General features: G+C 29.3%; 14 protein-coding genes and 2 long non-coding RNA genes across 40 annotated transcripts in view; 9 read left to right on the forward strand and 7 right to left on the reverse strand.

Moving 5' to 3' along the window:
- Positions 1-11,169: 11,169 nt before the first annotated feature.
- LOC122527892 lies at positions 11,170-29,789 on the forward strand. The gene is made up of 3 exons (XR_006306441.1): positions 11,170-11,476; positions 17,704-17,869; positions 29,778-29,789. It is a non-coding gene; the product is annotated as an uncharacterized LOC122527892 (long non-coding RNA).
- On the forward strand, positions 17,876-33,909 carry LOC122527880 (slit homolog 2 protein). Of its 2 annotated transcripts, none has more exons than XM_043652457.1 (7): positions 17,876-18,378; positions 19,742-19,964; positions 20,701-20,840; positions 23,730-23,882; positions 26,967-27,147; positions 27,247-27,386; positions 28,952-33,909. In XM_043652457.1, exons 1-7 carry the CDS (start codon positions 18,027-18,029, stop codon positions 29,215-29,217), a joined length of 1,455 nt encoding a protein of 484 aa, XP_043508392.1. In that variant the 5' UTR covers positions 17,876-18,026; the 3' UTR covers positions 29,218-33,909. The 2 variants fall into 2 exon arrangements, with proteins under 2 accessions (XP_043508392.1, XP_043508399.1); XM_043652464.1 differs by having other exon boundaries at positions 20,704-20,840.
- A 552-nt stretch (positions 33,910-34,461) lies between these two features.
- Positions 34,462-37,471, reverse strand: LOC122528075 (THO complex subunit 1). Of its 4 annotated transcripts, none has more exons than XM_043652809.1 (9): positions 37,287-37,471; positions 36,515-37,207; positions 36,179-36,426; positions 35,997-36,023; positions 35,627-35,926; positions 35,385-35,534; positions 35,154-35,301; positions 34,825-35,058; positions 34,462-34,736 (listed from the first exon to the last, which is right to left on the reverse strand). In XM_043652809.1, exons 1-9 carry the CDS (start codon positions 37,320-37,322, stop codon positions 34,581-34,583), a joined length of 1,992 nt encoding a protein of 663 aa, XP_043508744.1. In that variant the 5' UTR covers positions 37,323-37,471; the 3' UTR covers positions 34,462-34,580. The 4 variants fall into 4 exon arrangements, with proteins under 4 accessions (XP_043508744.1, XP_043508734.1, XP_043508761.1 ...); XM_043652799.1 differs by having other exon boundaries at positions 34,825-35,061; positions 37,287-37,469; XM_043652826.1 differs by lacking the exon at positions 35,997-36,023 and having other exon boundaries at positions 37,287-37,468.
- A 1,342-nt stretch (positions 37,472-38,813) lies between these two features.
- On the forward strand, positions 38,814-40,851 carry LOC122527809 (GATA zinc finger domain-containing protein 8-like). 3 transcript variants are annotated; one of them, XM_043652333.1, is made up of 3 exons: positions 38,814-38,879; positions 39,172-40,040; positions 40,111-40,851. In XM_043652333.1, the coding sequence occupies exons 2-3, from the start codon at positions 39,194-39,196 to the stop codon at positions 40,614-40,616; spliced, it is 1,353 nt and encodes a 450-aa protein (XP_043508268.1). In that variant the 5' UTR covers positions 38,814-38,879; positions 39,172-39,193; the 3' UTR covers positions 40,617-40,851. The 3 variants fall into 3 exon arrangements, with proteins under 3 accessions (XP_043508268.1, XP_043508276.1, XP_043508282.1); XM_043652341.1 differs by lacking the exon at positions 38,814-38,879 and adding an exon at positions 38,898-38,986; XM_043652347.1 differs by lacking the exon at positions 38,814-38,879 and adding an exon at positions 39,014-39,088.
- Positions 40,852-40,950: 99 nt separating this feature from the next.
- Positions 40,951-48,010, reverse strand: LOC122527779 (protein lin-54 homolog). 6 transcript variants are annotated; one of them, XM_043652297.1, is made up of 13 exons: positions 47,699-48,010; positions 46,088-46,484; positions 45,694-46,011; positions 45,365-45,616; positions 45,029-45,247; positions 44,839-44,955; positions 44,612-44,749; positions 44,285-44,524; positions 44,006-44,211; positions 43,410-43,653; positions 43,116-43,312; positions 42,841-43,027; positions 40,951-41,477 (listed from the first exon to the last, which is right to left on the reverse strand). In XM_043652297.1, the coding sequence occupies exons 2-12, from the start codon at positions 46,472-46,474 to the stop codon at positions 42,844-42,846; spliced, it is 2,502 nt and encodes an 833-aa protein (XP_043508232.1). In that variant the 5' UTR covers positions 46,475-46,484; positions 47,699-48,010; the 3' UTR covers positions 40,951-41,477; positions 42,841-42,843. The 6 variants fall into 6 exon arrangements, with proteins under 6 accessions (XP_043508232.1, XP_043508221.1, XP_043508248.1 ...); XM_043652286.1 differs by having other exon boundaries at positions 40,951-41,532; XM_043652313.1 differs by lacking the exon at positions 40,951-41,477 and having other exon boundaries at positions 42,760-43,027; positions 45,383-45,616.
- Positions 48,011-49,283: 1,273 nt separating this feature from the next.
- On the forward strand, positions 49,284-52,114 carry LOC122527824 (COP9 signalosome complex subunit 4). Of its 3 annotated transcripts, none has more exons than XM_043652361.1 (9): positions 49,284-49,502; positions 49,599-49,767; positions 49,836-49,915; positions 50,224-50,342; positions 50,407-50,543; positions 50,615-50,729; positions 50,808-50,997; positions 51,060-51,437; positions 51,510-52,114. In XM_043652361.1, the coding sequence occupies exons 2-9, from the start codon at positions 49,685-49,687 to the stop codon at positions 51,641-51,643; spliced, it is 1,236 nt and encodes a 411-aa protein (XP_043508296.1). In that variant the 5' UTR covers positions 49,284-49,502; positions 49,599-49,684; the 3' UTR covers positions 51,644-52,114. The 3 variants fall into 3 exon arrangements, with proteins under 3 accessions (XP_043508296.1, XP_043508304.1, XP_043508314.1); XM_043652369.1 differs by having other exon boundaries at positions 49,619-49,767; XM_043652379.1 differs by having other exon boundaries at positions 49,680-49,767.
- A 358-nt stretch (positions 52,115-52,472) lies between these two features.
- LOC122527838 (voltage-dependent anion-selective channel-like) lies at positions 52,473-55,714 on the reverse strand. 2 transcript variants are annotated; one of them, XM_043652392.1, is made up of 6 exons: positions 55,561-55,714; positions 54,311-54,633; positions 54,069-54,190; positions 53,681-53,789; positions 53,393-53,601; positions 52,473-53,188 (listed from the first exon to the last, which is right to left on the reverse strand). In XM_043652392.1, the coding sequence occupies exons 2-6, from the start codon at positions 54,628-54,630 to the stop codon at positions 53,097-53,099; spliced, it is 852 nt and encodes a 283-aa protein (XP_043508327.1). In that variant the 5' UTR covers positions 54,631-54,633; positions 55,561-55,714; the 3' UTR covers positions 52,473-53,096. The 2 variants fall into 2 exon arrangements, with proteins under 2 accessions (XP_043508327.1, XP_043508336.1); XM_043652401.1 differs by lacking the exon at positions 55,561-55,714 and adding an exon at positions 55,226-55,349.
- A 1,027-nt stretch (positions 55,715-56,741) lies between these two features.
- On the forward strand, positions 56,742-63,457 carry LOC122527900. The gene is made up of 16 exons (XM_043652478.1): positions 56,742-56,905; positions 57,401-57,462; positions 57,599-57,818; positions 58,085-58,332; positions 58,398-58,565; positions 58,656-58,882; positions 58,995-59,205; positions 59,549-59,694; positions 59,811-60,042; positions 60,710-60,763; positions 61,012-61,207; positions 61,364-61,603; positions 61,667-61,951; positions 62,159-62,437; positions 62,519-62,729; positions 62,920-63,457. The coding sequence occupies exons 1-16, from the start codon at positions 56,888-56,890 to the stop codon at positions 63,213-63,215; spliced, it is 3,093 nt and encodes a 1,030-aa protein (XP_043508413.1). The 5' UTR covers positions 56,742-56,887; the 3' UTR covers positions 63,216-63,457.
- A 160-nt stretch (positions 63,458-63,617) lies between these two features.
- On the forward strand, positions 63,618-65,628 carry LOC122528139 (erlin-1-like). The gene is made up of 5 exons (XM_043652934.1): positions 63,618-63,852; positions 64,085-64,204; positions 64,287-64,476; positions 64,807-65,065; positions 65,138-65,628. The coding sequence occupies exons 2-5, from the start codon at positions 64,097-64,099 to the stop codon at positions 65,532-65,534; spliced, it is 954 nt and encodes a 317-aa protein (XP_043508869.1). The 5' UTR covers positions 63,618-63,852; positions 64,085-64,096; the 3' UTR covers positions 65,535-65,628.
- Positions 65,629-66,035: 407 nt separating this feature from the next.
- On the forward strand, positions 66,036-68,356 carry LOC122528147 (ragulator complex protein LAMTOR3-A). The gene is made up of 3 exons (XM_043652975.1): positions 66,036-66,256; positions 67,705-67,932; positions 68,041-68,356. The coding sequence occupies exons 1-3, from the start codon at positions 66,248-66,250 to the stop codon at positions 68,176-68,178; spliced, it is 375 nt and encodes a 124-aa protein (XP_043508910.1). The 5' UTR covers positions 66,036-66,247; the 3' UTR covers positions 68,179-68,356.
- Positions 68,357-68,652: 296 nt separating this feature from the next.
- On the reverse strand, positions 68,653-71,762 carry LOC122528125 (glyoxylate reductase/hydroxypyruvate reductase-like). Of its 4 annotated transcripts, XM_043652900.1 has the most exons (8): positions 71,684-71,708; positions 71,644-71,652; positions 70,661-70,772; positions 70,270-70,397; positions 69,753-69,942; positions 69,372-69,535; positions 69,016-69,306; positions 68,653-68,825 (listed from the first exon to the last, which is right to left on the reverse strand). In XM_043652900.1, exons 1-8 carry the CDS (start codon positions 71,691-71,693, stop codon positions 68,710-68,712), a joined length of 1,020 nt encoding a protein of 339 aa, XP_043508835.1. In that variant the 5' UTR covers positions 71,694-71,708; the 3' UTR covers positions 68,653-68,709. The 4 variants fall into 4 exon arrangements, with proteins under 4 accessions (XP_043508835.1, XP_043508855.1, XP_043508827.1 ...); XM_043652920.1 differs by lacking the exon at positions 71,644-71,652 and having other exon boundaries at positions 71,684-71,762; XM_043652892.1 differs by lacking the exon at positions 71,644-71,652 and having other exon boundaries at positions 70,661-70,785; positions 71,685-71,708.
- Positions 71,763-72,779: 1,017 nt separating this feature from the next.
- On the forward strand, positions 72,780-91,443 carry LOC122528098 (tudor and KH domain-containing protein homolog). The gene is made up of 8 exons (XM_043652842.1): positions 72,780-73,198; positions 73,267-73,675; positions 73,760-73,963; positions 74,039-74,202; positions 74,288-74,508; positions 88,435-88,615; positions 88,963-89,274; positions 90,021-91,443. The coding sequence occupies exons 1-8, from the start codon at positions 73,103-73,105 to the stop codon at positions 90,240-90,242; spliced, it is 1,809 nt and encodes a 602-aa protein (XP_043508777.1). The 5' UTR covers positions 72,780-73,102; the 3' UTR covers positions 90,243-91,443.
- LOC122528104 (protein roadkill-like) lies at positions 74,577-86,495 on the reverse strand. Of its 4 annotated transcripts, none has more exons than XM_043652861.1 (6): positions 85,783-86,495; positions 77,550-77,802; positions 76,766-77,064; positions 75,655-75,906; positions 75,107-75,254; positions 74,577-75,025 (listed from the first exon to the last, which is right to left on the reverse strand). In XM_043652861.1, the coding sequence occupies exons 2-6, from the start codon at positions 77,725-77,727 to the stop codon at positions 74,757-74,759; spliced, it is 1,146 nt and encodes a 381-aa protein (XP_043508796.1). In that variant the 5' UTR covers positions 77,728-77,802; positions 85,783-86,495; the 3' UTR covers positions 74,577-74,756. The 4 variants fall into 4 exon arrangements, with proteins under 4 accessions (XP_043508796.1, XP_043508804.1, XP_043508789.1 ...); XM_043652869.1 differs by having other exon boundaries at positions 76,766-76,968; positions 85,783-86,493; XM_043652854.1 differs by having other exon boundaries at positions 77,550-77,757; positions 85,783-86,492.
- A 257-nt stretch (positions 91,444-91,700) lies between the features above and the next one.
- Positions 91,701-99,847, forward strand: LOC122528143. Of its 2 annotated transcripts, XM_043652959.1 has the most exons (3): positions 91,701-93,289; positions 99,247-99,588; positions 99,829-99,847. In XM_043652959.1, exons 1-2 carry the CDS (start codon positions 92,996-92,998, stop codon positions 99,550-99,552), a joined length of 600 nt encoding a protein of 199 aa, XP_043508894.1. In that variant the 5' UTR covers positions 91,701-92,995; the 3' UTR covers positions 99,553-99,588; positions 99,829-99,847. The 2 variants fall into 2 exon arrangements, with proteins under 2 accessions (XP_043508894.1, XP_043508884.1); XM_043652949.1 differs by lacking the exon at positions 99,829-99,847 and having other exon boundaries at positions 99,247-99,693.
- A 12,034-nt stretch (positions 99,848-111,881) lies between these two features.
- Positions 111,882-115,567, reverse strand: LOC122528093. The gene is made up of 4 exons (XR_006306490.1): positions 115,554-115,567; positions 114,314-114,319; positions 112,327-112,328; positions 111,882-112,170 (listed from the first exon to the last, which is right to left on the reverse strand). It is a non-coding gene; the product is annotated as an uncharacterized LOC122528093 (long non-coding RNA).
- A 6,893-nt stretch (positions 115,568-122,460) lies between these two features.
- The window catches only part of LOC122527859, a 27,628-nt gene continuing 5,909 nt past the window's right edge, over positions 122,461-144,179 (reverse strand). For all 4 annotated transcript variants that reach the window (XM_043652427.1, XM_043652434.1, XM_043652443.1 and 1 more), the window contains 6 exons: positions 143,951-144,179; positions 141,196-141,547; positions 137,769-138,171; positions 135,159-135,430; positions 134,175-134,359; positions 122,461-123,505 (listed from right to left, as the gene is read on the reverse strand). The exon at positions 143,951-144,179 is cut by the window's right edge and continues 743 nt beyond it. In XM_043652427.1, the coding sequence (XP_043508362.1) occupies positions 123,442-123,505; positions 134,175-134,359; positions 135,159-135,430; positions 137,769-138,171; positions 141,196-141,547; positions 143,951-144,179 (1,505 nt within the window). In that variant the 3' untranslated portion in view covers positions 122,461-123,441. The remainder of the gene's footprint in view (positions 123,506-134,174; positions 134,360-135,158; positions 135,431-137,768; positions 138,172-141,195; positions 141,548-143,950) is intronic.

Genomic DNA, 144,179 nt, shown 5'->3' on the forward strand with positions numbered 1-144,179 from the left:
AAATTTGAGTATTTGAACATTTGGAGAAATTAAAAATACAAAAATATTAAAAAAGGATTAGAGAGTTTCGAATATTTGTGTGTTTGGAAATTTTGGAGAATTTGCAGACTTGAAAATCCAAGAAATTGTGAATTCAGAAATTGTGGAATTAAAAAAATTTGAATATTCGGAAATTTGACGATGTGGAAGTCCAAAAGTTTGAAAATTTAAAAATTAAGGAATTGAGTGTCTGAACATTTGGAAATTCTACATCTGAAAATCCAAAGATTATATTAAACTTACATTGGAATTTTTATAATTTCCAAATTCTCAAGCAGTCCAATATTTTTCAAATTTTTAAACATTCCAATATTTGCATATTACACGTATAGAAATACTGAGGTATTCAAAAATTCGGACATTGAAATTTCCATATCCTATTATTCACATTAAAAATAAGCAATAGAAAGTACAATATCAAAAGAAGCGGCTAACGAAGACGGACTTGTTTTATCATTCAAGAAGCACTCTGATGCAAATTTCGAGGTAATCATACCGTATCAATTATTCTCGTGGTTCAAAGAGATTCGTTACCTAATCTTAGCATCCTTAAATGTTTTAACGACTGACAGAATCGGGGCCAGGCTAAATCTGCGTTACCATAATTTGCCGTAAGGTTGGTGTAGTCCGTGCGTTGCCTCGTTGAAGGTACGTCGTTTGGAATTGGGTCGCCGAGTTTAACATACTCTAACAAACGCATATTCCCTGCAGAGGAACTTGCAGAAGAAGTTTGCATATCATGAAGATTGTTATGATTCCGAGTACGAGAAGTTTTACGAAATTGACGCATTTGTTAAAAAAAAAAAAAAAAAGAAATGCAAGAAAACTTGAATTCAGCTGGATTACTATGACCCCTGCTTCTTTAAAATTATTTTCGTCGACAAATCTGGAATAAATGTAATTAGACTGCTGATCTTTGTGCAAGTTCGTGTTGTTTGAAAATGTAATTTTAGAAAAACATGATGTTTTGATAGAAGATCGTTTTACGTACTAAATGTAGAAGTCGCTATACTTTGGATATATTTTACATACTATGTGCGTTCTGTGTTATTTTTCACTTTGAAATTTTAATTATTTATATTTTAAATATATAATTATAATTATTTTTATTATTTTTATTGTAAATATATAATTATAATTATTTTTATTATTTTTATTTTAAATATATAATTATAATTATTTCAATTATTTACATTTTAAATATATAATTATAATTATTTCAATCATTTATATTTTAAATATATAATTATAATTATTTTAATTATTTATATAATATGATATCGAATATTATCTGATATTAATATAAATTATATAATATAATTAAAATGATATTATATTATATTATTGTATATGTATATATATTGTACTATTGTATTAAATATATAAAATAGTATAATATAATATTATCTATATGTTAGAATAAATTGTATAATATAATAAAAATAGTGTTTTATTATATTATTTTTCTGTATTTTTGTACATATTAATTAAGTTATTTTTAATTAAATGAATAAAAATTATTTAATCAACATAAGTATTTAAATTTGTAGATAATAGTCAATGTGTCAGACACAAAATTGCTCGTTCGGCAATTTTATATCTAATATTTCATGTCAGTTTAAAAATATCGTCATTTTTACTCAACAGTGTTCGCATAATCTTCCGCGTTTTTCTTTTGGCTTTTCCTCTATCTCGAAATGGAATACTTTTTACCAGATTCTATTTCTGCAAGCTTTTCATTTCTGGAACATTTTAATACACCATAAAAGCTTTATACACACGGTAGATGAAAAGCATATGAACACATCTTTCTTTTATGGCATATTTTTATATATTAAAATAACATATCAAGACACTATGTTTTTTTAATATTTTTCAATAAACAGATAATGTACTGCTTTTTCCAAAACACTCGACGTTGTTTGTTAGAGTATAAAAAAGTTATGAAAGAGGGACGAACATTTCGTCAACTGAAATTTACTGGTACGCTTGTAGTTTAATTAAAAAATGTATCATTATCTTATTTATTACATGCAAAATAAATGTTCAATTTCCTGTGTGCATGTCTTCGGCATTAACAATCACCTACGATCGATTTGATAGTTCTTTCTGTGAATGCCTGAAGAAATATTTGGTCATTTTTTTTAAAACATAAGGATGGCTTTTAAAATGAAGTCTCATCACTTAAGATGATTAAATTATTTAATAAGAATATAAAATGGTATTACACTGGCGGACACTGCACATATTTGCCAGTTTTATATGGTTGGAAGAAGGAAATGTCGACTTTGCACGTCATATCTTTGTAATGAATATTGAAAACCCCATGTTCGTATGATAAGTTTGAGAAAATGATGTGAATATTGGTTTGACAAAATTGTAAGATTTTAAGAATTTTAAAATAATAAAATAATTATAATTATTAAAATTATTAAATAATGAAATTAATTATAAAATTATAAAGTAATTATTAAAATTATTAAATAAAATAATAAAAATAATAATTATAATCATAAAACTATAAAATAATTATAATTATAACTTTAAGAGTTTTAAGATTATAAGAATTTTTAAATTATATTTTAAATTTATAAGAGCTCGGGTCTATTTTCCATTTTTACGATTTCTTTCGAGCTACACGATTGCAAATAGAGAGAATTTGCCATTTACCATTTACCAAAATTTACATTTTAGAATATCAGATTCATTTGTTTAAGAGAAAAAGAAATAATGGATCGTGGAAAGGTGTTAGATAAAGGTAAAATTGAATCATTCTGTTGAGAATTGAATATTAGCAAAATTGTGAAATTATTAAATGTAAATCGTTGTGACAGATCATGTATTGAAAAACAATTGTCACTTGACTATTGTACTAACTAACACTTGTTGTTAGTGATAATTAATACTTGAATATCTTTGTTGTTTTTGGAAAAAAAATTTTGTCAACAAATAAAAAAAATTGTTCTAAAAAGAACCATGTTAGTTACAATTTTTCTGTTATCTTTATCTTAAATGAAATCACATACTTCTTAATTTATTAATGGATACAGATCAGCATTCTCTATAAAAAAAAAATTAACAATTCAAAAGATACTTTTTAATTTTGCAAAATTTATTAAGGATAGAAATTTATGTTATCCTTGTTTTTTCTGCAATTAAGTTTTATAAAACTAAAGTCCAGAATATCTCCTAAACTAATAAATTTTCAACATGGGCGTTACTTCAATAATATCATATAGAACATCGAGCTGTATTTTTTATGCGATGCATAAAAAAATGTATAAATCCCAAACTAGCTACAAACAAAAAAATTATTATTCTCTCTCCTTGTATGTTCGCAATAATCGTCTGGCGGCGCAAGAATTCCATTAAAACGTTGTGGATGGCATAATTCCAGAGACTATTAAATACGTGATATCTCTCGAAAACAAAACTACGCGAAGTTTCATTCTTCGAAGAAGAAGTTACTTCACCTATCAGACACTGGGACAATCCAGCGCCATCCGTCTCGTTAATTGCCAACTAATGTCCATCGTGATCGGGATCCAGAACGAATCGCCGTCCTCCATCTCCTTCTCGTTTCTTTTCTAATTCGAGCAAGAATCGATAGCAACGGCCGAAATGGGATTCGCTTCAATCGTGGCCGCCCGATTGACCGGTAAGTGCATTCGAACCGATGTCGAGGCCAGGATAAAAGCACCTTTAAAATACGCGTCGATTCGAATTTTCCATTTCGACGACCGACTTCCGTAAATTCAATTAACGTCGGCAGAATCGCCTCCCGGCAGACGGAGTCGATAATGCGTCGCTAAGACGGGGAACCGATCCTCGCGAGTCGCAATTACAATAAGAGGAACGAACACGTTGCAATAAGGAGGATTTCTGGCTGGCTAAAGGTGTGAACAGTGGCGTCGCTCATTATGGAGGTGCAAAAAAATGTATGCCCTCATAGTTGCCCATAATATTTCAAGAAAAAAGAAAAATCAACAAAGGAAGAGTTCAATAATTTAAATTATTATGTAATAATTATATTATAAAATATTTAATTAATATACATTTATATATAATATTTAAGTTGCTGTATAATAATTATATTACACAATATTTAATCAGTATATATTTGTATATAATATTTAAATTACTGTATAATAATTATATTATACAACATTTAATTAATATACATTTATATATAATATTTAAATTGCTGTATAATAATTATATTGTACAATATTTAATTAATATACATTTATGTATAATATTTAAATTGCTGTATAATAATTATATTATTCAATATTTAATTAATATACATCTATATATAATATTTAAATTGCTGTATAATAATTATATTACATAATATTTAATCAGTGTATATTTGTATATAATATTTAAATTGCTGTATAATAATTATATTGTACAATATTTAATTAATATACATTTATATATAATATTTAAATTGCGGTATAATATTTATATTATACAATATTTAATCAGTATATATTTATATATAATATTTAAATTACTGTATAATAATTATATTATACAATATTTATTCAGCATGTATTTATATATAATATATAAATTACTGTATAATGATTATATTATACAATATTTAATCAGTATATATTTATATATAATATTTAAATTACTGTATAATAATTATATTGTACAATATTTATTCAGTATGTATTTATATATAATATATAAATTACTGTATAATGATTATACAATATTTAATTATATTATACAATATTTAATCAGTATATATTTATATATAATATTGTATAAATATTATATAATATAATTATTGTATAACAGTTTAAATTAAAAGAAATTAGTTCAATAATTTCGCATTTTGACCACACTTTTATTATTTTTTCATTATTCTGCTCGAGAGTACTCTCAGTACTCAAACTCCTTCGAGTTCAGAGAGCAACTCTCCGAGAGTAGTATAATATTATGTCCATTTGCGAGCAGGTCGCGACTATCAAACAGTTGAACGATGCTCTCGGACACTAACTCTCAGAAGCAGTATCCATTTGCGAGGAATACTCTCGAGAGCAGCTCGCGACAGTTTTACTCTCCTGGGCACGTAGCCTAATGGTGGTCTCTCTCTTCTCTCTTCCATGGAAACTCGCTTTTGTGTCGTTAACGGGCTTCGTTTCCCTTTCTTTTTTTTTTTCCCCTCCTTTCTTTCTTTCTTTCTTTCGCTTCGTCCCTTTCTCGCGTTCGTTACCGTGCGCCACGACAGTTTCAAAGCGGCTATTTCGCGCAAAGGAGAAAGGGGAATTGCGCGGCAGGAACTGCCAGATCGCGTGGGTGTTCGTGACGAGAATTAGCTGGACGCGGTAAATTCGCGGGGCCTCGACAACCTCGGCGAATAATATTCAACGGCCTCCTTTTGGCTTTTGCTTTACTCGATCTCTCTCCCCTTTTGAACAGAGATTGGTCTCGTTGCCATTGTTGATTTTCATATTAATTACGGAGTGAAAGGAGCCTCGCGAATACACTGGGCCATTAAAAGAACAATAACACCTCCTTTAGCGAATTAAATCCTTTTTCCTTAATGTCGTGAAAATTGGACTCGCTGTTGTGCGGCACTTTGCAACAAATTGAGAACAGGATTGCGGCTTTATTGCGGGGGAAATAAAGTGATAATTGCGATAACGTGGCTTGAAGGGTTATTCTTTCTTTCGGTATTATTAAACTGACGGTAATGTAATGAATGATCAAGTGCCATTATTTGTTCACGACGTAAAAGTTTGATTCTTAGTTTTCATTCGTGTGAAACAAATTAAATCGAACACTCGTAGTATTCGTACCGTCTCTATAGGAATTATATTCTTACTATTTCTGTGACAAATTCCAATTTTCCATTTACGCCATTCTTTAAAGCGTTTGAGATAAAGTAAAATATGAAGTTGATAAAGAACTCTGTTTCTATGACTATGGATTGTTGTTGATGATGTTGCTAATATATTATTATATGTTATATATGCGTTATATATATATATATATATATATATATATATATATATATATATAGTATAAAATATAAAATACATAAATACAAGATAAATATGAATAAATTTATAGTAGAATATAATGAAATAAATTAAATATAAAAGTATAATATATATACATATTTATTATTGTATTATTATTGTTAATATATAAATATATTGTTATATATTGTAAAATATACAAATAGTAGATAAATATGAATAAAATTTATAATAGAATATAATAAAACAAACGAATAAAATACAAAAATATAATATTTAATATATTAATATATTATTATATACTATAGATAATATAATACGATAATACATATGATAATAAATATAAATAAAATATAATGAAATAAATAAAATAAACATAAAATACAAAAATGTATGAGAATCAGCCATCGAATGAAGAACGAACATGTTAGAGTCTCAAATTTAGATTGAAAAATACTTAAGAATCGCACGTTTTACTTCTCCTTTTAATATTCCACTGTTTCGTCAAATAATTTCACGCTATCCTCGATATATCGTTATCATTACATTAACGACTGGCCAGTGTAATCATTTATTATTTATTTAAATAAATTATTTATTAGAATTAAAATATTCGCGTTCTATATGTAATAGCACAATTGAATACTTCGCCGTTCAATATTTTACCCTAGCGTTACAGCTAGGTTTAATTTAAACGTAATTCGCTGACAACATAATTTCATGGTAATTCTATTCCCGTAATCCGCGGTAATATCTAAAGTATAACAGAATTCAATAATGCATCTCGTTGTTAAAATATTCTATATACCAGAACTATGGCTATTACACTTCAATATTGCAACACAGTGAAAAAGCTTTCAACGTTGAGTCCAAATGTTGAATACATTTCCCTTCACAGTTTTTCTTTATTGCGCGATACGCGTGTGTTACAGTCTTGCCTTTCGCTCTCCCCCTGTGTTTCAGCCTTTTATCCCGTCTGTGTCTCCATTTTCACATCCGTTTCTCCGTGATCTTTTACCAAACGAAAACAGAATGAATAATGGAAAACGTTTTTCGAAACAAGAGAATTTCGATCGTTCGTTGTTTGCTTGAGGAGGAAGGGCACGAACAGATGTTGAGCGCGTCACTGCGAAACGTCAGATTAGCCCTTTAATCTCGCGTCACGATTTAAATTACTCTCGCGTAGGTGTCTGTTTAATGCGAATTTACGACAGTGAAACGTCGCAATTTCGTTTAACCGAATGTCACGTGTGTCGATGTGACTGACGAAAAAGACAGCTTAAAGTCGGTAACGCGCAACGTTTCGCGGGTAATGCTAATCGCGAGTCACAGCAATCTAAACTTGATTTAACATATAGAAATACAGGGTGTCTGTAAAGTCTCTTTACAATTTCAAAAATTTATTACAAAGGCAAGTGAAAAGACAGACAAATGGAAATTATTACAAAATGAGACGTATACATTTAAGTTTTTTTCTTTGCCTCATTTAATACACCTCTATATCTGTTAGTTGCACGAAGCACAAGACGATAATCAGTTTTCAACCATTATATGAATACATATATAATATAGCATATAAGAAAAATGTAATATAATAAAGTACAGTATAATATTAGTATAATATAATATAATATTAAATATAATAAAAAAATTATTGGAACGAGAGCTCGCAAAAACAGTGCACTTTGAGAACACAAATTATTTGAAACGGTGCATTGTGCACGAATGAGAAAAAGTAGGATAAAAAAAGATTCAAAAAGCTACTTAATCCTTATCAAAATAAATGACAACGTTTGTAAAGGATGAAGGAAACTATACGAAATATTAACGTGACAATATTTTATAAATGTGAGGAAATTTTCATTTTTTTTATACAGCATTTTTCTCATCGTTTTATCTGATTGAATTTCTGCTACATTTGTATCTTTGGAAGAAAAAATATTTATTTTCACTTCAAAATTATATTACAGTGCCTGAAACACTAGTCATTGCATTAATGAAATATATTTTTGTTAATGTATTGTAAGTATATTGATATCTGAAAAAATAGTGCAATTATAAAATGTTAGTGTAATAGTATAAAATACGTTATGACAAAAAATATAATTGTGATACAGATCATTCGTTTCTTTTTCCTCTAAAAATTTTTTAAATTTCAATCAGCAAAGTGAACTTTTATCAAGAACTTGTTGCAATTGCACAAATCATTCTCTAGAGTCTTATGAAAGTCTTTCCCGAAGGCAAGAGTTGAAGCATAATTTTTGGAAGCAAAGTGTAACAATTGAACAATTGATAGAGCGCATTTTAAATTTTCATTCGTCGTCAGTCAGCTTTCTATTGTAAAGATAACAAACGATCGTCAACTTTCATGTGAACGTTCATGTAAATATTACAGAAAAAGTGTTTCAGTATCGTTGAATAGAACAAATGGATAAATGTATTTTTGTTTCATACAGTATACTAAACGTTGAAATTTTTCATAAATGTATGAATACTCCACGAGTTCATATCTATTGCAGTAGACTCTAAAACATTCAATTTTCAATTCCCTATTTCCGATAGCAGATATCCTCGCACTTTTAACTTTTAACTAACCACGGATTCCAATTTCACATCTATCTTCGTACGCTCGTAAATTGCTCCTCACACATACACACATACACGTTGCTTAACTTTTAACTACCGTGAACTTTAATGAAAAGATAGCAATTCTGCTAAAAAAATCAATAGCAAGAGAGACTATTGGCTATTTCATTATTGGCTGTCGCATTTTTAATATATTCTTCTAAATGTACAGTGGACGAAAAAGCACATGTCGATCTTTGGCCATAACTATTAGCAAAATCTGTTTCCATAAATAGTTTTCTATATCCGAAAATAATGTACATAGTAATAATTTTCAATAATGAGTTATACAATAATATATTATAACATATTATAGTTATAATATATTATTTATATATTAAGTTATACAATAATATAACATATAGTTATATTATTTATATATTGTTATACTATAACATATAGTTATATTATTTATATATTAAGTTATACTATAATATGTTATAATATGTTATAATAATATATTATAATATGTTATAATAATATACTATAATATGTTATAATAATATATTATAATAATATATTTACAATAATATATTTTCAGTATGAGTTATACAAGAAATGTAAGAATTTGAGAGAGAAAAATATCGACACATAATTCCAGTGGTTAATCTACATTCAATGGCGGTATATATTATTAGAAAAATTAGAAAATTTGCAAATACTGGAACGTTATCGAATAACATCACGTCAACATTAAGAAAAGACACTTGCCTTTAGATAAGGTCTAAAAGATAATAAAATAATTTTATTCTTATTTTATAATAATATATTATTACACAGATTAATTCATAATAATACGAAATTTTATATTTCTTCATTGACTATTAACATAATGTACCAATATAATTAATATAAAATATAATACAAAAATTGTATTTACATTAATATAAAATATAATACAAAAATTATATTTACATTAATATAAAATATAGTACAAAAATTATATTTACATTAATATAAAATATAATACAAAAATTATATTTATATTAATATAAAATATAGTACAAAAATATAAAATTAAAATAAATATAAAATATAATACAAAAATTATATTTATATTAATATAAAATATAGTACAAAAATATAAAATTAAAATAAATATAGAATATAATACAAAAATTATATTTATATTAATATAAAATATAATACAAAAATTATATTTATATTAATATAAAATATAATACAAAAATTATATTTATATTAATATAAAATATAATACAAAAATTATATTTATATTAATATAAAATATAATACAAAAATATAAAATTAAAATAAATATAAAATTAATACAAAAATTATATTTATACTTATATAAAATATAATACAAAAATTATATTTATACTAATATAAAATATAATACAAAAATTATATTTGTACTAATATAAAATATAATACAAGAATTATATTTATACTAATATAAAATATAATACAAAAATCTTACACAAAAAGCACAGTGCAGTTCATTCTCAACGTTTTCACGAATTTTCACACGAATTTCCACATTTACGTGTAAAAGGCAGCCACGTTTGTTACACGTAAACTGTGCGCACACGGGAAACTAATAGCAAATGTCCGTCGCATTATTTTATTACGTCGCGTCGTGCAGTAATCGTGCACCAACGGACAAAACGTTCCTTGACCGAGATGATGTATCGTAGAAAGCCAAGTAACGAGCATCAATAAACTGCGTGGCATCCACGCCCAGGACTATCGTAAGATCTCTCATGACGTGATGTTACACCACGTTCGCCCGTTGCCGTCGTCGCGCGTATCCCATGATCCCCTGGGACGGAAGCCGCCTATTAGCCGGCCAATGATGATGCCAACGGGCACCCAGGTCAGCTCTTCGTCGTGGTACCGCGCAGAGGCCGGCACTGACCGTAGCTTTCGCTCGTCCGCTCGTTTCGTTTCATCCTCCGTAGACACCGAATTTCAATCCTCGGCTCTCCGGGCCAAGAGGTGACCTCCTCGTTCCTACGAAACGTTAGAATCTACAGCGTTGAACTCCGACGAAGAAACAGAAATTGTTTTATACAGAGGGGAACGTGCTTGTCGCACGTGTGCCGAGACTCAAAATTGAAACATTTTCGTGCGACCTCTCCTCCGATTGGATAATTGGATCATCTGGAGACTGTGGATGTAATCGGTTGTCCGTTTTCTTACGAATCCTCTTGCGGCCCTTTAAAATCCTCGAAAGCTTCGGCCGGCTTTCGCAAATTGGCGACACGATCGACGTTGGCGGTGCACCGGCACGATTAAGGGATACGTGCAGGGAATGTGGACGGAAAGAAAGAAACTGTAGCGACTGAAATTGTGATACCATCGATTAGTGTTGCTCGCTTGAAATTCAATTGTACGCGCGCGGTGACCACGAGTTTGTAATTGATTTTTCGATTGATACAAATTGACAGTGCCGTGGATTGTTCTTTCCTCCGAAGCAGGCTACGAAAAATCGTATTTATTAATTAATTAATTCGGTGGTTCACTTTCAACGAGGCAAAGTATTAATTATAGTGGTTCCATTGTGTGATCCAAAGTTCATTTTTGATGTGGTGGTTACATCATTCGCACAGCGGCAGCTGCACCGTGGAACCGAGAGAAAAGTGTGTCGTTATGCTCCCCCTGCGTTCAACGGTGAACCCCTGTTTCGATTAATCGAATGAACGACTAAGCAAGTTTCTTGATACGCAGTGACATCAATAAGCGATGACCAGTGATCACGCGAGCGCCCGTCGTTCTTTCGCATCGCAGTTCTGTAGCAAGTATCCCGCGAGTGACACAGGAAACCGACACGTGATCTACATGGATCGGTATGTGAGAGAATTTTCGTACCTCGTATCTCTTTTGGGGGGGAATTCCTTGCTGATTTTCGTTGCAATTGTTTCCAATGGAATTTGTTTCCAATGTAATTGTTTGGTTTCTATAATCAATTGATACCATAACGTAAGAGATAAGCGTATAAGAGATTCATTAAAAACAATATCATTTTCGACGAAACGAGGGAAGAAAAGATGAAAAAATCCCAATTCTTCCCAAAAGAATTCTGTTTTGCTAAAAACCATTCTTTCATTAAAAACGACCCATTTTCGTTTAAATAACCCCTCGTTTACTTGAAAACACACACTCACACACACACACACACACACACACAAAAAGAAAAAGGTAAAAACTCATCCATTTAATTAAAAATATTCCTTTTTCACTGGACGAATTCTTCCAACCATTTTCAAAGAGTTCTCGCAAAGGGTGCAAACTTACGTGGAAATAAAAGTATGAAATAAAATGAACGTGGCACGCAAGAAAATATTAGCCTTTGGATAAGAACGTCATGCTATTAATTCTCCATGCTGATAATTCATTTTTTAATACTTTGACCTTCGTTGTCTTCTCTTTTGTCTCTCCAAAGACCCACAAGTGTTTCCGAAACTTCCTCTCGATCGTCACCGTGATGGTGTCACCGCTGAGTTTCGATTTATCAAAGTTACGCGCGGCGGAAAAAGAAAAATATATATATATATACAGGAGGGCAATAAAAATTGCAGGGAATGAAAATTGATGGCACGTTTGGGCGTCGAGAGTCGAGGTTGTCCAGGGACAAATATTTTTTTGAAACTCTCTTCGTGGTACGGCCGACCAAGTTACGTATGAACGAAATTGTAAAAAAAAAACAAATGTATCTCGTGAAAAACGTATTTAAATTTGTTTTTTCTTCCGTTTTTTTTTTTTTCTTTTCTACAAGAGTATCGTTTTACACGCAAGTGGAACGTATCTCGAGTATGCTATGTGAAAAGCCGCGAAAGTCTACTACCGACACCTCGAGTAGAAAAAAGGTAGCGTGGTGTGTTGAAACGTTGGAAAAATAATAATTTCGAGGCAGTGGGGAATTTACAATTAGCATTTTAATGATAATGATGATCATTATGAAAGAAGACACGGAGAAGGTGCGGAAGAGTCGAGCGAAAATAGTTTAGAAGAAACGAGAAAGACATCGTACGAAAATAGGAATTCAAATTGAAAATGAAATAATTAGAATAACAGGGATATGAAGTTGTGGCGTTATATGTTGAAAAATAAATTCTCGCGCTCGGAGAAATGTTGGAACATCTCCCTTTTTTCTCCGTTTTTCCCGTAGACTTTTAACCCCTTGCGCTGGCAACTGGTTCGCGGACCATAACGAGTGACCGAGCCGTATGCAATAATCTGTCGCTTTCTGTTTCTTTTGAACTCGTCGGTACGATGTCACTGGATGGAAATTATTAAGAAGCAATAAACTTATCATTTGTTTTGTCTTTAAATATACTTAAAAACTGAGAAAATGTTGCAATTTGGGACAAAAAGTTCTCGACACGTCATTCCAGCGCAAAAGGGTTAAATATTTAAATAATCTTCTACAGAACTTTAATCTATAATTAAGCTAGCCATTATAAAATTAAAATAATTAAAATAAACTATCCGTTACATAAAAAAAAAATGATTCAAATAAAAACTGAATGATTCAGAGGAAGCCATAATTTAATGTAATTTTTGGATAAACACATAAGTCACATAAACGAGAGCTACATTTATAAATTAATTATACATTTACCGTATGTGACCGTATAGATTTATTTTAATTATTATCATTCAAATTTCCTTTCAAATTTTATCGCCTCATTCGTTTTACTCATTTTTACATTTCAACCATCATTCTATTTCTGCATTTATTAATGTAAATATTGGCTGCTTATTCTATGCACTAAATTAAATTAAAGTGCAAAAATTAGATTAAATATATAAATATATTACATAATTAAATTAAATTGTAATGACCAGACTATTGATTTTTATATTGAAAATTTATATTTTTACGAACACAATTACAGAAATAGGGACAATAGTGAGATTAGCTTAATTTACTAAATATTATAAAGATTATTATAATCTAGATATTTCGTGTATTTCTACATTTTATTTAATGCATAAATTCACTGTCTAGTAATAATTTGTGTGTAGAATCTTCTAGTACGTTTCAAAAACCGGTAGTTCTCGTATTATCTCACATTTGTCGAGAAATTATTAATTTAGGAGATATTTTAAATTTGGTTTTGTAAAATCTATCATATGAAAGACGAGGAAGAACAGAAGTGACATATTGCTCTGCTCGTTTGGTTATAAAATTAAAATTAAGATATCTACTAAATTAATAGTCTAACGACATAAATAGATTAATATAATTTTAATATAATTTAATTAAAAACAATTTGCGCTATGCAAATATATCTTATTGTCGAAATTTTGTCAAATCAAAACATTGTAACAATATCATAATTGAATAGTTTGATTGACTGAAGATTTTAACAATAAAATTATGGTTGTACGATACTGAAAATTTTAACAAGAAAGGTATGTTTGTACACAAGTCATTCTGAATGAAAAATTAGACTGATTAACTTTTGGGCCCTCCATGTAATTCCATTTTAAAAAATATATACTATATACCACGTATTCATATAATCTTTAGACATTCGTTTGCAGAAGAAACTATTTACACCAGACTTTTCATTTTATCTGAATCACTTTTTTAAATATATAACGAGTAGTTACATTTAAAGAAAGCCCGATTAAAACATCCCGTTGAAAAAGTGTTAACTTATATATCATTATTATTAATTCTTTGAACATAAAAATCCCCGAGTCGACCTCGTGGAACGGATTATGGGTCAAACATATAAATCACGAATAAATCATTCTTTCATCTCTGTTCATGATTTTGCTACGAGCCGCGCAGTGTATTATAAATCATACGGCAAGAGATTCAAACAAGTCAATTAAAATCATTTATAACTTCTATTTAAAGTATCTTAAATTCATAGCTTTAAATTGTATTAAATTATATCAATTAGATTGTTAAATCTATTATTGTTATATATATATATATAATTATAAAATATACATAATAATAAAGTTATTAATAAATAAATATATTTATAAAATTTAGTACTAAAAAAATTGGATATATAATTCTTGTTAATTGAATCGATCATAATAATTTATGAAAGGTTTTTCTCTGCAGCTCCACCATGTATGTTTTTTGGGTTGTAACGTAAATTCGTTCTGCTTCTATATATTAAATAATTCATTATGTTAATAAACAGGATGTGGATTTGATCCATTTTAAAATTTTTATAAACATCGCTAACGAAATAGAATCTGGAAGAAATTTGTTTTCTTTGCTATATATTATAATATACTATATTTAGAATATTTATGTTATACTGTATTTTGAATATTTTATGTAAATATTTATCTATAAAATAAATATTTACGTATAATGTATATCATATACATTGTGCATAAATTTTCGCAACTTCTAATTTTTAAAGTTTGCATGCTTGTTAAGAATAAATCTCAATGTTCAATGAAATCATCTTCGACATTTCGATTGTATATGCTTAAAGTGGCTATTCGTGCTATAGATATATTTTACTAAATATTTAATATAGTATAAACTTAATATTTTACTAAATATAAGTGTATAATAAATATTTTAAAACTCCTACATATATTCTTACATTAGCTTTAAATTTTACCAGTATAATGATAATAATAGTTTCTCATTACAATGTTATAAAATTGTTTTATATAACACATATAATATAATATAGGTAATTATTATTATATATTCTTTGAATATTTTCATGACCATATACTACACAGAACAAATTTATGTTAAAACCCAATATTTGAACAGGATGTACAATAAAATATTTCTAATGATATTTTGTAACTTTACTAATAGCATTCTGCTATTAAATTAAAATACTGGAATTATAAATGTCTCAATACTTTTTTAGCTCTCGAATTTTTATATTTTTTGTATTATTATGGTGTAACTCATTATTGAAAATTATTACTATGCACATTACTTTATGTAAACTATTATGGAAACAAATTTTGTTAATGTATCATTTGTTTTCATAAAGATATTGCAGAAACAACCTACTCTAGAGTTTGACTTACTGTGGTTTAAAAATTGTTTTAAAAGTTTTAAAAAGTATTTTAATCATTCTTCTCTCTACAACAGAATGTTCTTTAAAAAATTTATTGTTTCAATTAATCATGTGAGTGTTGGTTTTATATGTGTTGGATGAGTGAGAATCTTTTGTTTCTAGTTATAAAGTCTATGGTGTAAATGTGATATATGAGAGTCCCATTTGGTGTGAATGATATTTGGAAAAATGTCCTAGAGAGTCGGTTGTTATTGAAGAGTCAAAGAATGAGAACGCGAGACTGAGAGTGAGAATTATAAGAGAGTGAGAAAAGAGAACTAATTCATCATTTAGAAATAATATTTCATGTTTATTGAGTTATTATATTTTTAGGTAGATATATTTTGTGTTTTTCACTGAAAGATATTATTGTCCCATTCTACCCACAAATCACTGTACTCCTCCAAGATTATTCTTCTCTTTACATCAGATACTGTCCTCGAAAGTCTATAGTTTCGACCACTCCTATTATTATTAATCTACCATATTAACCATAATTATTTTTCAATCTTTCGTAGGAAGGTGAGAAAGGAATAAGTTGAAATACTAGTGAAAAATATTGGAAACAATTTTCTACAAGGAAATACTATAAAAATATTCAGAATAAAATCTTATTATAGAATAAGAACATTTTGCATTTGTGACCCAGATAATTACAACAATAATTATAATGATATGATGCAATGTTTCCAACAATTTAAATCATAGCTTTGCTGTATTTTGAATGTAATGCAGCTTGTTTCTCCAATACAGCAACATTTTTGAACAAGATGAGATCATCGTTTGTCGTTATATAATTAATGGAATTTCCTGACAAGTTAATTACGGCCACACATAAATATAAAGAACGGCGCATTTGACGATCGTGTTTAATTGGAAATAATTGGAGAGCCAAGAGCGTTTCATTTGCTTTTTGCTACACGACAGCTCGACTGCACGTTTCACTAACAATAAGCCTGCTGTTCTTTAAAATTTCTATAAGAGAGTAACTATTAATGTAACTATTGGTAACTGTTAATGTATATTTTCTTTCATAAGACTCGATAAAAACGAAACGTTTGGAACAAAATGAGAAATTGTAAATCACTGGATTAATCTCTTGAAAATCCCAAAATTCAAGATTAATAGAATTATTTATATAAAAATCTTTTAGCTACAAATTGACTGTAATTAAAAAAGAAACATAAATCATCTTAGGACTTATGATTGGAATGTTTATGTATGTTAAATATGAGAAGAAATGTATGATATGCATAAAAGGTGTAATAATGATGCAAAGTATATTAATAATATAATATTATATGTACAATATATTATAACGATATAATTATAATTGTAATGTATAATTATAATAATATACTTATAAATTAATATGATATAATTATAATTATATATTATTAAATTAATATTATTAATGAAATTAAATTACTATTATTAAACCAGTAGTTAAATTATTTAACAACTAATATTTACAATTATCATAATATATAGTTTATACGACAATAAATTACAAAATACTTTCTGCAAGTTTGCATTTGTTAATCTTGCAAAATAGCTGTTAAAGACATAAATTTAAATTAATTAATACTATTAATAAACATTGACTAAAAACACAAGTTAAATTAATTGATATCATTAATAAAATTTAACAACTATTATTGAACAAGCAGTTAAATTATTTAACGACAAATATTTGCAATTATTACAATATATCATATACGTATAAATTATAACACTTTCAAGTAATAATAAATTATTAAGCACTTTTTTTTTACAATGCTGTAACATTGACTAAAAACGTAAGTTCCTGAATAATTTGAACTCTCGTTCGATCTTGTTCTTTCTTTAGAACTCTCTCGATAGTGGCTCGCGGCTTTCAAAATTCATGTTTCTCTTCGCCAATCGATCCATTCTAACTTCTCTCCCAATGGGGCGGCTGTGCGTTTCAATTCCGATCGTTTGTCACGAGCAAGGAAGTCGTAACCATCCTCTATTCTCTCTGTTTGCAGACTCGGTGTACCGGTGCACCGCGGAAGAGCGAACAATGGATATGAGAAGAGCAGAGGCTAAGTAGCAGGTTGCAGGTACAGGAACAGAGAGGGCGAAGCAACAGGGAAGAAGGAGCCGATCGAGCGAGAAAGAACCGACAGAGAGTGGAAGAGTGAGTGAGGGAGAGTCCTTTCTTCCAAGCGTTAAGTAAAAACGAAAGAATAGAAGAAGAAGAGAAGAGAAGAAGAAAGGAGAACGGGAAGGTGGCACCGGCAGAGATATCAAGGAATCAAGAAAACATTTTCGATAAAAGGGTAAACAGCGGATAAGTCGAACAAAAAAGATGAAGGAGAGCAGCTTATGGACACTGGTTTGGACAGTGAGTCTAGTAACGAGCCTGACCGTGGCGCAATCATCGGTGAACTGCCCCTCGCACAGTGAGATCTCGCCCTGTTCCTGCACTGTGAAGAAATCCGGCCTGGACATTGTATGCGAGTACACGAACCTCTCTCACATCGACGATGTGATGCGCTCGCTCAAAGGGAGAACGAACACGGTGATCTTTTATCTGAGGCTCAGGCATAACAGTCTGCCGAAGCTGCAGCCGTACGTGTTCCTCGGCCTCGACATCCGTCATCTGACCATTCACAACAGCAGTCTGGCGAAACTCGAGGAATCGTCTCTAAGTTCTATCGGTAAGTGTTTCACAGATCTGATCACTTTAATCTCAAAATTGCAATATCTTCTTCTCAGTTTTCAAGTATATTTAAGTATAACCCAGGCGAAATAACGAATAATAAATTTATTACTTCTCAGTCGGTTCTATCCGTGTGCGATACCGGCGAGTTCAAATGGTTTGGTCGCTCGTTATGGTCCGCAATCAGTTGTCAGCGCAAGTGGTTAATTGTCGATGAACATTTCAAAGATGTTTTCTCCTTTTTTTTTTCTTTTAGTTGCTCTGTTTCTTTGCCTCTTCGATCGATCGAGTAAAAAGCAGTTTCAATTCAACCTCGAGTTCTGACATCGAAACAGGCCGCTTCAAAGCTCTCCTTCGTTTCATTGTTCCAAACCCTTTGCCTCGGTTATTTAAAAGTTTTTAAGCGCGGCCTTTGGGTGATATTTTTCAAAGTCCTAAATTCGATTGCGCGCAAAACGCGACGATATTTTTCTTCTTCTGCTTCTCTTGTTTATCCTTCTTTTTGATATCATATATATATATTTATTATTATTATAATTTTGACGTTATTGTTATCATTAGACTGCGGATATTTATGCATACGAAATTTATGTTCATAAAATATGTAAATATACAATATGCGAGTATACAATTTGTGAGTAATATATTATTCAATGATATCTGAATAGGTACAAAGGAAATTCAACAAATCATGCATAATTGATTACAATAAATTATTTCCATATATATATATATACATATTATTACATATAAACTATTACAATACATTATAACTTTTTTATACACTCAATTATTGACATTTGTTAGTTAACTTGTTAATATTAAAATGCTGAAAAAGGAATATTCTACATCATATGACGTAACAAGTGCATATTTATATCTACTTCAATGTTATTGTAGTACATAGCCTGTTTATATCGATCTTTAACTATACGCTACAGTTATCTATAATAATAATTAAATACGGTGAGATAAATACGAAAAGGAAAATATGTAACATATAATGTGCATATGCTTTTTAATAAAAATATGCAAACAAAGAGATACGTATCAAAATGTTTCTGCGTGAGCATCCGTAATCTGATTATTATAATTTTATTTAAATTATTAATATTTATTTTATTTTGCTTTATTTTCGCTATTTTATTTACATTTTAATTTCCGATATTTGGTTAATTTTTATCTTTTGGCATAAATCTCCTTTTTTTTTTCTCTTTTCTCTAAATTAGAAATTTGTAGTTATTTTAAGAACGGAGAAAACTCTCGACTTCCCTTGTACTTGACTCTCTTTCTACTTTCTCCTTCCAATGTGAACGAAATGCGAGCAATTCATCAGTATGGTTTATCATGATGTTTTACAGGGACCGGCCTGACGCAGCTAGACCTCTCGCAAAACTCTTTGCTCTCGGTGCCATCTAGTGCTTTGAAAGATCTTCAACATCTCCTTATTTTGAATCTGAACCGCAACAAGATCAAAGCCATTCATAAGAAAGCTTTCGAAGGGCTCGACACTCTCGAGATTCTTTCACTCTACGAAAACGAGATTTCCATCATAGAAGAGGACGCCTTCAAAGGCTTGCATAAGTAAGTCGTTCGGACTCGAAGTTAACCACTTCCTACCCAGAGTTAAGCAAAAATTCAATCAACGATCGACAATTGAATTTTCATCGTTGATTGCGATTAGCGATTAAATACATGCCAGTAATTCCATTTAATTTGGATAATTTAAAATTTCAACCGTCGAATGCGATTCGAAATTAAATTCTCGCTTTGATCGTCAGTACCTTTCACTTTCAAGTTTCAACCGTCAGTTGGACAATTGACTGACGACAGATTGTCTGAAATTTCTTTTGCAGTAAAATTAATATTTTGTGTGAAATTTATCCTAAACACTTTGGCTTAATCTGTCCCTTAAAATAATAATTTGTTGTGATGTTATAAACACTTTAGTTTCTTTAGATTTCATAAAAATCGTAGAATGAACACAGATGAAAGACACAATGATGAAAAAACGTTAAGCATTCATAATCGTAAACATTCAAAAAATTTAATATATTAAAATTCGTAATATTGAAGAATTCTGTTAATATAAATTGACAGGAAAGAATTGCAAATTAAATGTTGCGTCAAAGGACAACGTTGGTCCTTATTAGTGGTTTAACATGGATTAAATCGATCGTCAATTTTTCGACGATTTATTTTTCCAAGCATAAGCTTTCCATTACTACTAGTACAAAGTCCGTGACTTCAATTCAATTCTCATTAATTTTCTATCAGATCGTAGAATTGAGACGCAAATAAAAATACGTTTATATTGCAGCAGAAAGCTGAGAAGATTGAATCTGGGAGGGAACCACTTGACCAAAGTGCCAACGCAAGCGCTACGCGCTCTGGACATGCTGAAGAAGTTGGAGATGCAGGAGAATAGGATCTCCGCCATTCAGGAAGGTGATTTTGAAGGTACGTCTACTCTCATTTCCGTTTTCTCTACAATTCTCCAACTTCGTCCGAGATTCCCTCTTGCACGCTATTACTGTCGAAAGTATCGTTCCAATTTTTGGCATTGTTGCATTTCCCAGGACAAGTGACATTCGTTAAATCATTGCCTTGTTTCTCAAATGTAACGAGATATTAAACAAAATTTTCATTCTAATTCTTTCTTCTTTTTTTTTTTCACGAAGTAAATTGTTCAGACAGATCCTATTACGGTATTATTATCATGCTATAATAATTTGTAACAAATGATCTTTGATTATGCTCGTAACGAAAATAATTGTTTTTAATTAAATTATATTTATAAATTATAAGATGTTATAAGACGTTTACTTTACTGTCCGTTTACGAGTGTTATTCATAAGTAAATAAAGATATTGTTACTCAATTAATTTAATAAAATGCTGTACAGAGTAAAACCCCGGACATTTTCACTGATTTTGAAATTATTTTTCTTGTATGTTTGCCATTGAGTTTTGCAAATTTATTTTAACATATTTCAGTAAACAGATGTTGATAACGTTAATACTACTATAACGTAGTAATTTGAAATTATTTTTTGTAAGTTTATCATTATAGCAGATTTTAATACTATATATAATATTTCGTTTCGATGCAAGATTGATAAACATAAAATTATAGAGCAATTTTTCCCCATTTTGTCCCCCTTTCTCCTATTTAAAATCTTGATTCCTTCAGAAATTGACATCATTAACGTTATTATATAATATACTTTGGTTGTTTTATACATTCATAAGAATTGTATTTATTCTATGTATTTTTGCGTTTTCAAATTTCCTACAAATATGTAAAAAAAAAAAAATCTGTATTTCATTAATTTTTGATTCCATTTTAAATCTAAGTTGAACACAAGGCAATTTCTATTGCATTACATAGTTTCCTAGCAAACTTCGATTAACCCCATAAGTTTACAGTGCGTGCACGCGCGTGCATCCTCGACCTTTTCGCACGCGAACAATAAGGCCATCGATAGAATTAATATCTACACTTATTCTTAGACGTGAATTAGCTCGCCTCTAAAAATGAGCTTCGTTGTAATTTTCTATGTGGCTATTTATTCGAACTTCTTATCTCATTTCCCCATATTGGACTCTATTTTAAGTCTATTCATTTTTTTTTTTTTTCTTGAACTCTATTTTTGCCATCTATGAACGTGGTGCATCGTTGTTGTATATCTACAGAATAAAAATCGACAGATTTAATATGAGTTTCCCCTTTTTCTCTCTCGAACTATTATTAAAATAAAGAACAATACATAAAAGTAGATTTATGATGCATATAGCACTTGGCTGTTTTATATGTTTTATATGAATTTTTCTCTATTCATGGCATGCTTTTGTAAAATATTTGTAAAATATGTATATAAATTAATAAGAAACTATATGGTCCAAAATAATATTTATAAATCTTGTTCTTATATGTTAATAATAATAATATAACATAATATATATAATATATAAGGACATAAGTTTTTCTATAATACTTACGTTATATTATTATTATATTATATATATGTATATATCGATACATGTATATTATATTACATTGCAGAGTATATATGTATATCATATTGAATAGTCAAAAGCTTATCATTTTCTTATATATTAATATATTTTAATGAATATATGTATATATATTATAACATATATTTATATAATTATTTTTTTTTAATAAATCGATAATATATGAAAATTGATAATAATATATTAAAATTGAATTTGGAATTTATAAGCTTAAAAGCTTTATCTGATTTGTATCTTAGAGATTAAATTTTTCAGAATATTTTATTATAAATTTTTTTTTAAAATTGTACCAGTTTATTTCATCTCTTGGACATGTCAGTGTTTCATTACGTATTTAATAATTTTCCAAATCAATTTTATCAAATCATAACAATAAAATAATAATACAAAATGTAATCATTATTCGGAAGTATATATCATTTCTATCTTTGATGGAATTAAATTACATCTTACTAAAGTAAAAAAGTAACAAAGTAAACCGGATATTTTTTAGCAGTACATCCCCACTCAAAAATCTCAGGACAATAAACACTATATTTGAAGACATGAAGAATAAATTTAATACTTCAGTAAAGAAAAATATTAAATAAATAAGTAGATTTATTCGCGGTATAAATAAAAATTTAATTTAATAAATAGATGAAACAAGAAAGAGATATAGAATAAATACAAAATACAGAATAATACAATATAATACGTTATTATAAGATAATGACACAATCAAATAAAAACAAAAGAGAGAAAAGGAAAAAGAATATGGAAACGTGTTAATTAATTAAATGATCAATGTCCAGATACGAATTTACAGCAAAATACGTGAAAGAATTAAGCGAATAGAAGAACTAATTTATCTATATTCTAAATCCTAATATAAAGATTAATGTATTTACCAACTTGAGTTTAGTATATGTTTCTCAGTATATAAGTGAAAAGTTCCAATAAATCCTTACTGATGTATAAAATTCAACATGTGTTAGAAAATTAGCATTGAAAATGCGATTATTTAAAAGTTTAATCACAAGAAAAAAAAAAAAAGATCGGAGATAATTTGTATCTCATTGTCTTTTTAAAATAAAAATCTTATCTTATTACCCTTCAGTATCGAATATTAAAAATAAAAAAAATGTCCTGAGATGACTTTCAAGCGGAAGCGTAGATGGATCGGAAAAAGAAACTGAAAAGCGACAAGGCAATGGAACAATTTGTTTTTATTTCCGTGTAAAGACCGTAGATAGAGAAGTATTGCTGTAAAACGTAGCGAAACACCGAAATGAACGAGCTCTTAAAAAATTCTCTTTATATCTGTTACCAGGTCTGAAAAGCCTGGATTCGTTAGGATTGGCGCACAATCAGCTTCGCGAAGTGCCCGCCCGTGTGTTCGCCCACTTGACACAATTAAACTCTTTGGAGCTGGACGGAAATCAAATTACCCACGTGGATCCGGATGCGTTCATCGGTCTCGAGGGTAAGCGTAATCACGATTTCATGCGATTCCTTTGAAACGTCGCGGTGGTATGCCCGGGCGAAACTCTATTATTTCTGTCGTGTCGTCTCGCACGCCTCGAACAACCGATTATCCGACCGATTTGCCATTAGACGAGCTCTGTCGATTTCGAGTTTCCGCCTCGGAACAAGAATCGCGCTAATCGAAATTATTCCTGGTAATTGGTTTTGCATTTGATTAATCGGTCAATTGTTTCGGTAGTTTTACAGAACGGCAGTTGAATCATTCGATTGTTTATACCACATAAACTAATAATTTTTCGGCATACAATGACTCGCATACAATATTTCGGACACTTAAATATTGAAACTGATGATTTTGTAAAAAGAAATCGTGCAGTAATAAACTTGGGCTTGTTTCAAAGCTTGAGGTCTTTACTTTCAGAATGCATCGTTCATTTTATTCCAAGTTTTTATACTATGTGTAGATAGTAAAGTAAAGACATTGGTCTTCCTCTTTCGTGATATATAGGAACATTGAAAAATTTTTTTCGTGACTGAATCTACAATGGATTTTAAGACTGAGGCATTTTTTACAACGAGACGCTGTTTTTACAGCATTTTGTACAATGACAATTTGTAGGATTTTCGAAAAAAGAAGTATCTTCACTTATCCGCTCGCTAGGTGATAAAGAAACATATTAGGATAAAATAATTGATGCATTTTGAAAGTAGATGTATCAAAAATTAGCCTAGTTATGCGATTTTCTTTTTTTTTTTTTTTCTATAAAATTGTAAGAATTCAAATTTAGTTCAGTGTCCGAATATTAATAGGAATTACATAGATTAATACTTTATTATAGAGGATATCGATTAATGGACTAGAAAATATATCATTTTATTTAAAAAAAAGAAATCTGTAAAACCCTTTCACCTACAAAAAAAAAAAATCATTACTGCCACATTATAGCTCACTCTATGCTGAATAACTTTTGTTAACAAAATTTTTTCACATCTTTGAAAAACAACATAAATATATTTGGTCGAGACAAATGGAATATCTTGAGTATAATTATTGATTCATGTTTAGTCTTGACTCTCGCTAAAAAATTATTTTTCGTGGTTTTTGTCAGATAGCCGTATTATTACCACTTTTGTTCAAGTTCCTAAAATCGATTCTTATTTTCATAATGAGTATATATCTTTAAGCAAAAATTTAAAATAACTGACTTTAAGGTTACGAGTCGGAACTTAAGAAGATATTTAAAACTTGAGCGGCACATTATCCCTCAAATTCGCTGATAAATGGAACTTTGATAAAACATGGATTTCGTAAGTGATCGACGGTATAAAAAGGAATATTAATGTGATTTCAGTGAAAGAACCTTTACGAAGAGGAAATTAAACGATAAATACATTATGGCAGATTATTCTACAAGAGAGAGTATGAATCCTTTGCAAACACGGTGCCTCTTTGCGAAAAAATCCTCTCGAACATTCCTCGGTGGAAAGCTAGCGTACGATCGAAATTCTCCATGCTAATGTAATGAACTCTGTCCGTTTGAAGTAGAAACAAGTAATAGACTCGATCGGATCAACGTTATATCCCGCAGTGATTCGATGAAACTCGAAGCACGCTCGTCGATGAATTATTACGTTGTTATACCGTGGCTGTGAGATAACGCGATTAACTCGACGAAAGACAAATAATTGTTGCGCTTCAAACTGCATTTTAAATCGCGTTTCGCGATTTACGAGATCCCTGTATAATATATTCCTTTGCCCGACAAGTGGATTAACACATGGATTATCGACGCTGCTGAAGAGAAAAGGACGAAACGTTTCGATAAATAAACTTTCCGATAATCGATCGGTGACAATATCAATTCAAGCGAGTTATACTTTGTTGTAAACAAAAAAAAAAAAAAGAAGAACCGGTTGAACGCAATGAAACCGGAACAAATTGAACAATATTGGCCGTTCATGTCCGGAATTAAGTTACCTATGATATTTTTTATTAAATTTTTGTGTCATTGGAAAGAAAGAACAGGAAAAGAAATTTTCTAATACTTTAATGCGCAGTAAAACCTTCTCTTGTATGAACTCTTTATTTTTGCATTTTTATACTTGAATGTATATCATTAGAATAAAATGTCTGTTGGTAACAAATGATCTAGTTGTTAACAGACATTCTAATAAATAACGTGCATAAATAATTGAATAAGTAAGTGCAACTCCATTAAAAGTGTTTTTTTCATATTCGTTTTTAATAAATAATTTATGCTTTATCTGTATAAATCTCTCCAATATAGTTAGAAACACACATATATATCATTCTAACATTTCAATAATGAACATATGTACATATTTAAAATTACTCTGTAGAGTCTTCACCCACTTAATTATTACATTGTATTCATTTATTTTCCTTATTAATATCTATTAACTGTATACGTTAAAATTAAATTAAAGAAATTTATTTGAGTTGTATTTTGTATTGTAATAACTTAAAAGTGTTCATTTTTACACAGTAATGTAGGTTCACACAAGAGAGGCTTTACTGAATTATATTCAAAATAGGTTCAAAATAAGCTAAAAAAAAAAAAATAAAACGTTGTACTACAAGAAATAAGAAAGTATAAATACTCTCGTATCATCTTTGAGCTATTCATAAATGTTCATTTTGATATTTCATAAATGTCCTTTTGATATTATTATAAAGAATTATTATCATTGAAATGATACAACCATTTATATGGCGGTACATTTAAGTATTTAAATACTTTTAAATATCAAGATATAAAGGATTGGCTCTTTGTGATCTATAAATTATTTTTTAATAATAATATAATATAATCTCTGAGATAAGAGATAGATTAATCTAATATGGAACTGAGATAATCTCTTGCTTCATTTTCAAAAATTTGAAAAAATAGAGCGTATCGATTATAGTCGACAACGAATCGAGATTTGCATTTAAAAACTCAATTTTCTTTCATGATTTTGAACGTATGTATGTAGACGTGCGTCGTTTAATTCCCCGTTAATTGGCAAACAACGTGTCACCGAGAGCGCTCATGTGTATTTCATTTTAATTCCATTACAGAGAACTTGCAATACCTGCGACTGGGCGATAATAATTTACACGCGGTGCCAAGCGACGCATTACGCCGTCTACATCGATTACGTCACCTCGATTTAAAGGCCAATAACATAACCTCGCTGCTGGAGGATGCTTTCACCGGATACGGGGACTCCATTACGTTTCTCAATCTCCAGAAAAATTTGTAATTCTCATTATTTCGTTAACGAAACGACGTTTCACACTCGTCGTGTAATTATCATCGTAATCAAAGACGTTCTCTTCTTTTCTCCCTGATCTTTAGAATCAAGGTATTGCCGCCGTTGGTCTTCGAAAATTTGAACTCGTTGGAAACGCTGAATCTACAAAATAACAAGCTGACACGTATAAAGGAGGAGGTGACTGAAAATATCGTGGATACCCTACGACACATCGATATCACGGGTAAATGTCAAGGATTTGTTTGGATTTCCTTGGAGTGGGAACGCATACATCAACTTCGTGGAAAAGTCTGACACGTACTCCTACTGTGATTCTATTATAGTGGAGTTCTGTTAATGAATTTGTAGGCGGAGAGACAGTTTGTAAAAATAATTGTCGTTCGTAAAATAGAAATTCGCTAAATCTCTTTTCTTTGTTCATATAATGGGAATTCAAATAATAAATAAACTTTCATTTATATATTTTATGAGAAATTATTTAAATGTTTAAAAATACAGTGTTATTACGTCTATAAAATTTGTAACAGAAATTATAAATTGGTCATTTTGACCACTTTGGTAGTTCTAATACGTATTAAGGATCAACGTTAATACAATTCTTTTTCAATCAGTTTACACAGTCGAATTTTTTCATTAATATTATACCTGAATGAAATTTAATTCCAAGAATACGTTTGATATTTTCTTCATTACTATTTCTTCTATCTGAATTCTACAACTTTGTGAAATTTAAAAAAATCGAAGTATTTTCTATTGTTTGGTCCTTAATGGATTAACAATAAACAAAAGACAAAATATACATACATGAAAGTATTATTAAAGTCAATTAATGAAATATATAGCAAATAATTACAGAGGGATATCCTGAAAAAGCATAAAATAACTTCCCAAGAGTCGATTAAAATACTTCAAGAGCACTTGCTAATAAGCTTACAGACAAGTTTTAAGTCGAAAGGTACTGAAGCGTTTAAAATACAGTGATTACAAGTGGAAGAAATGTTAGTCATTAAGAGACGTCATTAACATGAACGAAGAAACGATTCCTTAATAATACCTTTTAAGAACTACAAATTTCTTTTAAAATGTCGTAAAAGTTAAAATGCTTGAATCAATTTTTTATTTAGAAAAATGTTTTTTCAGCTTATAGAAATGATTCAGTAACAATTATAAATTTCACTAGCATTATCAATGCTAGAATATAACCTGCATTATAGAAATTAAAATGCGAGATATAAGAAAAAATTTATAAAACAATAAAGAACACAAAGTTTTATTTATACATATTTCATGAAAGACCATTGAAATCTCTAAAGATGCATTGTTGTAAATCTAGAAAATTTCTGTAACAAAATTAAAGTGAATTAATCGCACGTAACTATAATTGTTAGACCTAATTAACGAATCAAGGCTGTTTGTTCCACTCCAAGTAATTTTGTAACCCTTTATAGGACAGTACTGTGGAGCAATCAAAAGAAAATTGTAAGATGGAAAATCTGTTTTTCTCGAGTTCTAATATGATGATTTTTCATAAATTTCGTTTTTTATTATATATCTATTAGAGAATAATGAATATAGTTATCTCCCTCTCTCTCCCCTGAATCTCAATACAATGGTCTTTGATAAGAATTCATATTATACACAGGTAAAAATAATAAAAAATAATATAATTGGTCTATATAACAAATGGTAAATACACTTACAGCAGCCTATAAAGGGACATATTACATTATATTATAGGAGTATAAACATAATCTCGCCGTTTATTTTAAACGTTTTGCATTTTCACAGACAATCCTTTGATATGCGACTGTGAGCTACGATGGTACTCCATTTGGTTGGAAAATTTACGTGACAAGGATGAGGAAAGGATGTCGAGGAAGCGCACCATGTGCATCATGGTCGGCGAACACCGAGAGTACTCTGTTCAAAATATACCACTGGAGAGAATGGGTTGCGTCGGGAAAAACGCTGGAAGAACCTCGTCGACTGGCAGCTGCCGCGTTTACGTCGATACGATGCTGCAATTAGTAACGACCGCCATCACGATGCTCTAACTGCGATGCTCGATCATGCGACGCTCGGACACTTCAGTTACCAATGATGCGGATTCATCCCTTTGATTCGCGAACACAAACACTTGCTATCGGCAACGTTCACTTCGTTTATTTCATTTTCGTTGCCTAATGAATTTATATTGTTCTTTCGTCATCGAGCAATCATGCCACGGTCGCGGAGACGTGACATGATTGGATCGTTTATACTTTTATTTTTTAAAACGAGATTTCCTTTCGACGAATTGTAACTCCACCGTTGCGCAGTTCGAATAGTTCAATAAGCACATTGACAAGCAAAAGCATCAAGATCGATCGTTGAAAATTTTTTTACGTATTTTTGAATAATTTCTAGAAAACTTTCATATATGATATCTGAATTGAAAGAAAATTGAAAATCTTTCTCGACGTTCTTTTGTCTTATTGACTTTTTCTCTTTGTTCAAGAACAATGAGCTGAGCAATGAACGATCGACGAATATTTCGACAACAAAAAAACGATGAACAATCGACGAATATTTCGACATATTGTTCACAATGTCATTCGATCGAAGATGGAACAAGGTGAAGAACGAGACACGATTGAGCATACGGCGTCCACGAACATCTCGATCGTCTGACCGATTGAAATTCGATCGTAGCGTTCGGTTCGTAATAAATCGAAAACCACGTTCGAAGACTATTCGAAACGAGGAAAGGAAGAAACTCGATCGCGGCGTACGATTAACAGGGTGAAAAATGGCCCCTCGGTATCATAATAATTGTATGAGCCTTTTTCATCGAACGTTACATATCAAGATCGTTGCCAAGTATTTTATGGATGTCTGTTAAGGCTCGCGTGAACGCGAGATGCGTAGTATAAACTTAATAGAGAATTCGAATGTCTGTAGTTTAGCCGTCATTCTAATGATCCGCGGACATTCATCTTATACATATCAACGCCCGATTCCTGAAATCGTTGGGACGAAATCATCGGCATTTCTTAATGTTCGCACTTCGTACGTCACAATCTCACATAGAGGTATAGTAATATAGAAGTTACCATAGAAGTATAGTAATCTCCAGTTAACAGTTCGTTGATGAAAATTAGGATAATATGGGTCAGGTTGCTTGATTAATTCATATTTACTACGCATATGAAATACTATATAAATAAAGTGTTTTACGATTGATTCGATTGTTCGATTATACGAAATTCACTGATTTAATACGATAATGTTGGTTCTATGTATTTACATTTATTTCAAATATATCACGAACGTATTGCTCGATCAGCAATACATTCGGACCGAAATTGGGTAATCGATCTTCGGGCGGACTCTTTAAGTTGTAATCCTTGCCGGTGAGATCTTGAGATCATTCAGATGTTTTAAATCCATTCACAAAGGACCGACCAGTCGAAATGAAATAACGACTGCTGATGAAACGTAATATACTCAACAGGAAACCGACACTTGTCAATTCCGGTAGAGCACGAACACGATCATTCAAATGGGTTGTCGCTTCTGTTTTGTGGGCTCTAGACGTCGACACTTACACGCCGCGTGATAAAATTACACCGTCTTTCAGCAACGCCGCGAGATGAGACGGTAAAACGATCATGTACGTCGCAGTTACGCTTTTGCCGCACCATCCTTAATTTTAACTAGACGCTTTAAATTCCCCTCCTTGTTATAGCACGGATGATTGTGACGTGCGAACAATACCACGTTATGCTTGCATTTCGAGTTGCGAAACGTGTTCGAAGTTCGTTCGGGATGCACGGGCGAATAAATTTTTTTTTTTTTTTTTTTTTTTTGGGCGCGGGTGAGAAAATTCGATTGTTACCGGAAACGAAGAAAGTATAGAGACAAATCCTCATGCATGTAATATTATATATTGTCGAGTGTATAACATTAAACGATATAGAGATATAATGTATATTATAAGACTCAGTTGATTGAAGTATTTGTTGGTAGTAAGCCATCATCGAACACCTTTCGTACACTGTATATCGCGCGAGATATATTATTATCAATTATCGAAAATGCGTTCAGAGAACGTAGCATCGTAAATACGTTACACATGGAAAGTACATTGTGTTTTATTATTCGATACATAGAGTAATAAAAGAGTAATAAGATCAAGGCATTAATATTACGAGTAATATTGCATATTGAAACTAAGTTAATAATATAATGTTACGTCGTGACACGAACCGTCATGGAACCTAGTAGAAATCGAAGGAGAATTATGAAAAATTTCTTTAATTTAATTCAAATCAGAATTTATAATTATCTATAATTATCAACTATTCCGTGTAAAATAAATATTATAATTTAACAGGTCGGTTTAATCAATTTCTTTTCTAAGACATTTCGTGCTATATACTAAAAATAACGATAGGATAATAATATATTGAAAAAAGATTTCCTCCTTCGATTAAGGGGAAAGGTTCGTGCCAACATCACACAACACACACATATCATTTATACGCCCAAAATTTTACCTGTAAAATAATAATTAATTAAGGCTTCGCTGATATACTCTCAATATAAGATCATACATATCGTGAACGTGAGATTTAAGAGAATTTATTTGTTAATATATATATAATATATGTACGTTACATATATATACACATTATTACGATCATCAAAGATATATTATATACCTATATATTATATATATATACATATACGCATTGGATGTTTTTTCTAAGAAGTTTCATCGATATAAAAATATGAAATTGTTGTTTACGTGCTGTTATTACAGGCGAATAGCTTTAATATAAATTGTTTAAGATAAATATTTATTTGACATATATTTCTGTTTTAAAGAATTTTTTTTTTCTTTTGTTTTTGAGGTTTAAATGAGAGAAATATTAAGTTAAATTTAAACGATACGCCGAGTGGAATTCTCTGCAGGCCCTACACATAGCTTAGGATCCGCAGGAGGCATATCGCAAATATATATTTTATCTGTACACTACTTTAATACTAATTATTTTTCAAGACTTACTAAGTATTCTTGAAAAAAAAAAAATGTTCGCTTGAACGACAGGGCGTGAATAATTATAAGTTGACGAAAAGTATCAGTAGATGCAGAAACAAAAAGAATAGTAACGTTAGTATAGATGCACTTATCCAGTGAGGCAGGAGTTTAGATCCCAAGATTAAAGACTGAATCGACGGGAAAAAAAGTAGAAAAACATACAAATATATCCGTAAAAATATAGAAATATAGAACTATATTAATCCTAGCGATATATTGATCAAGCGATATTAGTCTCTCGAGCATTTCATTTTATCTATTAATAGCAACATACGGTATTCGCGCCTTTGTCAAAAAAGAAAAAAAAAAAAAAAAAAGAAAAGAATCGGTAAGTTATAGATTTCCTCCTGATTATTGTACTATCCTCTTCATTGACATCTTATCGGAAAAAAAAAGAACACGGGACTCCTGACTCACGTGGTGAAACATATCCTTTTAGATGATTGTAGAACGATGAAACGGGCTAGTCACTTGCGCGTATTCGCGTCGGAGACACCCAAAGAACCATGTCGAGACATATCTCTGATGGCCGTAGGTTTTAGTCTCGCCGGCTGCGTTATTATTACTAATTATTATAAGCGGTATTTTTGTACAGTGTCTTACAGTGGTCGGGTCGTTACAGACGCAGCCGACGAGCCATTCACGGCGTAGCCATATTATATATAATATAAATATAATATACATATATTTATTTCATTTGTAGCGCGTAACACTCTGAGAACCTTTCTTTAATGTACACGTAATACATATGCGTGTACACGTATGTAAGCGTAAATTAAACAAGCAAATGATTTAACAAAAGGACAAAGAAAGTACAGGTAAAAACGATGTTGAAAAAAGAAAGAATCTGTTCGCATAAATAACAACAACAACAACAACAACAATAACAACAATGGAGCTTTTCTCTGCCTTTCTGTCTCTCTTTGTTTTTATTAAACTTGGGTGGATGTCTTCACTTGTATCTATCTCGGTGCTCTCTTATACTGTCTGCTTCGTTACCTCAAAGGCTCATTTTAACTTTCTCACTTTGCAATTACTGTATATGCTGGTATAGTACACACGTAAACATCACATACACACGAATGACATGCAAGCGTAGAACACGCGTATAATAAACCCTACAATACAATAACTACCTACGTATCTATATATATGTTATTTCCTCTTTGATTAAGGATAAGTAATTAATCTGTATAAGAGACACACGAAGATTGTATGAAATTGAAATACGAACGGGAAAGAAGGATCGGTACACACGTGTGTACTTACACATGCGTGCTTTTATCACAATGGACACATACACACACACACATGTACACACATACACGGAAAATCCATGCCTAAAATGACATATCGGTGTTACAACGTAAATATAAGTATGAATATAAATATATAGATATAAATATTATAATATTTAAATATTAAAACACAGGTACACACATGAAATTCGTCTGTATATGTCTATAAATATTGTTACATATATATATGGTCATTATAATGATAATTACTACGTGATATGTATTACGAAACATCTTTTTCTCGCAACGGTCCGCGATACGGGCATCTACTCAGATTCTAATGTCTATATGTCATTGTTTATTATGTCGTTAACAATTAACGTGTATATGTGAAACTCAAAACGAATAAAAAGTACCTAAGCATACGACCATTGTGATTTTCTTCTCTTGTTGACTCTTTTTATTTATAACATGCATTTTATAAATATTACAAACGATCTTTTTACAATAAAACGTGCATTAAGGAATAGCCAAATTATATGTTACAATAATATAGAAAAAATAATTTCTTTTAAAAAAAAGTATAAAACAGAGAATTTTAGAAAACGATAGAATTAAGAATTTAGAATTTTTTAGAAAACGATAGTTTTAAAATTGGGTGCAGCCTTTGTAGCTGCATCAGGTGCAGGAACACGAATCCAATGGAAGAATTTGGGCATTTCTTAAACGCAACGCTATTTCGACAACTATCGGAAAACTAATTGAAAATCGTAGGGGACCAATATCGCATGTATAAAGATGAAATTAAAAGATAAACCGCGAAAGCTGACCTCAACACACATGGACGACCATCGATCATAATGATCGTTATCCGTTCGGATATTCGTTTTAGCTTTTATTATTGAAACATAAGGTACTATTTACTATTGAAGGATAATTTACTATTGAAGTTAAGATTGAGATTCATAGAAAAAGACTGTTAAAAAAATTACAAAGTTTATTTCACATATACAATTACATATGTACAATTTTATTTCATATATTGAATACATATAATACTGTATATTTTTCCATATCTCTTTTATGAAATAAATAATTAAGATTTTAAAACAGCTAACGCTTCCGTGAATTTTAAACCTTCTAGTATATATGCTAAATTCTCCATGGATGCGTCTACATCTTCTTCCGCCCAAATTTCTAGCATATTTTTACATTGTTCGTACGGTGTTGGTTTCCCTTGGAAAAACGTAATCTAAAAAATATAAAGATTGTAGTTAGTGACCTTTTCTTTTTTTTTTTCATTAGGTTAGATTTAGACGTATTACAAAATTGATCTCTACCTCCTCACTCGTGTAACCAAACTTGGTTGCTAATTTCTTCCAATCGTTTTTCAGAATTTCCGATAATTTCGCCACCATTTCAGGTGTCACTTTCGTTAATTTTCGTCCTTTCGTATCCGTATTATCGACTTCAACTTGTTCACTTTCTTGTTTTAGAACATCTTCGTTAAATTCTTGATCGTTCACTTCTGGTGGTGGAGTCTCTTCCGTTTCTAATTTTATATCCGACTGTGTCTGCTTTAAGAGACAAAGATAATTCATTTTTAAATTTAAACTTTTCAAATTTAAAGATTTAATATAGATTACTGAAATAAAAGTATTATACTCACTGGACGATCCTTAGCAATTTTTTTAATCATAGTTTCGAGATATTCAGGAAGTTTATTAATAGGATAATTTCCGTGAACAAAAAAATGGGGACTACGTCTAGCTAATAATCTTAATGCTCGCCAGCCGAAATTTCCATCATTTACCTTTCTGTAAAAAATAAGCCGAAATGATGAGTGAATTTAATTATTGAATTTAAAAACAAAACGCAAATATATAAAAAAAATATTTACTTATATTCATCTTCTACCATTGCATTCGGATCTAATTGCATAATAGCTTCTTCAAAGTATGTTTCTAAAGACGGAAGGAAATCTCTTTCCTTGGACTTACATGCTTCAAGGTTATTGGGACACAAGTTCCATAACTTCGTGAGTTCCGGACTGTAAATTGAATTCAATTGTGTAATAATAAAATAAATAAATACGATTAAAACAATAAAAAAAATAAATACAATTTTTCCATAGTTACTTACTTTCCCATGTGATATTTTCCTACTGTTTGAGCATCTCTAATAACATCTCCAATTCTACGCCTTGGTCTCTTTGGTTTCCGTAATTCTTCTATGTCAGCACTAGAATCTGAAGTTGGTCTTTTGAATGGTGGACATCCTTCATTCTTCCAAGCATTCCAGTGCTCTTCGCGTTTCAGTATATTTTTAACAGTTTCAGTAAACGTTGGACCATCAGGAGGCGTTTCTGTCAGTAAGGCATACACTTGCTCTGTGGTTGCTTTTACCCAGTCTACTTGATCAGGTTTCAGTTCATGTGTTTCACTAGAAAATACAAAAATTATTGAGACTCTGGAATATAAATAGCCTGAAACACTATTTAAGGAAAGCAGACCTTGTCTCATAGCCACTGGCAAGGAAGCTTTGGAAAACAAACATTTATAGCTTTTAAAGTCATTTTACTAATAATTCATTAAAATTCATTAAAAATGTGCAATTCTACCAAGAGGAATTGTGAATTCGATTGTAATAAAATACAAATGTATGTAAAGATGTATATAAACTATAGATACTTACGCTTTAAATTTAACAGTGCTATTAAGATACTGGAAAAGAATGAGGAACTGCAGCAATACGTATCTTCTGAAATTTGAGTCAGATAATTGTAACTCCAATAATTTTTGATTCGTTAAATATTTTGCGAAGTAAGGAGTTTCCTTATGAGATCCTTCCATGGAAGAATCAATTTTAACACTCGTTGAAGGATAATTACGTTGTTCTTCCAATTTAAAAGATGAAAATGCTGACAACACACTTGAAGCATGCTAAACAAAAAAAAAATGGAATTAATTTATAATACAAAAAATATATAAATGCAAATACAACAAAAAGAATACAATAATTTATACTTACTGTTGAGAATACTTTCCAGTGCACTTTCAGGTATAGCTGATTAGGATTTCTAAAGAAATCTTGAAGTGCCCAAAATTTTCTGTACAAATTATAATCGATTGGCACTTTAGCTTCTGATTTATCATCATCCTTAGTTATTTGCTCCAAAGCATCTTCTTCTGATTTTTCAGAGCCAAATTCTGTATGATTTTCCAAATTGAATTCACTAACAATATTAAGACCAGATCTTTCAGAGAAAGGAAAAAACTTGGCCAAAAATAATAGAATTCTCCCACAAAATACAGTTTGTTGTGATCTAGACAATCTTCTAAGTAAGTCGTTGCACATCCTTAATAAATTGTTCTTACAAGCACTAAAGAATAAATCTTCCTTCCACACCACCACATTGTTCTCAACAAAAGTAAACAATTGTTCACATCTATCAAGTGTCATAGAATCAAATATATCACCAAGTAACATCACAGGCATACTTGCAGTTGCTAAATCTTTTCTGCATAATTCAATACAGAATGTAATGTACGTTTCAAGTAGATGCACGTTACTCGATGCATTTTCAGATAAGATTACAAGAAGAGTATCTCTCAGTGCCTGATCAATTGCAGCTTTTCTATCACTGTCACTTGTACATCGTTCAGCGCATTTCTTTTGAAATGTTTGTACATCTGACACTTTAAAACACTGTTGCAAATAATCCTAGAAAAAAAGAATGAAATATAAATAAAACTGGCAGACTAAAATACACTACATAACCTCAAAATTATTAATTACTTACGCTGTATTCTTTTCGTAATACTTCAAACATAGCCATTTTATAAAACAAATTTTTATAATTTATACTAATATTGCTATAGTTATCTTAAAATATGAACAATTTCTTTGTACTATATATATATATATATATATCACACAAATTACAAACTATCAACAAGATAACTCACGACATAACCTCCACTTCTACAGACGTCAATTGAATGCTAACCAGCGAACTATACTCAGTCTTTGATCCCCTTCCAATGAGCCATTATCCCCACCATACCTACATCTGCGCATGCGTAAAGTCATAGCGTCACAAAGTATATGAACATAGCTGTCTATATGTAATCTGTAATTTCATAAACTTTAACTGAAAAAAACATGCATATTATAAAAAGAATTAGAGAAGTCTGTCGAATTGGATACAATATAAAGACGAGATTTAAAAATGAAACTTCCTTTCACTTTTTTCGATTTTACTTTACTTTATTCTACTTCATTCTTCTACTACCTTAGTCTACTTTAGCTTACTTTACTTTATTTCCTCTTTACTACTCTTTACTTTCTACTCTTCCTAAATAGTATAAAGAAGAGTAAAGAGAAGAGTAAATCGAAAAGTAAAACAGAATAATGCGGAAAAATGCCGTGTAAAGTGGAGTAAAATAGAATAAAATAGAATAAATTAGAGTAATATAGAGTACCAGATACTCTTCAGTATAATTTAAATTTCAAAAAAAAAAAAAATAAAATTATTTTCTTTGATATATGAATCATAAATAAATGATAGAGTTGTGTATCAAATTTGAATATGAACATATTTATATTTTATTATATATAGTATGTATATGCATATAAATTCATTTAAAATTATTGTACATATTTGTCTTTGTATATAGATGTACCTTTATTAATAAAAAAACAAAACTTTACCAATTCTTTATATCTATTTTGCGTGAAATGCATTGATTCAGTTTTGAATGATGCGCGTAAAATATTTCAATTTTGCGCGCCGTTCTAAACGAAAGATCATACGCATCGCATCAACCAATAAATAATCTTTACTGAAGTTAAAATTACTGTACTCGCATTTCATACAAAAATGTTGCATATGTTGCATAAATTGGAAAAAAGTAAAAATTTCCTTGCTTTAATTCTTTTCATTCAATAAATAAAATTTTTACAATAATATTACGTCCGTAAAATGTAAAAATTTACGTCTGTAATTTTATACCTATAATTTTATTTCTTAGATTTTACTCTAATTTTAAATTCAAATTTAATAAATTTAATTTTTTTTAAAATAGACTATTTATAGACATGAATCTAGTTTATTATTATTAATAATAATAGGAATAAATAGACATGGTCAAGACATAACATACAGCATTATATAGTTATTTTACATTACATTACATTAATTTAGATTATGCCTTATCTTTAATGACAAATGTAGTTTCTAAGTTGCCTATAATTAAATATTTTAATAAACAAAAACATAACAAAATATAAAAATATCCCCTATAACTTGTAAAAGTTGTATGTATGAGACATTGTATCTTCACATGCCGCATCATCATATTTTGTTTCTAGTCAATGATTCTCGTGTTAAAAAGTAAGGTTATGTCACGTGTAACGTGTTTTGAAAACTATTGGAATGAATTTATATCATTAAATATTTATATTTATTTTATAACTATTAATAATATTTCAATAACTAAAGTAAAATAAATTTTTAAATTTATTTAATAAAAGAGACAATAATTATCCTTACATCATAACTTTTTTAAGTTTTAAATTAGAAATATTTTAAATCATTATTGTGTAATTATAAATAAATTAACAAGATCTAAACATTTTTAACAAATTTTTATATAATTATATAATTTTTAATTGTTTAAAAACAGGTGATTTCAAAATCTTTAAACTATGACACGATATGCAAGAGCTAAGGGTTCAAAAGCATCAAATGAAAGAACACCCAATGATGCTACACCATGGCATTTAATGAAGCAACAGTTAATTGAAAATACATCAAAGAAAGAAAAATCCTTTGAAGAAACTAAAACTGTTAAAGAACTGTTGGAAAATGCACAAAATATAAGTAATAATGTTGAAAATGTTCATGAATCTTGGGCAGAATTTCCAAACAATTTTGAAAAAGATAATTTTAAAACAAAAAAGATCAAGAAGCGAAAGATTATTAATGAAGTTGATAATTCTATATCAACCATAAAAAACAAAGATGAAACAAGTCAATCTAATGATACAAGTGATAATAAAAAAAGGAAGAAAGATAAACATATTTCAGAAATTGCAGAAAATAATACTGATGCAATCAGTGTAAATGAATCACAAAATAAAAAAAATATACTTTCCAAGCGTCAAAAACGTAACATGAAAAAGAGAAATTCGAATGAAAGTATATCCAAAATCATAGAAAATAATAATGATGATAGTGCATCAAAAAATATAAATAATAACAAGAATGAAAGTGAAAGAATTGATCAACCACAAAGAAAATTTGATAAAAACTTTCCAATTAAAAGTGTCACAAATAAATTTGGTATAAAAAAGTTTGACAGTCAGAAACGAAAAAGGAAACCACCTAAAATTCGGGATGACAAAGAACACAAAAGAAGAAAAGCAGATTTAGGCCCTTCAAAAATAATCATCAATGGTGTAGAATTACATATTGTAAAATTTGATGGATTTCCAGTTAGAAAAGAAGATGCAGATAGATTAAGTGATTTAAAACAGAAAATGATCATGAAAGGTAGATTGCATAAATAATCTTTTTACAGTAACACAATAACATTGTCTAACTATTCTCATTTATGTTATAGGTATTCCACAAAAAGAAATAAATGCAGCAATGAAATTGGAAAGGAGGAAAGCTGAAAAAGCATTAACTAGAATTAGGAAATGTGTATGTTTTCACTGTCGCAAATCTGGACATAATTTATCTGATTGTCCTGAACTTGGTTCAGAGCAAGGAGGAACTGGAATCTGCTTTAAATGCGGATCAACAGAACACACTCATTTTGAATGTAAAGTTGCCAAGCCAATGGAATTCAGATATGCAACTTGTTTCATTTGTCGTGAACAAGGACATATCGCTAGACAATGTCCCGATAATCCTAAAGGAATTTATCCTCAAGGAGGTGCTTGTAAAATTTGTGGAGATGTTACGCATTTAAAAAAAGATTGTCCAGATTTGATTAAAGAAAAGGAAGAAAATGCCGTTACAGTAAATACAATTACAAATGGTAATTTAGAATCCTTAGAAGAAAATATAAATAATATAGATAAAAAAGATAATAAAAAGACTAAAAAAATAGTGAAATTTTAGTATGTCAAAAAATAGAGATAAATTTTTGTATATAATTCAAGGAATAAATAACTTGCAATGTAAACATAAGATTTATTGAAAGGTATATATATGTTTGACATGTACATTATCTTTATACATACACTTTAATGTTATTCAATCCATCATCATAAAAAATCTGATATCAAACAATACATATTATAATTTATGTATTGCCTATTTACATTTGAATTTTTAATTCAGTTAAAACTTTTTACATATTAATTGTACAATGTAACCATGAAATTATTTATTCATTTAAATAAATTTTTCTAATATAAAGAAATAAATTACTTATTAATCTCGATGATATCAGATTTTTTTCTCTCAATGTACAGAGGACAAATTATAAAGGTATATTTAGATATACAATATATTATCTGTACATAGTAGTAGTTTCTTACGCATACATTAATATTGTTTGCAAAATTTATAGTATTAATTTTAAATTTGTATTTTCATATTAGATTTGTTATACAAATGCCATGTAACAGGTAGAAAGGTACAATTAATTTTTTATTATCATTTTTTAACACCTAAATAAATGTCGCAATTTCAATTCACACAATTTTTATCTCATTATATTACGATGCCTGTACAATTTGTATGCTTAAAATAAACATTATCATTTGAAGTAAGAATTTTATGAATATATATAATATATATTTATATCTGTATCTATATTACATTTGTCCTTATACTGTTCTATATATAGACTCTCTATATTTTATATTAATCTGCTACATAAAAGTTATACTTTTATCACCTCTAATGGCAGACAGATATTACTACTGCAGTGATGATTAAGTCAATCCATGATGAGAAATATCTGTTTATCTGTATCTATTAAATTTTTAATTTATATATTAGATAATTGAATTCTTGATATCTTTATTCACTGCAATGCCATTCACTCTATCGTTATTTAAATAATTCCTTATAATCCTAATTATATGTAATTCCTTAATTGTATATGATCATAATTAAATTAAAAGAGTGAATTTATTGCAACATATAATGAAAAAACCTTAATTATTTTAGAATTGTTAGGAGTTATGCGATATTACATAGTAAGGAAATATATGAAAATGTATTAATATTTTTTTCAAAAATATGCTAAGATACAAAAATAATACAATGAAAGAAAATTTCCCAACTTCCTTGAAAAAATCTATTAATTAGTTACAAATGAAGAATATCAATAAGGAAAAAATCATAATACATAAAAATACATCATCTAATAACTTTTTTTACGAATTACGCAAATTCTTTTAATTTTTAATAAAGATAACGATTATAAATAAATTCGATTTTTCGAATCGGAAATTTAGGGCTTTTTTTATAAACCTTCAAAATAAAATATATACACTAAACTATTTTGAAATCTATCGAAAAAAATATATTAAATCACCATGCAATATGAAAACTTATAACAAAGTCATTTCATTAATAAATTTTGAGCTCATTATTCATATTGCATACCGATCAAAAACTCGAATGCTCTCGATAATTCATAAAAATCTACCATTATTTAATATTTCATAAATATACATATTTATCATTAAAAAAAAAAATGAATTAATAATTAATAATTAGAAATAATTAAAAATTCAAATTTAGATATGAAACATAAAATTTAAGATATTAGTTGTTTTACTTTAGCCTCTTATCTTGATTTCCAATAAAATTAATTTTTAAAATTTTGTAATTGACAACTACACAAATATCTTTATTTTATTTGTATTACAAATTTTCCTGTAAAATTTCATTCAACCGTGTCATTTCTGAATGTCATTTGCTTTTACGTCCTCGATACATTAATTAATACATAATTTATTTTATATAATTTTTAAATTTCAACAAAATTGAAAGTAATCTAATAGATTTGTTAATTACGCTTCCAATCATTATAATATAATAAAATATATACACTAAATTATTTTGAAATTTATAATTTTGAACATATATACGTATAATTTATACTTATAGAAAAAACTTTACGTTTACAAATAATACAAAATCAGAAAACAGTTGAATGTATCAATATCTTTTACCATTTAATGTCTTTGGTATATAACACTTGTAATTATTGGAACCAATTATAAAATTAAGAAGTACCGATAACTAACATTTTCAATTTTGTGATTTCAGAATATGTACGCAAATTTCGAAAATTTTCAATATTGTATTTTTTATCAGAATGTACCTGCTAGGTAGCTTCAGCTTTGTGTGCTGATTCTATAATTTCCTTGAGACAGCGACCGAATTCTTCGATTATAAGTCTTTGTGATGTTTCATCGTCAAACATGTTACGTTCTGCTTCATCAGCTTGTGCCATTAAGCACTCGCACGTTATTTGTACTACTTTATCAGTCAAAAAGTTAAACGGTTGTCTATAAAAAACGTAAATATATTATAAATATAATTCGTAATACTTCAATCTTTCCGTTTTCTTTTACTTATTTAATTTTTTAAACATACCTTGCACCAGTATTTGACGTTGCAGGAGGCCTAAAAGCCATTTCTGATAATTGTAATTTTGTCTTATTTAATGTAAGTTGTGCAGTTCTTACTTCGGCTGCTTCGGCTAAGTCTTTTAAAGATTTTTTCTCCAAATTCGGTTCTTCTACATTACGACACCCTATACATTTACAGTTAGCAGAGCAAGGAATCTTAGCCTGGAAAAGTAAAAAAATATTTTAATAAAAACATTTTATTATCTTGCAAAATATTTATGCTTAATTAATAATTAAATTTTAATATTAATTAAAAGACCTCATAACATTCACAATAATTCTTCAAACATCCACTTCGTTTACAGTTGCAGCCTTTATTATGTCTACGTATATCGTCACCCGTTTCACGACCTTTGCCAATTTTTGGACGAAAAGCATTTGGATTACGTTCCAAACATGATTTAATAGCACGTTGTCTTTCTTCTTCATTTCCAAGATTATTAGAGCAATTATTACAGTTACACATGTGACAAAATTCTCCATTCGCAAAACAATCACAATATCTGCAACAAAACATATTTAAAACTTTCCCTTTCATTTATTAAAGTACATTTATTAAAACGATAATTTATTAATGTAAAATCAAATATTTCTTACATCATAGAACGATCTTTTAATCAAAGACAGAATGTGACTTCTATTGTGGACTGTCATTTTACAATAGATATAATTTAAAAAAAGTGAAAAGCAATACTTGATGTTCAATTTTTAAAAATAGTAATACTAAATCATACTAATATATATGCGAAATAATAATACTAATCATACTAATATATATGCGAAATAATAATAATATATATGCGAAAATTATGCGAGTTACTTTACAATTTTATGTTATCTTATTATTTTACTTACAACTTAAGACATTGTGATTTAGTGCAATTGCATGGTTTTCTTGGCCTAATACCATTTGGCTCAACACTAGCATATGATCTTTGAGAAGTTTTATTTTCTAAAACAGATCCCACAGATATAGTCCCTGTTGAACTCTGTAAATTTTGTGAATTACTTAGTAAACCGGGTGTAGCTTGTTGAGATTTCAATTTTGTATCATCTGCTGACTGTAAAAGACAAATAATATTATTCTAAGCATAGCATGAATATACTAATGATAGTAATATACTAATACTAAACCTGTTGTTGAATATATTGAGCTGGTAAAACTACAATATTTCCTACATTTGAATTAGTTGAAAGAACAGCCTGTCCAGATGCTAATTGACTTAAAGCAGATGCTGGGATAGCAACTGCATTTTTCGATTGGTTGCTTACTGTTGCAGTTGCAGGAATTAATAATCTTTGACCACTTCCTGTTAATGTAGCCTTAGGTGCAACAGTTCTTAATGACTGATTGTTTGTATTTAATGGAACTACCTGTATTTTGTTTGGAAAAAAATATACATATATATAATATATATCTAATACTGTTTTTTCGTTATTATACGTTTTATTTCTACAAACCTTAACAATCTGTTGTTGACCTCCTAATTTTTGGCCGACTCCAACAGTTTGTAAAGTTGTTTGTGATTTCGTTTTACCCACAGTAACAACATTTGTAGTACCTGATGATGGAGTACTAACTAATCTTACATATTGCACCTTGAAAAAAAATGTATAATTAAGATATCTAAACTTTATTAATATAAAGAACATTTGGCAATGCTTTGATTTTGTAAAGAAAATATTACTTGTCTGCTAGGCATTTGTATTTGATGTACTTGATTAGATCCAGTAACAATATTTTGATTGGCTGGTATTCTAATAACTTGTCCACTTCCAAGAACAGTTCCAGGTTTTAAAGAACTCTGTCAAAATATTTTATTAGCATAAAGGAATTTAAAAGTATTAAAATCGCATTAAAAACATAGTTCAACTAACCTGCCGTATAATCACTTTCTGTGGACTTTGTTGAACAGTTGATTTATTAGATGAGGAAAATGTTGATTGTTGATTTGAAATTGTTGAAGTTTTAACCTGTGCATTCATTGTAGGAGCAGGTAATATCTTTGTCGGTGATTTAATTGTATTACTTGGAACTAGGGTCATTTTAGAGGTTTGAGAGCTCGATGATTGCACTAATTTATTTACAATTATTCCCTTTAATAAAATAAACACGAATTAATATTTCTAATGAATATTTATATAATTATTTAATAATGGAAAGAAGCTTTTTTAATTCTTCTTTTCCATAAAAAATAAGAAAATAATACCTACCTTTTTTTTTATACTCACTTGTTTCTGCGGTGACGAGGGTAAAATATGTTGGACTTTATTAGTGGAAAGTAATCCCATTTGCTGTGCTTGTGCTAATGTTATAGTTTTTGCTGGACTTGTAACATCTTGACTTGATGTACTATTGTTTAAAAATTTTATTGCTTGTGTTTGTTGATTTTCATTTTGAGAACTAGTTATAAGAACTTGTCCCGATGGTGTTTGATTTCCAGCTAATATCATTTTTGTATATACCTAAAATAATATTAAAAAAGAAAATTTAATAAATATTTCAATCCTAAGTATAATGAAAGTATCATTAATAATCTTACATTTCGATGTTGAGAAGTACTCTGTGCAGTACGTTTTATTGCAGACTGAACTGTTTTTGCATTCTGAACACTTCCTAATGTGATATTACCTGAATGACTAGTTGCCATTACAGGTTTGTTAGGTTGTGCAGATCTCAACTGAACTATATTATCAGCAGATTTTGCTGTTATGAGAGTTTGAGCTAACGATTGTAACTGACCAGCTGATGCTGTTGATGGATGTGAAATTTTTAAGATTTGGCTAGTACCTTGACCGCCAGCGGGAGATACTATCATAATAGACTGACTTTGTGTTACTTGACCAACATTTGACTTTACCTATTAAAAAGATCAACAATCAACATATAATATATTATTATATAATTATAAAGCACTTAAGCGTAATATTTTATACCTGTACTGTAGATGCAGGAAGCCTTTGTAACGTTGGCTTTGTTTGAAATACAATATTTTGATTATTTTGATTTGCTGTCGTATAGATAATGTGTTCTTCTTGAGCTTGTTCAGAAACTTCAGTCATTTCCACATCAGGTACAATCGTTTCAGTCTCAATATTACGTCCAATTATTATATGTTCTTCATCTGTTGTCATAACTTCTTCAGCATTCATGCATTCTAATTCAGCCTGAATATTTGCAAATGCTTCAAAGTCATTGGATGAATATTGTTCATTATTATGTGACAGAGTCAATGCACTTAAGTCTCCATCACCAAGTGTACGTGAATCAAGAGCTAATGGTTCAACCAATGCTCTAGCATTTTGTCCTTTATTTACAGACATGATTACGTTCCTATTCAAAATATTACTCGTTGTAGAAACTTATACATTTAAAATGTGAAGTATAAGTATGAATGTATATATATGAATATGAATATATATATATATACATACAATATACTTCACAAAATTTAGTTAACATTTATATGTACAATGTATAAAGCAGAGTTGTATAAATTTGTAACAAACTCATCTCTTTTATTTAGATACATTATATTTTTAATTGTGTAAACTTTCTTTTATCATAAAATTATAAACAAAAACATTATATAGATATACAATGATATCTTCTTAAAAGACTTAAAAGACTTAAATATTCATTATATAACTGAAGACGAAAACAAAACATACGATACAAAGATTTCTATGCATACATCTCATGCTAGTATAAAATATTAAATTACAAACTGCAAATAGTTTTGACAATATTTAATATCTTTTCTTCATGTACACTTATTTACATCTAAAATAATTTTACGTATGTTGAAAAAGTTTTCCAGATGTCTGTAATATGTATTTCATGGATACACAGGTTAGAAATTCATACGATGTAAACTGTTCCTATTATGAAGTTCGAAACGTTGTTAGACAGTACATGGAAAAAAACATTGTAAACCAACGGAAAAATATAAAACGATTTATAAAATGACTTAAAAACGGAACGAATCTACGAGAATTTAAAAATTCAAAAATTCAAATCCTCAAGGTGCAGATGTGTCTTTTTTAAATGCAAAAGCCAATAGGATTATCTACAAACATGTCCAACGACATAAAGGCCAAGTGTAATTCGAATTTTCAAAAATTCGAACAATAAAATTTGAATAATGAAGAAAAATTCGAAGGATAGTCCACTTAGGAACATTAGCGCCATTTATTGCTCGAACGCGCCATTTTCCACGAACTGAATTTCTCTGTGAATTTTAACAGCCTCGACGAATTTACAACAGACCGACATTGACGCACGAAAAAAAACTAAACGTTCAACATTCCAACTGCTAATAAAAAATAAATTTTCTCTAAATATTCACCATATAATCGCGTAAAATATAACTTAACCTATAACTTATCATTTCATATGAGGTACATACAGTGCTGGGTGGGGGCGTGCCACGAAGCTTATTGCAATTGCAACAAATTACACAGAAATGATTTCTTATGTACTCATCAACCATTTAAATTTCACCTGAATGATTTTTTGAATAAATTAATCACACTTGTAACACGTACCTGGGTATTCCTCCAATATCTCGAATTTGTTCAAAATCACGCGCCCACCATTGCTGTCCCACAGTGCACTACGCACCGCTGTGTACAAACAGACCCAAAGGTCGTTTAGTATTAAAATTTCAAAGTGAAATGAGAATGACAAGCTCGTTGTTACTATACAGTTAAATATTTTCCTGTGTGTAATTCATCGAAACCGGACGTTTTACTTAATCAATTGGATATTACATCAAAACCGACCGATATTTTCGCGCACTTTGCAAAATTTCGATTTCGCCATTTTCACCCTTCCGCGGCTAAAAACACGTCAGCCCTTTAGCGCCCTCTTAGGCCAATAAAAAACTAAGTGTTCCAAAAACTTGAATATTTTGAATGCGAAACATTTCATGAAAAGTTATATATTCTTACAAATGTAGCGTTTTTATCTGTAAATATATACATATATACATATAAAAAAAGGGAGATCGATCTCAAATAAAAACATTAAATTTTACTTTCTCTCACTTACGCGATAATTTACTTCTTGACCATTGGTATCTAACGAATTCTATATTTAAAAGATAGACATTTCTCTGATAGAGAAGCACAATACTAATTTGGTAGTTAATGATTGTCTAATTGGGCAATAGAATAAACTTAAATGTTAGAACTGTTTCTTTGTAGCAAAGATATCTAATTACGTTTAATTCTCTTTGTAGCAAAGATATCTAACTACTTTTAATTCTCTTTTTGTTAAAAACAATTTCTCAAAATAAAAATGAAATTTGAATATTAATTACGTAACTTTTTATATAAAAAAATATATTTTATATAAAAGAGATAGTATGCAAGAGTATAAAAAAAAGAGATAATATGGAAAGAGTATAAAAATATTTATACGATTATAATATTTATAAAAGTATAAATATTTTATAGGAGTATAAAAATATTTTGTATAAAAAAACATTTAAATATATTTCTCTTGCGAAAATATTCCCATATTTGCGATCATAATTTCATTTCTGAGGTTTATATATCTTTCAATTGACAATAATAATAATAATAACAATATATATATTTAAAATTGAGATAATGGTATTTATTTTATTAATTTATAATTTTGGCGACAAAATACAATATGGTAGAATCAATGAGATATTAGAATTGCAAATGAATAATAAAATTACGTCCGTTTATACGTTTATATACGTTAAATTTCACAGAAGTTCAAAACATAATTAAATACAGATTATACACGCTTACAATAAGTACATATAAACTAAACAGAATATTCAGTCAATATCTGTTAAAATACATATTACAACTTATACTACATGACTTTCATTTTCTATAAATATTTCATCTATAAAATAGAAACTGATACATAACTTATAAATATATAATAATTTAAAAATATGCATTATTTCCGTTTGACTGTGAAATTTATGATTTATTCTTGCCTTAATCAAACATAGAGTAACATACTTGTTATACTGACCGTGCTTCAAATTAAGTACTTTACTAAGTCTTTAAATTATGGCACACAAACTGTGAAACCAGATTTACAAGCAAGTTAACGAAAATTGTATTGCATTCAATCATAAATTATTCATGCAAAGTGCGTTAACAAACGAATTACAGTGACCTTTTGTAAAGCGCCATCTCAAATTATATCGCGATATGTTTCTTTAATTGTTGTATATATTCGTAAATAAATATGATTATGGCAATATATATAAAGCTAAACTTCCATAGTACGAAGAGTATCGTTATATAGTTCACTTCTACATCCAAGGAAAATTTATATATTTCGTTATAATTATAAAATGTAAAATTTCTCTTACTACTATTATAACAATTTATTTTTTTTCTTTTATAGTTACAACATTTGGTAAAATTTACTTTTATTTATTTATTGTTGTAGCACTATAATATATTTTCTAGCTACTAGCATAGTTCGTGATTGTAATAGGCGCAAAAGTCATCTTTTTGGTTATTCATGTAGAAAAGATGGTGGTGACAGCAGCCTCTGTTCGTCAACAACTGACGAATTTAGCATATTCCGGAGGATCTCATAAAGATCAAGCAGAAAAGTAAGCTTGTTAAATGGCTTATAAAGTATGTTTTTGGAAATATGTCATACAAATGATGATACTTACAGGTATCGAGGGATTTTGGACTCAATACTATTATCGTCCAGCGAAGAAGCGATGGATGCTTTGAAAATATTCATTGAAGCAAGTATGTTACGTTTTTTTCATAAAAAGAAGAAAAATATAATTTTCTACTATTTAATAGTAACTATTACAAATATTTAACATATATATGTATATATATATATCAAAGTGTTCTAAATTCATGACTTTCTGTACATACATAATAATTTATTAAATTAAACGTCATATCCTCGCGGTTTTTTTACTTAATTTTTTAAAGGTTTTTATGTAAATATCTATATGTCTCCTTTCTTTTAAGTTTTAGATAATTTTAATCTGTATCCAATGTTTTCTTAGTATGTAATACAATGACAAATACTTTTTGTTTTACAGTTGTAAATGAATATGTAAGTTTGGTCATTTCGAGACAAGTTTTAACAGATGTCAGTAATCGATTATTACTTTTACCTGATGAAGTATCAATGGCAATTTCACATTATACATTAGACAAGGTAAGCTTTTATATATTAGATGAATATATTAAATATAATAAAAGGTTATTTATTAATGCTTTAGATACAACCAAGAGTGATCTCATTTGAAGAACAAGTCGCTAGTATAAGGCAACACTTAGCAAAGATCTATGAACGTAATCAAAATTGGAGAGAAGCGGCTAATGTTTTAGTTGGAATACCATTAGAAACAGGGCAAAAGTAAATATAAAAGTTATTTTTACACACTACTAATTCCGATTGTTTGATGTAATTATTATATTTATCCACAGGCAATATACAGTTGATTACAAGCTTGAAACTTATCTTAAAATTGCACGATTGTACTTAGAAGATGATGATCCAGTACAAGCTGAAGCATTTATCAATAGGGCATCTCTTTTACAGGTAAACAGTATTTAAATTTATTTACACAATATATAACTATTACACCTTAAAAAATAAATTTATTTTATGCATCTTCAGGCTGAGTCAAAAAATGAACAGTTACAAATTTACTATAAAGTTTGTTATGCCAGAGTATTAGATTATAGAAGAAAATTTATAGAAGCAGCTCAAAGATACAATGAATTATCATATAGATCTATTATCCATGAAGATGAACGTATGACTGCACTTAGGAATGCATTAATTTGTACAGTATTAGCTTCTGCAGGTAAGGATTTATCTTATATTCTTTATTTTGGAAACAATGTATGAACTTCATACTAACACTAGGTCAACAAAGAAGTCGTATGTTAGCCACATTATTTAAAGATGAGCGTTGTCAACAACTTCCTGCTTATTCAATTCTTGAGAAAATGTATTTGGATCGTATTATTCGACGTTCCGAATTACAAGAATTTGAAGCCTTATTACAACCTCATCAGAAAGCAAGTACAATTGATGGATTGGGATCAACCATTCTTGACCGTGCCGTTATAGAACATAACTTATTATCTGCTAGTAAATTATATAATAACATAACGTTTGAAGAATTGGGTGCTTTGTTAGAAATTCCACCAACGAAAGCAGAAAAAATTGCTAGTCAAATGATCACAGAAGGTCGAATGAATGGATACATTGATCAAATTGATTCTATTGTTCATTTTGAAAGTAAGTTGTAATTATTAAGTTTTATGAATTCAATATAAATATTTTCTAACAATGATTTACTTTTTTATGTAGCACGTGAAACCTTACCAACGTGGGATAAACAAATACAATCACTTTGTTATCAGGTAAACCAAATAATAGAAAAAATTGCTCAAACTGAACCAGAATGGATAGCAAAAGCAATGGAAGATCAGATGGTGCATTAATATAAATTTTTTTAATATTAAATAAACATTCGTACACACAGATCGAAACAAAAACATTAAACATTTGATACATAAACTAAAAATTTGAAGTCAATAAAGATTATTGTGATTGTACAATGATCTTTATGCATTGCAAGTAATATAACATGCTCGTTAAATTTTATTTTAATATGCACGAAATTAATTTCTATATTATTAATAAATATTGATTTTTCATAATAAAAATAAAAATATCAAAATTTATGAAATACTTCACAATTTTGGTTTATAGTTATAATTATTTTATAAAATTCAACAATATAATAAGTATAAAGTGCGCAAAACAATTTTATTAATTAAGCACACTTAAAAAGTTATTTGTTTAACGTTCGTTTGTGACAGTTATAAAATTCACGCAAACCATACTTCAGCTGAGGGAATATTGTAATTGTCTCGTGTAAATAAAGCATTCACACTGCACATAAAATAAAATTTTCTTTATTTTATGAACTAATCAAAGCTTCATTTAGATTTTGCTGAATATTTAACAACTGTTGATGTATAGGAGAATAAAATTGTATGTGTACAAACCTCTTATGTATTATAACTTTGCTACACAAAACAAAACTGTGGAATTATTTATAACTAAAAATATTTATTATTATATACTATTTCAGAAATGTAAAATCTTCATGTAAGACATCAGACTAAATTATTGGAATCTTCGTGATCAAACATACATTTCTCAATAGATTTCAACCTTAAAATAGCCACACTGGCAGTACTGTTTTGTATTGATTATTCAGGTAGGAATGAATGTTGTTACATCTCATAAATGAAAAATCTATACTTGATATTTGACATTATTTAATCTCAAGTCCCTGTACGTAGTTGTTTATTAAGTGCAGATATTTTTACAATAAATTCGACTATTAACATCATTTGTGTAACTATGAGAATGTATGTGGAGCATTATATTATGTGTTATTTTGAAATCAACCATAGAGCTTGTAATTATTTCGTAACTTGGTAACATTTATTACTGAGTTGAAAAATATATTTCCAGAAATGTTTAAATACACTTTTTTTCTAATTTAATTTTATTCGTATGTGTAATCAACATTACTCCGTAACTATATTTTGTATAATTAGTTCAGAGTAATTAACATTTGATTTTATTAAACTGCTTGTTCATGAGGAACTGTTGACAAGCTGCATCATTTTTATAAAATATGAGAGAATCATAGAAGAAAAAATAGAACACTTCTATTTTAGTTAAGAATTTGTAAATCGTATTGTTCATGATAAGATATTGTTACCATACCATGTTTATACGTGGCATCTATTTTGGGACAAACCTATCTATATGTTTATAGGCAATACTTTGAAGCATGTACTGTGATACTGTCTTTATGACACAAAGGCCATGAAATGACCTTGAAATTAGTCAAGTCCTTTTGTGTCTGATTCATGTTTAAGCTTGAAGATCTAATGCAAGACCAATCTTGTGACCGCCAGAGCCAAAGTTCTTTCCATCAATATTTGTAGAAAGTGTTAAAGTTACACCTAAATATATTAAAGAATATGTACATCAAATATTGAAATATTTTTTATAAATAAAATGTATACAGTAAATAATTATCAATAATCAATTTGATTTAATGGATATATTAGAATGATTGATGAAAACATATAATATCAAATATAATTCTGTTACTCTACCATAAGTCTTTTACTAGAGTAACATTTTGTATAATAAACATCACTTACCATCACGTAATTTTTGTTGATATCCTAAACCAACTTGAAGATTAGAATTAACTTTAGCTCTGATAGATGCATCTGTATCAAGGTTATATTTTGTAGCAATTCCAAATTGTGTCACATTGTTACTTGAATTCCACTCCAGATTAATTGCACCTTCTAATTCTGGTTTTACTTTATGGTAAATGAGGCCACTAAAGTCACAGCCATTATTTCTGCAAAATCCACAGCAGGATATTAAAGAACTTCATCATTAAATTATCTTTTCTCAATATTTATAACAATTATACATACACTGCTGCATGAAGAGTAAAGTCAGATGCTTTGTATCCAAGTGCAAAATTATTTTTTGTCAGTTTGTTTCTCTGCGTATCAAAGCAAGCCTGATATCCAGCCAACCAACCTAAAATTTAATCATTGCATCATATGACATAACAAATTTTATTTAATCTATTTTATTATATCATAATCTTACATCATTTTTTCTGGAATAACAGGATACTGAGAATAAAAAGGAGAAGGACTTGAATGGAAATTACAAGAAATCACATGGGAGCAACAATATAACTATTAAATATTTAATTTTTCAAGTTCAGTACTAAAAATAGAAAATGATATAATATTACATACTAATATAAATAACAAAAATCTATACCATAACTTAAGAATATCTTTTCTTTACCTTGATATCCTACAACAGTTGATGCATTTACCAAAGGACCAGCAGAAAGACTAAGATCAAAATCAGCATTGGCAGATACATTATCATGTTTGTATGAAGTCTTTAGTTTTCCAGTCTTGGTCCTACAACAAAACAATTATATGTTTCTCTGATTATGCATTAAAATAATATTTTAAATTATTTCACTTTAAATAAATATTAATATAAATACAATATAAATATCAATAAATAAGGTATTTTACCCTGTTTGTGGAGAAAAGGTACAGCCATAACCAAGAGTAAGACCTTTGAGCAATTTATCGGCAAAAGTAACATCAGTAGCAAGTGTATTATCAGTATTCCACTTTTCACTAAATTTTAATCCGTAGTCACTGATACTATATTTAGTTTCTAAAGTACCAAATACTTTTCCACTATCTTGATTAGATACTCCACCACTGGAGAATTCTACACCAGACTTAGTTTTTGTTTTTACATCTAATTTGATTAAACCAAAATGATATCCACTGGAAAATAAGTCACGAGCACTTTTGCCTAAATCACCATATGTTGGTGGTGCCATGATCTATGTAAAAATATTAAATAATTACATAAAATTAAATGTTTTGATTAACGATTAGTGTATATAATCCAAACAATATTTTTATTTCTTTTTATTTTAGCAAAAACAGTATATTTTTACTCATATATGAGCAAAAATTATATTTTTAAAAAAATATATATTTACACTTGAGATGCATAATATTAAAGGACTAAAATGATAATGATATCTAATCTGAATAAGATAAGTAATCTAAAAACTTCAAATCTCATAATCAATAAAAGGACATGTCTATTGTAATTAATTTACAGTTATATTTTTAAATTACAAAATGAATAAAAAATGAGATCTAGTTAATGATAGATTGCCAACAATGTATCGCGTAAGTGTCGCAAATTTCTCTCAAAATTGTTTAATATGTATTTCGTATATTTAATACGTATAATAGAAAAATAAATATCAAATTAATTATATATTTTCTGACAAAAATTCCAATACGAATAATAAATTATAGAATGAAAAGTTGTTATTATTAGAAAAAAAATAGAAAATATGTTAAGTAACAATATGTAATTAATTTAACAATAATATAGAGCAAAAATGGAGTGATATTGACCTGTCTTGGTATTACATAAGGAGTAAATCAGTGATTTCCAATTTTCAAAAGTGAATTGAATTTTATACTGTCACACACGAAATCGTCCAATAAAAACAATGTGACAAATAGGATCACAAAGAAAAGTTCAACGCGTTCAAAATTCATAGATTTGCAAAATTAATAAGAATAATTTATAACACTGCCAGACGACAGTCCAACGACATTGCTAGCAATTCATGCCGGCTTTGCAAATATTTAATTTCTTTTACGCATACCGGCGCGGTCTGTGCACGTGAACAAAAAATTTGACTTAAATTTACGTTGTACGATTGACGAAATTCATTTGTACTTACTTATGTTCTATGTTATAATACACAAGTGCAGAAAACTGCGTGACTTCGACTTGGAATTGCGTACGTGAGACGATATACGAACTGGGAGAGGAAAATGGAACCTGCGCGCAACTATGCTTGCGCATGCGCAGAATACTCTCGAAACAAATTATAGTCTATTTTTATGTAAAAATTTTAATAAAATACATGGAATAAAATCACATTGTATAGACAGAATGATATTTCTCTTCATTAAACGAGATATACTATGCAATTTAATTTTCATATTGATTTACCATTTAAATATTACGTAACCTTGAAGATCTTGCTCATAGGCGTGGGTTTTATATACATCTTCCATTTATTGAGCGTTCAGTAAAAGATAAATAAATGGAAAAATATTTATCACTCTAAAAAGTATATAAGCCACATATCCAATTCATGTCATTATCAAGTCTCAATAAATCACCAACCAATAATAAATTATTTCTTTACTGCTAAAAATTATGTAGCTGTTATATCTCTCTTTTTATTAGTAAATAAAATTCAATGAACAGGTTACTATTATAAATTGTCTACGACTACGACTATGTTAATTTTAAACGTACCCTTAAACATGTATTATATTTTACAATTAGTGTAGTTAATACATCGAAGAAAGGAAAACATTTGTAATTTCTCTTTTTTTTTCTTTGCTTGAAATCAAATTAATTCAAAAACCAGAACAAAGAGACGAAATTAATAGAATTTGTTTCAATCTTTAGTGTATATAATAACAATTATATATCAAATTAGTTATCCAAAAATATCTACTGTTCTAGAACTTTCGTTAATACGTCAATCTTCAAATTTCTTCTGTCTCTATTCAAAAGGTTGCTCACTGAATTCATATTCTTCTTTCTCTTCCGTAGAAAATCGTATCAATAATGCAGTGAAAAAAATCATTGGAATATACACGAATTATATGTTTGTATATCTCTTATGTTTTGACCATCTCGTAAAATTGTCGAAGTAATTAAAACTGCATATTTCAGGATCCTAAAATAGAAATAGTTGCTCGATGCAGAGTATGTATGTATGTATGTAGCTACTGAGAACCTACGTGAACCGAGACTCTTCCCGAAAGACGATGGTGAACGATCTAGATTATACTTTGGCAAACCCCTTCGTATATTTTTAATAAGGCGATTGTATATATAAACGTCCGTACGAAATTAATTTTCAGTCTGTTTGTATTCTTCTCCTGCTGTAGATCGTGTGATTCAAACGCAAAGGAAGAAAGCGTACATATACAAACGAATTGGGAGATATTGTTTTGGTACCAATATTGATTGATTGTTGATCAACCATGTCTCAGAAAAGCTCGGTATGTTTAAAATTTAATTATTAAAATCTGCTACATTTTTTTACTGATTCGCTTATTTACACATATTTACCGTTTTATTTACTAACGTAAATACGTCAATAATATATTGTTGATTAAAAGATGTTGCAATTATACCATATAATGTTAAAATTCAATATGAATTTAATATATTCAAATTTCGTATGACATTCCTATAAGTAAAACAAGTATTCACTGGTCGTTGATTGATTAAAAAGTAACGAAGGAGTAGTTTATAATACGAAACTATCTACCGTGTCTTACGAAATCGATGTATCAAATTGATTTGTTTGCATATGTATATTGCTATACATGTACAGCCTACAATGATCTTATTTTTCACATTTATGCATTTATTGCATGAAAATTATTTATATTAGGAATGAAAGCAATAATCAAAAATTTTCAACTACAAATCAGTTTTTCAATGATATAAAAATAGTACAATATATATAAATTATTAATTTTTTTTATTAGAAAGCATCAGCGGAGAAAAACGCGGCGACATACAAAATTCTTCAGAATGCTAAAGTAGGGAGGTAAGAAACTATTTTTCTTCTTAAACATAGTAGAATGCACACTTCTCAAACATAGTAGAAACTTTAATATTACATATTATGTTACATTACAATTTAAATGCACATCGTTTGAAATTTTTGAAATACTATTTTCCAGATACATGGTAGCTAACAGAGAGTTGGAGGCAGGCGAAGAAATTGTCACAGAAATGCCTTTTATAGTCGGACCAAAGGCATTCTCGTACTCTTTGTGTCTTTCCTGTTATGCATCGTGGCCTCCATCACTGTACGATAAACCTCTTTGCTCAAAGTGCGGCTGGCCTGTATGTTCGGAAAATTGTGAAAACCAACCGCAACACAAGGATTACGAATGTCAGGTAAAAATCATAAGAGCATTAAAAAAAAGCAATTAGTACATTCTAAACTACCTTCCACTTTCTACAATTAACACTTGCTTTCGAATAATTTTCATATGCTGCAATCGGAAGTGGAACCTTTGCTAACGGTGTATGGCTAATTTGCACTACATCATAAAATATAAGAGACGAAAAAAGAATTGTTAAAAATAAAAAATGAAAGTGTAAAAATATTAAAAAACGTGCGTGTTAAAGATATGGTAAATATTTACATATCTTGTTCGTAGGTATTTGTACAAGCCAAAGAGAAATTCAATGTGCAAGCTGTTTTCGAAGAGAACGAAAATGGAATGCCGCAATTGGAATGTATAACTCCGTTAAGATTGCTTCTAGAATCAGAGAGAAATTCTGAAAGGTGGAACAACGAAGTAAAAGACATGGAAGCTCATAATAAAATAAGAAGTGAGAAAATGCAGTGGCAATTGAATCACGTCAATATAGTACTATACATAAGGAACCAACTTAAATTAAACAGGTAAACACTTCGTGAGAGAAATAATCATACCTTTATTTTCAATTTTTTATCTTATTTCATTGTAGATTCTCAGAAGAACAAATTCATACAGCTTGTGGAATTCTGGAAATCAATGCTTTCGAGATTCGAACAGCAAATGGATGTACCGCGAGAGCACTTTATCCAATAGTGGCTCTGATGAACCATTCGTGTGTCTCAAACACATGTCACAGTATTTCACCGACTGATTATAGGTAAAATGACAATTACTTGAATTCAATAATAAGTCACGATGCCGTTTAATAGTTAATGGAATTCTTATAGAATTCTTATTTTGTTTACAGAATACGATTACGTACTACACTGAAAATTCCTGCTGGTGGTGAACTTTACGGACGTTACACGCATTCGCTACTTCCTACGATGTTGAGAAGAGAACAACTTCTCGAAACAAAATATTTCGCCTGTGCCTGTCCAAGATGTTCAGATCCTACCGAACTTGGAACACATATGTCTACGTTGAAATGCAATAAGTGTGATAACGGGATTATATTATCTTTAGATTCTTTGGGTAAATCGTACAGTTGTCTCGCTAACGATCTCATCTCATATATATTCGTCTAAGAACATACAATAAGTAATTGTAATCGGAATTTTCGATTGATTATAAATTTATATTATAGATCCAGAAAGTTCATGGAAATGTACTTATTGTAACTTTATGACGACTGGAGCAGCCGTTCGAAAAGTATTGCTGATCATACAAGAATCAGTGAATGCAGTGGAGATCATTAGCGGTGCTGAGGGAGCTGACGCTATTCAAGCGAGGGAGACAGTGATAAAAAAATATCGTTCAGCTCTACATCCCCGACATGCTTTCCTCACAACATTGAGGTAAATCTAATTTTTTAAATAATAATAATTAGATTACGGATCTTTGTGTAACTTTAGATTTTAATGAACCATTAAAAAAATAAAAAGAGCCTAAGTTGAAATTCATTCCGCCACTAAATATTACATTAACAAGTACTCTATTCTCGATATTTTATATGCTTTTATATATTGTATATATTCTCTGCGTTTTACTATCCTCAGATTTAAATGCATAAAAATCTGCAATCTACTAATAATTAATGTGTATAATCAATATGGATGAAAAGATTTATTTTATCAGTATTAATAAATTTGTAGAAAATTTAATAGAAAATATAAATAATCCATGAATTTGACTTTGCAGATATTCGTTGTCACAAATGTATGGTCGTGTGGACGAATATCTCTTAGATGATTTACCCGATATTGTATTAGAACACAAAATCGATATGTGTAGGTTATTACTTCAAGTCTTCGACGTCATAGAACCTGGCTATTCTCGTATAAGAGGTAAAGATTTATTTAATTATCTATCACTCGTCGTTTAATACTACAGTTTGTTTCCTGAGATATTTTTACTGAACGCTTTATCAATGAATGTTATTAATATTTGATCTTTATCAAAGGAATGACCTTGTACGAACTCCATGCCCCTTTACTTTTTACCGCTAAAACATTGTGGAATGCCGGAGTAATCGATGAAGCCATCCTAAAATCGAAAATGATAGATGCTTCTACCATCTTGAAGGAAGCTGCATTAATTTTGTGCTTAGAACCACCAGATACATCAGAGGGTAAAATAGGCATCGCCGCTAAAGAATCTCTGGCTGAACTCGAAGAATCGATAAACAATTTGTAAATATTTATTATAAATATATCAAACTTTGTATTTCTTTGTTAATAAAGTACAATACAATTCTGTACCTAATGAACGTATACGAAAATAATTAAACTTGTCTTGTTAAGAACTCGTTATCGTTATGTTGACAATATTTGAAAATATAAATGATATAATCAGTTTTAACGTAACATAGAGGAACCAAAATAGAAAATAAAAAAATTGTCTCTAATTTTTCAAATCTTCCCTACCCCAAATCTTCAAATTTTTTATGATCTTATCCTAATCTTTTTTAATCTTAGATCGCTAACGTTTCATTTAAATTTATTAACATTCAAATTTCTCAGGAGATCTAATTAACATTTTATCAGAAAATTATTAATAGAAAACGGTCTATTTAAAATACGAATAGGACGTTGCTGTTTGTAATGTAATGTCTACGCATTGTTTTGTTGTGAATACTTCACTACTTAAGCACGCGCGAACACTACAACTTCTAATAATATCAAGTGTATTAAAGGACAGACGGCTTCCGATATAACTTTCTGTATTTCAATCAGTTACGAATTGTAGGCAATGCATAATATTGTCAAACTTTCGTTAATTTCGCACGAGACACGTATTTCATTCGAGTAATTGACGAATATAGCTCGCTTAATATACCACGATGGGAGAAACATCAAAAAGCACTGCAGTTCCCACGTTGAAATATAAAGTTTGTTATTCAGACAAATTGGGCAGGTATAAACATAAACGTATTGTGAAACGTTATTATTAACTCTATATAACAATCTATGTAACTCTATGTAACAATCTGTATCGAAAGATATTGAAATCGATAGGATCTATTATTCTGGAAATATCATGAATTATATTTAATCTCAATTAAAAAACAAATGTGATGGTTTCGATTTTTTTAATAATTTGAATTAAAATTTTATATATCACATTATTTTGAAATGCGTATCTGATACATCGTCTTCTTTTAGATATTTACAGGCAGCAACGGATTTACAGCCAGGCGAAGTGATATTTCGAGAAGAACCGATTATTGTTGGACCATTGGTTATCAATAAACATCCGGTATGCTTCGCATGTATGAATCTCTTGCAACTATATGAAGAAGAAGATCATTATTTTTGTACGAAATGCAACGTCGCTCCTCTGTGTGGTAGTGCTTGCGAGGTACGTGCAAAAATAAATGATATGTTGTCAATGCACTCAAATTTTATCTTCAGTTATTCCTTTTAACTCAATAGAGCGAACATTATTTTGTTTGTTAAACATAGGTACATTACTTTATTAAGCGATATCATTTGTCATTAATAATTAACATTTCAGGAACGCTCGATACATCATACACCGGACGAATGTGAACTCTTCCGAACTACTGAAGACATAGCGAAGAAAAATTTACATCATATTCTCAAATATATTAACGGTATATTATTGATTATAAGATTTTGGCTCTTACAAAAAAGAGATCCGGAATTATGGGAACGAGCCAGATCTATGGAAGCTCATTTAGAGAAAAGAAGAGGCACAACAGAGTGGAAAGACAGAGAAATGAATATTATAAATGTAAGTGAAATAAAGAAATTAACAAAAAAGAGTTCTTATAATAATATTTCTTGTTTTGAATAGGTTATGAAATCACTTAATTTAGTTCCTCATGACGATCCATCTGTTTCGGAAGTTCTTCAACTAATGTGCGCAATTATAGATGTTAATTCTATCGAGCTTAGGCCTCCAGGAAATATAGAGAGAGTTTATTTACAAGGTTTATTTGCGGACACCTCTTTGCTCTCTCACGACTGCAGAGGAAACCTTCATCTAACTATGGATAGCAAATTTAAGCTAACTGTATATGCCAGTGTACCAATTAAAGAAGGCGATATCATTTGCTTTAGTTATACTTCGCCTTTTTTGGTTTGTTTATTCGTTTATAAAATTTTTATATTACAAAATCCTATGTGTAGAGAACTTGAAACTCATTTAAAATGTTACACTATTTGTATTATTATATATTATATTCTTATATGAAGCTTCTAATTATCAGAAATAGCAAAGTTGTACAGTTGCACAATTTTTTTATTAATGATTTTGTTTATATTTTATATATTATTTCATTACTAGGGAACATTATCTCGGAGACTACATTTAAGAATGACAAAATATTTCGATTGCAATTGCTCAGTGTGTAGAGAGCCATATGAATTGGGATCATATGTTAGCGCTATTTTGTGTCCACGATGCAGAAAAGGTTACTTGGGAATGGAAGATCCTTTGGTAGAGTTTCCATACGAAAAGAAATGGAAATGCAACAATTGCGAACACCACATGGCAGGATATCTTGTCAAAACCACTTTAAATCTATGCAAATTATTGGTCAAAGAAGACATTAGGGATGCTAAAGTTCGTATATAATAGAATTGTGATAATTGCACATTATTGAACGTCTATTCAATTTGCATTTATTGGTTTGTAATAATCAAGGAGCTAGAGAGTTTAAGGAGGAAATTATTGAGAACTCTCCATCGAAATCATTATTACATACTAGAGGTGAAGCAAAAGTTGTTGGCTATTTATAGATTCGAAGTGACAAGGCCAAATCCAAATAAAAGATTTCTGGAGAATATGTTGAGTATATGTAAAGAAATGTACGAATTGCTGGAAGTTGTTGAACCAGGAATATCTCGATATAAAGGTATTTTTAACCAATAATTTATTCGAATTACATAATAAAATATAGCAATGAAAACTGATTTATTCGAATTTTAATTCTGCAATAGTGTTCTGCATAATATGTTTGAGTGCTAATTTAATATAGTATTATTTACATTAAATATTAATAAAGTTAATATAAAATGTCGCCTATTAAAAAAAATATTTTTTAGCAATAACGCTATTCGAATTGCACTTAGCAATAGTAGCGTTAGCGCATAAAGAGTATTATAGACAAGAAATTTCGGCAATAGAATTTGCTTCGCGCCTTGAAGAAGGCGCAAGTACATTGAAGAAGTCCCTAACTATGCTCCTTTTGGAGCCACTGGACACTGCAGAAGGGAGATTGGCTAAAAAAGGTTTAGAAAAATTAAAGACACTAAATGAGACTATAAATAACGTTAAGGCTGTGACTGAATTTGCACAACTTACTATTCGTGGAAGAAGAAAATTACAGAAAAATAAATAAAGGAAAACAAATAGACAATGGATATGAAGTATCTTTCATCATTAACAATGATGATTATTACACAATATTAATTTTTTTTTCATTATGTGACAATGTACATAAAACAATATTAGTAATTTAAATAAGAAAAATTTTTAATGATTTCATACTATTTCGAACATTATATGTATATAACTCTAGTGATCAAAAATGTCACTATATTAATCCAATAGTATCGCAGAATAAATTATATCATTCTTATTTCAAGTTTTATTAATGGTTTTTAAATTATTTTTAATGATATTGAGAATAATTTAGAATTGTCAATTACCATTTTCTTATAAAAAATTTTCCCCACCCGTTAGGATTGTTCTATTTTAATGATTATAAATTTCTGTTAATCTTGAATAATATTAAAATGTGTGACATTCATAGCATGTACGTTTGTGAAAGTATATATGTCTTTTTAAATAAAACTTTAAAAAATTGAGTTCATTATTTAATAGAATATGAGCAAAAGATTTAATTTATAATAAAAACTAGTACGCCAACTGAAACAACATAGTTGGTTAGAACATAAAATATTCAACTTTTACAGATCGAAAATTTAAATTTACAAAATTTATTTATTTTTTAAAATATTTGCTGTCGAACACAGGTAATATTCAAAAGATTTACAAAATTTTATTATACATACATATATACTAGATATAACCTCTATGAGAGAAGTACAAATAAAACAAATAAACAAATCATTGATGTTTTATAATAAATATTATTGTTATATATAATACAAAAATTAATAAAATGTAGTTGCAATAAATATATAAATATATATATCAGATTATTAATTTCTTTAATTTATACAACAAAGAATTTTGGTATTTTAGCAAATAAATAACATGTTTGACCAAGGCATTATTGGAATATGCTTTTGTATTTGCTTGGCAATAGTTTTCAATTTTTCTTTACATCGTATAGAAGAAGGTCATGTTGGTGTTTATTTTAGAGTAAGTAATTAATAGAATAGAGTAAGTAATAAATACATTATAATATAATTTATAACACACACATTTTTATTGAATGATATAGGGTGGAGCGTTATTGCCTCAAGTCAGCAATCCTGGATTTCATATGATGATACCCTTATTAACAACATATCGCTCTGTCCAAGTTACATTACAGACAGATGAAGTAAAGAATGTTCCATGTGGAACAAGTGGTGGTGTAATGATCTATTTTGATCGTATAGAAGTTGTAAATATATTAGATGCAAACAGTGGTAAAACTTTTATTAATCACATGTATTAAACTATAAAAAAACTGCAAATTTTAATGCAATTTCAAATTTTTATGGATACAATTAAAGAAATATAATTGAAGAGGAGAATTGTTTCCACTATTAAATATTATAACAAATACTTTACATTAGATATTTCATATATTTTTACAATTTACATTCATTCTGCAGATTTTTATATTTCTATATTTCTAAATTTCTTATAAATGCATAAAGATCTGTAGTCTAACTATACTATAATTATTTATAATTATAATTATAACTATAATTATGAATTATTGCAACATTTTGTATTCATCTTCTTAATTATAGTTTATAACATGGTGAGAAACTTTACAGCAGATTATGATCAAACATTAATATTTAATAAAATTCACCATGAATTAAACCAATTTTGTTCTGTACACACATTGCACGAAGTATATATAGACTTGTTTGATCAAATTGATGAAAATCTGAAAACTGCTTTACAAAAGGACTTAAATGATTTAGCACCTGGTTTAAGTATTCATGCAGTTAGAGTCACTAAACCAAAAATTCCAGAAACTATCAGAAAAAATTATGAATTAATGTGAGTACAATATAAATTTAAGTTGATTAATAATTTTAAAAGGTTTAAACAATATTTTACTAATTATTACAGGGAAGCAGAAAAAACAAAACTTTTAATTTCAACACAGCATCAAAAAGTTGTTGAGAAAGATGCAGAGACTGATAGAAAAAAGGCTGTTATCGAAGCAGAAAAAGAGGCACAGGTAGCAAAGATACAGTATAATCAAAAAATTATGGAAAAAGAATCTCAACAGCAAATAGCAGCTATTGAGGATGAAATGCATTTAGCAAGAGAGAAAAGTCGTTCAGAGGCTGAATATTATCAAACAAAAATGCAGGCTGAAGCAAATAAACTTCTTCTTACTAAAGAATTTTTAGAATTAAAAAAATATGAAGCATTAGCACAGAATACAAAAGTATATTATGGTCAAGATATACCAAAAATGTTTATGTATGGAGGTTGTTCAAGTAATCTTAGTACAAATTAACATGTGGATATTTACAGAAAATAATAATAGAAATTAATGTTTTTTTTCTGATATTGAACGATAATATACATAAATTCTTGTATATAATTGTTATATTAACGATAATATTTTGATGATATGAACTTTCATTTTTAAAAGTAAGACTTAAGTATAATTTTCACAATCCATTAATTTATCCATTATAATTAATTATTGATATTTTCAATCATTATCGTTAATTTCTTATCAATTTTTATTAGAACAAATGAAATTTTCTAATAAAAATATTATTACAAATTATATTGATGCCAGATTACTGTATTATTTTGTATTATTTTGTAAAAGTATTTTGTAGTTCCTCTAAAATAAACAATCTGACATCACCTCAAATATTATAAAAACAAAATGTAAAGTAAAAATAAACTTCACACTTAAAAAAACAAATCATCATTTCTAATAAAACCAAATCATTAATACTAATTAAATATTAATACATCTCTAAAATCCGTAAATTAGACAGCAAACATACAAAAACTATAATGAATTTTCCAAATTTAAACTTTATTTCAAAATAATTTTTTATTACGGCAATTTAAATACGGTGCGTGCGCATTCTACGTTTATCATATGTCAATCTGTCAAAGCAACATTTATTAATCCTAACATTTAAGATTTTTACTAATTCCTAATAAATTTATGATTTGCTACACTGCTTATCAGAGTGAATATTAAAAATGACAGCAGTAAGTTTTACAATTACATTGCATTATTTTGTGAAAGATAGTATAATCTATATTTTAAGGTTATGTATAGATAGCACTGCAACACACATTTTATGTTACAATAATTAATTAACAATTCTTGTAGAATTTTGTGCGATGAATACAAATATGAAAACGATTTCATCCACCAATATCGACTTCTTTGAAGAATGCAAATTTTCGACTGAATTTTTTCTGTTTCAACAGTAAAAGTCACGCAAATATTTTTTACATAAGATGACTCTACAAATATTCTCACACATAATAATATATATTTATGCAACATTATAAACATTTAAATATGTTTAAAAGATTCTCAAAATAAACAGATCATCCGAAATATATTTGTACATATTTTTTAATTTGTCTTCAAAATTAAGGAGAAAATACAACTAGAACAGACAATAAAGCTTGTTCTTGTGGGAATTCTGAAAGAAAGTTAGAACATAGATTTCATTTGAAAATAGTTCTATGATATATAATATAATTCTATAATATGAAGTATTATCAATGGTCTTGAATATCAACAATTGCTTGATGTTCTTTTTAATACAATATAAGAGATTTATAGTCATGCAATTATGTTAACTTATTTTGCTATTACATTTATTGTTTATATATTATTTTATTCTAAAAAAAATAAATTTATATAATTAATATTAATTTAAATATTAGGATTTAATCCACAAAATAAAATATTTTGTACGTTAGATTGCTGAATGCAATGAAACATATTACACATAAAAAATTCTAAAAATACAATAATGAAATATTGTCTTTCAATTTATTATTTTTGTCATAAATAATTATATTTAATAAATACAATCCTCCAAATGAATAAATAAGATCTTCATTTATATTGAGAAGAAAATCAAGCTTGATGTTCAAAATCATTGCTAATACTTCATGTCTTTGCAAAACTATTTTACTTTCCCAATCGATTTTCTTCTAGATTCTTAGTTTTTAAAATAAATTGAAAAACATTCATAAAAATTAATACATTTTGAATGTCTTCTTCAGTTATTGTTTAAACATATTTAAATGTTTGTAATACTGTGAAAATATATATTATCATATTTGAAAAGGTCTGCAAAATTATTTTATATAAGAAACATTTATGCACTGGTTGAAACAAAAAATATTTGAAACTCAAAATTTGTATTTTTTTTCGAAATTCTTTCTTAAAAATTGGAGGATGATAAAAAAAACAAAGAAAGAAGTTTTCATATTTGTATTCAGCACAAGAATCACCTATTGAATGTTGTTATAATTTCTATTGTAATTTATGAAAGAATATAGTCAATTTTAAAATAATTATAAGATGTTTTTGAAAAATATATATTTCTGAATAATATATATATATATAGTATCATAATATAAAAATGTGTTATTAATTATCATTATTTATACCTTTATTTCTATTACTTTAGGAATTAAGAAAATTTCTTTATGGCCTTCTAAACAGTGTAGAAGGACTGCATAGTATATTGATAACAGATAGGGATGGAGTACCTGTTGTATCTGTAGCTGATGATACAACACCTGAATTAGCTATGAGAGCAAGTTTCTTATCAACATTTGGGATGGCAACAGATCAAGGAAGCAAATTAGGATTAGGAAAAAATAAAACAATTATATGCATGTATAGTAGTTATCAGGTAACAAAAATATGTTATGTTATTATTATTATTATTATTTTTCAGTAAATATAGAATTAACATATATGTGAATACTAATATAAATCTAATTAGTTATTTATTTTGTAGGTAGTTCAAATGAACAAATTACCTTTAGTAATTAGTTTTATTGCTAGTCATAACTGTAATACAGGTCATATCTTATCTTTGGAAAGTAAAATAGATCCAATCTTAAGTAATTTAAAAAATGCAGTAGTAGAAGCCTGATGGTTACCTGTTGTGCATTATGGGTGATAAATACCAACAGTTTGCAATTGAATTTGGGAAATACTTGAAAAGCTATTCTAAGATGATTTAAATAAATAATGGAGCCATTAGTGTATTTTTTCATTTAGAAAAAAGAATTATATTCTTTCATAATTATGTTTTCTTTTGTTAACATTTTTATATAATATTTTAAACACTTATTTTTTAAAAAAGAAAAATCTTAAGTCTTTTATAAAATGTAAAAAGAGAAAAGGACACATATTACAAATTTTTATAATAAATAGAAAAATCCCACAATCAGAAACATTTCAATATTCTCAAAATATATTTAAAGTATTTAAATTTTACATATATAAATAGTATAAATTTATGTAAAAAGAGTTGATATTAGAGTACATATTATATGTGTCAGTTAATATTCTTAAATACATTAGAATGTATCACTATTTTGTTATGTTACTTCAAACAAATACATAATTTTAAATCATGTGATAGAAATTTATAATTTATATATGCAGAAAAATATATTAGTTACAATTCATATATCAGTGGCTTACCCTCTAATCCATTGAGAATGTTTTGTGCTGCAGTAAAAGACATATCATTTCGTGTCTTCACAGTAGCACTGCCCAAATGAGGTATGACCACTACAATACATTTTATATTTGTTAATGTACATACAACTTTGCTATATATTTCTACAATTAACTAACATACAAATATTAAACATAAAAATAAAAATAAAAAGAGAATTTCTGTTAATAAAGATATCTAAAAAACAAAAAGTGTTAATTCATTTGATCCTTGATCCACATTTGTGTAATTAATAATACTCACCAGCATTAGAAATTTTAAGAAGTTCGTGATCGGGAGGTAACGGTTCAGGATCTGTAACGTCAAGACCCGCCGCAAAAATTATGTTATTTCGCAATGCTTTGATCAAAGCATTTGTCTTTACGATTTGTCCACGAGCAATGTTTACAAACACAGCGTTTTTTTTCATTTTATTAAAAGTATTATCATCAAACAATCCTCTAGTTTCATTATTTAACGGGGCAGAAACAATTACGAAATCACTTTGTTCAAGAAGATCGTCGAGAGACACAAAATGCGCTCCAAGTTCGTCACCTATTTAAGATAAAAATAAATATTTCGAAATACATATTTTATTTTTATGCATACTATGTAAATACCTGCTTTTTTACGAGAATGTCCAGTATAAACAAAACGAGCCACACTAAATCCTTTTAGTCGTTTAACAATAGCTTGTCCAATATTGCCCAAACCAACAATGCCAACTGTTGATCCTCTTAACTCTTGACCAAGTAACCACTGCAAATTTTTCATCACTTGCCCTCTAAATTTTCAAGAATTTTTGATATTATTATTATTATATATTTTCCATGAATAAAATTAATAAATATGTTTTTCTGAATTTTTAAATAAAATTGAATATTTAAAACAAAATTAAACATTAAACATTGTTCAAAATAAAATTTCTCGAATAGATGTACAATTTGAATTTAGACTAATTATATTTTTTAGAAATGAAAGAGCAAAAATTTTTTAATTACTGTTCAAGTTTTAAACGTCCTTCGTGAGTTCGTCTTGCTGCATTTAATGCCAGAAGTACTGCAATTTCTGCAACTGCATCTGACAAAACCATAGGGGTATGACCAACTTTAATACCTCTCCTTTTAATTTCGGGGACATCCAAATGATCATAACCAGCTGACATTGTTGAGACGACTTTTAAAGATGTTCCTATTTATATTAAAATAGTATTTTTTAATGTTTCTTTAAGTTTCGTTTATAAAAGAGTTTTGAAGTTACGAAAATATAATCGTCTGTGATATAATATTTGATATAATATCGTTATTTACGTAAACTGATTAATTTAACAAAAAAAAAAAGGAGAAAAAATAATAAATCTGAAATCTAGAATTAAATTATACTTATAATTACGAATACTGTTTCTTCTATTAATTAAGTTTTAAGTTTAAAAGCCTGAATTGATTAACATTGTTATCACTTATTTCAAAATTCCGCATAAAACATAATTCATCATATTATTAATAATTCAATATTTACCTGCATTATTAAGAAAATCGCTATTTATATTTAAATGATTAGTGACAAAGATTGCATCATGACCAGGAAGAACTTGCAATACATCTTCTTGACTAGGATTAGTCGTTTGAATGATTGTGACATCGCATCTGTCACAAAGAAATTAATTCCGAGTAAATTCATATTATATTATAAGAACCACTAAACATTCAGAATCAATATTAATCATTAATTTAGAATTAATAATTACGATTTTAATTGTTGCATAAAATTACGTTAAAATAATTGCAATATTACATGATAATAATGTCAGATCGATGAATTTTCATTTAATTTTACTTTTTCAACTTTTTTTTTATTATTACAAATAATTGAACATTAGTAAATAATCTTTCTCAAGAAATGTACTCACTTTGTCCGCAAAAGATCTATACCAGCTGATGGTACATCGTTGCTCGTAATTAACACACGTGATTTCATTGTTCTTCCCCGGCGTTCTGTCACAGTGACAAACACTCTGTAAACTGATAACAAGTAGTAACACTTTTCACATTATATAACACAATCTTAATTCTTGCGCAAGCGCAATTCAATCGAAAAACAACTGTATGCAGGAAACAGAATGTATTTTTGTTTCTTACGATAAACATTTTTTTTTATGATAAAATTATCGTCAAATGTATGTATTTATAATTTACTGATATAAAATCTGTCTCTTAGATAAATATATATAAAGAAAAAAAATTCAATTAATATAGAATTAAATAACATTATTTAACAATGGAATAATAACTTATCTAGCATATACAAAAATAAGAATTTAAATCATTATACATTGCAATGTAGTAATGTAATCCAATAAAAGGATATTGAAATATATATATACATTTACAGTATTTTATGGAAAAAGTAGCATTCATTCATCGAACGTATAATTTTCATAGTATTAATACACATGGAAATAGTATGAATCAAAATATGGCGCGACTATTTATTGGAAACTTACTTCTTCTATCATATGCTTCCCTATTCATTGGAGACGCTACTTTCTGCAAATGATAGACAAGTTAGTGCGTGTCTGTTAATTATGAAAGCTATTTTGTTCTCTAGTGTGATTACACGTTAATAGAATGATAAAAGATGTAATAATTAGTATGTTAAGATAATAGAACTACAATTCTACATAGTACATGAGAGAGAGTATAATGCATGCATATTGTAGTTCTTATCTTCATATATGTGTTTTCTTCATTAATAATATTAAGTTTTAGTTACTACAAATAACTTTTATCATCCAATATATGATAAATAATTCTAATAAAACATATAGCGAAATTAATGTTTTAAATAATAAATTAGAATTGATATGCATATAACTTATTAATAAATACTCACATGTAAAGTATTAATCTAATACTTATTAATAAATACTTACATTTGATCATTTTGTTGCAATTGTGCAGATTCTCGCTTGTTTTATCTATCGACGATTCGTTAAAAATCACTTCATAGATAATGTTAAAATAGATAATCTATTTAGATAAGAATCTTTATTTAAATAACATTATATAAAATGTTTATCTTATCTTTTTTATAAAATTAATTAAATACATATGTGCGTATTATTAATAAAGTAAATTTCAACTCCTTTAGTGATTTCAACATGTGAAGTATCAGGGAAAAATGAAGGAGTATCTACATCATATGTATATTATTTCACATATTGAATACACATTGTTGTGTAATATCCTCACTGTGCAACTATTCTATATTAACTAACTATATTAGTTCAGTTCGAATATACTAATGTACATGGATAAAAACACTAAAGAAAAAAAAAAAAAATGTTATATTTCGTCTTTATGCATTTTAAATAACAGAAGATATTCAACTATATGTAGTAAACAGAATTATCTTGAAATGTTAACCACGGTATCCTGTTTGACAGACTATTCAAACCATTTGTAAACCACTTATTTCCTTAACACTAGCTATTTATAACAATCGTATGAAACTTGTGAAAAGTTTTTATGAATTTTATAGTTACACTAATCAATAGTGTAATTTTCCTGAACATACATATAAAAAATATAAACTCACTATAAATTAATAAATATTGCTATAGTAGCTTGTATATCAATAAAAAGTTATTTACTAATTGATTAACTGATGAAAGTTATTTACTCATTGATTTTGATAATGTACAGTTATCTTAATATCGTGTCATTATTGATAATTTATCAATAATTATGTCATTGTACTCATTCCTAATGTAAAAGATACATTTAAATCATCCGTCATAATCTAATCTTAGTGTCGACGTCATGACCTCTTTCGTACTGGTACCAATATAACAAAAAAGATTAATATAAGTTACAATTGCACTTAATTTTAAGAACATTTCTTAATATTTTTCTTTTATAATGAGTACATTTAGTAAATATTATACATAAATTACATAAATTAGAAATATTGTATAGATAATTCTTGTACGTATTTTTCTATATATAATAAATGTGTGATTTCCTAAAATATTTTAATTTGACTGTTGGTAATAATACGGTTTTAAAAATATAAGTTTCAATTCGAGTCCAGAAACGACAATTCACTAGCAAGTAAAACAGACCGACAGAAACTCATTCGAATTACCATAACAGTGTATTTAAAATTTTCTTAACATTCTTTATTTTGTTTTGTAATTCGCGCCATGAATCTTTTTCATATTCATAAAAGAGGTTATAAAACATCACATACCTAATAACTCTAAAAGCATGGTTTACATTTAAGCCCAAATTTATTTATGCCGAAATAAAAAATACGAAAGAAATAGTGGATTTAAATACTAAAATATAAAATGAGGTGGATGACACGATATTTTACATTACCAATTTTACTTAGTTTATCTTTAACAAGTGTTAGTATTGCTGTATTATATGTATTATACAAAAAGGTAAGTTTAAAAGTTATTACAAATCTATATATTGATACTTCGTTTCAATCATTTTTTTAATTTAATAGGACGAAGAAGATATTAAATCTGGAAAAAGTCATGTTGAAATTTCAAAAGTGTATACAACAGAATATAAAGTACCTAAACAATTTGTACCTGCTGTTATTGGAAGGGGTGGTTCAGTGATAAAAGATGTACAAAATAAAACAGGAACACAAATTCATTTTGAAGAAGAGAACATTGAATGTACTGATCGTATTTGCATTATAAAAGGAGGCTATGAAGCTATACATTTAGCTGAAGAAATGATAAAATCTATAATTAAAAATCAGCCTATAATTGAAACATACGAAATGTTTATTCCACAGAAAGCAGGTGGGAAAATAATAGGGAAAGGCGGTGAAGTTATAAAACAAATGCAAACAAGCTCTGGTGCAAAAATCTTGATTGAACACGCCCGTAATCCACATGATTCAAGTATATTTACTTTATATAAATTTGTTATGTTTTATATTTGATTTTATTTTTTTTCAAATTTTAATAGCTACCAATATTTTATAGATTCTGAGAGAAAAATTATTATAAAAGGAACAACTAAACAAATTACTGCAGCTTTGACACAAATTCAAGATAAAGTTCGCGAAGAACAGGAAGCACGTGCAAAGATAGAGGCTTCTTCTGCTACAAGATTGCCTAGAGGAAAATTATCTCCTCGTAACACTCTTAATACATCTGAACAAGTTCAAAGCACTGAATCTTTACCAGGTGAATATGAAATATAAATAATATCTCCATTTGTGATATTACAATGTTTTATATATTTTATGTTTTTCTTTTTAGTTTCTGATGGTTTGATGGAAGTATATGTATCAGCAATGGAAAATCCTAGTCAGTTTTGGGTTCAAATTGTTGGTCCAGGAACTACAGCATTAGATAAATTAGTGTCTGAAATGAATACCTACTATGATAATGAAGAAAATTATGAAATGCATAGGTTGAAAAATGTAAATACTTTAATTGAACAATTAAATACTTTAATAAGGGTCAATATTTAAAAAATATCTTTGTATTATTATTTTATCTTCTCAGATAACAATTGGTCAAATGGTAGCAGCAAGATTCAGTTTTAATAAACAATGGTACAGAGCTGAAATTATTTCTACACCTGAAAATGATCAATGTGAAATTTTTTTTGTGGATTATGGAGACCGTGAAGTAGTTAATCTTGATTCCGTATTGGAACTTCGAACTGATTTTCTCCGCTTAAGATTACAAGCGGTCGAGTGTTCAATGGCTAATATTAAACCACCGTAAGTTAATTTTCAATTAAGTTAATAGAGCTAAGTATAAAAATATATTAAGACCCATAGAAATGTTCTTTATTAAAGTTATTTAGGTTGGAAAGACACATTTTTCAACAGTATTTTATAAGTGATCAAATTTTCTATAAAATCTGAATCATATCTTACATTGATTTCTCTTTTTGAAAATTAAAACTGTCTAATATTAAAATTTGTTACAACTCACAATTAATTAAGTTGCTTATATCTAAAAGATATCAATTGCTTAATTCACTATCATCCATGTTACTTGATCTTGAACTGCCAATACCAGCTTCACAAACTTCATTGAACAATTCTGGGTTCACTTGTTCCATCATTTTCCATGCCAAACTTTTGTTGAGTATCGTTATGTTTTCCTCACAATATGCTAAACTTGCTCTTTTAAGCGCATCACAGCCAAACTCGTCCGCAATTAAAAGTCTGCTCGCTATATTTTCTGGAGTTATCGTTTCGATAAGATTTCGTTCGCAGAGCTCCTTCAATCCTAAAAAAGAGTGTAATATATAACAGCATTGTTAGTCAGATTTCTAACAGATCAATTCCTCGATATTGTAACATATAATACCCTGTAAACAAAAGCGTTCAGCCAGAGGTAAAAGTTGTGGAGCGAAATTATCCAAATTATCAACGTGATCACTATATATATATCGCAATAATTCTTCGGTCATTTCTTTGCTCAGATCCAGCAATTCCAAAGAAAACATATAACGATCCTAAAATTTTGATACAAAATATTATCAAAAAATTGAAATATTGGATAAATATAATAACAAATGATACGGTACTCACTCGTGAAAGTAGCAAACTCAGAAGTTATTTCTATTATAGGAACTATTGTGTCACACAAAAAAGTTAATAAGCATAGAATACATTGTGATAGTAAGCATAAAATACATTGTGCTACAATAAACATACTGAAGTTTTGTATATAAAATTATTACACTTTTAAATACTGATCTTTACAACAAAGAGAATATTAATATCTTATTATTTATGTTAAGACTTCAATAGATATGTTATTAAAATATAGATTAATTATATCGTTTATACAATTTAAAACAAGTTAATTTGAACATTCTGTAATACTGGCACAGAATAACTTCTAACACGTACATTGGAACGTTTGTTTTCTTTATCGATTATATTTTCTTGCAATTCCGGTATATCTGCTATTTTATCTTCTGCGATATCTGATCTTGAGTTCTTTTTCTCGTTGAGATCTCTTAAAGGCAATATCATCTCAGCCAAAACGTTGCTTCGAGCAGCTAATATGCTGCTATGAACTGGAATTTCCATGTTGTTCAAACCTCCGCAGGTTAATTTCGTGTCTGCGCCACATGAATGCTTTAATAGTCTGGCCATATCCTGGAACACGTTAATTTATTGCTTGATCTTCTTTCTTTGAATTATTCTTTTAGTAAGTTTAGTAAAATAAACTGGATTGCCATAAAAAGAATATTTCGCTCAGATCTTTTATTAACGCTGTTTAAATGAGTTTCTATTATGCTGTTTAAACGAGGTTTTATCATACATAATCCCAAAAGTTATATACAAATCGTCATAAAGTGATTCCTCATAAAAGAAATAAGGAAATTTTGTAGAATGAAATTTGTTCATTCGAGACTTAGTTTTGGAAAGAATCAAGATCGGAAATTTATCAAATATATTTAAACTTGATAAATTGTAAACTAAATAGATATGAATAATCATCAGGAGTCTTTGTATGTGAAAATAAATTCAAAACAATTGGAAAATATGAAATAAATTTTTTACAAATATATAACTATATATTTTAATTAAACATATTCAGAAAAATGTTGCTTTGATTTATTTTTGCATAGAATAATCTCTTGTTTATTATTTATTTATATCCAATTTACAATTAATCAAATTTACATATATACTAAATGATGATCTCGAATAAGAGTCTATGTTACACTTATAACATTCTAAGATAACGAGATTTCAAGTTGTACTTCTTCTATAAGCGTTTCTTTTCTCCTATTTTATCTTTTTCTCTCCACTAAAACAATTTCCAGACACTGTAAAATTACTGTGAACTCAATTTATTCGAGGCACACTACTACTCACGTATTTAAACAAATTTCCTTTTATTGTTCAAGCAAAGCTTTGAACAGGAGGATCTTTATCTTTTTATGTGGAACTTCCGTACTCGCTCGTATATAACTTTTGATCGCACTACATATCTACTGAGAATACTTACCTGCGACAAGTTGTGTTTCTCGCTTTCATATTGGATTATCTGTATCTTAACCATTAACACCACCTCGCCGTTCTTCTTTAAATGCCTGTCGACGATGGACAAGTCCCTGTAGCCCAAGGAAATGATGTCCGTGTATGATTTCAGCTCAAGTATTGTCCTGCTAACGTGACAGTACTCCCAGTGTTTAACGTCGGCATTGAAAACTGCAAATTGAAATCGTATCTTCGCTTGTTCCGCTTCATCTACGGTGCAGTTCAACATGTTCAGGCACAATACCACTGGGTTTATCATTCTTTTGCCTGTTACCAAACAGCGGACCATTCTTTCTTTTAATAATAAAGTCAATATCGATGATTGTTTTCGAAAACAAAACGAAGAGAAATGGAAATAGAAAATGCGCATGATGAATTCCGAAATGCCACGATGAAATTAAAAACAACGCTCTGCGTTTCTTTTTCAGTTCGTTTTCGTTTTGAATCGAATGTAAATGAAGTTAAGCTTGGAAACTTTCACAATTGGATTTGTCAAGCCTGAGATTTTAAAAAAATATAATAGAATTTTACTTTGGCCGAGTCACAGCATTTCTCAAGTGACAAATTACAAAAAGTTCTCTGGCTCTTAAATAAATCCTCTTACGACTCAAGTTAAATTATTTCAAGTCTAATTGTATTTATTTACATTTTATGAAGTAACATTTCAATTGTAAATACAATGTCAAATCGAGAGAAAGATGATTTAATTTAGGAATGATGGAAACGATAGATTTATTATTGGTTCTTCTTACCATCAGGATTCTTCCAGAATCTGATGGACAAATTCCACGTGCTGTGAATACCATTCACATTGACATCAAATGATGGACTATCGATAAAACTTTTTTTTAAAATAGTCTTCTTGTAATTTGGAACGGACCATGTGTACTTGAACACGACGTCCGAAACTGCTGGCACCAGCAACTCCATTTTATCGTCGTTTTACGTAGACAGAAGATCCTGTAGTAATCAGGCAGTGATGTGACACGCAGTATGTTCCAGTTTTTACATGCAAAAATAAGCCAAATAATAAGAATAATATTTTTTTTTTTTTCATTAGAGCCTTCGAGTGAATCGAGTTTGAACATTTGTCAGATATACAGTAGACCTTTGAACGGTTCGAACAACTTAAAATGCGAGAAAATTCAAACATAAATTTGAAAATCGGACAGGGAGTCACGTAGCAGAGTTAAGTATCAGGCATGATACACGAAATTTATTATTCCTTTATTCGTTATTCAGTTGTTCAAGTTAAAATTAATGTGAAAGCTGTTTCTTTGTAATTTAAGTTTGTTCTATCATTATGTACCGATATAATCTGTAAATAGATGAGGTATTTTATATAAATAGGCACGAGTTTAACTCGAAAATCGAACAACTTGAAAGTCAAGCCGTTTCTTGGAACGGATTGCGTTTGTTAGAGGAATTCACTGTACTAATTTCGAACTAGGAGCGAATAAGGATGTTTAACGTACAAAAATAAATGAAAAATGTAGATTAAATTTTCTTTGTTTAAGGCTTCGTTTTCTAACAAAAAAAAAATAGATTTTATATGTGTTCCGTTAAAAATTAGTATCTCATACATGTATTTGATAAATTTTTGAAAGGTCTTATGAAAAAATTGTACTCTACATTTTTCATTTATTTTCCCGTGTGGAATAATCTTCTGTCGTTTAGTTACTTCTCTCCACTCTGGGATTAATTAATAATTAATAACTTAATAAAAAAGTTGACTTAACTTAAGAAATATTCAAAGTCGGTTTTCTCGAAAATTTTATTCTATATCTTCGGTTTATTTTTACACATAGAATCACAATCATCCGTAGAACACTTTATCGGAAAGTAAGAAACAATTCACATAGCTGAATTATTTGTATAATAGGAATTCTCTGATTTTATCTACCACTTGTGATATTTTTTATTCATAATCGATAATTGAATTTATTTTGGCACAAACTTAGTTAATCGTTGAGTGCATTCTAATATAAATGGAGTTCAAATGAATGAAAACGAAGAAGCGATTATTAAAGAATGTTGCCTAACAATAGAAGATTAGTAAGATACGATCTAATTAAGATAGGATAAGTTCTAATTCGTTTATTCGCTTTATTGATACAACAAAAATTTCAAAAATCAGAATTGTACAGAAACATATCTCTTTATCTGTTTAATTATTCAAGAAAGAATACTGTATATTTTCAGTCATCTACATACATATCAAAGACTAATTTTTACTAGCCTTATTATTTTTATTCTTCATTTTGTTACAATATGACTCTATTTGATTCTATATTTCTATTTTTATTCTGTGTATTATATTTTATTTTTATTTATTATCCACTTTTTTATCTTTATTATTCAATTTTAATTATTTTTCATTTTCATTGTTCTCATATTTTTCATTGCATTCTGCATTCATCTCGGCTCGCTTTCGTTTCGTAATTAATTTTCCATTTTCTCTACACAAACGAGGTGGTTCCCATGGTGTGGCATAATTGCGCGGCGCGTGATTACGATAAACCTTCATGCGAAAGTGCGCAAAACGTTCTGCTGATTGTTGGTTCCGTGCACCGGCAAACTTTGCTGTATAAATCGTAATTTGAACGTTTGAACACGCGTGTTTGGCAAACAGCCAATTTTCGATCTTAATTTACCTTTAATTTAAGGAATTCCTTGGTTACTTGGTACGTTTACTCTTTTGTAGTAACGCATTTGGCGGACAATCGAATACAAACAAAGAAACCGATCGTGTTCAATCCATCTTTGGAATGAAATTCAATGTAATTTGTAAGAAGTAGTAACTTGGGTACAATGTCACTTTGATATATTGTGAAGTAGAGAAATAAGATTATCATATTCACATGATATGAAAAGGTAATTTTATATGTATCTTGTGAATCCACTCAATTGTAACAAAACATTGTTACGTAATAAATATTTTTGTGACTTTATCTTACTGTCATCTATGAAGTATTGGTATTTATTAATAGATTATGTTGTTCGTACAGTACACATTTGTATATCGTATATCATTGACTCTTCTTAGGCAAACATACAAGTGAAACTTCATTCTTGGTAATCTTCTTCTCGCATATTTATTTTTATTAACATTAAGAACTACCAAATTTGTTAATAATCGATTTCGGTGTTCTCTTTTTTACAATTGTTAAAAAGATACGGGTATTTTCGTCACAATTAATATTGATTTCTGTTTAGATTATTATTTAAATTGTAATGATTTATATATAGACTTAATTCGACTTAATTATATTACATTTACATAAATTGAATCGACCTATTTTTTTGGCAATACCTTGATGAAAACAAACGATGTATAATAATAATAATACAAGAAAGATAAAATTCCATTTCGAGAAGAAAAATATTATATAACACACTTGTAATTTCAGTCTCCCTAATCTGTATTTAATGGTGGAATGTTATTAGAAAAATTACAAAATATTTTGTAAGTACTGAAATCTAATACTGATATCACATCAACATTGAGGAAAGACGCTTGTCTTTAAGTCATTAAAAATATTTTATATACTGTTTTTCGATACACGATAGAGTTATAAAGAGAAAAATCCTCATATGTCACTATCTCCTTGATTCTCGAATTTTTATATTACTTGTATCGTTATTATACAACTCATTATTGGAAATTGCTACTGTGCACATTACTTTTGTACCTAGTGAATTATTTATAGAAACAGATTTTGTTAATGTATCGTTTGCTTTCACAAAAATATTGCAAGAAAACCGGGGGGTGCGCCAATACATTTTTGATCCATTGATAATTATAATTCAGCCAACGAGAAACGAGAGTTTAATCAATTCTTCAAAGTAGAGTTTCAACTGTGATTAATTCAAATAAATCCAAGATCGTAAAGTGCTTCGTAACGTTTAATATTAAAGTGGCTAAAGGGGATATTTAATTGCAGTTGTCGGAATAGTAATTGTACAAATGGAACCAATAAAGATTCAAGCCAATGTAATTTCAACTGCGATCGATTGAATATCAATTATAGAGCTTCGTATCTTTCTGTATACGGCTATCACCGCAGTTTTAATTGAAAACGAGCGATAGGAACCGATTAATGCAACTGTACGATTTGTTTCCTGCTTATTTTTCTAAAGAGATTTACGAATTCATAGCTTGGATCTGTTTTCTGAAATTGATTGGTGAATTGAATAAGATAATAATGGCACAAAAAATTGATCTAGTCTTCTTCAACCTCGAACATTTTAATCGAGGACAGTAATTAGAATTGAAAGAATTAAAATATTTTTTTTTAGAAACAAAAATAATATAAAAGCAAAAAAGAATGGATAAAAAGAAACAAAACAGGAAAATATCAAACAATAAAATTAAGAGGAGTTAAAGTTAGAAAATGTATAATTAATTATAAATTATAAAATTTATAAATTTCTTTTCATGTCGAATAAATTTAAATAAATGATAATAAACAATAAATAATTAAAGAGACAAATAAATATTCATCTTAAAGATTAATCTTATTCAAAGTAAAATTTCTAACTAACAAGTTTAAAAAAGAGAGGAGATATCGGTTAAACACATTACAAATCATATTAATATTATTGAAGATACAAAATTAATTATTCCTTTATTAGTAGAAGATAAATTAAATGTTAATGAAATAAACTTGATGAAACTGAACCATGTTCTTCAATAAATCTTAATTTTATTAATATTATTATTTCATTCATATGTTTCTTGTATGAACAATCGAAGAAGTAGTTACAACTAATTTTATACCCAATTGACGTGTACATACGTGTTGAACTTGAAATATTCCAAAAATAAATAAATTATTATTAAATGAATATAAATTTAAATACATACAATTCGTGAAATTTCGTAAACGTCGATAATGAAAAAGAACAAACTAACTATTCGGGAGATTGCGCATCATGAAGAATCAGAACCGACGAGAGAATGATGGAACGAGTTGAACGGAAATAGAAAGCATTTCGGAGTGGTCTGCGGCTTTCTGGCAACGAGGCACTCGTCGGATTTGCCCTCGAAAGCCGTCGTGTCGCGTGTAACCGAAGACCGTCGGCACCGTGGTAATTCCAACTCGAAAACCATCGTGTGTGCATTACTTCGAGGTTGTGCCGGTGATTAGCTGTTTCTCGGCACGCGATACGAGCCCCGGTATTCGGTCAGATTGATTAAATTCACATTCGATTGCTACCCCGCAGCGGAATCTATTCCCATTCTGATCGTTCAGGGCATTGCGAGGATACTCCGATTTTTCACCTGTTAGTGACATCGATCTCACACCGACGTACATACACCTTGCGATGAACTCAAAGATGTCATTGTACTTAAACATTGTCAAACATTTTTGGTATACCGTAGACTCTGCAATTAGTACTGAAGAATTCTTGCACAATTGAACTGAATATTCTTATAATATGAATTAGTAATAATTAATATGAATTTATATGAATTAATTACGAGTATGATTTATATTATGTGAATTAATAGTAATATACGAATGTTTATAATATAATATGACTGCTACGTTTCCTTTGCTCATTTTTGATTAGATTATATTTTTCTGTCGCCTAAAAGTATTTTATGATTGATATTTCATATTAAATGTTTTCTATTAAATCAACTCTTTGTTCATTGAAATATGGATGAGATATAAATATACAACAAATATTTATTCAGTTAGTTAGTAATAATTAGTTATTAGTGGAATTGTGTGCAATTACAAATTATAAATATTGATGAATTTTCTTGTACAATCGATGAATTTGTCAGTAAAAGAAGTGATGTTCCTTAAGTAAATTTTATAAACTACAAACTCTGTTCTAATTAATAGATCAACTTATAAATATAATTATATATAATTATAAAAACTGTGTTTGTTACAATAGAAATCTATAAACTACAACTTACATAAGTCTACAAAATAAAATTTGTCAATTTCATTTCTTCTTTTTAGAAAAAAAAAAAAAAACGATCTTTTATAAATTGAATTTTATTGATAGAGAGTTACTCTGTTACCTTAATTTAATCACTATCATATTCTGAAATTATCGATCTGAATAAGTACTGCATATGTAAATACTTTGAACACGTACAGAAAAATTCTTTGTAACAATAACAGTATTAGCGATGAAACCATCTTGTAATTTAAGAAGGAATTAATAAATGGGGTAATCACGTTAGATGATCTTTAATTGAAGATAATAACGACCTCGAAAATTATTTGCGTTACAAACAAGGAACTTGTTCAAGAAGGTTAATTCTCCGTCTTGCTTTAGATTTGTTTACAGTATATTTGATTATATAAAATTTCTATGCTCAATTATCACACGAAATAACCCAAACAAAAATTTTACCACAATAATATCTCAAATTCTTTTATCTCTGTTTATTAAACAATTGTACAAAAATTCTATGTACCTTTAATTATTATCATATGAAACTTCTTAAAATTTACTTCTTAAAAGTAACATACTTTAATTCTTATTTTTCCAATTGAATTTGTCCTTTAATGTCAATTTGATATAACAATAAAAAACTAATATAAATAAATAGTTGATAAATACATAATAGATAAATAGATGAATAGTTAATATAGATGAAAAAATAAATAGTTGAATTTGTAAATTCTTTTATTAATAATAAATGGACTAAATTTCTACTCAATCGCGTATAAGATTCACATATATCTTGCAGTCATATAAGTGTTCAATTTCATATCGTGAGCTTATCAAGGATCAAAAAAGTTATGGAACTTTTCAATTTAAAACATGGATTATGGAACTTTTTAAGGGAACCATTTTTATATTATAAAAAAAAATTTAAAAAAAACATTTCATATTATACGTTTCAGTGAGAGCGAAATGAGAAGAATATTCTTGAAAATGAAAGTTTCAGTTTGGATAGATCTTATATAATATAAAAGTAAAAATTTTTTATTGTACAGGAACAGATATTCATATTCAAAAAAGTTTTCAACCATTATAACGAACACTGAATACTATTTAATGACTGTGTGCTACTACAATATTAAATTCATATTCTGAATATGTTATTTGTTTGTAAAATAAATTCGTGTATAATTCACAGATCAAACTTTGTGTTTCTTTTTAGAATGAATTATTATAAAGTCAAGGATATTAATCAATACAAATGTGATATACATTTATAAAGCAATGTAATATTTGTGTTTTAACAATCATCGTTGATTAACTGATAATTCACATTAATTTACATTATAGCCTTACAGTTTAATTTGAATTTTCAATTATTAAATGACCTATAAAGCTACTTTAATTTATGGAAACTTATGAAAACTTTTTTAATAAACGTTCCAAAATAACTTGCTTCCATGGAATTTTTATTATATACATTCTAAAATATCTTCAATATCATATTTCATGAAAATGTCTGTAAGGATAACGCTTCTTTTCATAAGAATTCCACAGGAACAGATATTTTCTTAGATGAAACATATCAGTTCGAACAGTATTTCTTCAAGAACAGGGAGGATGATTGTTTATTTCGATCCCTGGATCTTATCTTGTCTAATTTCTGTCTAATATTAAAATCATTTATTTTGCATTTTCACTTGTTACAACTACATACGTTCGAAAATAAAAGATTATCTTTGATCTTCAAATAATAGACGTATCTTCGAGAAATATAATATTATGCATTATTGTGGTATAATAATTATAAAGCAGTATGATATTTACTTATATTGTGAAATAATAATTATAAAGCAACTGCCTCTTTATTCTAAAAACAAATATTGTCTTCAACTTTAGTGGCATATTTTGTTATCAAAAATGTCAAAAATGTCAGAAAAATAGATGTCACAAAATCTCACTTCTGTATTTACATGCTACAAAATAATATAACATTTTATAAAAAAAAAAAATGTATCAAAATGACACAAGGGATGGATGAGAGTTAATTTTTCTGTACAATGAAGTTGCTATACGTATTTTTACACAAAGTGATATATTAATTTTGCTTCTTCGTTTACCATAAAATAATACAATAGGTTTTTTTTTATATATTTCATTAATATTTTCCTATGATTATTATCTAACTTTTTAACTTTTATTTTTTTCATTTACAAATAAAATGATTAAATTTTGTTCATAATAAGAAAATAACTAAAATGGATTTAATATAATCAATGTTTTATAAAATATGAAATTGTATATATGTATATATGTATGTATAATTGTGTCACCAACGATGAAAAATTGTCAATATCTTAAACTGTTATAATTTTATAAAAAAAAAAATCATATAACAATCCACGTGATCTCATTTTAAAGCATGAACTTCACTTTGACAGTTCTGACAGTCCTTTTCAAAAATGTTTACATCATGTAATGGATGGGATAATAAAAGATATTCTCACAAAAATACGAACGTTTCTAAAAGTATTGATAAATTTTTTTCAGTGACCTTGAAAATTCATCACAATCTTGCCAATTGAAATTTTTTCTTTACAACGATCCTTTGAAACTTACTCTTATAATTTTTTTTCGCCATTTTACGCAAAGTTACAATAGATTAAAATATCGACAATTTTTCATCATTAATAATGCAGTTATGCACTTATATTTTTCTATAATCTGAAGACGAGTAGTTAAAATAAACAAAACATCTATGATCGTATTGGTACAATCAGTTATGCTTCGTCATATGTATATCGTTAAGCGGTTAATACTTTATGATAATTTCGTCAATGGACAAAGATATTTTATTTTCAATCTGACAGTTTATTGAATTTTCATTTCGTAAGTTCAGCTTTAAGCGCCGCTTGAGAAAAAAAAAAAAAAATCGAAGCTTCCCTTGACAACCGATAGGAAGTAGCATCTTCTCGTCTGACATTCAAACTTATTCCACTTGACACTGTGGCGAACGCTTAAAAAGTCCCCAGTTGCATACAAAAGCAGATTCACAAAGTAAATACTTACGTAAATATAACACACGCGTTTATTATGACGTTCATTAATGCATCGAGCAAGCAAGAATTCTTCTTGCCAATCGCGGGCTCACTTTTACACTCTGCACTCAACGTTTCACTGTGTTCTTTACAATGTATCTTTGTACATCCATCTCATAGAAATTCAGTCATTTAGAAGTTCACTCTAATTCGAGATCAAATTCGTCAGATCTTCTCGATTTTTTTTTTTTTTTTTTAAAGTGAACGGAGAGAATACATATTTCGAGAATTGCACGAGTTTGAATTTTAAAAGTCTGTAATTCTGCGAAAAATTTTCACTGCAATTTAGCCGGTTTTAGGAAAATAATGTGACGATTGGTTTGTTTCTACACTTCTTTCTTTTCTTTTTACTTTGTACGCGGATATTGTTCGGCACGAAGATCGTGAAACGACTGAGATATTCTGACCATTACCGAGGGTCTACGTTCATCGTCCACTTCATCTTCTCGCACGTGTGCACTTGTGTTGTGCCGCTTATAAATGGAACAAGACGTCCTGAGAGTGCTTTAAGCCTCGCTAAATGGGGATGTTTCACGCACACTTTCTTTGTTTCGTGCGACGATAGCTCGATCAACCCCCGAATTCCAACCAAATCCTGGGAAGCGAAACAGGGTTAATGGTAATTGCATAAAGAATCGTTGTTACGTAAAAGTTGTGCGAGTAATTGGGGCGAGAACGAAACGGACCGAGAGTAAACGTGCAAGTATAATGAGAGACTATAATTGATCTTTTATCTTTAATCTTTCAATTATGTTATGACCTTCCTTCGGTATTAGACAAGAAAAGGGAGATCTTTACCTCGGTTAGTTAAAACCATTGATATTAGATTTGTTTTTGTAATTGTCAAAAACACGCGACTGTTTTAATAACGTTTATTTCTATTAAAACAGGAACATGATTATTTATACTTGTTCATCTTCAATTATTATTGCTTGGAATTTAATTAAGCGTGAATGATAATGTGTAATATGTACATAGGTACATGTACATTATACATAATATGTGTCTGTATATTATTGCACTACATGCACTGTGTACAAATACATACAATTGTTACATTATACTTATTATGTATATTTAATTAACTTCAAGTAATAATAATTTTTTAAGCAATAATTTTTCATAGTAACGTTTCCTTTGATTCAGATGAAATTTCGAAAACTAAGCTCATGTTAAGGTCATAGTGTACACATTCATCTGTTTGAAAATGCTATTTGCTTTGAGACTTTTTTCGAAAAAGCAATTTCTTTGAGAACTTTTTTTATATTGCACTTTGTAGCCGACTGAAAACTGACTTTTTATTCTGAAGATTTTTTCTACAATGATTTGCCTGAATTATCATGGATTATTGTCGGAATTGCCCGAGATATCGTGGACCCTTGAAATTAATAGAAATGAACGCAGATCTGACACAAATCTGACTATCCAAAGATACAAAAAAAAAAAAAAAAAATTCGAGTTAAATCATTTTAAAATTGAGGATTCAAGTTGAGTAATTTCTACGTGGTAAATCATGAAACTATCAGTCGTAAGAGTTAAAAGATGAGCAATAGAACTGTAACTTTCATATTTACGAAGCCGAGAATGTGATTTAAAGGTACGTACATGCAACGTTTACGCGCAGTACATACATCATACATCACTATTTTGGACAGTGTCGGTGATGCGCATTCTAACGTAAATATTTGTATGCTGTTTGTGCTCGCTCTGGCTCTGACGTGCGATTACAGTAACCTGTATAAAATTAGCACAAGGATAATTACTAAATCTTCCTTCCCAGAAAGTACAAATTTTGTGATACAGAACATGTTCAATACAAGTTCAAAGATCAAAAATTGAAAAATTACTCAACGAGTTACGTTATGTTTGTTGTTTTCTTTTTTCTTGTTTTCATTTTTCTTTGAAATTGAAACAGCATATCTGGGCATACAAGTCTCTTTTCGCTGCCAATTTTTACGTTCTGCATAACATCGCAATTCCTAGACTTAGCAATTGCCAATGTTTAGTTGGAAAATTAAGCAACATGAATATTCCATTGTATTTACAACTTGATTTCGAAATTTACAACGCAGATATTTACATGTTACAAACCAATTGTAATTAATTATAACTAATTTGCTATATAATAATCAAATAAATAATTCTAAATTTTAATAGTACATATGCAAAGCTTAAATATCTTCTTAGTTTTAATAATAGGACTATAATATTCTAATTGTTATTAATCATATATTCTAATATTCTTATTATTATTAATCATTCTTATTTATATTATTATATTATTATATAATTAATATTATATAATTGTTATTTATGTTATTATAATTATTATATAATTAATTATTAATTATTATTGCAATATATCATAGTTTTTCATATTTGTGAAACACTGTTATCAAAATTTCTTAGTTAACATCTATAGTAGTAATTAAATGTGACCAGATAAATGTGAAAAGACATCATTCATGTCTTACAACGTGTACATGCTTTTTAATTAAAATATAAAATATACAAAACACATGCAATAAGCGAAATAGTAATTATATATAAAAAAAATATTTTTACATGAGCATTCTTCAGACGATCCTTTAAACATTTGATATTTCTTTTTGTTGTGTCGCAGGAAAAATGAATGGACCAGCGACGAATGTGACTTCTTTGCGGACCTAACTTGGTTAGGTGAATGGAAAATTCTTCTGGCAAAGGTTAAGGGTTACAAAGAACGAACCTTTGGCTGCGGAAGCTCTCGACGCGAAGGTTCCCCGATTCCTTGTGTCGAGCTCTACAATAAATACGAGAATGAGGTGCTTTCAGCAGGATTTTTACCGAATCATTTAATATATCGAAACATTTAATTAAATATCTACAATATCTATGAAACATTTAAAAGTTTAACGATCAAATATTTATTTGAAATAAATGCTTTATCTAATTCAATTTTTTTTTTTCAGTTTCTGTTTTAAATAAGTATCGATACATTAAGTTTTCGTTAATAAATCAATTATTTTTTATTATTTATTATTATTATAATTATTATTTATACATGATTAAAATGTATAATAGTAAATTTTATTATTATTAAATTGCTTGCTAACGTTTAATATCTTTGTGTTGTTTAATTTATTTAATTATTTATTTTTCACTCGTATAGGAGATTAATGTTGGCCAAGAGATGATAAAAGAAGGCTACGCCGAGCCAGAAGAAACTCCATCATCGACAGCCTCCTCGACGTTGTCGCTTTCCACGCGGAGCCGCCATTATGATGAGACCGGTATTAGTCCAAGTCCTGTGTCTATTTCGCCGAAGCCAACATTCAGCCCTGAAATGTCGGCAAACACTTCATATAAATCGGATTCGGCCATCGAAACGCCAAATGCATCATTTATGAGTCTCGAAACGTCATCCATTCCGTGTCGAGCATCAAGCCCTTCAGTCGAAGAAATTGATTTGATAACGCCACAGGTAAGTACAACAGAATTTTCAATAATTTTTTTTTTTATTGGAATTTCATAAAGCCTTTTTTATTGGAATTTTGTCTGAAAATTGTTGGAGCTTTAACTTTAATTTAAATGATGGTTCTTTTTGGTAATTTATTAGTTATTATTAATAATTAAACAGTTATTAATATATACTAACTAATATAAATATATTATAACTAATAATAACTTAAGATTTATATTTGAAATATTATGGACATTCCTTTTCACACGTCTTTTAATTAAATTTCTTTGTCGTCAAACACAGTCGCGAGTAAAGTTTAAAGAAAGCAGGGTAACTAAGTAATTAAAGTAAAGTGACCAAAGAAAAAAAAAGTAAAGTTTATGTAAATTAGTATCAAAGAAATTTCACGAGTAGAGAAATGTTTCGAAATTTTGTCTCGCCTTCTGAATGTTACCGTCTCACATTTCTTCCGATATCTTATATCTTTCTGCATATTATCGCATTTTGTAAATCAGTCCCAAAGATCTAATTAAACACAGAAGGTCGTGAGAGACGTCGAGAAAGTTGCGGCAAAATCCACCACACCGGAAGTCCATCGTGCTACGAGTCTCTGAATAAATCTCCGTGAAACGAATCCAGCCTAGAAAGTGCGCGGATGCTGGTTGTTTTTTTCCTTTCTTTTTCGACACGTAGCTCGCCTGCGGTTAACCGTTAAATCGGCGAAATACATCGCAATCGTTAACAGCATCTGTATCGATTTCTTTCAGAAACCAGTCAGACCGATCGAGGAGATCGATCTGGTGACACCGGCGAAGGACGAGACGGAACGTTTCATCGAGAACGAGAAGGAAATTAAATATCGAAACGGGGCTGGCAATCAGTCCGGGAAACCTCGGATTCGAATGCAAATCGACAAATTCTCGCGAGTCGCTCCAGCTGGCTACGAGAGCGATCTTTCGGACGCTTCAGACGAGTTGATGCTGGGGTAAATCGACAGAACCCCTTCTTCTTTTTTTTTTTTCTCTCTCTCTCCATTACGCTTTCTTTTCTTCACTTTGGCCTCGTAGAATTTAGAGACATGACGGTTTGGCGAATCGCAATAAATCCTTGATAGAAATGAAAAAAAAAAAAAAAAAAAGAAAAAGAAGAAGAAAAACAGAGAATAGTAGAACATATGCAACGATTGAAACCCCTTGCTTAAAGATTCTCCTGGCAGTGTCATTCGCTCGATGCTAATATCAGTGAAAGATTTATCCCTTTATCTTCTTGCGATGCATTCTTTTTCTTCTTTTCTAACATCTCGACAATTCTCGTAGAAGAATTACAAAAGGGAAAGCGATCAAGTTATAGTATAGATCAAGTTATAGTTTTTATATATGTGTATTGAGTGCGACAGAATTGAACTCGAGAGGAAACCTGAGAGACACTTTTAATAGTAGTTAGAGAATCGTGCCTGTTTAAACTAAATATATAGATTCTGTTGCTTTTGATTTTTTCTTTTCGTTTCTCAACGTCTAATTTAAAGATCCGTCGAACCCTCATTTATTTAATTGCCAAATACTTTCTTCTATCAAACTAATTACTAATCGCTAATTTTTTTTAAGATACAGAGGATTACTGCTTAATTTAAGATACAAAGGATTACTGCTTAATTTTTGCAAGTGATGCTCTCGCTATTTTAACGGAAGAGTTTTAAATATATTTTACTTACGCCAGGCGAAACAGATTCTTTCCTATATTTTAGAATTTATGTTTTCTTTGTGTATACTTTAAAAAAGGTACATAATAGAAGGAGAATCATAACGACTTAACAGCGACGGAAATTAAATATCCTAAAGGCAGTTACTACTCTCGTTACGTGATAAAGTTTAAAAAAGATGAAGCTCTTCCTTATTCCTCTGAGTAATCAGTCCTGCTTGGCCATTCTTGAAATGTGCATTACTTCCTTCAGAATACGTGCGCTATTTAATTCACGAACAACCAACGCAATAGATCAATGCAAAATTGTCATTGTATCTATTTTGAAATTTTATTTTATTTTGAAATTTATTTTTTAAATACTACACATTATCTAACAGTGCTTGTGGCAATAAAAATAAATATTTAGATATTTCAGATAATAAAGTGAATGCAGTGAAGAGCATAACTGTACCAATGACAATAAAACATTGTCGACAATTTAAACTGATGTACTTTTGAAAAAGGAGGTCATGTAACAGTCCATTTCATCCCATTTTGAAACGCAAAGTCTCTACTTTGACAGTCGTGAGCCTATTTCTTTTGAAAATTATCAAAATTCAAAACAAATTTTTGTAACTAAATCTACCATGATTTGACAATCTTGAAGATTGAAATTTTCTCTTTATAACGAAACTTGCTGTATGATTTTTTTTTTGTTTTGTTTTTCAGTTTATTGAGCTTTGAATACCAAAGTTAATAAAAACGACAAAAATCTTATTATATTATTATATAATATAACATTATATTATAATATTTATATTATATAATATCGAAGTTAATAAAAACGACAAAAATCTTGTTATATTTCATCATCTGTTCCTAATGTTCAAAATTCAATAGAGCGATGAAAAAGAAAAAGAAAGGAAACAAACTGCTGCATAATGCAAAATCATTTCTGGAGAAAGCAAACCTAAAACAGAGATTTCACATTTTAAAATGAGACCAAGTAGATGTATTATACAATTTCCTTTTCTTTTTTTACAAAGTTATATCTAAATTATTTAAATTATCGAGACATTGGTACAGTTATATTAATCACTATATAAATATTTCGCAATTATTTCATATTATGTTGTGTTGCCTTTTTATCATTCTTTATTGTGCTATTTTATTACTGTCAAAGTAACCTAGCGTTGGCTGAGCGAGAGTTAAAGTTGTTCAAGATTAAGGAACCGTGTGCCTTAAATCGCTTCGTACATAAAACTATAAACATAGCATGTAAGAAATTGTTGCAAGTATTAGGAGATGTTTAAACATTAAAAAAGAAACTAGTTAGATTGTTCTATTTTTATAAGATAATTAACTAATTAATTAAGCTCGTCCTTGTGTCAGATTGGTGGGAAATAAACGAGTGAACAAGTAGGGAGAGACAATCGTTTTAGGAACTTGTGAATTTTTCTCAACGAAGCGTAGGATAATTTGTTTTTTTTTTTTTTTTTTTTTTTTTTTTTTTTTAAATTTTTTTTTTTTTTTTTGTTTCAACATTTGATCATTTATTTTGACTAGTTACGGCAATTTTTACGGAGAGGTTCCTTTGTCTCAGAGAATTGTTTATTTAATATCTCATAAAAATAACAGTGCCATATTGGTCTTTGTATTACTCTGTTCTCTTTAACTATTGCAATCCATGCGTACTACCGGATTTATTTCTCACCAAGATGACGAGTGATACTATATTCGTTACTTAATAAAACGACTGATTCCATTGTACCTATTACATTAAGTCCATTGTTGCATCCTTAGTTTACGCATCCTTTGTTTTCTTAAAAATTTTATTTGAAAATGAAGGAAAACGAAAAGCAAACGACAAAAGAAAAAGAATCGACTTGTTGTCTCGAACGCTTTCTGACAAACGCGTCTACCGACCTAGTGACGCCGACAGATCTGAGAGTTCTCCAAAGATTGCTCGTTTTATTCGATAATCGTACGTAAGATAGGACTAAGTCAGATTGATTGTACCCGAGTAGACAAAAAAGCAAAATATATATCACCGTCGAATAAAATGATCGTTCTGCGAGCTGTCTGCATCCGTTCGATGTCATTTGACGGAACCCTAAATCGTCGTTTCCCTTTCACTTTATCCATCCGCGTCGCTGCTTTCTCGGATTACGGCATCGTGATACAAGATCGGCAATTTTTCGGAGCTTCTTGCCCACGGGTAAAAGTCGGAACCGAGCGGACGACCGCAAAAAAGAGGGGACAAAGCCCTCGACGAGCAGCAACGCCGGTGCCAGCGGTAATAGAAGGAGGAGGAGGAAGAGAAAAGGACGTTATCGGAAGTTACTGCACTGGAACAGTGAGTAGTATCTACTTTTACGGGGTATAGTTGTTCGCAGGGTATAGAAATTCAACTCGGCTGTTTCGACTACAGCGATTTCTCGTGGTTTAGTAACGGCGGTGGTGCTCGCTTTTTTTTTTTTTTTTTAGCTGATCGATTAACCGCTCGCGCTGGCAGCTGATTGCGGACCGTAACGAGTGACCAAACCGTATATACGATAATACGTCGCTTTCTTTTTGAACTCGCCAATATGACATCGCTCGGAAATAGAAATTATTGAGAAGTGATAAATTTATTATTCATTTTGCCTGGGTTAGGTACTGTAAATATACTTAAAACTGAGAAAATATTGCAACTTTAGGAGAAACAAGTTAAGTTTCAGCTTCAGTTAAAAGATAAGTCTTGCGACTTGATTCACGCTGTTTTGCTGATTTAGTTATATAAGTTGATTTGCTTTATTGATTATTTAAATATCAGAATATTGATATGAGATAATAGAGTGGACACGTTGAATTATAATTGTTGAAATTTTTCATATTCATATCGAGGAAACTTCACGATTGGTAAATGATGGAAGATTTGTGAGTTAAATTAAATTAAACTTGATCCTGCCACGTTCTTTTCGATTCAGTTACATTTTCTTTTAACGTTGAAGAGAATATAAAGAAATTCTCACTTGTAAACTAAATTAAATGTAATTCCACTGCGTTTTTTTTCCATCATTTTCGATTCAATTGTATTTTTCTGACATTAAAACATACATCAACTTTGAACAGAATACGAAAAAATTCTTAAAATGACTTTTGATTGATAAATGATTCGTTAATTAAATTAATAAACCAAATTAAATTTAAATACCTAATTTAATTTAACACTAGAACTACGATTTCGAGTCAAAATACCATTTAAATGATAATAAATAAATTTATACAGTTACGTCTTTGTGTAAACAGAAATCAACATTAATTTTGACAAAAATATCCATATTTTTAATTCAATTGCAAAAAGAAAATCTAAAGTTTGTCATATCGACGAACTATGTAACAGTTTTCTAGTTTTAGTGTTAATTCTACTACGTTGCTATCGTCTTTTATTTCTCTAAATAAATATCCCCTTCGAGCAAAGTACACAAAAATATTCTCATCCTCTTCAATTCTACGTTAAACATCTTGAACTTTCTTTTGTTTGCTGAGACGAGAGCACGATCCAAACTCACCATAATTAACTTGATTATCTTACTCTATCTCGCGACTAATTTTCCTAAATAACAGAATGACAACCGATCTAAAAATGAGAAATTAATTCGTCAATATTATAATTTACTTCCATCGTGGTTAATTATTATTTGAAGAAAGTAACGCGTATAATATCAGTTTCCCATTAAACTCGTCGGATTTTGTCCCCGATGTGTCCACGACTGTTCCTAAACGAACGGCAAAAGAAAGAAAGTGAAACGAGAGGACAATAAAAATAGCTCAAGCCGTCAATTTTCGCGTTGGTCGTAGTTGCAAACGTGGTGGTTGGTCCTGGGGTACGGTAAATAGCGGGTAAAGAAGTGCAGAGAGTAATTGCTGTCGCGTAGAAGCCAGGCCTGGTGCTAGGTGATCGGGAAAAACGAGAAAGCTGCGGCCAAGCGAAACTGTATAAAACGTGGCTAACCCGGCCTCCCATCATCAGTACGACGAATATCCAAACCGGAGCCGTGGCAACCAGTTAATCCCACGATGAACAGTCATTTGGTAAATCTCGGGTTACTCGTTACTATAAATACGACAAACACTTAATTTCTAAATATATATTTATTTTTTTTACTTTACAATATATATTTAGATCATTTATTTTTGAGATTATTAAATTATTAAAGTAAATTAATCAACCCTGACATACAAAAGGTGCAAAATAAATTTTACTTACTTATTTTTTAAAAATTCATTCTCATTACTTTAGACTCTAAATGATATTATTAATTTTTCGTTATTACTAAAATATTATTATAACTTTATTTAATTATATTAATTTAAAATTATATATATATATATAATTTTATATAAATAATTATATATATAATTATATAAATAATTTTATATAAATAAATTTTATATATAATTTATAAATTATTTAATTTATAATTTATATATAATTTTATTTAATTTATAACTTATATATAATTATATATAACATATATATAATTATATATTATAACTTATATATATAATTATATATTTTATAACATATATATAATTTTATATGTATATAAATAAATTTATATTTTAACCAGGTTATTCGTTACTTATTCGTTATTCGTAAGGTATCTCTCCGCTTTTCGGAATTAAATGCTGAAAATTAATCGTTTGTTAAAAATGTTAGATCATTCTGTGAAAGCAGATTAGAGATTTCTAACTAGTATTTTTCGATTGTACTTTTCAATTGTATCCTTGCAGAAATTATAAATTATATTTTTGTATTCTTGTAGATCACTTTCGTTTTACTAATAGATGACTAACGTACAATACTTTGTATTTTATGTTCTTTCATTCTGATCTATCATTTTTCTCCATCTCTCGATTCAAGTTCATAATCCTCGCGAAACTTCTGCAATTCACTATCAAAATATTCGTTCGAGGTACTTTTTGTTACGTCATTTATCGAGCTTACGATCGAAAAGAATTCTTCAACGAAAGGAACTTTTTAATGAATATTCGAAGAGATTGAGAAAGAATATCACAATCAAATTCCGCATTCAAATCACGAAAGAAACTTTTGTGACAACTTAATATATTCTAATATAATATTTTTAATTAGAACAATAAAAAATATCAATTTTAACCAATTTTTCATCGCTATTGATCCAGTTATGCTGATTAATAGCTCAGCAACAGTAGGGCACGGTCTAATTAGCTCAATTAGCTCAATTGCCTATCACCGGACAAAGTTGTTTCGATGTCGTGATCTTAAATTGCGAATAGCAGCCAATTGATCCGTGAAGTAACTAATAATTGTGAAGTAACTAATAATTGCGGAACGTGTTTGACCGATTATCGTGATCAATGGATCGATATGGATATATATCAAGCAAACTAAAAACTTTCTGACTGTTCAATTTTCATTCGATGAACAGCGTGACTCGTTATTTCGTTGCATTACTCGGTATCTCGGACGTCACGTTTCGATTTTCATTCGTTTCAATTTATCTCGACGTTTTATTCCTCCAATTTATTTTCGCTTCTCATTCGATGTCGTCGTCAATTACGCAACTTTCATGAAAATGTGCCGCGAATAAATGACGAAAACGTTAATTGGAATCTTCCCCCGGTGAAGTTTTGTCCAAGGGTAGCTCTCAGTAATTACGTTTTCGTTACCTTGACCCTTTCCCTCGCTTCGACATTATATGATTGCGCTTGGCGAAGTGAAATTTGTACAATTTGCTTTAACATTAAATTGTGATAATGTGCGTTTGTGCTTTGGAACAAGTGAAATTTACGTCGTCAAATATGAAGTAGAAACAAAAAAAAAAAAAAAAAGAGGAAGAAGAAGCGAAATTGTGTAAAAACGAGTGTCTCTCCTTTAACTTTCGACTACAAATTTAATTACATTAAGTGTGCGAGCAATTGTGTTACAAGTCTTGAAAGGGAGAGAGAATTATATAAGAGGATTTTAAATAAATTACGCGTTGCATATGTCACGATCGATCGATCACTTTTACTGCTCTCCCATGATGTTTAACACCGTTCCAAAGATAAATATTTAAAAGTTAAACGTTCTTAGATTGAAGGTATCTGCCGATAGGCGGGTTATTTTAACCTTTGAAGGATTTCTCGATATACTCTATATATAAAATCAACGCGGTGTGAAATGCATGGTTAATAGCACATCGTTTGACGCGGTTTAATGAAAATTAGAGGCCAACGCAAAATTATTAATTATGGATGGAAATATATACATATATATATAGTTGATTAAATATCGATATAAAATTTAAAATTTATTGTTTAAATTTTTATTTATTTTCATTTTTATTTATTTAAATTTTTAAATATATAAACTATACATGTATAGTTGATTAAATATCGATATAGAATTTGAAATTTATTGTTTAAATTTTTATTTATTTTCTATTTTTTTACTTTGTTTTATTTATTTAAATTTTTAAATATATAAACTATATATATATATAGTTGATTAAATATCGACATAGAATTTAAAATTTATTCCCTAAATTTTTATTTATTTTCTATTTTTTTATTTTCATTTTTATTTATTTAAATTTTTAAATATATAAATTATATACAGTTGATTAAATATCGATATAAAATTTAAAATTTATTGTTTAAATTTTTATTTATTTTCTATTTTTTTATTTTCATTTTTATTTATTTAAATTTTTAAATATATAAACTATATATATATAGTTGATTAAATATCGATATAGATTTTAAAATTTATTGTTTAAATTTTTATTTATTTTTTATTTTTTATTTTCATTTATTTAAATGTTTAAATATAAACTATATATATATAAATAACAAAAAAATAACAAATAATCGAAAAAACGTAGCGAGGTTAAAGAGTTACCATTAAAAAATCGAACACTTCGTAGAAAGAAGAAAATTTGGATAATTTACAAAGCAGACGACCTTACAGATTTTGATGATCTTGAAATGTATTATCAAGATTATTGTGATTCTGAACAACTGTTTCCTACACATAACGTTACCACCGCTTTAGTTTCCGTTGAACGTTGTTCAAAATTATTTTTACCAATCATTTTACTATTGATTATATCTGTATCAATATTAAGCATCGTCATTTGCAATTCTCTTCAATTAATTTATAACATTCTACTTTTTTAATATTGGGCAGGAAACTTCAGGGATTCTACAATTCTATTGCAAATCTCACAATATTGATGTACAGTCAACCCTCTTGCAACGCTTTGTTCGAAACCGTGTCGTGTTAAGCTGGAAATTTATTTTAGAAGCAACAGATGGAAATTTATTTTAGAACAGATCAGAGGAATGCGTTTCGTGCTATAGTTCGAGAGTTGTCCAAATTTATTAAGCTCTTAAGCGTTTTCTTTTATTCTGAGAATCTGTGTACTGGTGTGCTAAATTATTTCTAGGCGATGACGAGTATACTCGAAGGAAAGATAGTAAACGTACTTGCCTGTAAGATTGAGTTAAATTATAACAAAATAATCAATTTCTTTGGCGTTTCTTCGAAAAATTTTTAACTCTATTTTATTTTGTTGCTTTGAAATATTCTAAAATGTGCTAAATTTATATAATTTTTTTATACATAATATATATATATATATATATATATATATATATAAATATTCTAAATTTAAATAATATATTATATACATATAAATATTCCAAATTTAAATAATATATTATATATATAAATATTCTAAATTTAAATAATATATTATATATATATAAATATTGCAAATAATATATTATATATATAAATATTCCAAATTTAAATAATATATTATATATATAAATATTCTAAATTTAAATAATATATATATATATATATAAATATTCCAAATTTAAATAATATATTATATATATAAATATTCCAAATTTAAATAATATATTATATATATAAATATTCTAAATTTAAATACTATATTATATATATAAATAAATATTCTAAAATGTGCTACAAATATGTATAATTTTTTTACCTAAATCTTACAATAAATAGTGAATTTTTTTTCTCCATGACGAGTATACTCGACGTTAAACAACAAAATTCCATCTTTTCACGACGAGTACTCTAATAGTAATTTCTTTGTGTACAATAAACGTTTAAAGGGGTTGAGTCGTTGCATCCCTACTTACCCAGAAGTTGTCGCAATTTTTGCAATCGTGCGTTTCAGAATACAAGAAAACGGTTGACTGTACAACTAATTACCAAAATTTGACCAGTCCAGCACGGCTGTGTGTGTGTGTGATGTACCGTTGCAGACAGTAACGTTGCTTCTTTTGTGCGGTGTCTACGGTGCTTTGGCCGGACGTCGTTACATCGCCATACCGGTGGACGGGATCGACGTGATCGAGCTGAGCCCGATGGCCCCAGCCACAGCCAGGATCCCCAGGCAAACAGAGGCTTACGTTCCAGTAGCAGTTCCTAGTGTCACTCACGAAGAGCTCAAGGGTCCACGCCTGGAGAGGTCCTCCAACGCCCACATTCTCGATTACGTGGATTTCGGTGGGCAAACCGGCTCGAACGGAGCGTTCAGCTGGTACGCTGATTATCCAGCTCATCATTAACCCCTTGACTTATATATTATATCGAGAGCGACGCTCGTTGTACAAGGTCCAGGATTGGGTCTTGCGGTCTGGCAGCTGATTGCGGACCATAACGAGTGACCGTAGTACAGTAATTCGTCTTTCTTTTTGAGCTCTCGTCGGCATGACATCACTGGATAGAAATTATTGAGAAGTAATAAACTGATTATCTGTTTTGAGGAAATGTTACAATTTTTGATTGTACAAAAAATTCTCGACATGCGTGGCACGTCATTCCAGCACAAGAAATTAAGAGAGAAATTGTAAACCTATGAAATATCGATTCAGATTTTAAATTTAATTTCATCGAACCGAACCGTTGATCAATAAAAATTACATATAAACGTTTCAATGCTTTGAATGCCCTACAGTTTCAATAAGTAATGCTTAAAACCCCTTAACATTGAAAAGAAAATCGTAAGGCAAGGGGTTAACGATTATCTAGAGCAGAGGATCGAGACAAATCAACAATCTCGATTTCCAAGAGGAAAGAATTTTGTAGAATAGAATGGTATCGATTGTTTTCTTCTTCGTGTTCCTATCGAATTAATGTTAATAACGTTAAACGAGTTAAATTAAGCCTTTAATAATGTGTTCCATGAAGCACTTCAGGCGATTGTTAAACACTTGAATATTATACATTTTACATTTTAAACGTCATTGTTAGTGATCGAAAGTCTATTAGGTATAACCGATACCATGTATCGAGATCTTGATAAGCATTCGAGAAAATGAAACAGAAATATATATTCGAAGTGATCGAATTTTCGTTTAGAAGTGTTTTAATAAGTATACTTGTAGCTAAATAAAATCAGGCATATGTGAACGTAATTCCAAGTCAACATCAAAAAAATATCCTGATAAATACATCTGAATATATTGATTGTAAATGATAGATAGGAAATTATTAAATGAAATTTATGGACCATTATGTGAGACTTTAATCTACTCTGTTATCCAGTATAGAAAATCATTTATTCTGAAATTCGAATTCGTCGTCCATTAAAATTTAAGTTATTGTAGATTTAGTCGTGGAAAAAATTTTTCGACGTTTTTCTATGCCAATTTATTAGGATTTTCGAGAAAAAGATAGTCTCTTCACTTTCTTCACTGATTACAGTTACAATGTAACAGTGTATTTTGAAAATAGAGAACTTGAGCTTTTTAGTTTACGGTTTCACTTTACGAGATAGTTTTAAATATTCAGTGTCTGAATATTAATGTGAGTAACATGTTACAGTATGCTTGTGATATGTACCACTTATGCTATATATATTATAGCACTTACGCTGATATCCTGATATGCATATAAGAGGAAGGATAAGTACACTAAATACACATGTATAGTGGCGAGCAAAAATTTCTAGCCGGACGAAGGTCTTTTCTTGAAAAAACTTTAGAGACCTTAATTTTCTGAATCACGATCCCCTTCTAGCTTTATCTCTCATAAAATTCCCTCTCGACTTTCATTGCCCTTTTACGCTCGTTGACTATTTTCATAAAGTAAATGACGATAAAGGATGATGAAAGCCAACGAAAAAAAAAAAAAAAAAAGAAAAATTTCTTCCAAAAGAAGTCTTTCTACTAATAGGAGAAAAAAATCGCGACGAACATCCAGTGAGAAATTTTCGTACACCGCTATGACATCGGATCAGTATCGCCATTTAGAGTAATAATAGTTTTATTTTTCTCGGTATTGTTACATTGCAATAAATAGTGTGTGTCCCTTTGCGTCTCTTTTCTTTTTTTCTTATCGTTAATATCTATAGTTTCTTTCTTCCTTTCTTTTTCTTTTTTCTTTTTTTTCTTTTCTTCCTTTAGGTACAACGATAACAATCTCGTCGAGGCGAGCATCATTCCTATTCCGAGGTGGAATTCAATTTAACGAGCCGACGAATTTCACGAATCACGAATCTTCTTAAGTATGTACCTATATGTGTGTGTGTGTGTGTGTGTGTGTGTGTATTATATCGCGACTATCTCGTTTCTGCAAACGATAGGATCGATCGAATCGCTCGTTATTATCCTCGTCACGCTCTTTCGTCCACGATCTCACTCGGCCCCTTCGTTCTTTTCACGCTCGTTTCTCAAAGGATCTCGTAATGATCCAACACGCGACGATAATCGACCACATTTTAGGGAGGAGAGTCAACGACTTCATCGAGTAAAATGGCGGGCATAAAGTGGTCGGGTTCTCTTCATTCTGTCCCACGTTTTGGTATAAATTGTACATTTCCATGATGTTCCATGTTCGAAGATTCGAAAGACGTTAGAACGCTGTAGATTGACAAATCAATCTCGCTCGTGAATTTCGATTATGGTATTAAATCAAAATTCTTGATAGTGGTACTAGACCAATTGGTATTAAACCAAATCAATTACCTGACATTGGAGCTAGACCAATTGGTATTGAACCAAATTAATTATCTGACATTGGTACTAGACCAATTGGTATTAAACCAAATTATCTGACATTGGTACTAGACCAATTGGTATTAAACCAAATTAATTATCTGACATTGGTACTAGACCAACTGGTATTAAACCAAATTAATTATCTGACATTGGTACTAGACCAACTGGTATTAAACCAAATTATCTGACATTGGTACTAGACCAATTGGTATTAAACCAAATTAATTACCTGACATTGGTACTAGAACAACTGGTATTAAACCAAATTATCTGACATTGGTACTAGACCAATTGGTATTAAACCAAATTAATTATCTGACATTGGTACTAGACCAACTGGTATTAAACCAAATTATCTGATATTGGTACTAGACCAATTAGTATTAAACCAAATTAATTATCTGACATTGGTACTAGACCAATTGGTATTAAATCAAATTAATTATCTGACATTGGTATTAGACCAAAGTTTTTTAGGAGTTAGAAATAACTTATGTCCTACGAATGTCCTCTTAAAATTGCCAGTTTAGTCATTATAACATGATCATTATTGTAACTAAACTGTTCCACGGACCGAAGACTTTGATTTTGTTTTAATGAAAAAATGACTTGAATCGATTTCTGAGCAGTCCAATTCTTTTTTAATTTCGCCAAGTGCAAGATTTGCAAAATTTTTCGTTTCAATTCAAGTTTTCAATTTAAAACGAAAACGTTTCATTTTGACTTACCTCTCCTCCTTACGTTTATGAATGTAATAATTTATTTATGTATATAACAATCTGTAACATTAGTGCAACGTTGGTGTAACATTACGCTAATCGAGCAGTGATAACATTGACGTTATATTTATATTTTTCGATTTATGCAAAACATTGTTACATCAGGAATTTTTTGCTCATTTCTTTCTTCTCGCCGAGGTATAAACGAACAAGCATCGATCGAAATACAAAAGATCACGATGCTAAAGCAGAATTCATTTGTATAGAATAAGAAGAGAATATTGTATCAGATTATTGCAAATGAAACGACAGAATTTATAACGTAGCTCTTTTAAAACTCATACTAATCAAATTTCAAGTTCATAAACTGAACGATTTTAATTATTACAATTTAGATTGAAATAATTTTATAATCAAAATCCCCAGTCGATTATTATTGACAACTTTTTGTCATTCATTGTTCGTGTTTACATTTTCTAATTTAAATTTCTCGCCTAAATTCCTTGCCATTGTCTCTTGGGATACTTGCGTGTCAATGTTACGGGCAATTTTTACTCTATTCGATCATAGTTTCAAGTTTTATAAAAATATATTCAAATTCAATGATTCGTCTCGATAAATAATCAATGAAACAATTGACAAAAAACAAGCTTTAAATCGATGAGAAATAAATATTGATTAAGAGCATTTTTAATCACAAGATTTCGAGTGATTTTGCGCACATGTAAAATCCGCTATTTCGTATACAACAATCTGATAGATTTATTATATTATTACAAAGAATATTGTAAATTGATAAATTAAGCTTTGTAATTCGAATGATATTCTAATTTCACGTGTACACGTAGCAGAAAAAAATCAGTTGTACATATATACAAAACGCTACTGAACTTTTACTTAATACAGTAAATTTTCACGAAGTGCCAACATCCTAAAAAACTTTTTTATTTTTTATTCAGAGTCCAAAAAAAAACTCTAAATTAAGATTCGTGATTCAGAACAGAATCTCTTCTAAAACTAAGAGGAATAAATGAAAATTTATATTAAAATCGAGGAAGGAAAGCAACTCTTCGTAAAGGTCACAATGCATTTTACACTTATACATCTTCGCTATAATTATTCGATCGATTCGAAACAGATCGTAATTTGCCGACAAAGAAAAAAAAAAATATATCTTGCAAGACAATACAATTCGATTGAAGACTAATGTAGAGTGTTTTCACAGAAAGAAAGAATAAAACAATCCTTCCAGCGTGAAGAGGATAATCCAAGCGCATCATTCTCATCGTCATCCACCATCCCATCCAGCGTTACATCGAGATACTTAAACGTAATTAATGCAATTAACATCGAGTTTATTAACGTTGCTTTCTGTAAATTCTGTTCTGTAGCTTCTGTTCTATTTCATTATTCGTGTACTCCTTTCTTTCGGTATGCTTCTTCAGTTCACAGTTGCTACACGCACGTAGAACAGGCCGAAGTTGATCAAAATGAGAATTCAGTGCAACGGTATTACAATCGATTGGCTGTTGGATGAAGTGTGCAAGAGATAGGACAACGAACAAGACAAATGCTCGGCTCCATCGAGTCTGAACAAATTGTGTACTGAATTCTTATTTCGATCCGATTCGTCTCGGTTTACCCCGCGATTCGCACACACCTGCATTTTGTTTGATCGAGGAATTTAATTGTTGCTAGAGGGGAGACGACCTTTCGTCATTCTCCATGATTTCGTGTCCGACACTTTGCTACGGTTCGACATTCAATACGGAGAGATACGCGAACGAAATTTGTCCACGATTAGCTTGACGCTGAAATTTATTCGTCGTCAAATGTCAAATTTATACATCAGTATAAAACTGGAATCATCGATCATTTTGAACGAGACGTTGTATGAACTGTTGCCAGAGAGCAAATAGTTCGTATCGATCGAGGAAATTTTTTTTGAGTTATTGATCGAAAAAGTACCAAATAATAGCAGTTTCTCTGAATTATTAGTACAGACAATACTTGCTTGCATGTTTCACCGACAAGATAATATTATTATTTGATATTATTATTATATTTATATATAATATAATATTGTTATTATATTATCATGAATATTATTATATATGTAATAATATTTATATATAACATAATATTGTTATTATATTATCATTAATATTATTACTGCAATAATATTTGTATATAACATAATATTGTTATTATATTATCAATAATATATCTGTAACAATATTGTTATTATATTATCATTAATATTATTATATATGTAATAATATTTATATAAACATAATATTGTTATTATATTATAATTAATATTATTATATATGTAATAATATTTATATATAACATAATATTGTTATTATATTATCATTAATATTATTATATATATATGTAATAATATTTATATATAATACAATATTATTATATATCATATATATATTAATAAAAATATTATTATTATTAATATATATTATATATATATTACTATAATGATATGATATATTATAATAATAATATTATTAACAATATTATATATCACAATAATAATATTACAATGTTATTATTTCGAAACTTAAATTGATAGAAATTACTTTAATGGACCTACATTAAAGTCAGCAAAATAATGTCCAACTTTGTTCAAAAACAACATGCTTTTTTTCGTCTCTCTCTCCTGCGAAACATACTTTTTCGAGCTGTGTCGCTTTCATTGCAACTGTATCGTGTGATCGAAGCTTCATCCGAGACTCGCCACAAAAAGCAAAAAAACGAAAAGATACACTCGTTTCGATGCTGAAACTTCTACACGCGCGACCAAGGTGACGCAGATCATCAGGGGGGGGGGGGGGGGCACTAATTACGTTTCCACGTCTCTTGGCGTCCGATGAAACGATTCTACAGGAAAGGAAAAACCGGCTGTATCTCGTCAGCGATCGTTACGTAAACGTATCGCGGCTGGTAAACGCTTCTGTTTGCCGCGAAACGCCTCTTCATCCGCCTCGAACGCGGCTCCTCTCTTCTTATCGACGGCTCGTCGAGCGTGACGAAAACACACGTTACGCGTGTTACATGGGGAAAAAAGGAGTCGCACAGAGAAACATAAAAATAGAGAACCACGCTTTATTCTCTCGTTACATAAAGGCGCAACGTCCAATCGAACGATTTCGAGTGTATGAGATTAGATTCGTGCGTATGAGGTGTCAAAAAATTCCTGAACTGACTTTTTTTGGCATTCAACATCATAAATACGATGATGAATTACGATTATGTTATATGTCGAAAGTGACCAGGATCGAAACACGCAGCGTTCGCCGTTTTAATTTGCACAATTCGAAAATAATCGGGAATTAACTCTATATTACTGAGCAATCTGGGTCGTTCGTAACGTGGAATTGGATGAAAAATTAATCAACGATTAAATTTTTCCAGTGATCTTTCATCGCAATTGATAATTCGCAGTCCAGTTTTAGTTGTTCAATCGTGAATAAAGATGTAAATAAAATACCTTGCACGATGTATGTAAATAAAGATCGTAAATGAAATAAGCCTACTTTAGTCGTGATTAATTGCGATAAACGATGATATAACTGTTTCGTAATTTCGTAAATCGCAATTAAGGACTGAACTCTTATTTTAATCGTTAACTGTTATTAATTGTCGACTTTAATCGTCAGTCGGATACTTCACTGACGATTAGTTGCTGAAACTCTTTTTTGCAGTGAAATTAACGTTTAATTGTGTGTCTTCTTGTTCACGATTATTATATAAGAGTGGAGACAGATAGGCAATAATGTATGGAGAGATAGTGAAGGACTCTCCAAGTCCGTGAACAGTGAAATAATATTAATGCCTAGTGCAACGAAATAATAAATAATAATGAAAAAGTTTTTTTTAATAATAATTTTTTAATAATAAAAATAATAAAAGTTTTTTTTATTATTGTTTATTTAATAAATTTTGAAGGATTAATTAAGCTTGCAGCTGGATATACAAATTTCTATACCTCTCGACAGTATAAACCAACGAATATGTTTCATTTCGATTAAATATCTTAATCCTAAACGCTTTATTACAACGAAATAATAAATAATAATGTTAAAATATATAAATAATAAATAATAATGGTTTTTTAATAATAAAATAATTTTTTAATAATAAAAATAATAAAAGTTTTTTTATTATTGTTTATTTAATAAATTTTGAAGGAGTCCAAAATGAATTAATTAGGCTTGCAGCTGGATATATAAATTTCTATACCTCTCGACAGTATAAACCAAGAATATGTTTCATTTCGATTAAATATCTTAATCCTAAATGCTTTATTACAACGAAATAATAAATAATAATGTTAAAATATATAAATAATAATGGTTTTTAATAATAATCTTTTAATAATAAAAATAATAAAAGTTTTTTTTACTATTGTTTATTTAATAAATTTTGAAAGAGTCCAAAATGAATTAATTAGGCTTGCAGCTGGATATATAAATTTCTCGACAGTATAAATCAAGAATATGTATCATTTCGATTAAATATCTTAATTCTAAACGCTTTATTACAATTTTAAAAATATATGAAATTACAATATAAATTCAATGTAAATTGATAAATTGACAATTAACGATTAACATGATTAATCGATTCAATAAATCGACGATTAATTTTCTTCAATCAACGAAAGACGATTACCTTTATTTATTGATTTATTCAATCAGTTAATCACTCGATCTAACGATTCTAGTCGATGAATGTCCAACCCTGATTTATAACCATAACTAATATTTAATATTGTTTCTGACTTTTTAAAGGATCTGAAAAAATTCTGAGATACTCGAAATCGTCACTCTAAATGTACGATCGATCTTTGAATCAAATATTTGAATGAATAATTAGCAAAGGTAAAAATTCACTTCGAATTCAAGAGTGAGATTTGACACCGGATATAAATGATCCAGATTGCTCGCGACGAGTTAAGTGAAAAAAAAAAAAATGAAACTAAAATCGAGCAACTCGAGAAAATAAGAAATGTGTGATTTGTAGAAACGATAACATTTGCAAAAAGAGAGAAATTATCAGTGTTGAAGGTTTATACACGCTGATAAATTCTTTCTAAAAAGATACGTATTTTAGTAGAAAAATATCTTCCAGCAGATATTTAATCCATTCATCCACTTTTCAATTAGTCCAGATACATTACCAAATTCTAATTTCCAATATTCAGGCTACGAAAGGAAATTTGCCTAATATTCATTCATCGTTATATTTTCTTACTTAAACGCTATAATTTTAGAAAATTTCAAGAAATTGAAGAGTATTTATAACATCGTGATACATTATTGTTTGCTGTTTAATGGATTAAAGAAAAAAATCTTGGCTTCCTATAGAAAGCTACATTTAAATAAAAATACCAGAACTTTATTATATTTTAAGTAAACGAAATTAAGTAGATTCTAAACAATCATGACACCTAATTTTTACCTATTTCAAGCAATATCCACGAACAGAGCCTAAGAAGCTTATGTGTTACTACGTACTATTAATTTAATCCAGGAACTTTCGAATTTATCCTCATAGAAAGCTGAAATTTTTCGTTCACGCAAATTCAAACATACTCTTTGTTAATGATAAATATGGATGTTTGTGCAAAGTTCATATTTTCATGAACATAATTGAAGAAATGATACTTGAATAGACTTAATATTAGTATATTCGAGTCGTTTCACAATTCTGTCATTTTCTTTTTTAATCAAGAAATCTGCTAGGAAATGAGATGAACATTTGTCAAAAATTTGTATGCTCAAAATTACTTAAAAGTCTGAAAGTTTGTAAATAATAAAAAATTAAGCACGCACTCACCTTTGAATATATTTATTCGGTATATTCAATATATATCCTTTTTAAATCTTTGATGAGTAAATTATTTTAGAGTATTGTATAGATCATAAGATCATAATTATATGTACAGGTGATAAGATTATAATTAAATCTGTACAATACTCTAATACTAAACACATTGAAGAGATGATGATTCGAATCATCGACATGTATTCTATAAATACATACGTTTGCAGCTTTAAATTTTCTGTAAATAAATGCACAAACATCCCCGCAAATCGCTTACTCTTCAAGATGAAAGAAAATAAAGAGCCATGGAATTTTCCTAGCAATTAACACACGTCGTGTCGAGAAAAATATTTTTAAAACACAACGACTTGAGAAGGAGATTAGAAAATCTCGAACGTACATGCATGTGATAACGAGCTTAAGTGCACGCGGTCGAACGTGTTACTATTGTACTTAAATGGCATTAAATACGGCATCGAGGTACGTGTTCGTCTCGCAATGCTGCGCATAAGCATATTAGGTGTGTCGTGCAGCTCCGATTCAACACATTCGTTGCCCCAGTAAATTTTGTACTTTTCATCGCAAATCAGCAGCGTTCGACAAATTTTATTCGAGATGAAGATAAAAGATAACAATTGATTATCTTTATTTGAAAAGTCACTTCGTGCAAATTCGCAATAGAATCTCTATTAATCGGACCACGATTATTTCCCTTGGATCTCTCTAAAAAATATTACATCTAAACGTTATTTTTTGGTAAAAAAAAAAAAGTTTGTTGTAAAATCTTCATAAGATATTAATAATAGATTAATATATTAATGTAATATAATAATAAGATATTTATAATAAATTTTTTTTATCAAAAAATAGTAGTTCAGATGTAATATTTATGAAAGTGACTTTTTTTGATAAAATCTTTGTAAGATATTAATAATAGATTAATATACTAATGTAATATAATGTAATATAATAATAAAATTTATAATAAATTTTTTTATTATAAATATCTTATTATTGTAATATAATGTAATTATATTACATTATATTACATAATATTATAATATTATATTACGTATATTATAATGTAATATAATATAATATAATAATAAGATATTTTTTTTATCAAAAAATAGTAGTATATCAGATGTAATATTTTTGAGTGATTTTTTTGATAAAAAAAAGTTTGTTGTAAAATCTTTATAAGATATTAATAATAAATTAATATACTAATGTAATATAATAATAAGATATTTATAATAAATTTTTTTTATCAAAAAATAGTAGTTCAGATGTGATATTTTTGAAAGTGATTTTTTTTGATTAAAAAAAGTTTGTTATAAAATCTTTATAAGATAGGATGAAACTTTCCTTTCAAAGAAATCATTTGAATTCAAAATTTTGTGATTTTTTTTAAACTTTTGTCCTGCAATTTAATTTTATTAAATCTTTATTTACTCAATTTTAAATGTCAATCAGCTTAACTGACGTTTAAGTGTTTATTTCATTTTTCTCAAGTACTATGATACGGTGAAGTTCAAGATTTACTGACTATATTTTGCAAAACAACGAAGGGCTAATCTTTAAACAATTATTGAATATTTATATTGAATAGTAAAATAATCATTTATAAGACTCAAAACTCCGATTTTGAATAGCTATTCTCGACGTCCAATTTCATCGAGTCCGTGACTTCTGAAAACTAGAAGAGTCCACTTGAATTTGTAACGAAGGCAAAGAGCGAGTTCGTCGCGTTCAAATCGCAGACACCATTTTAATCTGTTTCGGAAACAAGGGAAGCAGAGGGAGGAAAAGAAAGAAAAAAAAAAAAAAAAAAAAAAGAAGAAGTAACAGTAAACGGCAAGTTTCGCCGGGTTTTCGATCATTCTTTCGAACAAAAGATATTACGTACAGGTAGATAGCATCGTCTCGCATAGCATAACTAAATTTGCCTACAGTCACGCGAGAGAGATTTTATATCCGCGAAGTTGTTGCCGGACGCTGAAATCGTGCGGCTCGTGGCAGGTGTTACGAGGAAGAGATTGAACCGGAATTAATTGCACGGGCTTTCAGCCCCCGGTGATAATATACGATACTACATAGTACTGTTGATAAAGTTTTCTGTTATCGTGGTCATTCTCACGAATTTGCACGTTTAGATTTACGTTACATTCTTTGCGCGATTAAAGATCAAACAATGCGTGAAAAGTGTAAGACACAGAGCAATCGAAAAATTACAATATAGAGTGGCCACTGAAAAACTAAGTGGTATGGAAAATTCATAAAAAGAAGAAAAGTTTTTTAATTAATTAATTACTTAATTATTAATATATATATATATTTATTTTTTAAATTAATTTATATATATATTAATAATTTATAATAATTATATATATATTAATAATTAATTATAATAATATAATTATTAAATATATATAATTAAAAATTTTTAATATATATATAATTAAAAATATATATATATTCTTTTTTAAATTAATTTTTAATTAAAAATTTTAATTCATAAAAATTCGCATATAATACTGAAAAAAATCTATCGATTATATTTCTAAATAAAATAATAAAAAATTTTAAAAACATGTATTTGTAAAAGTTTTGTTTTATGTCATTCAGTCTTTCAGTGACCACTCTTATAATTTACGTTTATTATTTTCTGGAGAATTTAATAAATTAAAACTGGAATTGAGGAGAGATTTTCGACGACACGAATACGTTTTACTTCTTTTAATTTTGTTTCATACGTCTAACCCTTTGCTTTATTATATCGAGTCGCATTCGCGTTATAAATTATGAGTTATCAATAATATTCATTTTTAATTTTTTTTTAAATTTAATATTTTTTTTTAATTTTTTTTTAAATTAGACTGTACGCTAATTAACACTAACATGTATTAAACTGTATTAAGATATCCGATTTTTTTAAAATATCGATATCTTAACCCTTTTTTTTTAGTAAATACCTTTCACACTTTTGGAGATATTTTAAATACAACTTCAAGAGTAGATTTTCTTTTCTCAGATTCTAAAAATCTTCGTTTACTTTCAATCTGAAATGCTTTTATTTTATTTTAATTGCCATTTTGTTATTATAATCATTTTTTTTTTTTATCAAAAAATATTTAAAATACAGATCACTGAACTATTGAAAGTGCCTTTAAAAGATTCAACAAATTGAAACTTCAAACTTTTGTAAGAATAAAATAATAATGAAACGTGATAAAAAATTTTGATTAAATTAAGAGACCTACAATTAAATTAATTGATGTAATTAAATAATGATTTAAGAAACTTATAATCAATTAGAAAAAAGGTGTTGGATTGCGATAGTTCTTGTTTCAATTAATGAAATTTAAAAAATTCATTTTACTCTGCTGCGACCTTCGAATTTTTATTTAATTGTTATTAATATTTTTTATTACTATTTATTTCGTTCTTACACAGTTTCGAAGACGAAAAGGTTTTATAATATTTTAAGAATAAACAAGAATATGGAACATATCAAAAATAAATAAGAATATCACATTCTGAGGATAAATTTATGTTCGACATAAAACTGAATCGAAATATCACGCGTGCCATCACAAAATCTTTTCATATTTCGTTTCTTTTAATTTTAAAGAGACATAAATGGATCGAAAATGACGATCGAAAGAACGCAGCGGAGTTCAAAATTACTATTAAATGTCGGGGTCATTTCGTATGTTCAAATGAAAAAATAATCACAGAGCAAAGGACTGTTAATACGACACATCTAGTATACTTCTTGTTAGACATACACGTATAAAACGCACGAGAACGAACGATAATCGTTTGTTTGAACAGCGAACGAACGAACAACGTGATCCAGGTACAAAGATCAACTAAAAGCGTGAAATCAATTCAGCCTATCGTTATTAGCACTATCATACTATCGTATATTAGTATTATCGACAATGGCGTTCAGTGAGAAATTGAGAAACGATACAAAATTATCATCTATTGTAATCCTCATAGAATCGTACCTTTTGTCAGCTTCGCAAACTGCAACTATCTACATTTTCTATAGCTTAACTTAACGTACGATAAACAATAGGCACAAATCCCGAAAGCTGAAGCTTTGAAACATAATTTCTTTTTTTCTGTCTTTCAAGTTAGGAAACAGAGTGTTAGAAAACATTAATGAACGAAATAAAATGGCAAACGAACGCTTCTCAAACATTCAGATTCAATATAAATTTATTAGGTTGCGTGATAAGTTCGCACCGTTAGTAATGAAGTTAATTCATGTATAGTTATGCATAGTTATGTAACAACCTTTTCTTTTTGCCAATATATTTTTTGCAACATCTACGTTTCTTTGAATTATATAATTATTAACTTATATAATTATATAAGTATATGAAAATTCTATATTTATATAATATACTTGTATAAGTATATTAAAATTGTATAATTATATAATACATTTATATAAGTATATTAAAATTGTACACTTATATAATTATTAACTTATATAATTATATAATTATTAATTATATAATTATATAAGTATATGAAAATTCTATACTTATATAATTGTATAAGTATATTAAAACTGTATACTTATATAATACACTTATATAAGTATATTAAAATTGTATACTTACATAATTATATAAGTATATTAAAATTGTATACTTATATAATTAAGTAAGTATATTAAAAGTAAGTATATAATTATTAACTTATATAATTATATAAGTATATAATTATTAACTTATATAATTATATAAGTATATAATTATTAACTTATATAATTATATAAGTATATAATTATTAACTTATATAATTATATAAGTATATAATTATTAACTTATATAATTATATAAGTATATAATTATTAACTTATATAATTATATAAGTATATAATTATTAACTTATATAATTATATAATTATAAACAATATTTTTCTCATTGATCGAAAACGATCAACATTCTACTGTTAATAGTAAACAGTAAATATTTCAATAAACTCAAGTCGTTCTTTTTCATTCGATTACAGGTCCAATATTTTCTGTAATGATAAATTTCTTAGATTCCTTCAATATTTTAAATATCATATGTCGCTACGTATTTTCAATCTCATTACGTACTTCGGATATTTATATAACGCTCTTTCTGTTCTCTTTCTGCTTGCAATTATAATTATTTTATCGTACTTTATATTTCATTTATTCACACGACGTGTTCAATGCAAACGACTCATGTATGTTACTATTATTTTCTATGATACACACTTTTTAATCACTTAGATTGGGATAGCGTGTCTCGCGCATGATAATTTGATCCAAAAGAGATCACGTGTTTTGCATCACTCGTAGTCTGACGATTTCACTTTAATAAAGGTTTTACGTATTTCTTACAGTGATTATCAGTTGTCATGTTGGAATTTCGAATTAATTTACTTGTAATGCTAGGTCTACACTAATGTATTCAATAATTTCCACACAATTCTAGGAAACGAGCTCACTTTGTTGAAGATATTCCTCAGTCTAATTACTGAAAAATTAAATAGGCGCTCACTGCTCTCTCATTTGTCGATTAAAATACCAACCTAAGTGGTTAATATCCTTAAAAATGTGACGAATTTATTACACAACCTATTATTTGCTTCTTTTTTTTTTTTTTTTTTTTTTAATGAACGACAAAAATCACCGAATACTGTCAAAGAAAGAATTTCAAAAGAAAAAAGTCTGTATTTTTTATCAAGGAAATAGTATAAACGATACTTTTAACTTGTAATTATACTTTAACACTCTGTAAAAGTATAACAATACTTTTATATAATATAATCCTCTACATCATACAATACTTATATAATATAACAATTTATCTAATATAATACTCTGTATAATAATACTTTTAACACTCTGAATGTTAATGGCGTGAAAATATCCAGATTTCGGGATTTAATGTGAGACAAAGATGCAGGTACTAGACACTATGCGTAAGAAGCAACTTCCACGTCGATGATTTTTCGCATCAACTAACGTCTCACGTACGTATATATCACGGCGATTCACTCCGTAGCAAATGCATGTGTTCCTCCTCCCTTCTTCTTCCGTAGTGAAATGCAATTCCAGTTGAGTAACTTGCGTTTCCCTGGGAATCGAGATACTAATGGGAGATTACCAGCGACGTTTGTCCTTGATTTTACTACCGTTATTATCTCCAATTGCGACAATCAGCCGCGACCAGTCTCAAGAGTTGTTACCTACTACACAGCTTCTATGAATATGCAATGACTCGGATGTACCGCTGTCACAAATAACGTTTCAGCGTTGTTTTTTTCTTTTTTTTTTCGAATTACGCGTTAGAAATTTGCAAGACGAACGTTTATTCAGTTGCGTTTCTGTCGTAGATGATTTTTATAATACTGTCCAGGGACTCAGTATTCAAACGTGTTCATTAGTGTTCTATAGGTAACAATAAAATTGAAATGTCATTTGACAAAAGTTGCTGCTGGTACGAATCATTTCGATTTGATATTAAGAAAATAAATTCTAAAGTCCTGTGAAATTTCAATTCTTGAAAATTGAAGATTAATAAATTTAATTACTTTACATAAAAGAGATTCTAAAGTCCTGTGGAATTCGAATGCAAATTTCTCAGTTTTCTAAATTAAAAATAATAAATTTAATAATTTACATGAAAGAAATTTTAAGGTCTTGTGAAATTCGAATTCCAAGTTTCGATTCCTTAAATTGTAAATTAATAATTATTAGAAATTAAAATATTGTAAATTAAATTAAATATTAATATTATTAGTAATAATATATAAAATTTTTTACTTTAATATTTACATATGCATTTTAAAATATTGGTCAAAGTATTATATATTATCAATATGATGTTGAATTTATGTTATCAATACGCTATTGAATTTATTGTAGAGCAAATCTCATCGCCACTTGTGAATCATTGATTTATTTTGCCTATATATTTCAGAAATCAAAAATGTTATGAAACTTTTCAATAAGTTCTATTGAAAACATGGACCATGGAATTTTTTTTAAAAATATTCTCACATTACAAGTCCCAATGAGAAGTTCTTGAAAAAAATGAAAGTTAACTTTTTAATGAAGCAATTATGGACATTTCAGTTCTATTTTAGTCCTATAGAACACATTGGCAAAGCTTGAACAATAAACTTCTGGACATCCTGTATAGTACGTAAATATTCGAATAACGCTTCCACGCTTTTGCAATGTTAAGCCTCGTTTACATTGGGCAATGTTTCGATAAAGTTTGACTGTTTTCTCTTAAAAAAAAAAAAAAAAATTATGAGTAAAATGTACCAAACCAGACTAATGTGAAAATGATTAAAATTTAATTGTAACTTTACAGAATTACTGTAAACTCGGCATAAATTCAGTGTAAACCAAGCGTAAATCAAGTTGAAAACACTTTTAATTGTTCAAACAGAGGTAATACATTCACTAATTTTTGATTGAACAACTTGGTCTTATCAATTATAGTTGCCTAAAGTAAACATATATATATATACGCAGCTTTAATTTAAATAGATTTTCGAAAAAAATTGATATTTGGCATAAGCAGCAAATCCAAAAATTCAATGAAACAAATTCATCTCACTTCGAGTCCGATTTTAACCAATCACCCTACTCATATAAAATGATTCAAGATCAACTTGCTATCGTTCGGTCCGAACATGATTGACAGATTCATCGTCATCGACGAATCTTCGACATAGTCCATTAAGCACCACGGGAATTAACGATATATAAAAATAAATTCAAACTTCGTGGAATTGCAATTCCCACCCATTTCAAAGTTCAAAAACAAAATTAAAGTAAATATATAAAGTTCATGCAAAGACTCATGCAACTTTGGCTCTTAACGGATTACGCTTCGCGATGAGACACCATCTTGGGAGACCCCGTACCAACGAAGACGCTTGATTAAAACCCTAACAGCTAGAACTCCGTTAGTTGGTTAGTCAGTTTTATACTGTTTTGCTTAAAATCGATTAAAACGATTGTACTGCGACTGCTTATCATGCACGGATATACAGACACGGATACAGACACGCGTTAAAATATTATGTCCCTCCGCGGATGGTGCACAGCGATTAAGGTATACACACAGCTCGAATTGTACAGAGTGTTCCAGTATAGCCTCTTAAATATTGAAAAACTTTGTCCGTCGATAACGCGTATAGCCTCCGGTTAGGAATTCTCTTGCTTTCATCTTTCTCCTCCTTCCCTCCCTCCCTCCCTCTCATTCTCTCTCTCTTTTTTCTCACTTTTTCACGTCCTCTTTAGATCTTCTTCGTTCAACAACAGTTTCCGCTTTTCAACTGTGTGTCTGTGTCTCGCCCTCCCTTTAACCCCTTGCACTGGCAACTGGTCCGCGGACCATAACGAGCGACCGAACCGTATACAATAATTCGCCGTTTTCTTTTTGAACTCGTCGGTACGTAGACGGTATGTAGAAATTATTGACAAGTGATAAATTAATTTTTCGTTTTGTCTGGGTTATACTTAAATATACTTAAAACTGAGAAAATGTTGCAATTTCTCGAAAAAGTTCTCGACGTGCGTGGCACGTGCATTCCAGCGCAAGAGGTTAACCCCTTGCGCTGGCAACTGCGCCGCGGACCATAACGAGCGACCGAACCGTATACAATAATTCGCCGTTTTCTTTTTGAACTCGTCGGTACGTAGACGGTATGTAGAAATTATTGACAAGTGATAAATTAATTTTTCGTTTTGCCTGGGTTATACTTAAATATACCTAAAACTGAGAAAATGTTGTTGCAATTTTGGGAGAAAAAGTTCTCGACGTGTGTGGCACGTGCAATCCAGCGCAAGAGGTTAACCCCTTGCGTTGGCAACTGCGCCGCGGACCATAACGAGTGACCGAACCGTATACAATAATTCGCCGTTTTCTTTTTGAACTCGTCGGTACGTAGACGGTATGTAGAAATTATTGACAAGTGATAAATTAATTTTTCGTTTTGCCTGGGTTATACTTAAATATACCTAAAACTGAGAAAATGTTGTTGCAATTTTGGGAGAAAAAGTTCTCGACGTGCGTGGCACGTCATTCCAGCGCAAGAGGTTAAAATATGCACGGACGTACCAGACGTACTCCGGTACTGAAGAAATATAGCGCAGTCGTAGTTTCAAACCCGTGGAACAACGACGTAACTGATACATCGACATCGGCGCGTATACGGTATTTCCGTTTCAATGGAAAATCGAAGCAACGTCACTGAACTGAAAGGAGATGACTCCACGCGGAAACGTCAATCGAAAACGAAGTTGCGTGAGATCTTCTTGGAACAAGAAGTTTCAATCTTCTCAGGGATGTCGATGTTGAAAACTTATTAAGTTCATACAGTCACAAGAATATAACGGAGCACCGGCCGCGTTGGAATAAAGAGCGATTTCCAACAATCTTTGGGTATTAATCCTCGACTGATATCGCTGAGATCGTTACTTACTACGTTTGCTTAATTTTTATTTGTTTTTATTAATTTAAATTAGCGTGGTTAATTACGTGGCTTGAGAATACCAGTTGAGGGTTAATAACGAACAGTTTCTAATTACTCCTCGTTAGGAGAAGTGATCCAAATAACCGGGACAAGTCTGATCTTCTTTGATAAAACGTTTTGTTTCAAGTGTCTTTCATTCAATCGATAATCTTTTGTTTATTTAGATACAGCACTTAAGAAACAGTACATACAAAAACTGTATAGTCGTAAAATATTGTTCCGATTACAACCAGAAAAGAAGTGTACTTGTTCCAGTCGCGTAGACCACTTTATACGACACAATAAACACGAACAACAAATATAAATTGTATCGTACAACGATATTCTTAGAGTTAATAAAACCACGCGAAAGCGCATAGGTGCGTACTCGCGTTATCCATCTTTAGTTTCCAACAATTTTCGACTTGCTCCAAAACGGAGCCACGCACCGGGGATACCCACAAGATAATTCTCCTTCTCTCCATCTCTCTCATCATCTCGTACCAACCAGACTTCTAATCACAACCTGTGCATTTCGCAACGACGCTTGACCAATTGCAAGACAAGGTACATACAAGACAATCATTCTCGGACTAACAGCAAGCTTCGCCGAATCGGCTTTAACGGTTAAAACACGTTTCCTGCTAACTTCCAACCGAGTTTACAAACGCACTATATTTCTTCGAGCATACGTACACGCGATGGTGCAGAATACGCAGTGTTTCCGAGCGTTTCGCGTGATCACGCGAACATCTTTGATCGGCGGCGGGGGAGTTAGGGGAGGAGGTGGTGTTTGGATCGGGCAGCCACGTATATAATTGGGCCGCGCGTGAATCTCTGTGCCCCGTCAAGACCATCATCGATCGGCGGCGAACACGTCGATTCGCTGATAGTTTTGATTATCATCGTCGAGACGTTATCACGTGGCAACACTTCCCGTGGCCGGAGTCGCAACGAGGAATCGATATTGTCACTTTAACAACGCGTTCGCAGGGTGTATGCACTATGCGCAGAGCTGCTCGTAACAGATGTTACTAGGTCGAGAGAACAACGGGAGACGAGTCCGCTTGTGAAATTGGAAAGTGAAATTCGGAAAATTAAAAACGGGATATCGTCGAACCTTTCGGGTTCGTTTTTTTTTTTTTTTTTTTTTTTAAATCGAGTTGCGAACAGGGCTGGGTAAAAACAATATTCGAAAAAAAAATATTTTAGATACTATTTTCTTTCTTTTTTTTTTTGTAATATTAAATACTGTATGATTTGAATAAAATGCAATTGAAAATTGAACAGAACATGTCAAGCTTTTCAGGTTCGTCTTTTTTTTTTTTTTTAATTGAGTTGCGAACAAAGCTGGACGAAAAAACATTGGAGAAAAAATATTTCAGATGCTATTAAAAATATTAGATATTTACGATCATACAAATAAAATAGTATTTTAAGCAGGACATGAAATATTTTGTTTTAACAATCTGAAGCACAGAATAAAATATTTCAATCTTATATTTTAAACATATACTTCATTGTAAAAACAATGAAATATTTACACTAACACTCGTAATTGTATCTTGCTCTTTAATCCAAACATTACAGCATAACATGTTAATATATTTTATTTTGGTTTAGGAAATTTTTTAATTTAAATATTACGAATAGATCTCTACATCACAATAATTATGCAAAGAAACGTTTTGTATCACAGTACGTGTCTTTCGGTTTGTTTTAACTACAATTTTAATATATTATTAATATTTTATTATATACAAAGAAATATTGAAAAATATCGAATGTATGTCATTATCTTCAGTAATATTTGAAACAAGTTACAAATTAAGACAAATAAAATATTTCAAAGCACCTTTCAATTAAAATACTATTTTTGAAACTTCTTGTAACAAATAAAATATTTTATTTTTAAAGTTAAATTTAGAATAAAATAGATTATTTCCTATCTGTTATCTAAAATAATCTTTTACCCAGCTTTGGTTGAGAAAATCAATATACTATACCAGTTACCATGCATAAATAATTAGACATTTGGTATAATATAATTCTATTAAAAAGCTGATATTTTTGCTAATTATGTTTCGATAATTATGACTGATGAACATTTTTCTAACATTAATTCTTTTTATTTTCAATTTTCACATTCATTTTTAGAAAATAGCTACTTGGTACTTCGTATCAATTTCAGAAAAAAATCTGTATAAATTATTTTCAACGTGTTATTTCCTAATCGTTTTAAAATTTTAATGATAAAAACATACTATAGAGTCTTCAACCACTTCGTTATTATAATATTAACTATTATTTTCATCAACATATGTCAAAGAGATTCATTTGAATTGTATTTTATATTGCAATAATTCAAAAGTGTCTAAATACTTATGCACATCCAGGCAATTCTGTGGATATTTTACGAATTTTATTGTATTTATAAAGTGAAAGTCAAAATGCTATCAGTGTACAGTTAAAATGTACCCCTTCTTTGAAAAAAATAATATTTGGCAGACATGTCTTATAATTTACTATATATTATATTTTGGAGAATCAGTCTGAATATTTTCAAAGTATGATACAATTATAACTTTAAATTCAAACGTATTTTTGTTTGAGAGATTGTAGTCTTTGTGATCGGCTTGTTTTATACTTTATATATAAATAATCGATTCGATCGTTTGTGACAACTTGTAAAATATATTCTTTAGGAAGGTAAATCAATTACCTTTCAATTTAATCTCTCAAAGGGATGATCACTAACCCGGAAATTCAGAAAATTATGAAACTTTAAGTAGATAGTAGAGAGCAAGTAGATTTCCTGCGGAAATTCACTTTGTGAGAGTAAAATTAATTCCAAAAAATTCGGCTATTTTTCCATTTTATGTTGTAACTGGCAATACGATAGAAAAAAAAAGTTTTTAGAGAAAAGTTACTTCCTTTAATTATGGCTATTATACAGTAATAAATTTATCAATTATTTATATAGATAGATAAAAATTGAAAACAAAAATATTAATAATTCTTCCTGAAAAATTTTTCATTCTTTTGCATGAAACTTTTGGTAGTTTAATACTATATAAATTATAATTTCTATGAGAAATTTTATAAACAATGTAGTTAAATGATTTCTTGTAAAATATATGAATAAAAGCTTCTGTACTCTAAATACTTTCTTTTACTTTAATGCCTCTAATGAAAATTTCATGCATTAGTCGTCGGTAATTCTAATATTAAATAACATAACTCTATGAAGTAGCATAATCCGTTTTTTTTTTTTTTTCAAAGAAAAATCTCTAACTGAATAACAAGATGAAAAGAAAATAAAAGACAGGTAATTTTTTAATTAAATTAACAATTGATAAATTTTTTACTATATGATATTCCTAGTTAAAACTTTTTTTTTCTATCTCTAATTTAATTAGAAAATCGGGAAAATAGTCGAATTTTACTCTTCTTAGAATAAATCTCCACGGGCAAAGAAATTATGTACATGTATCGTACATTCATTTCTACGTGAAAGTTTCGTAATTTTCAGACACACGTGTCATCACGTTTCGTTTCATCTGTTACAAAAAGCTCTGTAAATGTTAAGTATCAAACATAATATGTGTATAAAATATAGAAGAATATATTATATCGATTTTCCTTCATGAGAATCCTTCGTAATTATCTAATCCTTTCTTTAAAAAGAAAAAAAAAAAGAAAACTCGAGCGATTCATTTTGCCTTTCCTCTTCCTAGACTACACTTGACGAACTCTCTTCCAACTCTTTTAAAAAATAATGAAACTCGCGTACTGAGCTCCGAGCAAAACGCTGAGCGAAATCGGGAACACGGCTTCGCGACTTGTCGATGAAAAATTATCAGAAAACTTTCTGAAAGTAGACAGCGCGACACGAAGAATCATTTACGCGACATCGATCGCTTATTGAACGAATTCCGACATTCGCAACGCGTCTCGAATTTTCCCGTACAAAACGATTTTTATCGTCTCGTTAGCTCTCTCTCTCTCGCCTCGCTATTTGCTACACATCAACATAGCGAGCGTAGTTATAAAAAAAACGACAGTCGTAAATTCTCCGTTCCTCTTTTACAATCGTTTCATTCGAGCCTCGAACTTCGAACTCTGAAAATATATGTACAATATCTCGCCTCGTTACTAACTGAAAGAATCCGTGTATCCTTTTTTTCTCTTTTCCTTTCTTTTTATCAACAACATCGGAGCCAACAACAGGGAGCCATCCTCTACAGCTATAATTAAAAAACGCTTCCGGCATGTTCCTTCTTTTCCCACTCTTCAATTAAAAACCTTCACGATCTCAAAGAGTTATAAAAATAGTTTCATATATATCTACCGTGCTACGTGTCCTTTGAATACGTATTTTTCTTTTTTTCTCTCTCTCTCTCTCTCTCTCTCTCTTCTTCTGTCCCCTCTCGCGGGGATATATCACACTACGCTGTAAAATATAGATGAACGTTCGTTCGTTCGTTCGAGAAAAATGAAAACCGGTAGAAAGGAATATAAAAATATAGTTGCATGTAAATGACAATAGCGAGTCCTTCATTGCGATCGCGATGACGAGAGATCGATGTCGACAAGTTGTGACGAACCCTCTTAAATCAAAGAGCTTGTTTCTTACTTCGCCCTCGGTTCGAAATCGTTGCGCGAACAATTGATTATCGCGAGAGACCCGGCGTCCTCTGCATCACTTCGGCAACGATACACGCACGATTTATTAATTTACAGACCCGAACGATAATAATAATACTGATTTGCCGATTTTCAGCAGAGATATATCGGTAACTAGTTATCTAGAATACCCTCACATCGAATAAACACATCGAATATTTGTCTTGAATTCTTTCTTTGCGGTGATCGAGGTCGAAACTTCGTATTTTAAACCTTAGACGAACGATTATACTCCTAATCAATGCAAATACTCTTCTCGATTTTAAGGTACAATCAATGAGATCTCCGTTTTCCATGTACGAGAGAAAAAGAAATTCGACAAAGGAGTTTCGCTCACGGAACGACGATGCGAATTTGTCGTTTGAAATTTGCGACTTTAAACGCGTTTCTCTCTTTCTCTCTCTCTCTCTCTCTCTCTCTCTCTCTCTCTCTCTCTATCGAGAACTTACCCTTCTTCTCCTCTTTGTATGTCAAGTGGCGTTTCGTGGATTAGTATGGTGAAAAGAAGTGTCACGTACTCGTTGAGAAACCACCAGAGATCGCGCGCACGTACGTGTGTACATATATATATGTACCTGCATACATACGTGTTTCATCGTTTCCTTTCTCGATTCACATGGTGTACTGAGACAGCAGAATTCGGGGAGTCGTGAGGTTGCTCGGTGGCTCGGGTCAAGTGGTACACCAGGCCAGGATCACTTTCTTGAAGGGAACGAAAATCGCACGATCCGGATCGCTGGAAACACCAATTTGGTCACAGGAAATTTATAGCATTTCACCGTACGAAAATTCTTTCATCTAATTGTAAGTATCTTAATTGAACTAGTGAGCAAGAAAAAAGAAAAAAAGAAAAACAACGTAGCACAGGAAAAAAATTTCATATTGAAAATCATTGTTCTTTAAATAAGGAAACGTGATTATTTCAAATAACATAGATGTGATATGAAGTATAGTGAAACTAATTTCTTACGCGATAAAAGAGATATCTCACGGGTGATCAAATTAAATTCGAAATTAAATTTTTATTTAATCTTTTATCAATTTGTTTTATTATAATAATTGTAAATATGATGTAGTTATATATTATTTTATTGTTATATTATAATTATAATGCTATATTATATGTTAAACTATATGATATGTTATGTAAATTATATAATTATATAATTATAGTTATAAATATATAATAACATATATTCACATTATATTATATATATATAATCAAATAAAAAATAAAAGTAATAATATAATATAGACTAGTTAAACTATATAATATGTTATGTAAATAATTATATAATTATAGTTATAAATATATAATAGTAGAAGGGTCAAAGAGGATAGTATATTACAATACGTTATGTAATTATATAATTATACAGTTATAAATATATAATAGTAGGTTGAATACATTCTTAATTTGTTGAATGTATATTATTATTCAGTATTAGAAATTTTAGATTTTTGATCATTTTGATAACAAGCAAAGGATTCAAAGAGTTAAGATATGAAAGTTTTTCAAAATTTTCCAACTTGTAGAACAGTTATGACCGTTTGAAAAAAATTTGAAAAGTCAGAGGAAAGTTAAAGTCTAAAGTACTGGGGCATGGTGTACACAGTCGAAGATGTGTTGGATTATTGCAAGAGATAACAACGGTTAAGAGGGCAAGAGGAAAAAAAGGAATTAACAACCGGTTAAAGATCAATGTTGTACCACGTTCTCACAGCGTGGTTAGCCTTTCTCAGAAGAATCAAATAAAAACGCCACACGTAACACGTGGATTGTAACAGGGACCGATTGCACGAGCCAATAAGTCATTCACATTTTCCTTGTACAATACTTCAAGCTTTCAAGAGCATGCGCTCCGATTTTTATCACCCCATAAATCTGAAGAAATAAGGAAGAGTCACGCAATTGAGCTAGGCTACGTGAATTACATCGAAAATTACATCGTGTTTCTCGTTTTCATCGACAAATTGCAAAAATGTGATTTACTAACGTCAGACGTTACAGCTGTACTAGACTGCACAGAGAATTATTTTAAAATTCCCCATACGAAAATTCGAAATAATAAATTTCCTACAAGGACTTTATGTAACTTGTTTTATAAAAAAAACTTACATAAAGTTGTATAAAAAAATTATTTTAAAATAATTATAAAAAACTTATGAATATATATTTCTGGATTAGCATGATGGCATCTAAATTGGAGCAGCAGTGTAAAAACAAAAATTGAAGCTATCCTTCCAAATAGAAAACACCGTTTTGCACAACTCATCAATTCAATTATTTGTCCACTTTTCTATAAAAATCACGAGAACAGTAAATCTCCTAGTCAAGAAAATGATTCTAGAAACAAACTGATTCTAAACTATCCAGACAGTTAAATTATTCTAAAATTTCTTCCCACGAAAAGACAATAAAACCTCCCGTAAAAAGATTATACAATGTATCTCCTTCGAAACATTATACAATGAATTATTTCAAAATCATTCCTTCATCTTCCACGCTAAATTTTCTACGCAAAAAATTGCCTCAGGATTATCCCTCCACGTGCAAAGGCAAACAATAAATTTGAAGGAGAATCGTTGAAGTCTTATCAACACGGTGGAAAGTTATGAGAAGAATTTCCCTTCGGCCGCATTTCCACGGTTCGAGTTACACCGGCGAGACTCGAAGCAACGCATCGGTATATACTAGTACGTTCTCGAGATCAAAATCAGAAGGAGGTGCACTTTCAGGGACGACGATCGTCACGCGAGAATCTCGAGCCAAACTTGGAGCGATTTTCCAAGGCTCGTCCGTAGATAGACGTTTCTCACGATAACGTATGTATGTAATGTATGTGACAAGAATCGCTATCGGCCAACTACGTGTAAAGCCAACAACGTTTCATCCGTGTTCTTGCCATTCGTTACTTTTTGGCGAGCTATCTCTTTATATTACGTTTTATCGCTGGTCTCTTTTACTATCGGGGCCGCCACTATCTCAAATAGCTTTATCCTCTGCTAAAGCGTCGTTTGCTGGATATGGGGTTTGGAGACAAACGATCGTGAAATGTCGTTCCCGTCGTTCTCCTGAATCGTGTTTCTTCTCTCGGTGACTGCAGTTGGCTACGAGCCGAAGATTATTATTTAATGTATGTTTTTTTTTTTTTTTTTGTTCAATTTGAAATCTAAGGACAAGGTGATGGTCATAACTGTCATTTTGCAGATGAAAAATGTATTAAAAAATATAGTATAAAATAAATGAAATATATAAGATATAATTATATATATATAATATATATAAAAATACATTTAAAAAATATATTATAAAATAAATAAAATATATAAAATATAATTATATATAAAATATAGAAAAATACATTAAAAATATATTATAAAATAAATAAAATATATAAAATATAGAAAAATACATTTAAAAAATATATTATAAAATAAATAAAATATATAAAATATAGAAAAATACATTAAAAAAATATATTATAAAATAAATAAAATATAGAAAATATAGAAAAATACATTAAAAATATATTATAAAATAAATAAAATATAGAAAATATAGAAAAATACATTAAAAAAATATATTATAAAATAAATAAAATATATAAAATATAATTATATATAAAATATAGAAAAATACATTTAAAAAATATATTATAAAATAAATAAAATATATAAAATATAATTATATATAAAATATATAAAAATACATTAAAAAAATATATTATAAAAAATATAATAAAAATGTATACATGCCATGCAAATAATTCATTATAAATGGGACGAATGTGTTACATGATGTGTTGTAACATTTATTAAAGCACTACATAATACTATGCTGAAACACAGTATACAAGATCAACGGTATACCCGTGGGTCCAATTATTTCTTAATCTTTCACGTGCAATTTCAGGAACTCTTGTCGCGATTAAACACATTTAACGCAGCTGATCATAAATTAATATTGCATTGCAGTAAAAATTAGGTCAACTAGCTTCGCACCGTAACAATTATTGTTCATTCATTAACAGTTTACCGGCGTATCTTACGTTTCTGTAAAGCGATATCGCACGTAATGGACGGAGAAGTAATACAGCTATGAGAATTTATGGAAACATCGATCGACGGTATAATATAGCACATTTTACGTAGACGTTCTTTTTTTAATCTTGCAATAAGAACGAAGACAACACTCTTCCTCGTATGATATATAGGAAGAACGTCGGTATCGATCAACGAAATCTCACACTTTGATATTTTTCCATTTTCGGTCATAAATTATTACAAACACTGTTTCTTTTCTTCGTTCGCCTAAAAGCGGACAGAAAATGCTAAAAGCAGGCTTATCGAGAATGTGAAATAACAAACGCATAAAATTCGTTTTGAAATTCATTTCGAATGTTACTAATATACCAAATTAACATGTTTTATCATAATTCTTTTTGTTCTTCATTCGATAATCTGTTTTCAAGAAGAATTATACCAACTTTAATTGTTGCAAGCATTGTTTTTTAAATAATGAAAATCTGGAATTAAAAATATTGTTGCAGAAATATGATTCTGTATTTCGTAGTTTCTGTGTTTTCGTTTTATTTTTAAATTTATTGAAAAAAATAATTAGACAGATTCTGCCTAATTTTTTCCAATTGTCGCTCTAAGGCTGCAATGTTTCTTTCAGTTTCATTTTGATTCTTATTAAAATATAATTATTCAAGTTCTATTTTTTTAATTGTCATTTTAATGTGTTATAATATATATATATATAATATAATGTGTTATAATATGTTATATATATATATATATATATATTATAACGCATTATATTATAATATATTATAATATATTATGTTATATATATAATATATATAATAATATAATTATTCAAGTTCTATTTTTCTAATTGTCATTTTAAGGTCTTATAGCAATTATACGATCGTTTATAACAAATTATATGAACACAAGTGAAAAAATTGACACTGAATGTAAACTCGTTTAAATCTTCTAAATTTTTAAACTTTATGTACTACGTATGTATATTTTTGCATATAGTGTACATCCTATGTCATTTTACATGGCTAAATTTCTCATAAATGCATAAACATATGTATTCAATTTATAATTAACAAACTCTAAATTTTCATGTAATTTTATTGTCACCTTCATTTATACTAAAAAAATAGATTAATTTAAAAAAATAGAATCCAAATATGTTTCATCTGTTAATCTATTCTATTTTAAATATCCTGCATATTTTTGTACGTTGCGTGTGCATTCTGTACACTTTTAGACCCAAATATACACAAATCGTTTCATCGAAAGATCTACAAAATCTAATAATTGAAATATCATTTCGAGCCACTAAATATCTCCTTCAATTTCCATCCAATTGCTCCGATGACCCCGAAGACTCCGGTATGATCATAAAATTTTAATCAATCCAAGATCCCGTGACTTTGCAATCGTCGTTGTGTCATAAAATATCAAATGCGCCGCGGTAAACATGGAAATAAGGCAACGGTTTCCAACAGACGTTTCTAGCTTAAATATACAGCGTGTGTTCGATTGTGCATAAGTTGTGGGAACATGCTGGTCAGATCTGGACTATGGCACGACAGAGTCTGGTATCACTTATTCATTGTGTTGTCGATCGGCGAAACACTTCGAGCAGAGGTGCCATTACACACTGGAACGGTTGGGTTCACGTGTTCAACCGGCAAGGCGTAAAACGTTTTTCAGTTTGCGCACCAAGAATAGCGATTACCACGAAACGGTCGCCTATAAATCCGCCGACCGTTCAAACTTTAAACATCTAAGGCACTAAGCTGTGATTCCACGAATTCTTACGTAACAATCTCATCAGAAAGTTTTACCACCAGGCTATAAGTTTGTTTCGCGTAACTTAAGTAACGATACATGTGTGTATGTACGCGTGTGTATGAGCTGGAGGATTTCAACGTGGATGGATTACGCACGTGCAATTGATTGTGCTATCGTCACGCTTCCTTCGAAGGTCGTAAATGAATACGTAGTGTTCTACTATGTAAGCCGGTGGCGAAACGATACGTTACGTACATAGTTTCCTTAACACTCTCGAGTTTTCAAACATTTCTAGTGTCCTACGTTCTTTCACGGCATGATTCTTTTACGACTGTCTTTGCTTGACGCGTCAATGCTTGAACGAGCATTCTTCTTTTAATCAATTTTTCATGCTTGTTAATGGAACTAGATATTTATATTATACGCAAGTTTTCATGCGTTTGTTTCGTACGCGGAAATTTTAAAATGCGCAGGATGCACACGGTATGAAAAAATAGAAAATTATGGTAATTCTCGTGATAGTTGTGTAATATGTAAAACGATTTCCCATCGAAATTCTGTAATTCTGAATTTTTTAATTATATTCTCAAAAATATAATATTGTATTATACTATTATATTATTGTATTATTATATACATTATAGAATATTAATATTAATTTAGTACTCACTATAATTAAATATAATATTAGTTAGATTACAGAATATTAATATTATACGTTAGATTACGGAATATTAATATTACTATAGTTAAATATAATATTAGTTAGATTACAGAATATTAATATTATACGTTAGATTACGGAATATTAATATCACTATAGTTAAATATAATATTAGTTAGATTACAGAATATTAATATTATACGTGAGATTATGGAATATTAATGTTACTATAGTTAAATATAATATTGGTTAGATTACAGAATATTAATATTATACGTTAGATTACGGAATATTAATATTACTATAGTTAAATATAATATTGGTTAGATTACAGAATATTAATATTATACGTTAGATTACGGAATATTAATATTACTATAGTTAAATATAATATTAGTTAGATTACAGAATATTAATATTATACGTTAGATTACGCAATATTAATATCACTATAGTTAAATATAATATTAGTTAGATTACAGAATATTAATATTAATTTTATTACTACTCACTATTAATATTAATTAGTACTCACTATAGTTAAATATAATATTATTAGAATATTTGTTAGTTGCAAAATGTGAGAATCAATTCAGATTAGAGGAATAATTGGGGGGGGGGACAAGTAAAAATTAAAAATTAATTTAAAATTTCATCTTAAACTTCCAAAGGCCGTTCCATTTAATATTATTTTAATATTATATGATCTTATTATAAGTTATAACATGAAACGTCCGATTCTGTTGTATGAATATTTTAAATCTTTTCTCCAGTAAATGTTTACGCTACTCTTTGGAGATGATTTAAGTAGATTCAGTCTCTATTTGCGTCTGAACTATTTTCTCAAGAAGAACATTTATTATTATGAAGAAACTATGAAAAATGCCTTTAAAGAATTTACTGACTCCAAATTTTCGTAAAAATAGAATTCGTAGTAATAGAACGTAATAAAAATTTCTCATTAGATTGAATAATTAATGATAATAATAATAAGATAATGAGATAAAAATTTTTTTATCACAACTAGGTGAATTAATTTAATTAAACAATAAAGAATGAAGAAATAATTTCTTAAATAAAGAAAGAAAAATTTCATTGAATATTCAAAAATATTGTGCTCGTTGAAAATCAAACGTTCTATATGTTATAAGCTAATAATATCAATACGATTAGTATGATTGTTATAATATTAATATGATTGATACGACTATTATAATATTAATATTAACAATATGATTTTCAGTCACCAATATTGCACAACCATCACAATTGTTCGCAATCATGTACAAGTTATTGTGTACTGCTAATATGATAATTGACTTAGATCGATTAGGTCAGAAAGAATACAGCAAAAATTTGTTCCAAGTGCTACTATAGCTGTGTAGTAAGAATCATCGTCTACAATCTACAAGTTCCAAAATCAAAAAGACAAAAGCATTCCGTGACCAGGCACGAGTAACGTATTATGTGACGATACAATTCAGACCAGAGCTTGAAGGGAACGAGCAAAGCCCCGCTTCTCTCGCAACAAGAGAGACACTTTATAAAAATGTTAAGCCTTGAGGCTTGGCGCAGCTTCTGCTTCGTTATCCGACGGAACTTGGCGAATAACTATCGTTTCTTTTTACGCGGAGGAACAATAGCTGTTAAAAGCGGTATATAGAGTTATCGAGCGTGGCCAGAGTTCGGGGCGAACTTTGCATTCTTCGACGAACAGGGAGAGAACGGCAGGCCTACATTCACTCTTATTCTGCGCGTGAGTGGCTCGTGTGCAGGTGCACATACGGAGGAAACTGAGAGAGGCGAGAGAGAGAGAGAGAAAGAGAGTGAGTTTATCGCGAGCGGAATTGCTTTTGTCACGCAGCTCGTTCCACGTTCGGCCTATTATCTCGAAAACACGATGCAATTACGAAATTAAAATACGTCGCCGCGCCGGCCGATGTTTGGAAATGGCCGACGCCCGCTGCTTGTGGCGCCGATTTAATTAAGAACTAGCCGAAGAAATCGTGACACAGGACGTTTTGTTTTCGGCCACATCGTTGAAAGGGAGGCGCGCCATCGCCAAGACGCGGCCACAGGCCAACCCCTCGTAAATACAGGTAAACGAATGCATCACGAAAGCTCGTGCGCGCAGCAAAATGATCACCATTATCCCCTAACTGCAGAAACTCGAGCAATCTACTCGACCATCAAATATACCTAGGTTATACGCTACTGGAATTCGAGGTTGTTTCACCAAAGTAGATAGCGCCTTTTCAAGTACTTGCTTCGCTCGATGATTATTTTTTCCCTGCCGGTTCGATAGGTATTAGTATTATATTGGAATGGGATTTAACTGGTGGAGACTTACAATGAGCGCCACTTGAAATTGTACAAAATCTGTGGCACCTCCACTTGAGGCACATTTTAAACCTTTATCTTCACAGTTAATTTTGTTCTGACATGTTTTTACATTATGGAAATATGGTGATACAGTGGAGAGTATAATTGAACCAGTAACGATGAAAAATTATCGATAATTTAAATTGGTGTGACTTTGTAAAAAAAAAAAAAAATCAGACAACAAGCCACTTGGTCCCGTTTGCTTGTGAGCCTTTGATAGTCGTGAATTTCTTTCTCAAAGATAATTTTACATCATGTAATCGGTGAGGATAATTTCCTTTTTCTGAAAAATTTTAAACATTCAAATATTTGCAACAATATTAAGAAATTTTTTTCTTGGCTAGATGCACCACCATTTTGAAAAATGAGGTCCCTCTTTTTCAAAAGGTTCTTAAATCTGCTATTTTTTTTCAACATTTTATTCAACTTTAAGTATTAGACAAAAATTCAAGAAATTCTAATATTTCATCGTCTAACCCTAATGTCCAAAGTTCAATAAGATGGTGAAAAAAAATTGTATGGTAATTTTTGTGAGATCATCATAAAGAGAAGATTTCAAAATCATAGTGAATTTAATCATGAGAGAACTCTTTTTAAATGTTTTTGAATTTTTATAATTTTCAAAAAAGAAGTACCCTCATTTCCAATTTAAATCATCTTTAAAAAAAAAAAATAGAATCAAAACTACCAAAGTAGAGACTTTACGATTTAAAATAAGATCAAATGGATTGTTATATGATATTTTTTTAATATTAATTCAAATTATCAATGATTTTTCGATTATTTTGCGAATTTTGCACTTTCCTTTTGTAGTTTTTTTCCTAAAAAAAAAAAGAATTATACCAATTACACGAACGAGTGTGTATTTCTGATCAAAAGAATCATATTTTCATTCGTTACACGATGTAAAAACATCTCAGAAAAAAATGAATAATGTATTATGAAAATGAGTGTTTCGTGCTTCAAAATAGGGTTTGCTGCTGCACGATTTTTTTTCACGAAGTTTAAATATCGATTATTTTTATTGCATGGTTTTAAGTTAAAGTCACCAGTGTATGTGCCATACAAATCTAATTACGATTGTTCGGCGGTTTAGCAAAAGAATACGTAGAAAATAAACAAAGTAACAACGCGATTTTGCATAATTTAAAACTGAGTTACTGTTTCATTAAAATTTCATTAATTTTTCTTTTCAATTTGTTTGTTCGATAATTCAATAGAGTGTTTTAAAATAATTATTATTTTATTTAGTATTGGAACAAAAAGATCTTCAAAAAGGATTCAGGACAATTTTGGGTTAAATAACCATATAAAGAGGCCTAAATTAGAAAGTAAATAAAAATAAAGTAGAAAAAAAACAAGAATAATTCCTAACGTCCATTCGTAATGAATTCAACAACGAAAGGGTTAATTTTTGCAAGCCAATATTAAATGTGTCTTCAAGCCAATATTAAATGTGTTTTATGCTATCCTCTTCGTTACAATGATTTCACCAATCATCTCGAAACGGAAGGAACAGAGAGAAAAGAAAATCGAAGTAATCAGAAATACTAGAAACTAGGAATATTTCGATAGTAGATTTTAATCGAGGAGAACAGTATATATGTATGTGAAATAGATGCAAAAAGTGATTTCAATCTCATGAAATTCATTTGGCCAATCAGAACGAGGAATATTACCGACTTTTATGTCTCAAACTAATGGCACATGGGATAACTGTTCTTTGAAGTAACGTACTTCGTATCTAAATCTCTCGCTTAAGATCAATTTACTCTCATAATCCGATATCCATGTCGCGTTTCCCAACCGTTTCGTTAACACTATTTTCACTGCGGTAACAATGCAGAGTTGCGATTGTGGCGTTGTGTTAATGGGAACTGCTAACTGCGAAAACGCGACCAATGTTCGTTCGATAAAAGGCCTCGTTATTGTTTCAGTGAAGCAACGAAGGTTCTATTTCATAGAATTCTCTGACTCAACGCACGAACGTAACTGTAATACGTTACGATATGCATAATCGTTCGTCTCATGGAAATATACGATGAACCGCGTTCAAACACGGAGATGCTAACGAAAACTTCGAAGGTTGGTAATGAAATGGTAAAAAAATAATTTATAAACAATTGTATTATAATGAAATGTGATAAATTAAAATACGATAAATAATTTATAAACACAGAAAATAACTTGTAGTAATTGCGAGTGATAATAAAATAATACATAGTAGTGTACAAGTATTTGGACTTGTAAATTATTGGAATGTAGAATACAATTCAAATGAATTCTCTTTAATTTAATCTTAACAATGAATGCAATTAATAGATATTGATAAAAAGAATGAGTAAATAATAACAATTAGCTGGCTGACTGTACTAAATATTCAGTCATTTATATGCGATGTAATTATATACATATAATTTATACACGGTATATTATATACATATATAAATACTAACAAAAATTTTTAAAGTTGTATATAAAATACAAAAAATAATTTCTAACAAGTACAGGTGATAATAAAATATATATGATAACTCACCAATCGAAGAATCTTCTACCATGAAAAGTGCCATCGGAGGAACCATTCGAATAGGGTAACTCCACGCCTACGTGAGTTTCCTCTCGACCTGGTACAGGTCCCACGTATCTGACTCGTCCTTGAAGAACTTTCCCCTCGGGCGATATAACCTTCACAAGATGATCCAGCTTGAGATCCCTTGGTATCTGTCGAAACAAGAACCATAGATCATAAACTAAAGATCGCTCTTTCTAAAGTAATCTCATTAAGAGATATAAATCTTATTTTAAAAAGCAATAATTGTTAAAAGTTGTTTAAAAAAGAAATCGTTGATATTTATCGTTCATCTCAATAATTATTGAAAGAGGAACTTTCTCTAAGCAAATGAAAATATTTTTTTTACTTTAATTATTTGGCAATTTCTTGTACAATAGCTATCGACAAGCTGCGAGATGTAAACGTCTTTTTCATAATTTTACAATTTTGCATAGATTGACAAGTAACTTCACTTGTAAATAAAAACAAATTTTAAAACTTCGTTTGTACGTAATAAAATGAAATAAAACAAATTTACTTTTGTTCAAAAAAAAAAAAAAAAAGAAACTTGATTTGTTCCATTATCCAATGTGTTACTATAATACAAGAGAATTTATTAATACTAATAAATAAATTTGTATCTTACAAGTTACGAATTTTCACTAATAATATATCTATTTAACACTAAAACTATCAAAGTAATTAAAATGATCAATTTATAATTTTTATTAGAAATTTTATAGATATAAAACAACGTGAGAGATTTATATAAACTATATAAGCCTGTGTCCTTTTTCATTGTATTGTGAAGCTTTTCTACTTGTTTTATTTTAATGTCTCTGATGGGAATTTTATGCTTCGATCGTCGGTGGTTTTAATGCTAACCGTGCTCAACAGTGCTTTCAGTTACTCTAAACAGCACATTATCGTGCCAATTGTTGCCAAAGACCGGATATTGGTGAAGTTTACCTTTGGCAGGTACGGTCTGGCATCCTGCGGGGGATGCCAGTCACGGATTAGATCAGGCTCGGAGTATCGTCGCGCACGTCTCCGCCTGGTTGTCTGTCGATTCCAATAATCGGAATTGACGCCGCTACTGGAGATTGTCAGCATGGAGTCGATGCTTCGTCGTAAATAATCCTCCGCCTCGTCAATCAACGACTCGGTTGAATCGCCGCTGTTATCGCCGGTCACCAAATCCGAACGCAGATTTGGCAAACTGCCTCGCGTCATTGGGCATTCTACAAGCAAATAGCCAGAGCGAATAGATGAGAACGTTCGAACAAGACGTACGTAGGGAAACATTGTTTACAATACACGTTTGGCCAACTGAAATTTTTCGTAGATTTTTAATTTGTAATTTATATTAAATTATATATGAATGCAATTATACGTTGAACGGACAGTAAAAATTATTTTGCGCGTGAAACGAAGAATTTGGCTAGAGCAAGTTGGCTAGATTTGATTTACACCTTTCCATTAATAAAATATCTTTACTAAACTAATAATCATTTTTTCAACATATGTAGGTTAATAGTTTCTTTTTATGAAAAATGTCAAACTACATCGAGCAGTATTATAAATATTCTTAAATGAAATGGAATGAAATATATTCGAGGAGAAATAATGAAAGAATTATGTAAATGGACAAATTATAGCTCGATCAAATTATAGGTTTTACGCAGTAAACACGCGTATATTATTACATCAATTTATTCCTTTCGGTTGTTATATTTATATTTATTGTATTCAACTCTCTTTACCTCAACGAAATTTTTCGAAACGCTAATAAACTCTTCTTATTGTCACACTTTGAAATAAGACCACCTTGATATAGTTATGCGACTTTTTTTTATGAAGTTATAACAGTTTAAAATATAGACAATTTTTCATTGAGTATGCAAATACTTTCACCTTGGTTGACTTTCTACAAAGAGATAGACTTTGTTTATCTTTCAATTCAACTTGAATGAATAAAAGAAACGTAAGTTATAAATTAGGATCGATGGTTTTATAAATTAGCTAACAAGAGATTAACTAACATATTTACTAGTACCCACATATGTTCTACCTATCTCCAAAGTTTCATAATTTTCTGAATTGTACATCTTCTCTTATAAACAATAAATTCATTTGTTTTCAACAAAATTCACCTCAAATTTACGTAAAAAATTACAAAAAATACTAGAAGATCTCTGAAAAGATTAAGAAATTTTGTTCTTGAAATATGAATAATGTACAAAACAACTTGTTGCCTTTATGATATCGAAATCTGCTTTACGAAAATACTAAAATCTCTGAAAAGCTTAAGAAATTTTGCTGTTGGAATATACATGAAATCTGTTGCCTTTATGACTTAGTAATTAGGGCGTCATTTGTGATCAGTTTACAAAAACAGGAAGTTGGAGAAATAGATAGAAAACATTTAAAAAAATATTAAAATACACATATTTTAGTTACGATCCTCCAACAGATTAGTTACGATCAAGTTACTTGATATCTTATAATGTTGCACTGAAACTCGAACCAACAATACTGCGGTACAGCTCCATTCGATTGCAAGGTTGCTGAGTGCGGTGGAAGGTTAATTTAAAATGGCTAAGCCTGAGATTCAATTAACTGTAACCGGCTTCTACGAATTACCAGGAAACTATACATCCGTTTGCAACGGATTATTTTCGTTAAAATTGATTCTTCGAATGTTATTTAAATTACACGCATAAACAAATCTACGTATTCTTCCAGCTATATTTTTTTCCTATTACTACAAACATCACGGTTAAATTATACCAAATAAATATAAGAATCAATGCATAAATGAAGGATTATTTTTGAAAATAAGTATCTTAACGAAATAGTAAAATTCATTTCTAATTCAAAATCTGCATTTAGAATACATTCTTTAAAAAAATTCCGAAATTAAAATATAGTATAATATATAAAAAGATTGTAGAACAAATCTTTGTGACTGTTAAGTTATTTAAGTTAAGTGGTTGTACAGGAAAACGCCACATGCTTTCATTTTCGAAATATTATGATTTAAAGTTCATAATACCAACTCCTTATTAGATTTCAGTTAAATTATATAATATTATTTCAACTTGTAAAATTTGTTTTCATGAATTTTTTGTCATAAATCCCATACTCTACTATTCAATTAATGCATAAAAGTAAATATTTTGAAATTCTGACATGCAACATTTTTCCTTACAGCACAGATTTTTGAGAATAATTATTTTTTATTACAAATGTAATTAAGAATCTATATTTGAGGCACGAATTCTTTGTATATATTTTGCAGAGATTGCACTATTGAAATGTACATATATAGTTACAAATATGTTATATATAAGAATTTATATTTGGAGCACAAATTCCTTGTATATATTTTGCAGAGATTGCACTATTGAAATGTACATATATAGTTACAAATATGTTATATATAAGAATTTATATTTAGAGCATAAATTCTTTGGAAATATTTTGCAGAGATTGCGCAATTTCATTGTAATAAATAAATAAATAAATGTGTAGGCAATAATTTTGAAATAAAAGAGTGTATATGATGAGAAAGCATACCTTGGAAAGTGACCTTCGATCGTGTTCTCTTTGGAACGCTTTTAGAAGTTTTCGAGGATGTCGCAGGAGGATGCACGTGTGTAGGAGAAGAAGGCATAGACCAGGTTGGTCTGGGCGTAGAAGTTGCCACCGGAACTCTCCAAGTATCGAAGGACGCTGCAGTTGCTCTCCACGAGTGTCTTCGTGGTGGACCACCGACAACCTCCAATCCAGGCGACGGGATCGAAGACAAAGAACCACGATATCGAGAGGAGTAAAGGTCAGTGGAGAGACGACAATCGCAAGGACTCGGAAGTCCTGTGCTGGGGTTGCAACGAGGCCAAAATCCTGCCGGAGAGCCGAGTGATTCGCGACGGTGCACGTCCGGTGTTCGAAGGCCACAACCGCGAGAACTGAAACAGGTCTAAACAAAATGCACGATATGAATCATTAAAATCATCAAAATAATTTAAAACATTACGATTCTAACTGGTAAAATTAATTTTGTTTATCGGTTTTAATGAATGAAACATTGATCGAATAAGTTTTTGAAATTCAATTGAAAACGAAATGACGAAATAACAGAATAAATCAGTTTTTAGAAATACAGAATTGAAAGTACGAGAAGTTGTGAAACAATAAAGAAAAATAATTGCGTACACTGACTCTGTTTTATTTCGAAACTTATTAATAATTATTTCATCAATGAAAGAATAAATTTCGTTACTGATGAGATATTTGTATTTCAATGAATATTTATAAGCAATCCATCTCCCATTTTTAAAAAGAACATTGCAGAACAAAATCGATTCGAATAATGCAAAAAAATTCTAGAAGAATGAACGAAGAATCTGTTATTCGTATTTCGATAAGACATTTGAGATCGTAGAGTCCTTCCAGCAAAAAGAAGCCTTGAAGCAAAAAAAAAAAAATTCTACAATACAGGAACAACATCATTGGTATCGATCCCACGCATAAACGTTCAGACCGGTAGTATAATAATAAAACAAGATAATGCAAGCAATTAGTCATCCAAGTTGACGAAGAGATGAAATTGAAACGAACGTCAAAGTGAATTTGCATTAGCTTCATTTGTTCGACCTTCTTCCATGCTCAATGTAAATCATTTCTGTACAAACTACACATACATCTCATTTGAACCTTTACGTGCAATTATCTCCGCAATTATTTATCATTTGAAAAAGTGCTTGAAGTAAAACTTGTTCTGTTTCGATAAAGACATCTTATGGTGACCACTAGATCTGTGAGACATCTCAAGGTTTGTATGTTTATTTAAATGTTTGTCTGATAGTTATACGTCTTATGTTACAACTTGGTTTTTTTTGAACGAAATCATATATTTTTGATTTATTAATCGATGCAGCTCGACATTCTCTATAAAAAAGTATTAATCTATTTACATTGAAAAATAATTAGTTTAGGAGATATTTCAACCTTAATTCTGTTACATAATAGCAACAAAATACATCGAGGGAAATTAAAGATTAAAGAGAAAAAAATTAAAAATAATTTTACAAAATTAAACTTAATTTTTTCGAATAATGAATTGTAATAATTGTGTGTAAAGGAGATAGACTTATATATATATATATATATATATATATATAAACACTATTTTATATATATATATATGTACTATTTTATATATATATAAATAAAATAATATTACACCATTTTAGGAATAGTCTATTACATTGATAACGATATACATTTGTATAAGAATTTTTGTGTACACAAGTGAATTTGCTTTAATTATAGTTGGTTTTCCATCATGAAACTGCTTTATTAAAAAAAACACATTACTTTAATATTATTACTTGGATTCTCCAAAACAAGTGTGCAATAATTTCATTTTAGTGATTAATTTAAAACTTAGGATACTTCGAATCACATTCACTGAGAGAGTTTTTACGATAAATAAAAAATTATTAAATACCAATAAAATTTTTATTGCCCATCATCAGCTAAGTATACAGAATATTCATTGTAATGTAATGCCATCAAATATAACAAATATATAATATAACATCTTAAAATATAATAACTATCAGACAAACATTTAAATAAACATACGTACAAAATTGTATAACTACATTAGCGTGCAAAATATTTATTATAAAAACTAAGATATCGATTAAGATCTAACAATAATGGAATTACTTTAACATTCTATAACAACAAATGAAGAAAAGTTATGATACTACGATTGGTAATAAATAATATTCTGTCTTCGAGCTCATAAAATACTAGAGTGATGTAATTTGCATTTACTATCCTTTGTTTTATTACCGTTTTATTACTGTCTGTTCTGTACTTTTATAGTACTTAGAAAGTATAGTACTTAGTAGTTAGAAAAATCTGATTTGTATCATAAAAATCTATTATAATTCAACTTACAGACTAGTGATGCTATAGTTTTAATTTTTAAACTAACTTTTTTTTATTTTACTAACTGTTTTTAAGTTAACTTTATTGTACTATTAATTAATTTTTAAGTTGATACAATATGTATCATTCGTTTCCATACGTACAATGAGTGTAGAGATACTGATATTTTTTTATATTTGTTTATTAGAAAACAAATTAAAACAGAAAAATCATGAAATCTATTATATAATTACCATGTGCACATTAAACTGTATAAAATGTATTCTTATTATTATTTATTATTAATTATGATCAGAATAGGTTTACATGAGTTGTAAATATGGTAATTCTATACAGACTTTCGTAAAATCGTGTTTTCAATTTATTTCTACAATAGATGTAGAAAGTATTCGTATACTTGGTGAAAAAATTATCGACTTGGAAGTTTATAACTTTGTAACAAAAAGATTATACAATCGTTGTAAAGGACAAACTTGAATGCTCTGGACAATGGTTAGTTGCGAAAAAATTTTTTGTGTTTATAAAGATGATTGAATTTGGAGAAAATTTTCGAGAGAAAAAGTATTTCCACTTACCCCATTTTAAAACGATGTGCGAAACATCTTTGAAAGAAAAGAAGTCAATATTGTAAAAGTAAACACTTTATGCTTCAAAATAAGCCTCGTAGAATTCTACAATTTTTTTTTTTACAAAGTTATATTCTCTCACAAGCAATTTAAAATGTCGATAATTTTTCATCAAGTGTAAGAGTGCCGAACAAAAAAATTACCAATTGTAAAAATCGTCGAACAATTTTTTTCATTTTTTTTTCGATATGTTCGAAATGTTCGGTATTTCAAAATCTCAAGTATCATACGACGCTGAACCAATGATTTCCATAGAGATTTATACACTGTCAAAATCAAAATTCACACATCACAAACTCTCCAAAGATAATGAATTTATTTTACCTTTCAAACCACAAACTAAGATCTGTCCTTGTAATATTAAATTTTTATTCTACAAATCACGAAGATTCTGATCCCAATTCGAATCCTACCTGTGCATGTGGATCGTGACAGAGATGATCAGCGCTTCTGGACAGTTCTGGCACCATGCTAGTGAAACTGATGTCCGACAACATTACTCTTCTTGCTTCTCGAGTTTTATCGGACAATCGAAGTCTTCCAGGCACCCCGGTCGGCAGAGCAAATTTACTGGGTAACGTGGTAAACGTGTGAGCTACTTTGTGGGCGAGGTAGCTCTCAGAACGCCAGTGAGCTGGAAGCGCGGAAATGTCTGTTTGGGCACCAGACTCTCGTCTTGCTCCGCTAATTCTGTCCATCACCGGTCTCAACGGGGCCGAACTCTTTCGTCGGCTACCCGCTAAAGCTTCGCGGTGAATGATTGGTCTGAAAAGAAGAAAATTATATGTAAATCCTCTTAACACACTCTGCATTTCAACTACTGTGCATAAATAATTAATCATCTAATGCAATCCTGTTACCCTCTTGCGCTGGAATGACGTGCCACGCACGTCGAGTTCCAAATCGTAACATTTTCTCAGTTTTAGGTATAACTATATTTTAAGTATAATTATATTTAAGTAAAACAAAATAGGCAAAACAAATAATAAATTTACTACTTCTCAATAATTCCTATCCAATGATGTCATACCGACGAGTTCAAAAAGAAAGCGACGAATTATTATATATACGGTATTTGGTCACTCGTTGTGGTCCGCAATCAGTTGCCAGCGCAAATGGTTAAAAGCTCGATATTTTTGTTATGTGTCGACGTAATTCTTCTGTTATTAATTTTTTGCGTTTTCAAGTTTCATAATAGCTGATTTTTCATAAAATCTGTATAAATTTTTTCAACGGACATAAAATGACATTGACAGCTTTGCAGACTTAAAATCTCTGCAAAGCTATCGATATTTATTATCCGTATATATTACAATTAAAGAGATTCATTTGATATTGCAATTATTTAGAAATGTCCAAGTATTTATGCATAATATACCTAATTCTTCAAAAAATCAAACAACAAAACAGTAATACTACTTCTTTTTTTATTAACATGTGCTATCAATCTTTTCGATAAAAATGTTTTATCATTTTCCTAAATATATTGAGATATTTAAAGTTCTCTACGTTTTTTTTATCCTGCAAATATTATAGAGGTTGTCATATGATAATCAAATATTTTTTGAAGTTGAATGAAAAAAAAGAAAGAAACAAAAATGAAGAAAATAAAAAAGTAATAAAACTTCAATCTTTAAATGGAAGATAGGAAATTTTAAGTAAGAAGAGCAGAATAAGTAACATTTCTAACTTTTCTAACGTTTTGTATACATGATTTGTTATAATAAATTACATCCTTGAATGTAGATTTAATTAAATTGTATAAAACGTGCAAATGTAGACGATAAAATTTGTTCAACATCTTGAAGTGACTTTGGTAGCGTGTTGTGAAATAATGCGCTAAATTTACTGTAACAAAATTTCGAATCGAATTACATGCAATTTTGAACTATTAGCTTATCACCGACGCACTGAATACCATTAGAGAACCAACTGTGGCTTCTGATCTAATTTTCAGCCTATAATTGTATCAAAATCAAAGCCAATTTCTGATACAACACTTTCTTTGCTCGAGTCCTGTTTAACGAACCCTAAATAATCAAACATAAGTTTAGAAAATAAATTTGAAAATCGTTAAAAATATTTAATCAAAGAGATGTAAAACAAGTGCCGCGAATTTGCATAAATAAAAAAAAATTTGCTTAACGAAGTAATTTCAATAATGATGCGATTGAAATTTTAATGTAATAAAAATTAAGTAAATGGCGAAAATAATGAATGCCTTCAATAACACAATTAAATTACATGACTACGCGTGTTCACTAATGAACAGGAAACATAATTAAAGCGTCATTCTGTATATGTGCCCATATCATTTATTACAAACCTTGGTACGTGGCAAATTGAAATACGCGAAAAAAAAGAGACAGTAGTAAGTGAAAACGTTTTACAGCTGTTAAGTACTGAGCAGCTAATTAAAGTACTTTTAACGAATACATGCATACACATATATACAATATATATGTATATTAACGTGAGAGTCTTTCATCAAGTACACACTAAAGTGCCGTATGAGATAAAAAAATTCTGTTTTATAGACCCATTCACGCGAATCAGTCAGCTTTTCTTTTTTCTCTTTTAAGAATGATATTATCCATTTATATATTTGGTAAATTTTTCAGTTCCAACATATTACATCAATAAAACGAATAGATATTATTGGAAGCATTTTAGTTAATTGGTCGATACTTGACAGCTAAAATAAAATGTTTTCACTTATTTTCTCTCCGTGTGTCTCAATTTGTCACATGCAAAGATTCTGCAAATAAATAGACAGACTTAAAGAAAGATAAAGAACTATTTTTATATACAAGAACATTTCATGTTATCATATATATCATAAGTTGTTTTATATGGTTTTTTCTTTTGTTTATGTTCTATTCTATGTTATGAGGAACAAAATTATTATGTCATAAGTAGCTTAGTTAAGTATTATTAGCAATTAGGTTTAAGTAGAAGGTATGTAGAAGCAGTATGTATGGAGGATGAGAAGGAGCAGAACTTTGTAATCAAATAAGAAATCAATAAATAAATCTATCTATCTATTTAAATAGACAACTTAGAAACAAACGAAATTTGTATCTGAACTATTGCAACATATACTTTCGAGAAAAACTTTTGAGTTTGTCTGAAATTCACCATGACACAACAGCAAGAAAAGTCAGTTACCTGTATGCGGTTGGTGGTGCAGCTAAAGTGTTCCTTCTGACCGCGTGTCTGGTAGGATGTTCAGGTTCCTCGACAACCCCGCACTTGCTGATGTCCGTCTCGACCAACACCGAACACTGAGACCATATTTTGTTCAACCTGGTGCTGGAACTTTCGTCGAACCTGTCCACGCTTTCCTCGCGATCGATGCTCGAACTCTGCGAGGAAACCGCCTCGTCAACAGAGCTGG

The sequence above is a fragment of the Frieseomelitta varia genome, unplaced genomic scaffold (genome assembly GCF_011392965.1).
Source record: "Frieseomelitta varia isolate USP_RPSP 00005682 unplaced genomic scaffold, Fvar_1.2 scaffold_1028, whole genome shotgun sequence".
Classification (NCBI taxonomy): Eukaryota; Metazoa; Arthropoda; class Insecta; order Hymenoptera; family Apidae; genus Frieseomelitta; species Frieseomelitta varia.

Excerpts from the sequence above, each read along its gene's own strand:
- LOC122527880 (XM_043652457.1), top strand. The coding sequence starts at position 18,027 with ATGAAGGAGAGCAGCTTATGGACACTGGTTTGGACAGTGAGTCTAGTA. Across the intron at positions 18,379-19,741 it reads ATCGTCTCTAAGTTCTATCG|GGACCGGCCTGACGCAGCTA; the intron begins GTAAGTGTTTCA and ends GATGTTTTACAG. Across the intron at positions 23,883-26,966 it reads TGCGTTCATCGGTCTCGAGG|AGAACTTGCAATACCTGCGA; the intron begins GTAAGCGTAATC and ends ATTCCATTACAG.
- LOC122528075 (XM_043652799.1), bottom strand. The coding sequence starts at position 37,322 with ATGGCTATGTTTGAAGTATTACGAAAAGAATACAGC. Across the intron at positions 35,302-35,384 it reads ATGGTAGAAGATGAATATAA|AAAGGTAAATGATGGAAATT; the intron begins GTAAATATTTTT and ends TATTTTTTACAG. Across the intron at positions 35,062-35,153 it reads AAATTGCTAAGGATCGTCCA|CAGACACAGTCGGATATAAA; the intron begins GTGAGTATAATA and ends TGTCTCTTAAAG.
- LOC122527809 (XM_043652333.1), top strand. The coding sequence starts at position 39,194 with ATGACACGATATGCAAGAGCTAAGGGTTCAAAAGCATCAAATGAAAGA. Across the intron at positions 40,041-40,110 it reads ACAGAAAATGATCATGAAAG|GTATTCCACAAAAAGAAATA; the intron begins GTAGATTGCATA and ends TTTATGTTATAG.
- LOC122527779 (XM_043652297.1), bottom strand. The coding sequence starts at position 46,474 with ATGTCTGTAAATAAAGGACAAAATGCTAGAGCATTGGTTGAACCATTA. Across the intron at positions 44,750-44,838 it reads TACAAATGCCTAGCAGACAA|GTGCAATATGTAAGATTAGT; the intron begins GTAATATTTTCT and ends TTTTTTTTCAAG. Across the intron at positions 43,313-43,409 it reads ATTATTGTGAATGTTATGAG|GCTAAGATTCCTTGCTCTGC; the intron begins GTCTTTTAATTA and ends TTACTTTTCCAG.
- LOC122527824 (XM_043652361.1), top strand. The coding sequence starts at position 49,685 with ATGGTGGTGACAGCAGCCTCTGTTCGTCAACAACTGACGAATTTAGCA. Across the intron at positions 50,343-50,406 it reads CACATTATACATTAGACAAG|ATACAACCAAGAGTGATCTC; the intron begins GTAAGCTTTTAT and ends TTAATGCTTTAG. Across the intron at positions 50,730-50,807 it reads ATAGGGCATCTCTTTTACAG|GCTGAGTCAAAAAATGAACA; the intron begins GTAAACAGTATT and ends ATGCATCTTCAG.
- LOC122527838 (XM_043652392.1), bottom strand. The coding sequence starts at position 54,630 with ATGGCACCACCAACATATGGTGATTTAGGCAAAAGTGCTCGTGACTTA. Across the intron at positions 53,790-54,068 it reads AACTGTTGTAGGATATCAAG|GTTGGTTGGCTGGATATCAG; the intron begins GTAAAGAAAAGA and ends ATTAAATTTTAG. Across the intron at positions 53,602-53,680 it reads TTTACTCTTCATGCAGCAGT|AAATAATGGCTGTGACTTTA; the intron begins GTATGTATAATT and ends TGGATTTTGCAG.
- LOC122527900 (XM_043652478.1), top strand. Across the intron at positions 60,043-60,709 it reads GAATCGATAAACAATTTGTA|CACTGCAGTTCCCACGTTGA; the intron begins AATATTTATTAT and ends AACATCAAAAAG. Across the intron at positions 61,604-61,666 it reads GAGAAATGAATATTATAAAT|GTTATGAAATCACTTAATTT; the intron begins GTAAGTGAAATA and ends TGTTTTGAATAG.
- LOC122528139 (XM_043652934.1), top strand. The coding sequence starts at position 64,097 with ATGTTTGACCAAGGCATTATTGGAATATGCTTTTGTATTTGCTTGGCA. Across the intron at positions 64,205-64,286 it reads ATGTTGGTGTTTATTTTAGA|GGTGGAGCGTTATTGCCTCA; the intron begins GTAAGTAATTAA and ends TGAATGATATAG. Across the intron at positions 64,477-64,806 it reads TATATTAGATGCAAACAGTG|TTTATAACATGGTGAGAAAC; the intron begins GTAAAACTTTTA and ends TCTTAATTATAG.
- LOC122528147 (XM_043652975.1), top strand. Across the intron at positions 67,933-68,040 it reads GCATGTATAGTAGTTATCAG|GTAGTTCAAATGAACAAATT; the intron begins GTAACAAAAATA and ends TTTATTTTGTAG.
- LOC122528125 (XM_043652910.1), bottom strand. The coding sequence starts at position 71,282 with ATGAATAGGGAAGCATATGATAGAAGAA. Across the intron at positions 70,773-71,254 it reads GGAAGCATATGATAGAAGAA|TTTACAGAGTGTTTGTCACT; the intron begins GTAAGTTTCCAA and ends ACTTGTTATCAG. Across the intron at positions 68,826-69,015 it reads TCTTAAAATTTCTAATGCTG|TGGTCATACCTCATTTGGGC; the intron begins GTGAGTATTATT and ends AATGTATTGTAG.
- LOC122528098 (XM_043652842.1), top strand. The coding sequence starts at position 73,103 with ATGAGGTGGATGACACGATATTTTACATTACCAATTTTACTTAGTTTA. Across the intron at positions 73,964-74,038 it reads AAGCACTGAATCTTTACCAG|TTTCTGATGGTTTGATGGAA; the intron begins GTGAATATGAAA and ends TTTTCTTTTTAG. Across the intron at positions 74,509-88,434 it reads ATGGCTAATATTAAACCACC|GAAAAATGAATGGACCAGCG; the intron begins GTAAGTTAATTT and ends GTTGTGTCGCAG.
- LOC122528104 (XM_043652861.1), bottom strand. The coding sequence starts at position 77,727 with ATGGAGTTGCTGGTGCCAGCAGTTTCGGACGTCGTGTTCAAGTACACA. Across the intron at positions 77,065-77,549 it reads ATTCTGGAAGAATCCTGATG|GCAAAAGAATGATAAACCCA; the intron begins GTAAGAAGAACC and ends GTTTGGTAACAG. Across the intron at positions 75,907-76,765 it reads AGAAACACAACTTGTCGCAG|GATATGGCCAGACTATTAAA; the intron begins GTAAGTATTCTC and ends AACGTGTTCCAG.
- LOC122528143 (XM_043652959.1), top strand. The coding sequence starts at position 92,996 with ATGATCGTTCTGCGAGCTGTCTGCATCCGTTCGATGTCATTTGACGGA. Across the intron at positions 93,290-99,246 it reads GAAGTTACTGCACTGGAACA|ACAGTAACGTTGCTTCTTTT; the intron begins GTGAGTAGTATC and ends GTACCGTTGCAG.